Source organism: Aquarana catesbeiana, linkage group LG11 (genome assembly GCF_042186555.1).
Source record: "Aquarana catesbeiana isolate 2022-GZ linkage group LG11, ASM4218655v1, whole genome shotgun sequence".
In the NCBI taxonomy this organism is placed as follows: Eukaryota; Metazoa; Chordata; class Amphibia; order Anura; family Ranidae; genus Aquarana; species Aquarana catesbeiana.
The window spans coordinates 111,996,492-112,126,922 of NC_133334.1; the positions used below are offsets into that span (position 1 = coordinate 111,996,492).

The following is a 130,431-nucleotide window of genomic DNA, read 5'->3' on the forward strand; positions in this document are numbered from 1 at the left end:
CTGAGACTTCCCCTTAATCAGCAGCATGTAGCCCAATCTGAAACAGTTTTGGCGATCCAGGGTATAGAAATAGATAGGCTGGGCAAGTGTTAACCATCCTTTTCATTTCAGGGCCACATAGAAGCAATGTTCGATGGGGTGCATACATTACCCACTGCAAAGATCAAACAAAGAATCGCATCTTCTGTTTTGATCATTGGATGTCTCAAATGACTTGGGTTTCAGACCAAACCAGTCCATACTCTGTAAACAAGCCCTTGCTCCCTTCCAGTTGGTAATTCCTCACTTCCTTTCCTGTTGTGTCTTTGTGTACATAACACAGCTTGCATGCTCCTGACCAAAGGACTACACCTGTACCTATCCCTGCTCTGTGCTCTGACACGCACAGGTGGCTACAGAGGCTGGAGACAAGGACGAAGATGAAGATCTGCCCACCAGAGAATTGATGGAGAGTGCATTCTTTCACTGTTCATGCAAAATTGTAAGAATAATGAAAGTACTGAATGGGAAAAAAGTTTTTAAAGTTTGTGTTTGTGTGTTCCCTGACTGGAAGTTGCAAGGAGCGCTAATAATGAAGAAGAGGATGATGGTGATGATGGGTGAACCTTTCTAAAGCCCTATACACATGGGCCAAATGTTTGCCAAAATCGGCTGTTAAAGTAGAAACCAGATGATTTTTAGCTCTTGTGTACAGCTGCCTGTCCGACAGAAGGTGATCTCTCTACCAGCTTCTGTTGAACAAGCATGCTTGAAAACTAGCAGCTAATCGGCATCTGATCAGCGCTTGCAGCCAGTGGCTGCGAGCGCTGACCAGTGTGTTCTGGTAGGGGTTGTTCTGTCCCCTGTTAGAACACAATAGCACAACGAGGAAGATCACTGTACTAACACAGTTTGTGTTTAGTAAAGCGATTTTGTCAAGTTAAACACATCTGGCATCACTTAAACCATAAATTTCAAAACCAATTTAGACAGGAGCCAATTAACCTACCAACATGTCTTTGGAGTGTGGGAGGAAACCAGGGTACCCAGAGGAGACCCACGAGGCACAGGGAGAACATGCAAACTCCATGCAGGTAGTGTTATGGTTGGGATTTGAACCGACGACCCTAGTACTGCTAGGCAGACGTGCTAACCGCTTAGCCACTGTACTGCCCTTATGCATTACATTAAGGTCATGCAAGCTTTTTCACAGCTACTGGGTTAAATCTCTAATTGCTCCTCTTTGTTTCTGTCAAAGACAGGTATCCGCTCCCCCCTCCCCCCTGAAAAGGTGCCAAAATGTGGCACCGGGGGGGGGGGGGAGACAAATGAGTGGAAGTTTCACTTTTGGGTGGAACTCCGCTTTAAGGAAGAAGCTTATTAAACTACTAGGGCATTTGCTTCCCTGGTCTGTTTTTTGTTTAGGTTGTCCACAGTCCTTGTTTTGGCAATTCAATGGATGGCTGCAAAAACCCTGATATAGTGAAGGCTGCAACACTGGTTCAGATCATGATTAATCCCACACCGGAGCGCGAGTGTGGGATTAATCATGATCTGGTTAATGAAAACTGTGATTTTTGTGATTAAAACTCAGGCAAACCTCTAACAGGGATTGGTCCCACGGAAAGTGATGATCCTGTTTAAATTCTTCATTATGCTATTCAAAATATAAAATTTAAATAAACCATTTTATTTTATTGTGGCCCATAACTGGTTACCAAATCACTTAAATGGCCCGCGCTCTTCAAAAGGTTGAGCTCCCCTGTTGTATGGTATTATATACTGTCATATTTTATGGGAGAACAGCATTGTTAGCCTAGGCTGCTCTCCGGATTTGGACTTCACACACCCCCCTCTCATATCTGACTCCATTACCTAGGGGAAGGGGCTGTATAGTCCACAGATGATAGCTGGGAAAGCTGATAACATTGTTTGAGATTAGAAATTCAAAGTTACAAGTAAACTAGATTCTATCAAAAACAACAAGAGGTACTTGTAGAAAATGTAGTTGCCCTGAAAAAAGAAAACAAATGCAGACATTGTATCTAAGGACTGGTGATATTACACTTTTGTTTTCTGGTTTAGATAAACTTTAGGCCTCGAACTACCAGAAACATTTTGATCAGGAGCCTTTCTAGGGTTCCAGGAAACCAGGGGCACCTCTGGGAACACAGATTAAAATGTTGATGGGCTGGTAGGCTACCACGATAACCACTTTGGATCAAATCTAAAGCTTCATACACACGGTACGACTGTTGGCAGGGGATTGTCTGTTGACAGGCTGTTGTCCTAAAATCTTACCGTTAGTTAGCTCCTTTTGACAATTGTCCAATTTTCGACCAACAAATTTTGGATGACAGACTAGTAAATTTTTGGCAGACAACGGTTTGACATCAGATTTTCGTATGGTCAGTACACAAATCCGTCACACAAAAGTCGAAAGTACAAACACGCATGCTCAGAATCAATGCCTGCCAAACACGAAATTAGCAGAAAGGGACCCAAAGGGTGGCGCTCACAAGCTGAAACTCCTCATAGTACGTCACTACGTTCATGTTTGTTGCACGACAATTGTGTACCGTTAGTATGCAGGACAAGATCCTGGCTCATGCCCTTTTGACAAAAATCAGACTCTTCTTTGGCCAACAATTGTACCGTGTGTATGAGGCTTTAGACTAATAATATTTGACTGAACAAAAATGAATTGGTCTAAAACCGATGAATTAAAAAAGTAGATAAATGATGTTTTAAACTGTATAATGTATAGAATGTATCGTCTGCATATCTCAAAGGAGACATGGAGTACTCAGTAGGAGACCTAAGGCATGTACCTTTTGGTGCCACGGCCTAACAACGCTCTTGGTTTCAATATAGTCATTGACAACTGCTTAACTCAGGTTTGAAATTAAATTTCAGTTAGATTGATAGTCTCAACATCAAGTGTAACATAAGGTGGCCATGCATTATACAATTTTACTTAGATTTACCTTCAACTATGTAGTACAAGGTCCTGCCTGATTGCATACAAATTGAAAGTGTTTAGTTTTACCAAAACCATATAACGTGAGGTCAAACCCAAAGGACATTTGTACAATGTATGGCCAGCCTTACTTTTATTGGGATGTTTATGGCTATCTTAAAACTCCTGAAGTCGCACATACTTCTGTCCTCTACATTTTATAGCCTTTTTGTTTTCCAACAAGTCATGTGAGCCTACTCAGTTGACTTGTTATCGTTACTAACTGCTATTGAGCTGGCAGCAGTACCTGTTTGTAGCAGGGTGGGGGATGGGAAAGTGCATGTTTACAATGTAGAAATAGACAGGGACGCTAGATAAAACACGTAGAAAGGCTGACCTCATGCTAACCAACTGCCACAACAGAACAGAGGGGAATTCTTTCACGCATATTGATTTGTCACTTACAATTACATTGTATTAATAGATTCATGTATTGCAACAAAAGACAGTGATTTTTTTTCCTTTCAAAGAAATGTACAGAATTTATATATAAAATATTCAATTTTTTTTATTTTATACATCAATACAGTACTGATGTACAGTGTACATTTCCTGCCCTCCAATTTACCACAGCCAGTCTGGGTTTAAGCCGATTAATTTAATTTACCAGTATGTTTTTTAGGCTGCGGGATAAAATCCAACCTAATCACAGGGAGAACATACAAATACCATATGGGTCTCGAGTGAGAAGAGACTACAGCCATGGCATCAACCACTTTGCCAGATATGAAAGTCAGTTTATAAATTCAGGTATGAAAGGTGGCTAAAAAGCAAATTTCAGGACCCAGTTTTTAAAATCTTCTTTAAAGCAGAGTTAACCACTTCAGCCCCAGAAGAATTTACCCGCTTCCTGACCAGGCCATTTTTTGCGATGCGGCACTGCGTCACTTTAACTGGCAATTGCGCGTTCGTGTGACGTTGTACCCAAACAAAATGTCCCTTTTCTCCAATATAGAGCTTTCTATTTGATCACCTCTGCGGTTTTTATTTTACTACATAGTACTACATAGTTGAATGGTGTTCCGTAATAAATCGCGCTGCAGTCACTGAAAACCGTATCGCGTGAAGCTTGTCAACCAAAAAATGTTTAGGATCTTTTGGGCAACATGCTTCACGGGATGTGGTTTGCTGTGATTGCAGCTCGATTTATTGCACCAGAACCACACCGCGCTTTTAGGTGCCATTTAAATGTCATTCACACCTAGGTGAAATTGCAACAAATCTGCCCATGATTCAAAACGCCCAGGTGTGAATGCAGTCTTAGGGTGTCTAAACTCTGGATGGAGGATCAATGGAGACACTTTTGGAGGGCAGCATTGTCAATTTGGGAAGATGGTAGTGTGAGATGCACTAGCAGATTTAGATGGACTTTGTTCACAAATTAAAAACAAACTTCTGCTCACACTTTCTAGGCCTCATGCACACGGGGCATTTAGCCTCAGTGAATGAGGCTCTGGCGTTTAGGCATGGGTTGAAGGTACAGGTGTGTCATCCAGCCCTGCTGCCAGCAGCCTGCCAAATTCTGTTAGGCTGAAAACTGCTGCAGCTTGGACGGTGCACCAAGTAGTTCTTGCAGTCCCCCTGTCAGAACACAAAAGCTCAGCAGGGAGATCGCTGTACTAACATCACATAGTACAGCAAGCTCCTCATAAGCTCCTTGTGAGCGCCTCTTCTTTTTTTTTTTTTTTTTATTTTTTTTATTCAGCCTGCTGGGTTGAACTAAAAAAACTACCTATGTGTACCAGGCTTAAGATGATGATCAGATCACATTTTGTGTCAAATTACTGCATGCATGGATTAGAGTTAGACTAATGTAAGGGCGTTGCTAATATTTTTAGCTCTAGTAATTACTAAGAATGTTGGATGAAATTAGAGCAGGCTTAATTAGATGAAATATAATGTGTGTACAAACACATGAAGAACAAAAATAAGTCATGAAATGGCCATGGCACTATACCTCCCAACTTCCTGAGATGGGAAAGAGGGACACCTTTTTATCAAAGTACTGTATGTAAAGGATAGGATGTGTCCCTGTTACGCGGACCATGAAGGCCCCATTCACACTAGCGCGTTTTTTGATGCATTTTGCATTTTGCAGAAAAGCACGGGAATTTTTTAACATGGGTTCCTATGGAACATGTTCACATCAATGCTTTTTTGTATCTCTGCGTTTTTGGAAAGGGTCGGGGACTTTTTTTCATGCAAAAAGCAGCGTTTTGCATGTAATGGTTTTCAATGGACAAGCATCAAAAACGCAAGTGCACCGTTTTTGCAGCGTTTTTGATGCGTTTTTGGTGCGTTTTTGCCGGTTTTTTTTATTTATTTTTTTTTGTAATTTCTTTTTAAGACTGTAAAAAAAAAATGAAAAAAAAAAAAAAAAAAAAAAAAACGCAAAACGCAAATCGCGGCAAAAACGCGGCAAAATCGCGGCAAAAACGCGGCTCAAAAACGTGGCAAGCATGAAAAAAAACCCTCCAAAAACGCTCAAAAGCAACATGCATAGGTGTGAATCGAGCCGATGAATAAACTAAAAATGACTGGTTAAACCCAGGTGCATTTTTTTTTACCACTGCTTTTCCTTTATGGTGGTTTTAAAAGTAATAATGTAGAGATTGGATGAAAGATTTTTTGAAGCATACCACATTTGATTGTTGATTAATGCATTTTATAGACGTTCATAGACCAAAAAAGAGAGACAAATGGGGAAGAAAGAGGGACAGAGGCATTTGGTACCAAAAGAGGGGCAGTCTCTCCAAATGAGGGACAGTTGGGACACACTGTTTACAGTTAGCATTGTATGAAAATGTATACATTGTGTGGTTTTAATTGAAAAAATAATAAAAATGGGAACATGTTTCACAAAATAATTAGTTTGCAAATCCAGTGCTATGAAGTTTTTCTGGCGTTGGCACTCAAAACAAACCAACTTTAACTAATATACAAATCAGATTTATTTTGTTAGCTGGGCAATAACTCTATTACTGCATATAAAGACATACAGTAGAAAGTGTCTCCCTTGCATTTCTCCTGAGGCTAACCAAAGTGGTTGTGCACCATACGGTTATCATACCACACATTATTCATCAATCTTGCTCCACGTTCTTCAGGGATCCATTACTTTGGCAAGGCCTAAAAAAACACCTGTCGTGAGATAAATTCAGTGACCCAAATTTCAGCTATGTTTCAAAGAATGCCCTATATCCTCACCTGAAGACAAAGTAGCAGTATGACATCTGGGCAACTAGAAATTTCAGGAGGTCAAAAGTGAGAGCCTAATTTTGTCTCTTATGACAGGTTCATTGAAAATATCACCAGTTTTTGTTATAGACAATTGAGAACCCCCACCCCCGATGCATATACATATTATTTGCATAAAGGTAATTTTGTTTATTTTTTCCCAAACAAAAAGGTTTGCTTCATTAGTGTTGCCCTCTGCAGAGAGATCTGTTGTGGCTTGCTAGGGTAACAGGAGACTGGGAGGCTTTATGGTTTGGCTGTTTAAAAGCCCAAACTACCAAGCTGCAACCAAGCGCATTGCACACAGTTGCAGGGCAGTTGTGACGCGACCTTATTCACTAGAATGGGTTGCCTTTGGTGGAGTTACTGCCTACAAAACACAACCAGGTGTAGATTTCTTGCTGTGTGATGAAGTAAAGCATCATGGTTGTGGTAAGTATACAACTCCGTCCACCTGCCTTCGCAGCTTTGGTGGCGATTGTAAAAACAGTGCTGAACTGCCTGTTTTACCAGCCTCCAACCGCAAGTGTAAGCCTAAAAGCAACATGGATTTTTTGCAGTTCAGCCTGCAGACGGAATGGAAAAAAAAACAATGTGGCTTGGCCAGCTTTAGGTATAATGCTGTTTCAGAGAAATGCAGTTACAATCCTATCATGGCTATCCTGGTTTACTAAATAATAGTGGAAAAAAATGTCTTTACATTTTAACTGTTCCTCTAAAAAAATAAATGCAGAGAACAAAAAATGGCTGCTCTGCCGAGGTAAACTTTGGGTTAAAAGCATTCCTACAGGTCTTACTCCTGTTTAAAATAAACCTGTGCTTACCATGCAGGTCAAAGCAATAGGTTAATTTTAATGCTGAACCTCTCACCTACATACAGTGGGGACAGAAAGTATTCAGACCCCCTTAAATTTTTCACTCTTTGTTATATTGCAGCCATTTGCTAAAACCATTTTCACGTTCATTTTTTTTTCCTCATTAATGTACACACAGCACCCCATATTGACAGACAAAAACACAGAATTGTTTACATTTTTGCAGATTTAATAAAAAAGAAAAACTGAAATATTACATGGTCCTAAGTATTCAGACCCTTTGCTGTGACACTCATATTTAACTCAAGTGCTGTCCATTTCTTCTGATCATCCTTGAGATGGTTCTACACCTTCATTTGAGTCCAGCTGTGTTTGATTATACTGATTGGACTTGATTAGGAAAGCCACACACCTGTCTATATAAGATCTTACAGCTCACAGTGCATGTCAGAGCAAATGAGAATCATGAGGTCAAAAGGAACTGCCTGAAGAGCTCAGAGACAGAATTGTGGCAAGGCACAGATCTGGCCAAGGTTACAAAAAAATGTCTGCTGCCCTTAAGGTTCCTAAGAGCACAGTGGTCTCCATAATCCTTAAATGGAAGACGTTTCGGACGACCAGAACTCTTCCTAGAGCTGGCCGTCTGGCCAAACTGAGCTATCGGGGGAGAAGAGCCTTGGTGAGAGAGGTAAAGAAGAGCTCCAGAGATGCAGTCGGGAGATGGGAGAAAGTTGTAGAAAGTCAACCATCACTGCAGCCCTCCACCAATCGGGGCTTTATGGCAGAGTGGTCTGACGGAAGCCTCTCCTCAGTGCAAGGCACAAGAAAGCCTGCATGGAGTTTGCTAAAAAACACCTGAAGGACTCGAAGATGTGAGAAATAAGATTCTCTGGTCTGATGAGACCAAGATAGAACTTTTTTGGCCTTAATTCTAAGCGGTATGTGTGGAGAAAACCAGGCACTGCTCATCACCTGTCCAATACAGTCCCAACAGTAAAGCATGGTGGTGGCAGGATCATGCTGTGGGGGTGTTTTTCAGCTGCAGGGACAGGACGACTGGTTGCAATTGAGGGAAAGATGAATACGGCCAAGTATAAGGATATCCTGGACGAAAACCTTCTCCAGAGTGCTCAGGGTCTCAGACTGGGCCGAAGGTTTACCTTCCAACAAGACAATGACCCTAAGCACACAGCTAAAATAACGAAGGAGTGGCTTCACATCAACTCTGTGACTGTTCTTGAATGGCTTAGCCAAAGCCCTGACTTAAACCCAACTGAGCATCTCTGGAGGGACCTAAAAATGGCTGTCCACCAACGTTTACCATCCAACCTGACAGAACTGGAGAGGACCTGCAAGGAGAAATGGCAGAGGATCCCCAAATCCAGGTGTTAAAAACGTGTTGCATCTTTCCCAAAAAGACTCATGGCTCTATTAGATCAAAAAGGTGCTTCTACTAAATACTGAGCAAAGGGTCTGAATACTTAGGACCATGTGATATTTCAGTTTTTCTTTTTTAATAAATCTGCAAAAATGGAAACAATTCTGTGTTTTTCTGTCAATATGGGGTGCTGTGTGTACATCAATGAGGAAAAAAAAATGAACTTAAATGATTTTAGCAAATGGCTGCAATATAACAAAGAGTGAAAAATGTAAGGGGGTCTGAATACTTTCTGTCCCCACTGTATACTTACCTTTCCCATATCACCACTCTGTTTACTTGGGTAAGCAATGTACCATACCTAGAACTTCCAGGTATGGGGGAGCATGTGACGTTATCCACTATACTGCCAGTGCTTGGCTGCCAATTAGCCATGCAGACCTCTGCACTTTCACCTGGGGAAAGAGAAAGAATATTTAGGCTTGTGTAAGCTTCAAGGTATAACTTGGAGCTTACACAGGGCTTCTTCTCTATGCTCCCAAAGGGAAACATAGATGGCGGTCTACAAGGGAGGCCTTTATACTGTAGGTTAATAATTTGCATAAAATATGTTAAGGGTGCATCAAATCTATTAGGAACATTTGTTAAAATGAATGGTCTTACAACAACAATGAAACAAAAACCAACAGTGGCTGAACAGTTTTTCACCTTGGGGTTAGGAATGGAGGACATTAGTTAGATCCATCCAAAAACGATCAGGACAATGTCAACTACTGTCTATAACTGGCCATACACTAGTAAATTCAAACATTTGTGCAAAAAGTATAAGTATTTCTCAGGCAAATGTTTGAAAGTACTTCAAAACTTTGTATGTTTTTAGAATAAATAGACTTTCCCAAATGAAAAGCCACAAGAAACATGTTAGCTTGGGCAAAATTTTCCATTCTGTTTTTGAAAATGAATGCCAATTTGACCTCACTAATGATTAAAAAGTGAAATGAGATTGCCCAGACTTTTCATACCACTGTGACCAAAGTCTAGGCAATCGCAAGTTACAAGTAAAACCTGTTATGCTTGATGGCAACTTTAAGAAGCAAACTTAAAATGATTGTAAAGTTGCATTTTTTTTCTACGAAAATAACAATATGTCTATACTTACCTGCTCTGTGCAGTGGCTTTGCACAGAGCAGTGCAGATCCTCCTCTTCTCGGGTCCCTTTTCGGCGCTCCTGGCCCCTCCCTACTACTGAGTGCCCCCACAGCAAGCAGCTTGCTATGGGGGCACCTGAGCCGAGCCGCAGCTCAGTGTATCTATCCAGACACAGAGCTGCGGTTCGGCTCCACCCTCTTTCTCTCCTCATTGGCCAACTGACTTCGACAGCAGTGGGAGCCAATGGCACAGCCAATCAGGAGAGAGAGTCCCGAACGGCCAAGACACTCTTGGACATCGCTGGATAGAGAGGGGGCACAGATAAGTATTAGGTGGGCTGAGGGGGGCTGCTGCACACAGAAGGCTTATCTTAATGCATAGAATGCATTAATATGAAAAAAAACTTCTGCCTTTACAACCTTTAATGGTTTTCCTTTTATCTAAATACTCTGGACACTCTATAACCATGTTATTGGGTTATATGACTCATGCTCTTTGTTTTCCTTCCATTGTTCATTTGTGTTTATTTCTTATCTACTGTCTCTATTTTGTAACTGTATGTATACCGTTAATACATACTCCTCGTGTTTGCATACATGTATGTTCTTACTCTTGAAATCCAAATAAAAAATTATTGACCTTAAAAAGACAAATGAACGCTCTTAAAATGTAAAAATTTGAACCAAATTCTTCAGTGTATGGCCAGTTTAGGTAAGGCTGGTAGTTTAATAAATCAAGTTGAGTGGTTCCAGCAGCCATATCCACTTCTACTGGTACAGAACACACCTATACTAAAAACTATGTAGCCTGGCATTGTTGAAATGCACTTTGCCTTGTAATCTTTAGCTTCAATACTTTTAGTCACTGACCTACAACAAGAATGCAGAAATAGAAGTCAGAAGTTATAATCTGCTTATGTATCAGGGTCAATCACTCATTGACATTCAAGCAACTAGCAAATTAAAGAATGACATAAGCAAACGACAATTTATATCATTTTGTTCAGGTTTCCTTTAAGACAAGTTGCATTTTTAAAAAGAGGTCAGCAATTGCAGCCCACATAATTCTCCCAGTAATGGCATCCACAAGCTTGAAGTGCCCTCCCACACATTCCTAATACAACAGTTTCTGTAGCTGATGTAATGGAAAACTACAGCATAAGACAAGACGAAAGACGAAGAAACCAAACACAGCCATCTAGTGGAAAAAACTTGTGTCAAGTAATTTTGTTACTCGTTTATCTATGCTGATGCAGATGTACTATGAGGCCTCATGCACACAGGCATATTAAAATCCTCCTTTGTACACAAAAACTGGCAGAATAATCCATCTAAAAAAATTTTAATTTTAGCTCATAATTATGCGCATTTACAGGCGTATGGGGTTTAGAAGCATATGCACATAAATAAATTCTATTGACTAGAATATTCATTTATTCAATCCACTAGAATGCATATATGCATGTTTATGCACTTTTTATGCATACAAATTGCAAATATGCTTCATTTGGAATGCGAGTTTGGGGCAATTTGTTATGCACCTGAACACAGTGTGCAAATACAGATTTAAAGGTCTGCACGTGTATGGGCACTTGCTAACATGAAGATGAGTTTCAGAGGTGCAAGACAAAAAAAAAAAAAAAAAAAAAAAAAAGAAGAAAGCCACACACTTCTAAACGTTGCATTTTCACACCCGTGTGCACGAGGCCTTATGGTGATTCGGCCAAAAAGAACAACAAAACCATCTGCTAAAATACTGCAAAGTAAAGCACTGCCTTCTACATAAAGTACATGTGAATGCTCCTTTTACAGAGGTAAAAAGAACAGGTGTAGCAATAACTCTCGGTGGAGCTGCTGGTTTAAAGCGGGCTGTTACCATCACCTTCGCCACCTTTATTTCACCGGAACCGGGTCTAGGGTCCCGTTGAGTTTACCATCACACAATGCAGGCACCGGACACTTGAGTATCTTTTCCAATGCTTTAATAAACTTGAGTTGCAGGAAGTAGCAGGAAAGAGGTAGAGGGAAAGTTGCAGGGAAGCTCAAATACCTTTTCTTAACGTTCTTAATGTAACTTTAGGAATTGAAAGCTTGTAGCTGATTACATTCTCTCTTTAGAATTAAATCTTTGCCCGCCTGGATAGGTTTCTCTCACTAACCTAGCAGCCAGTACGCTGCACGAACAAAAGTCTCTGCCACAGACTTGATTGGAACAAAACCCGTACGATCCTCTGCCACAGGATGTAATGGTTTACGGTGAATAGCAAACACAGCACTAGAACCTTTAAGCCGACCCGGCAGTACTATGCGATAGGATTACTTTAGGATACGTCCTCCAACTGAGTCACCAGGCCCCTCTCCAGACCAGCACTCTGCATGATCCTTCCATGACGGGTCCTCCCCTGGGATCTTCTCAGTTGTCCAGCTTCTTCACACAGGATAGACAGCCCAGGACCATTCCTCTGCCGCTGTGGTAGGCCCCAGACAGGCTTCTGGGCCCACCCACACGCCGCAGCGATGTGTGCCTCCCGATCGGAGGACCACAAGGTAGTACTCTTAGCGCATACCTGTCGGCCAGGAGGGCCAGCAGTTGGACGGAAAACTACCTCAAAACATGTTATCTGCCCCATAAATACCCTCTCCCAGGATGCAACTCGGAGGACCACCTCCACCGAGTTATCCCCGGGACAGAGGAGCACTCATACACTTCAACTTGTTGCCTTTCCAACACTGGCCCATAGTAACAATGACACCCACAGGCACAGTGCGAAAGTACATGCAACTCAGCCAAGCTGGAACAGAGGCAAATCTGACTATGTATGAACAGATAACCCACTAAATTTACCTATCGGCAGTAGATTAGAAATCTACCAGCGCTGCACAGGTATATTTTTTATTTAAAGATGGTGGGCAGCACTATGCAAATAATGCCAACTATGCCGATAGAACCACTGGCATTTATATCTGTGACTTAGGCTGGTAGCTCACAAGAGAGTAAAAATTCACTCACTGGTAAGGAATGTATGAAACATGTTCTCTTACAGGATACTTCTTTGTTTTCTTGTTTGAGTGACAGGGCCACTTTTCCTGGACTAGACCCTTCCAAAATTAGTCGTTAAAGGAACAGGCACACATTGGTAGTAATGTATAATATTAGGTGACTTTTTTATTTGCTAAGAGCATTCTTGTTTTCAAATTGTGACATGTCAAACATGAAACTCAATTTTTTTTTATACATCAATCATTTGAAAATATCACGTATATCATGGCTTTTTTTTGTTTTGTTTTGTTTGTTTAAAACCACTTCCCGTCCGCCATATGTATATATACGGGCTCGGACAGGAGAGGTGATATCAGGACCATAGCGCTGCAGCCATGATTCTGGTATCATTTTTTAGAGCAGATGATGGGCTTTCTTGTAAAAGTGATGCAAGCCGCTCTAGAGCAACCTGATCACTTCTGGCTCTTCACTGGGTTGTTGTTGCTAGGACCGCTGGCGTCCTAAGCAACCAGTGAACTATGTCATTGCGGACCTGCTGCACCTCCCGGCTTCCACCCCCCATTTACATCAGTGTAATTTTTCATACAGAGAGACTGTGTTAACCGGGCAGCACAGCTAGTCTAACCACCACTACAGGCACACTGCACAGGTAAAGGACACAGATGTAAATGGAAAATGTGAGGTAGACACAAAAAGGCAGGGAGACTGATAGGTATAGAAAGGGCAGGGAGGGGACAGAGCTCTTATGGGGACACATGTTTGGAAGACCCGATAGGGACACGTGTGTTGGGGCTGTGATGGAGACACATTTGTGGAGGGGGAGCTCTGATGAGGAGACACGTGGGAAGAGCTTTGATAGGGACACATTGGTGTTGGGGCTGTGATGGGGACACATGTGTGAACTCCCTGATGGGGACAGATATGTGGGGTGCCTTGATGGGGAACACACGTGGGGATGCCCTGATAAACAAAAACATGAGTCGAGGGACCACGATGGGCATATGTGTGTGTGTGTGTGTGTGTGTTGGGGGGGGACTCGATGGGGACACATGTGGGGGGCCCTGATAGGGACAAAAATTTAAGGGGAGACTCTGATGTGGACCAATACTGCCTGTCAAATTCTATTCTATTCCACTGCTGTGGATTCATTTATGAAGAACTGTTTTTTTTTTTTTTGGCCTGCGAATGTGTGTAAATTATACGATGTGGCCCTCGAAGTGAAACGTTTGGAGACTCCTAGCCTAAAGGATAATTTAATCTACTGTAATTTGTGGACATTCCACAGGCGTGCACAATTTTTAAGCTTGACATGTTAGGTATCTACCATATTTATCGGCTTATAACATGCACCTTAATTTTAGGAGGGAAGTTTCAGGAAAAAAACTTAAATTTTAAATAAAGAATTTTGAAGCAAAATAAGGGTCAGTGCCCATCAATGAGGCCTTATCAGTGCCCATCTGCAGCCTTGCCATTGCCCATCCGCAGCCTCACCATTGTCCTTAACTCCAGTCTGATCAGTGACCATCTGCAGCCTTGCCTGTCATTGCAGCCTAATCAGTGTCCACCTGCAGCCTTGCCTATCATTGAAGCCTAATCAGTGCCCATCTACAGCCTTGCCCATCATTGCAGCCTGATCAGTGCCCATCTGCAGCCTTGCCCATCATTGCAGCCTAATCTGTGCCCATCTGCAGCCTTGCCCATCATTGCAGCCTAATCTGTGCCCATCTGCAGCCTTGCCCATCATTACATCCTAATCTGTGGCCATCTGCAGCCTTGTCCATAACTGCAGGCTAATCCGTGCCCATCTGCAGAGAGCCGGATCTCCTGTGTACTCGGCTCAGCGTCACGCCCAGTCCTGTCCCTTGGCTTGGCTCCTATGATGGACCTAACACCGGTCCAATGTCGAGATGTCAATGCTAGAAGCTGTCCAGGGGGCGAGACTGGGCGTGACTCCGAGCCGGGTACACAGGAGATCCTGCTCTGTCTATTTCGGCGGCGCTCGTCCCCTCCTTCCCCTGTGAGTCAGCCCTATATCGGCGTATAACACGCACACACGATTTCCCCCCTATTTTAAGGGGGATAAGGTGTGTGTTATACGCCGATAAATACGATATTTAGTCAACATAATATGAACCTTTATATTTGACCAAAAAATTGGGTAATATATTGTGTTTGTGTGCACTAAAATGCAATAAAGTATTTTTCCTGAAAATTTGCCTTTGATAAACCTCTGCACAAATATTGTGACATAAAAATTTGCAACAGCCACCATTCTATTCTCCAGGGGCTTTGCTTTCAAAAAAGGTATATTGTTCAATATACATTTAATTTCAATATACATTGTAATTTTCTACCAAACAAATGCAGATTTTTATATGTATGAGGCTGGGTCCGCACTGGTGCGAACACAGACCTCGCATGTGATTCACACCACATTGCTGTGCATTCGGACCAAAATGGTACAGGACCCTTTTTTTGGTCCACAATGGGATCAGATCGCATGAGTGCTCACACCCATGCGATCTGATTCCTGTATCATTTCACAGTTTGCACTGCGATCCAATCTGAGGGCGTCATTAACTTTGAGGGCAATAACTTGCAGTGATTCACAGATGTCAGTGTTAAATGTCTACGATTCAGGTGCAAAGCAGGAACCCGCACAGTATTCGCAGGGTTTCCTGCATCGCACCAGTGTGAACCCAGCCTGAGGGAGATGCTGGAATTGTCCTAAACGGCAAGTGGTTAAAATGTCTCTTACTATGTTTTCAGGATTCTTTTTTGTCCTGTGCATACCCCCTATCCTCCACTAATCCACCTCATTCATACAAATGTAGAGCATGCAGTGCCATTATTTTTGGTAACATGCTCTATTACAGTTCCCATAGAGCTGAATTTGTCTGCATGATGATATGTAGCTCATCTTGGAGGAGAGCAGGAAAAGGGTAGCTATGTTCACATAGAGGGCTTGGGGTAGCCACCCTAGCTAGAACAGGAAGTCTGAGAACAGAAAAAAATCTTGCATTTGAGAGATAAAACAAAGATAAAAAATACATTCTACTTATATTTAAGTACTTCAATTTTCAAGAAAAAAAAAAAAAAAAAAAAAAAGGAGGTGTTGTTAAAGAAAATGGTTGAGAAAGAATGCACAGTTACAGTTGCTCAACCGAGGAGGCCATAACAGGTGATCTACCAGTAAAACCAGGTTTTATTGAATTGTTTTTTTTTTTTTGTTTTAAAGCAGCCATTAATTGTTCCATCAGGTTAATTTAATTCACCACAGCTATCCACTGACCAACTGATGGGGTTCCGAGAATTAAAATTTTTGCGGTATACATATTTTAGTGACATTAAGAAGATGGATCAAGAGGGACTTCTTATATCTATGCCTGTCAGTCTAAAAACCAATTTACGAATAGTGTCCCAGAAGGGGCAGATAAGGGGGCATGTCCAAAATAAGCGTAATAGTGAACCGTCCAGCTGTTGACACCGCAAACAAGTGGCGGAAACTGAAGGGTAAATCTTATGCAAGAACGTGGACACTATACCATCGGGTCAGGACCTTAAACCCACCTCCTGGAACCTACTGGCAATTGAGCTGCAGTGCGCAAAATACGATTTGTTTTTTTGAGAAGGCCCAGCCCTAAAGCCTTCCTCAGGCTCAATCAGTATCATGTACATTAATGACAGAAGATGGCGAAGAGGTGCGGAAACTAGGCAGAGCCTCTCAAAAGCCAGACAAGGAATGACTAGAGGAGAGCACATATTGCAAGGAGAGAAAGTGTCTAATCTGTGTTGCTCGCCACCTGTCCAGAGGGGACGACAGCATTGCTTGAATTTCCTCAATAGTGCACCATCGATCCTCAAGATGAAAGTCTTGGAGTCTAGACCGGTTGGTCAAGAGAAATTCCTTAAACCTCTTCCCCGACAAACTGGAAGGAAACTCTTGAGCACCAATAACAGGTGACAAAGGTGAGGGGGTGGGAGGGAACATCGTGACACATCCCGTCTTAGCTATTACAAACAACGCAGTCCCTATCAAAGGGTGGGATTTCAGGGATGCCGGTAGGTTAGAAGTCTGCCACAACAAAAGGGTGACATGGCCTGTTCCACCCCCACCCACTCCTTCTCCGAAAAATGCTTGGTCCAGTCCAAAGCTCTGGTTAAATGGACCACATAGTAATATTTAAACAGGTCAGGGAACCCTATACCACCCCTATCCTTTGATTAAGGCCAAGATATGATGGGACAGCATTTTTGATTTGTAACCCCAGAGGAATACGGAGGAATCCAGTGCCAAATGGATACGATTCAAGGCCCTACTCGTGTCATCTCTGGCTTCCCGGTTTGGGACGAACACTACTTGGTCATAATGGACTAACTTGGTGATGGGGAAAGCCCAGAACTTAAGGGCTTTCAATAACGTTGACTGCTGAAGCCGAATTGAAGATGATGTATTTAATATACAAGCATGTAGCTAACCACATGGACAACAACTTTGTACATGGCATACATTCAAAATAATTGTTCTCCATGTGGTTAGCTACATGCTTGTATATTAAATACATCATCTTCAATTCGGCTTCAGCAGTCAACGTTATTGAAAGCCCTTAAGTTCTGGGCTTTCCCCATCACTTGGGAACAAAAGAGATCAGATGGTTGGCTAGGATCTTGGTAAAGATCTTGAGGTCCATGTTCAATAAAGATATCAGACGGTAATTCGCACAGTTTGTCACATCTCTACCTGCTTTAGGAATCAGAGCTATGTGAGCGAATAAGGAATCCATAGGGAGTGGAGTCCCATCCAAGAATGCGTTGTAAGCTTGCATAAATCGAGGCACCAGATGAGCAGTGTATGTATGATAATAAAGGAGGGGAAACCCATCGGGGCCTGACGCTTTTTGTGTTTCCATTGTCTGGATGGCCTTGAGAACTTCTGGTTCTGTAATATTGCCTTCCATTTCTTCTCTTTCCTGAGGTGTCAACGTGGGGACACCCGAGGAGAGCAGGTAATCGTCTATTATAGAGATAGGGGCTGGAGAGTTAGGCTCTGTCCCCATAGGCGCCAAGTTGTAAAGTTTCTCGTAATAACTGCGGAAACAATTGGCTATCTCCTCTGATTTGTGAAGTTTTTGACCAGAGGGGGACATCAGTGAGGGGATATAGGAACATGCTTTGGTCTTCCATAATGCACATGCCAAAGGTCTGCCTGTTTTACCAAGCTCATAGAATAGTCTCTGAATACATGAGTTAGGTTTCTGCTTTACAATGTTCAACTTTTAGCGCTGTCACACTTTGAATGAGATCATCATATAAACTGGTGTGGTGGTGATCAGGGAAACTGACTGGAGACAGTATGAAATAATTGTTTTTCTTTATTTTTTCTTTATTTTTTTATTTAAAGCAAAAATAAAATAAAAATTAAGTACAGCGCTACGTTTAGAAAGAAAGTGAAAAGCAGCCAACACACCTATAGACTCAAGGCAGAAAAAAAACAAAAGAAACAAAAGTGTGGCGCTATATATCACATCCACAGCCGTGTGTATTACAATAAAGATATATAAAAATGGTGAATACTACCAAAAAATGTATGACCATAAAATTGATAGTGTCAAATAATTAATCAGTGTTGATCACATATAAAGTAAATACACAATAATACTTAATCATCAGATGTGCCAGTGATTAGTAGAAACCCGTGCTGGTTCCATGAGCCAGACACCAAACATAAAAAACATGAAACTTTAAAAGTCCATAAAAAATGTGTAGAAAAATAGTGAAGAAAACATCAGAGTTCAAAGGGGGTGATGCATGGCCAGATGGTATTCACAGAATTTTAGTCGCACCAAATCTGGCGAGTGGGCAGAAGGGAGACCACAAGTGTGCATAAATTGTACATCAGTGCCGGGGCCAACACCAGGAGTAGAGGCGGCTTACTGGAAAAAATTGACCTGAAATGGCGTACGCCAGACAAGTCAAAAAAGCATAATAACCACTGGTTCTGGGAAATGCGTCTTGTCAGATGTCATCAACAGATGGTGGAAAGAAAAGGGGGGGTCCGCACGGCCTCCTCTTCCATAGGTAATCCAGCATAAGCCAAACGTGTAGTTTCATATGCCATGCAAGGAACAAACAAAACTCACATAGCGTAATAACGTTTTAAAACACTAGTTTATTAAAATAATAAAAAAACAGACTCACATTTTGGAAGAACGAAACTGAGCTCAAATATCAAATAGTGGCGATCGTGAGGGGTCCACCCTACACACTTAAACATGAAAAAAGTCCAAACACTGAAAAAAAGAAGTATAGGTAAACTTCATAGAACCTATGTCTAATCAGATGGCTGATGTTAATTCCTTAGTGACAGATGATGTGATGGCGTAGACAAGGAACTGGCTGTATGGCACATTCAAAATGAGATGAACATTCGTCTAATGGAAAGTTGTAGATAAATACTTCTTACCAGACAAGGTGGACCCACCTGTCATACGACAGTGGGTCAATCGGGCTTATATTGGCCAAAAGCCAGATGATCATCGGTGGTACCAACTCAGATGGAGCCTGTAGAAGGATCACTCTAAATGCAGACGTTCGATCAATCAACAGGAGTGAATCCAGGTATGGCCCAACCAAAATGTCCAGAACTCGGACAGATCTTCAAAGCAGATGGAAGTTGGACCTCAATGGAGGGTCTGTGCTGGGAGCCAGTGACAAATGGGACGTTATCACATTTGAACCATAATGCAAAAAAGAAAAAAAGGCTCCATATGGTGCAGGTCATAAAAAAGGAGAAGATTTTAATCTTAATAAAAATGTACAAACATCAATTCCAGATGGTGGTATAAAATGTGATCACAAAAAAATAGTGGTAAAAGCAATGTGGTAAGCACGTGAAGCAGGTCCGATGTTTTTCGACCTAACAGGAGTGAGCTCTCAAAAGCTGAGCTCAGGGCTACTGCATCAAGGGGGATAAAAAGTATGTGAGGGGTTTGAATCAGAGAAAGAGCTCACTTCTGTGATTGTGGAGGTGAGCAGTGATGACTGGGCCTCACTTAGCAACATCATGGGAGTACTTAGCAACGTCCTGGGAGTATTCCAGTCAGGCATTATAAGGCATCTAAATGGCCTACACCTATAGCAAGGCTATTATAAATTTTTAGTCAAAGCTGCACAGTTTGTTTTAATCTACAAACATCTCTTACCTGCATAGGCAGGTTGCTTGTAAAGGTGAACTATCCTTTTAAAGTGGAAATTCAGTCAAACCGCACTATACTTAAATCTCATCCCACTCCTATTCTAAGCTTATTCTATTTACCCTGTGAAAGGAAAGATCTGTATACTTGCCTATTCTGAGGGTACACTAGTTTGTTCACATGATTGGGCCCCAGTGCCCGATTCCGTGAAGAGTAGAGGCAGCCAACAGATGCCCCATAGTAAGCCTGTGGGTGACGTGACTTGCCCAGGCCCTGCAGCTGTTGTCGGCTGTCCCTCCTCTTCAGTGAAGCTGGCACTGGGACCTGATCATGTGACCGGACAGGAGCACCCTCAGCATAGGTAAGTAAACAGATTTATCCCTTACAGGGTAGATAGAATAGGCTTAGAATGGGAGTGGGAATCGAAATATAGTCAGTGTTTGGATCTCTATCCTATCTGGATTTCTACAACATCATTGGTATATGTTACTAGGAAAAAAGATGGTGATCTGCGCATGTTCATGCGTTTTTCGGGTGCTCCCGATGCGGTCTATTGGGATCAATAATGCTTGAAGCTTGTAGGTCAACAGCAGATCATGTACTTTTTTGAGGTACAAACTTCAAGCGACACAAAACATTCAGGTGTGAACAGGCACAATTGAAAACCATGGGATTTTGGCTGTTGCTTTGGAGCTATAAAACATTCAAGTGTGAACGGGTCATTTTACAGTTTATGTGCAAGCTTTATTACTTTTGGGAAAGGGAAATAACCTTTGGTTTATTCATGTGTTTTCACAGCAGCTCTTACATAATGACAGTTGTAAAAAAGAAACAACCGTATATACACACGTCAACTACTCCCCCTGGTGGCTTCATTTTAAAATACAAGATAGAACTGACTGAAATTTTGATATGGAAACCTAATATTTTAGGAATCATTTGTAATACAAGCAGTGGACACCTAGTCCTTTTACCAACAAAAGCCATCAGGATTTTTACCCTTGTTGCAGAGCTTAGGAAAAGATCCTAAGAAAGCTAGCAATGGGGGCCACAGCTGGACAATCTGACCACTGACGATATTTTTCTATTAGCATAGACAAAGGCCCTCTCCCAGTTTCACACTAAGTACACCTACCTTTAATCTATTAAAGTAAACTTGCAGCCAGAAAAAAAAACAAAAAACAAAAAAAAAAAAAACACCATGTGATAAATGCACTTTCATTCGTTTCAGCGGTCTTACTTAAAGCAAATCTTTGCTGTGATCTTAAAAACTTGCAAGCAGGAAGAATTTTTATTGCAGAACAAACATACCATATCTCTTCTGCAGTAAAGACTTCCTACCTTCCTCCTTGCAAAAATGCTTTAGAATTTACTCTGAGTTGCTCATCCACAGCTAGCTAACATGCGTAGAAGTTACAGCAGCCTTGCCCAGCCAACTAAGATGGCTGAAGACCTCAAGCCATGAAGAAGAAGTCATTATAAAGATGCAAACTTTAGGGATCCCTTAGATCTGGGGTCAGCAACCAGCAGTGGAGGCTGGTGCACAAAATGTTTGGGGGGTGCAAACAAACTGAAAAAACCCCCGTTAGACTTACTGGTAACGGGATTTCCAGGAACTTCCAGGACAGCTACTTGAGAGATGATTGGCTCCGCCCTCTACAGGAAACACAAATCAGAAACAATTTAAAAGGCCTTTCCTCTGACCCTCAGTTGTTTAGAAGATCAAGTAACCTCCACCAAAGGTGCACTCGGCAGAGGAAAAAAACTGAAAAAAAACCATAAAAACACACCACCACCAGGTAAACATGGTCGACCAGTGAAAAAATAGAATATAGACGCTGTCCTGGAAGGTTCCTGGAAATACCGTTACCGGTAAGTCTAACGGGGGTTTTCCCCCCTGACCTTCCAGGACAGCTACTTGAGAGGATAAGCAAGATTCTATACCTTAGGTAGGGACGACAGCCTGAAGTCCTTTCCTACCAAAGGAGAGGTCCTGGCTGGAAAGCATCTGAACTCTATAATGTTTGACAAATGCATGAGAGGAGGACCAGACGGCAGCTTTAGAGATTTCTTCCCATGAAGCCCCCGCTCTTTCTGCCCATGATGTGGCCATGGATCTCGTCGAATGGGCCCTAATTCTAGAAGGAGGGGGTGCGATAAGACGCTTTGTATGCCTCACAGATAGCTCCCCTAATCCACCTAGCAATAGAACTTTTAGACGCTTTGGACCCTTTCTTGGGGCCACTGAACAAAATCAACAGTTGGGAGGAACTCCTAAAATCACTGGACTTCTCTAGATAAAGCAGAAGACATCTTTTTACGTCTAAAAGACTAAACTTTTCCTCTTCCGTATTCTAGGGAGAGGTGCAGAAACTAGGAAGGACTACCTCCTGGGACCTATGAAAGTTGGATGAAACTTTGGGTAAATAGAATGGATCAGGTCTAATCACTACCCTGTCCTCTAAAATTCTCAGGAAAGGGTCTTTACAGGAAAGAGACTCTAGATCAGAAATCCTTCTCCCTGACGTAATAGCTAGGAAGGATAACTTCAAAGAAATAATTCTCAGGGAAGCCTCATGCAAAGGCTCAAAAGGATCCCTTGTTAGTGCATTTAATACTAACGACAGATCCCAGGTAGGAACATGTTTGATGAGCCTGGGAGCATGTCTAGATCTGGCTGAAACGAACCTCCTAACTAAAGGATCCTCCGCTAGCCTTCTCTCTGTAAACAAAGATAGGGCAGCAATTTGAACCCTAAGGGTGCTGACAGAGAGGCCCTTCTCCACTCCCCCCTGTAAAAAATCCAAAATACAGGGAATGCAAAAAGAATCTAAACCAGTTTTCCTTTGCCAGGAAATAAAAGTTTTCCAAACCTTCCCATAGATTCTTCTCGTGACCAACTTACGGCTGTCCAGGATAGTTTGGATAACTTTCTCTGAACACCCCCTTAACTGTAGGATGCGCCGCTCAGCCTCCAGGCCGTCAAATGGAAGGTCTGAGGGTTTGGATGCAACACCGGTCCCTGATGGAGCAGATGCTTCCGAACTGGTAGGGGCCAGGGAGGATACACAGATAGGGTCTTTAGAGAGAAGAACCAACTCCTCCTGGGCCACCAGGTGGCAATCAGAACCACTTCTGCCCGGTCCTGAATAATTTTCCAAACCACTAGGGGTAAGAGGGGAAAAGGAGGAAAGGCGTAAGCCAGAGTGAAATCCCATGGGAAGGAGAGAGCATCCATCCCCAAGGACTCTGTCTCTCTCTCCAGAGAGAACGCTGGTAGTTTTCTGTTGAGACTGGAGGCAAAAAGATCCACTGTGGGAAGACCCCATCTTAGCACTACCTCCTGTAACGTGCCTTGATGTAGCTCCCAATCGCTGGAACTGATGCTCACCCTGCTCAAATAGTCCGCCAGCACATTTTCTGACCCCTTGATGTGGACTGCCCTTACTGAAGTGACATTGATCTCCGCCCAGGACAGAATCTGCTGTGTTAATGACAGAAGCGACTCTGAGCAAGTGCCCCCTTGCTTGTTCAGATACGCCACAGTTTTGGCATTGTCTGAAAAAATTAACAGGTCTTTTGAATAAACCCTCTCTTTGAGAGACACAAGTGCATTCCCCATGGCTAGAAGTTCTCTGAAATTTGAGGAGTGGCCTGCCTCCTCTGGCAACCAGGCTCCCTGGGCCTGCCACTCCTGTGAGGGAGCACCCCAACCCCACAGACTGGCATCTGTGGTAATTTTTACCGGGGAATGTTGTGCCCAATCCTTCCCTCCCTGTAGGTGTTCCCGCTGCTCCCACCAGGCAAGATCGAGAAAATTCCCTTCTGGTAGTTTTACCAGCTGATCCACAGAATCCTTCCTGCAATCCCAATGGAGTAAAAGAAAAGCCTGAAGGGGTCTGGAGTACAATTGGGCCCAAGGAACCCCTGGAATGGCCGCAGTCATCAAACCCAGCAACTGCATGATCCGCCGAAGGGAGGTCTGAGGGAGCAACTTGAAGGCGTGCACGGAGAGAAGAATTTTCAAAACCTTCTCCTCGGGGAGAAAAATCTTCTGGACAACAGAATCTATTAGATAACCCAAAAAAGGTATGCACTGGGAGGGTACCAGGCAAGACTTCTGCTGGTTGACCCTCCACCCCAATCTCTGAAAGGTCCGCAAAACCAATTGCAGATCTTGAACAAGGGACTCTTTGTCTTTGACTCTGGCAGATTGGTACATGAAGATAAGCGTCCTGAAGATCCAGGGTCACCATGAAGACCCTTGGCAACAACAGATTCATCACCGAATAAATGTTCTTCTTTGGGAAGAAGGGAATTGTTTACTCTTTTCAGAGGAACGACCTAGGACCTCCCTTAAGGAGGAACCGAACAAGAGCTTGCCTTCGAAGGGAATGCCACAGAGCTTATTCTTAGATGTAAGATCACCTTCCCAAGATTTAAGCCAGATAGCTCGCCTAGCTGAATTAATGAGAGCAGAAGCCCTGCTGCTGCATCAGCTAAAAAGGCAACTGACTTAGCAATGACAGGGAGGGACTCCCTAATCTCTTCTTTGGGGGTGTCGGACGAAAGAAGATCATCCAAACGCTAAACCCATACGTCTAAATTTCTAGCCACACAGGTGGATGCTAGCGCCGGACCCAAAGAAAAAGCTGAAGCATCCCAGGCCTTAGGTAGCAATGAGTCGGCCTTTCTATCCATTTGATCTTTAAGGACCCCGGAATCTTCAAAAGAAAGATCTGACCTTTTGGACACCCTGTGACATAGGGGCATCTAGGACACTTAAAAGGAGATTTCCTTTTTCAGTCTGAGTTTGAGGAAGTTTTCTTTGTGTCCTCTGGACTGGAACAACCTTTTTTCAGGTTCTCTCCACTCAGACAGAATCATGTCCTTAAGTGACTGGTGTACCGGAAAGGATTTTGATTTCCACACCTGTAGACCCCTATACATTTTGTCCTGTACAGATTGGGCTTGCTGTGGCATCTCAATCTGCTCCGAGGTATATATTGCCTTTAGTAGTTAGTCAATATCCTCAGCTGGTAAAAGTTATTTAGATGACCTACCTGTATCCTCCTCTGATGCAGAATCTTCATCAGATGAAGATTCTCACCTTCCTCCAGATCAGAAGTATTGTGTGAACAAACGGTCTCAGATACTAACAAGGGAAGGGACCTAGTAGAGGCTGAAGGCTGTAGAGCTATGGGTCTGGATGAGGAAGACCCTAGACTAGTAACCCTGTCATTAAGTGACTGAAAGGAGTCCACTACCTCCTTCATAGAAGACATTAACTCTTTAAAAGAGGAAGACTCAGAACTAGCTTTGGGTGGAATACAATCTTCACAAAATAGTTTTTTATAACTATTAGAAAGTCTGGCCCTACAGTTCCCACATTTATTCTTCACCAGTTTGGCCTAGAAAAAAAGCAGAAACAAGGACCATAAATAAAAGTAGAACTAACCACAAACAAGGGCTTACCTTGGGGGCAGTATGGGACCCGGATGCTGCCGCTGGTGCAATACAAGCAGATGCTCCATCCTCAGACCTGTCCTCAAGCTCCATGAAGCAAGCGGAGATCGGCCGTAGAGAAGACTGCTGCTGTACTGCAAAAAACTGCACTCAGAACGGCGTCTAGCAGACTATTCTCCTGCAGCATGTCCTCAGTGTCTCCACGCCATGCTTCCTTATTAAAAAACACTGCGTTCGGAAGTGCATCGTGTGACTTCCAGTTCCGGCGCCGCATCACCGGAAGTCCTCCGACGCCATCTTGGTACACCGCAATGAAGCACTAGGAGAACACAGTTGGAAGGGAGTTGCCACTACTCACATCACCAGGTAGGCAAGTAAATCTTAGAAATAGGGAACCCTTCTGGTAAAGAACAGACTATCACCCAGGACTTGGCCACAACTAGTCCTGGGTGAAACCAGAGAAGGGGCGTCCACCAACCACAGTTACCAGACCTTAAGAAAACAAAAAAGTGTGTCGGTGCTCCTGGAGGGTCTGGAAACACAAAACAACTGAGGGTCAGAGGAAAGGGAGGGGCCTTTTAAATTGTTTCTGATTTGTGTTTCCTGTAGAAGGCGGAGCCAATCTCTCAAGTAGTTGTCCTGGAAGGTGAGGAGGGAAATTCTGAATAAAAACCCATCAATTGCAGCCTCACTGTGCCCATCAAATGCAGCCACTGTGCCCATCAAACGTTGCCATTGTGACCCCCCCGTGCCCGCTCGCTCTCTACCCAGCACTTACCCTATCTCGGTGGCAGGTCAGGCAGCGGGTGATGGCGGCAAGCGGTGGGACCTTGCAGAGGCGAGCTGTGTCCTTCATGCGTCTTCTCCCCTCCTCCTGATAGGTGTCAAATCACAGCGCCTGTCCTTTCAGCCAATCAGGTGACGCATATCAGACCCGCGCTACCCGATTGGTGGAGAGGCGGATCAGTGTTAGAAAAGCAAACACTCATTTGCTTTTCCAACACATCTGGGTGGACTGCAAGTACAATGCTTTGCGTTCCAAGTTCACCTTTTTTGAAGCCTATGGCTCTAATCAGGTGCTTCAAAAATACATCCCCGCCGCTGTAATTCAGGCGCCTGGTGTCCGAAAAGGGGGTGGCGGCGGCAGCCATGGATAGATTCATGCAATGCATGAATCTATCCATTATTTATAGAGGGGGGTGGCTGGAGAGAGGGGGCAGTGCCGTGTGCCCTTAATGGACGCTGGGCCACTGGCAGCCAGAAGATCACGGCCAGGTGACTGGAAGATCACAGTCTGTGCTTGCTGACCCGCCATCCCAGAGCATCAAACAGAGTGCAGTGCAGAGGGGCTACTTGTAAAGTTGGAGCTGTAGTAGACCGCAAGAGCCGCATAAGCCAATGTCTCCTGTAGTGCTGGCTCCTGTCCAATGTAAAGTGATACCAACTGCACTCAATCTATTATCCTGGCTAGTGGTCTGCAGAGTGGTGCGAGCAACAGGAAAGAAGAGATCTTCAGGTTAGTGTGACAATACACTGGGCATAATAGTATAGGGCAGCTTTCATACTGATGTGCTGCAGTGTAACGACACCGCGGGTGCAGTGTACCTGCAGCTTTTCTGCTTGTTTGCTGCGCTTAGCCATAGACTTCTATTATATCCTGCGGGTTTAGTGCACTTTTTGAATGCAGGAGTTTTGGTGCGCTTTCAGAAAGTGCACCACACCCGCAGGATATAATAGATGTTTTTGGCAAAGCACAGCTTACCCAGGAAGGTACCCGTGGTGTAGGTAAACTGCAGCACATCACTGTGAAACCAGCCTTTTAGGGGGCTCAGAACAGTAAAGGTTAATTTACATTTTCAGTTATGGAGGGTTGTAAAACCCCATAGTTAGGATGTGTTTTTGCCACCCCTGCTCCAACCGCAACCCCTTTAGCTGCAGTGGCCAGGGGTGTACACGTCGCAGCAAGAGTTATACACCCTGTCATCGTTGGTGGGTGTAGCACCTGTCAAGCATGACCCATTCAAGTGAATGAGGCCGCTCTGCAAATGCCCTGCAACCTTGTGCACCACAGCAAAGGGTTAAAGCAGGCAGCGCTGTGTTGCTTTCTCCCCACCCGCTTTAACCCCTTAGACTGTTGTAGGGCACTTGCAGAGTGGTCCCATTTACTTGAATGGGTCACGTTTTGCAGGTGCTAGCACCCACTAAAACCAACAGGGAGTTTAATTCCTGCTGTGGCATGTATACACCTTTGGCTGCTGCCTCAGAAGCTAAAGGGGGCAGGGTGTGTTAAATCCACGACTCAACCACAGGGTTTTACCCCCTCCCCCCAAGTGCTCATTCACAAGTGCAGCAGGCACTGCTGCTACTCTGAAAAGTGATCCGAGTGTGTTTGACAGGTGGTGAGTAGGTGATATGTTGCCTCCTCACTACCTGATATAAACCCATGATTGCCGTGCAATGCACGCGATTGCAAAATGGCAACAGTGTCGTGACACTAATCAGTGACCTGGTGATCTTTGACTTCTTCCATGTTGTTCAGGTAGATCTTCACCTCTTTAGTTCAATCTCAGTTTATTGTATCAAAAATGTGTAACCATACAATATTCATTACACATACGAACAAGGGTCATAGAAGAAGCCTGTGTAAGTATCTACAATCATCTAAATATGAGGGTATTTAACAATAAATGGACAACTGAGTGGGCTGAAACACGTAACGTGGTATCGATATAAAGGATTTCAATAAAGCTGAGATCCCAGAATAAAGTTTAAAAACTTTTAATTAACGGATTTACAATTAAAAATTATAGGTATGCTGTGGGGATCACTAAAGGTGTAGAACACATCGCTGATACTTTTTCAAGGTAAAAACAAGGGATCAGAAAGAAAGATAATAAAGAAGGCAAAGTTGCATAGTATAAATAAAAATCCAGAGAAAGGAGACCTATATACTCCATCAAGGTCCAGAAGATATGTGTGGGGTCTCCCGTGGCCCAGGTGAGAAACTCAGATGAGTAGCGGAACATAGACCAAGAAGTCCATGTTAGCGAAAACTGTACTGCCTCCTGTGCCAACAGTCGTTCAAGGTCTCGGATTGGTCCACCGAGGTTGACACTCTCCCCAAGAGAAGATATGTTGGTTGACCTCCAATGGCGAGGGATCACTGTTCTAGCTGCGGACAAGAAATGTCGAACACCTTTTTTTTTTTTTTTTTTTAAGATCTTCACCTCTTTAAGGTTGCCTACCCCTGCCTTAGACCTTCTGCAATACAGGCTTATTACCTTCCTCCTTGCACCTTGGTATGTAAGGGTCTTTGGTAGCTGGTATCTCCACAAGGATGCACACTATTACTAATCTCCAGCAGAGCACAATTACATGCTAAGAGAGGCGGTTCCTGTGATTGCTTCTTATGATTTGCTCCCTCAGCCTCACTGATGCATAGAGAGGCTATCACTGAGAAGGGCCAACAGCTGGGCATAGGAGGTGAACCTGAACCAGGGGCCATAGAAGCTGGTCATACAGATCAGAGAAACTCTGTTTCATGTGAAATTGGGGCATTTAATAGATATTCTTCCCCTGCCAGAAAATGCTTGCTAATCTAAACATATGTATTTATGAAAAATATATTTTTTCAAAAGCATCCAACCACCAAAAATGTACATAGACTGCTTAACAGAAAGCAGTCTCCTGCAGATTTGATCTGTGGTTTGCTTACAGCAAGCCTCATAAAAATGTTGTGTTTGGGAAATATTTAGTAATCACATTTCTCTGTAAACAGGAAGACTGAAGGAAATTGCACTGCCAGTGGATGCTTCCCCTTTCTTTTACTAAAAGTTTAAGTTACTATCAGTGTGATGTGTCCCTTGTGCCATCTGCCTGGTTTAGTGGAAGTCTTCCTCCTCTGATCCCCCGCCGTTGCAGTCTTCTAGCCTTGCAGGGGTTTAGAGAGCTGAGCGGCTGTTATAAGTGATCTATGGAGGAGGCAGACCTTTCAAAACATCTGCCTCACCTCCATTCACAGACCACTTTCCATTCATAGAGTGAAACAATTGACATTTATGAATTTCTGAGTGAAAACAATACATAATGATTATGTCAGATGTTGCATTATTGATTTTAAAAGAAATACTCTGACAATCAGTTACTTATATGTTAAAGCAGTGTTTCTCAGCTCCAGCCCTCAAGGCGCCCCAACAGGTCATGTTTTCAGGATTTCCCTCAGATGAAACAGCTGTGGTAATTACTAAGGCAGTGAAACTGATCAAATTACCTGTGAAAAATAATGGTAAGCCTGAAAACATGACCTGTTGGGGCGCCTTGAGGACTGGAGTTGAGAAACACTGTGTTAAAGTGATTGTAAAGGCTTGTTTTTTTTTTAATAACAAACATATCATACTTACCTCCACTGTGCAGCTCGTTTTGCAGAGTGGCAACGAACATCCTCTTCTAGGGTCCCTCGGCGGCTATCACAGCTTCTCCCCGCATCAGATAACCCCCTAGGAGAAGCGCTCTGCCGGGGGTTACCTTACGGGCGCGCTCCAGAGTCCAGCATTTGTGTCTATAGACACGAATGCCGGACTTGGCCCCGCGTCATTGGATTTAAATGACAGCAGCGGGAGCCAATGGCAGTGCTGCTATCAATCTATCCACTCAAGAGCCGAGAACCCAGGGCAGAGAAAGAGTGCGTTTCTGCCAGGTGAAATTCCAGGGCTCAGGTAAGTAAAACGGGGGGGGGGCTGGTCACTGCCAGGTGTTTTTTCACCTTAATGCATAGAATGCATTAAGGTGAAAAACCACGAGGGTTTACAACCCCTTTAAAGTAGCTGTAAAGGCTGAAGATTATCTGCCTTCATTGCAACCTTCAGTATTCAGCTCCCCCACAGCCCCCTTAATACTTACCTGAACCCGCTCTAGATCCAGCAATGTGCACAACAGCCGCTGTCCCGGCTCTCTGCCTCATTGGCTCAGAGACAGCAGTGGGAGCCATTGAGGGAGTGAGCATGCACGAGTGCCCCCATAGAAAGCGGCTTGCTATGGGGGCACTAGGCAGGAGCCAAGAGTCCCGGCGGGGGACCCGAGAAGAGGAACATTGGGGCTGCTCCGTGCAAAACCCTTGCACAGCGCAGGCAAGTATAACAGGTTTGTTATTTTTTTTTTAAAGAAAACATGTAAGCAAGCCTTTAGTATTGCTTTATTTCTGTTATTCTCTCCTTTTGGTTACATAAACAAGACTAAAATCTATGAAACACAATGACCTACAGTACTACCACCGCTTAAGGCACACTGACCCATCACTACTGGGACAAGCTGCTCTTTTTCCCCATCTCCTGAAATTTCATCTATCACCCCGAGTTGGGAACCCCTGCCATAGACGTTGCACACTAAGCCCAGACACACAGTGAAACTCCGTTTAATAGCAGTCCATGCCTCACCCCACCATCCCTCTGAAAAAGGGTGTGCGTGTTTGTTAGGAACATTGGTATTTCTTCTGGAGCCAGCCCCAACACATACAATCCATATACAGTGGGGAGAATAAGTATTTGATACACTGCCGATTTTGCAGGTTTTCCTACTTACAAAGCATGTAGAGGTCTGTAATTTTTTTGTAAAAAAAAAAAAAAATCCAGAAAAACCACATTGTATGATTTTTAAGTAATTAATTTGCATTTTATTGCATGAAATAAGTATTTGATACGTCAGAAAAGTAGAACTTTATGTTCGGTACAGGAACCTTTGTTTGTAATTACAGAGATCATACGTTTCCTGTAGTTCTTGACCAAGTTTGCACACACTGCAGCAGGGATTTTGGCCCACTCCTCCATACAGACCTTCTCCAGATCCTTCAGGTTTCGGGGCTGTTGCTGGGCAATACGGACTTTCAGCTCCCTCCAAAGATTTTCTATTGGGTTCAGGTCTGGAGACTGGCTAGGCCACTCCAGGACCTTGAGATGCTTCTTACAGAGCCACTCCTTTGTTGCCCTGGCTGTGTGTTTTGGGTCGTTGTCATGCTGGAAGACCCAGCCATGACCCATCTTCAATGCTCTTACTGAGGGAAGGAGGTTGATGGCCAAGATCTCACGATACATGGCCCCACCCATCCTTCCCTCAATACGGTGCAGTCGTCCTGTCCCCTTTGCAGCCCCAAAGAATGAGGTTTCCACCTCCATGCTTCACCGTTAGGATGGCGTTCTTGGGGTTGTACTCATCCTCCTTCTTCCTCCATACATGGCAAGTGAAATTTAGACCAAAAAGCTCTATTGTTGTCTCATCAGACCACATGACCTTCTCCCATTCCTCCTCTGGATCATCCAGATAGTCATTGGCAAACTTCAATCAGGCCTGGAAATGCGCTGGCTTGAGCAGGGGGACCTTGCATGCGCTGCAGGATTTTAATCCATGACGGCCTAGTGTGTTACTAGTGGTTTTCTTTGAGACTGTGGTTCCAGCTCTCTTCAGGTCATTGACCAAGTCCTGCCATGCAGTTCTGGGTTGATCCCTCACCTTCCTCATGATCATTGATACCCCAGACCAAGGGAGATTGACCGTCATCTTGAACTTCTTCCATTTTCTAATAACTGTGCCAATAAATGTTGCCTTCTCACCAAGCTGCTTGCCTATTGTCCTGTAGCCCATCCCAGCCTTGTGCAGGTCTATAATTTTATCCCTGACCAACTCTCTGGTCTTGGCCATTGTGGAGAGGTTGGAGTCTGTTTGATTGAGTGTGGACAGGTGTCTTTTATACAGGTAATGAGCTCAAACAGGTGCAGTTAATACAGGTAATGAGTGGAGAGCAGGAGGGCTTCTTAAAGAAAAAAAATAACAGGTTTGCGAGAGACAGAATTCTTACTGTTTGTTAGGTGATCAAATACTTATGTCATGCAATAAAATGCAAATTTTTTTTTTAAAAATCATACAATGTGATTTTCTGGATTTTTTTAGATGCTGTCTCTCACAGTTGAAGAGTACCTATGATAAAAATTACAGACCTCTACATGCTTTGTAAGTAGGAAAACCTGCAAAAATCGGCCATGTATCAAATACTTGTTCTCCCCCTGTACCAACAGTGACATTGCTCTCCATAACACAGAGCTCTGTCCAGTTTCACACCACTAGAGTACTTCCATTAACCCATCAATAACAATGTGGTCTGTTTTATTGGTGGAAGACGCGTATTCATGTCTGTGATTTTTTACACAATTTTCATTTAATATTTGATATTTATAAAGCCATTTGTTTATTTACTTCATTTAAATTTGTTATTTTTGATACACCACGTGTGTCCTGTGAAAGCAGCTTCCCTTTGACTGGTATTCCAGTCACTTTTTTCTTTTGTATTAAAGTGATTGTAAAGTCTTGTTTTTTTTTTTTTTCTATAAGAATAACAAACATGGTATACTTACCTGCTCTGTTGCAGAGGTTTTGCACAGAGCAGCTCAGATTCTCCTCGTCTCGGGTCCCTCTTCTGTGATCCTGGCCTTTCCCTCCTGTTAAGTGCCCCCACAGCGAACAGCTTGCTATGGGGCAACCAAGCCAAGCTGCAGCTCCATGTGTCCATTCAGACACGGAGCTGTGGTTCGGCCCTGCCCCCTCTTTCCCCTGACTGGCTAATTGACTTTGATTGACAGCAGCGGGAGCCAATGGCGCCACTGCTATGTCTCAGCCAAATCAGGAGGGAGAGTCCCAGATGGCCAAGACACTCATGGACATCGTTGGATAGAGATGGGGCTCAGGTAAGTATTAGGGGGGCTGAGGAGGGCTGCTACATACTGAAGGCTTTATCTTAATGCATACAATGCATTAAGATAAAAAACCTTCTGACTTACCAACCCCTTTAATACATATGCTGCAGGAACTGCACTTTGTGAGTTGGCATACTTCTAATAGGGCGTACACACGGTCGGACTTTGTTCGGACATTCCGACAACAAAATCCTAGGATTTTTTCCGACGGATGTTGGCTCAAACTTTTTTTGTCTACACACGGTCGCACAAAGTTGTCGGAATTTCTGATCGCCAACCACGCGGTCACGTACACCACGTACGACGAGACTAGAAAAGGCCTGTTCAGAACCAAGCGCGGCACCCTTTGGGCTCCTTTTGCTAATCTCGTGTTAGTAAAAGTTTGGTGAGAGACGATTCGCGCTTTTTCAGACTCGTGGCTTTCAGATCGTTTTCTGCCGTTCAGTTTGTTCTTGTGGGTTTGTATCTGCTCTTCAGTGCGTGCAGTCAGTTCGTATCGGAGTTTTCTGTGCGATCATTGCTGTTTTTCAGGTCGCTCTTCACAGGCCTTGCTGTTCTTCAGTGCGTTCTGTTACTTCGTTCTGAGCAGCCGACCGTTTTCTAGCCATGTTTCGTATACGTACTCCTCGTAGAGTTCGTGCTGTGCGGGGGCTTGGTGTTGGGGTCCTGACCTTGACACAAGCCCAGGCCATGAACAGGGTGGGGAGGAGTTCATGGACCAAGAATTGGTTGCTTCAGCGTGACCAGTTCTCTCATATGCCTTTGCTCCGTGAGAATAATCCTGATGATTTCAGGAACTTTCTCAGGATGACAGACCCCGTGTTTCACCGTTTGTTGGCTTCGCTGACCCCCTATATCAGCAGGCAGGATACCTGCATGAGGCAAGCCATCACTCCGGAGCAGAGGTTGGTCGCTACCCTGCGGTATTTGGTGACAGGGAGTAGTCCGCAGGACTTGAAGTTCTCGACAGGCATCTCCCCCCAGGCTCTGGGTATCATCATCCCAGAGACCTGTTCTGCCATCATACAGGTCCTGCAGAAGGAGTATATGAAGGTAAGATTTTTATCCTTTAATATCACATTTTATTGTATTGAATGTATGCTAATATATTGTATTTCTTTCCTCATTCCCTAATTACCATGCTTGTAATATGCTGTGAATGTCCCCTTTGTCCTCATGCATGCTGGATTTTTATGAAATTATTATTTTAGGTCCTTCATACATATTTGCCCTTCAATAACCTCCCCAGCATGGTGTCTCCTGGCCCTATATTCACCTCATGTAGTCACTTAACAATGTATTTTATCAGCTCCATAGTAGTGCTTTACCCCAAACACCCCCTAAAATGTTTGGAAATGTTATTTTTGATTTAAATTCAGGCAGAGTGGCAGAGGCTTTTTTTTTGTGGTGTCCCCAAATAATTTTTAGTAACCCTCCCTCCCCCAACTGCTAAGTCAGCTGATCCCAATTCTCTATCTATCCTCAATCATCTATCTGCTGACTTTGCCAAACCCATACACACTATACCCACCTCTTTAGTGCTCAGATTGATGAATTCCCCAAAGCATGTAGTGCAAGGGCCTGCCTGTATACTTTCCAATGGTACTGTTTAAAGTTTTTGTATCCTATTATTATCTTGATAGGTAATAGCAGAATGTCCAAATGTCCTCAAATGTGTACAGTGTGTATTTATATCTTTGTTTTCAGACACTTCTTACTTGTCCAGTGGTCTGCCAATAGTGTAACTAAGGAGGGGCTGTTCAAAGTAATACCCATTATTTAGGCATTCATCTCTCAATGAATTACAATAAATTGGAAATCCTTAACATATCCCTGCCTAAGCCGGACCTACAAAGACTCTCGACTACTTTTTCTCCTTCAAAACCGGTTCCACTTCCTTGAAGTACCTCGGAATTCAATTCCCGGCGGACGCATCCCAGTTCGTTTAACAGAACTTTACTCCCTTACTCCTTATAACCCAAGCAGATTTATCTACATATGCGTCCAAACGGCTCTCATGGCTGGGTAGAGTGAATGGCCGGAAAATGGATGTTCTCCCTCGGTTCCTGTATTTTCCAAACCATTCCTATACACATACCTAATTCGTATCTCTGGAAAATACTCCAGCTGTTTTCCAAATTCATCCGGAATGCTGCCCGTCCCAGAATACGATATAAAACATTATCTCTTCCAAAAGTTAGAGGGGGGGGCTGGAGTCCAGACGCCTCCTTATACCATAAGGCACAGGTGCTCACTTGCATAATAGATTGGTTTCACCACTCTTCAACCAAGCTTTGGGTTCACTTGGAAAGCCATATGAACCCAATTGAACTCTCTACTCTCCCATAGACCTTGCCCATGCTCTGAGGGGGCTCAGCCCCCCTCAATGACCTTACCTGTCAAACAATTCAGATCTGGGATCCCATGCTGTTCAGAAGGGGCTTATCGAATCACCAGGGGCCTAGGACTCCCTTCTTTGGGACCCCGGCCTTCCTGCCGGCTATGTACGCAACAGGATTTGGACCATGGCAAAAAGAAGATCATAGGAGACTTGGCCAAGTCCTTCGAGCAGATCCATTTACGGAAGGCTGGGTCGAACTACATCACCCTATCTCCCCTATTGACTGGCAAAAATGCTTTATTCTGACGCACAAGCTATCCCTAGCCACTAAGACCCAGGAAAAAGGATTTAAACTGGTAACAAGATGGTACAGATGCCCTTCGACTATACAACATTTCAACTTGGTAGTACCAGATACCTGTTGGCTGTGACTTGGCTCCTGGGGTCCACATCTGGTGGGAATGCCCTCCTGTACAGAGATTTTTGCAGCAGATCTTCAAACTATACTGTTGGCGACTTCAAACTATACAACTGATGGCGACTTCCATTCAACCTTCACCTGAAGTGGCTCTCTTATCTATACTCCATGGCGAATTCAAAGCCATTAAAAAAAGATGTATTGCAACACCTTTTGCGGCGGCCAGAGTAGTGATTTGCCATCACTAGAGAGAGATCGACAAGCATGCCTTCCCTGGGGGATTGGGCTACTGGAGTGGACCGCATTAGGGACCTTGAACATCTGTTGGCGGAGGAATATGGTAAAGACGAAGTTTTCTCTCATTTGGACTTCATAGTCCATGTTCCGATAATCCTCAGAGTTTATCTGATGGGCTGAGAGTGGCCTAGACGACGTTGCCTTGGAACTATGATGGAGTGCTTTTTGTCCCTAATCTTTCTGCCCTTATTCATTTTCCTCTATGTCTAAATACACCCTTAGGAATCCATTGAGCAAATGTACCATGACTTTGACTAATCCATTGTTACTGATTCAGTGTGTGACCCCCAAGACATATTATTTTTCATAAAGACAGGTTTCTCATATAACCTTTGCTGATGCATTACGTAGGGCACACCTGTGATCCCCTTTTCTGAAATGATGGTGAATGTTACTTTAACCTGTAATGTTTTCAGGGGTTTGCATTCCCAGATGGTCTCCTGATGTGCCTTATAAACATGTTTTAATTCCATTTTTATGTACAGCTTGTATAACAGTGTAAATTTGCTATCCCCTCAAAATAACTCAACACACAGCCATTAATGTCTAAACAACTGGCAACAAAAGTGAGTACACCCCTAAGAAAAAATGTCCAAATTGGGCCCAATTAGCCATTTTCCTTCCCCGGTGTCATGTGACTCATTAATATTACAAGGTCTCAGGTGTGACTGGGGAGCAGGTGTGTTAAATTTGGTGTTATCGCTCTCACTCTCTTACTGGTCACTGGAAGTTCAACATGGCACCTCATGGCAAAGAGCTCTCTGAGGATCTGAATAAAAGAATTGTTGCTCTACATAAAGATGGCCTAGGCTATAAGAAAATTGCCAAGACCCTGAAAGTGAGCTGCAGTACGGTGGCCAAGACCATACAGCGGTTTAAAAGGACAGATTCCACTCAGAACAGGCCTCCCCTTTGGTCGACCAAAGAAGTTGAGTGCACATGCTCAGCGTCATATCCAGAGGTTGCTTTGGGAAATAGACATATAAGTGCTGCCAGCATTGCTGCAGAGGGTGAAGGGGTGGGGGGTCAGCCTGTCTGTGCTCAGACCATACGCTGCACACTGCATCAAATTGATCTGCATGGCTGTCATCCCAGAAGGAAGCCTCTTCTAAAGATGGTGCACAAGAAAGCTCGCAAACCGTTTACTGAAGACAAGCAGACTAAGGACATGGATTACTTAAACCATGTCCTGTGGTCTGATGAGACCAAGAAAGACTTCTTTCGTTCAGATGGTGTCAAGCGTGTGTGGGGGCAACCAGGTGAGGAGTATAAAGACAAGTGTGTCTTGCCTACAGTCAAGCATGGTAGTGGAGTGTCATGGTCTGGGGCTGCATGAGTGCTGTCGGCACTGGGGAGATACAGTTCATTGAGGGAACCATGATGGCCAACATGTATTGTGACATACTGAAGCAGAGCATGATCCCCCTCCCTTCAGAGACTGGGCGGCAGGGCAGTATTCCAACATGATAACTACCCCAAACACACCTCCAAGACGACCACTGCCTTGCTAAAGAAGGTGATGGACCGGCTAAGCATGTCTCCAGACCTAAACCCTATTGAGCATCTGTGGGGCATCCTCAAACAGAAGCTGGAGGAGTGCAAGGTCTCCAACATCCACCAGCTCCGTGATGTCATCATGGAGGAGTGGAAGAGGACTCCAGTGGCAACCTATGAAACGCTGATGAACTCCATGACCAAGAGGGTTAAGGCAGTGCTGGAAAATAATGGAGACCACACAGAATATTGACACTTTGGGCCCAATTTGGACATTTTCACTTAGGGGTGTACTCACTTTTGTTGCCAGCGGTTTAGACATTAATGGCTGTGTGTTGAGTCATTTTGAGGGGACAGCAAATTTACACTGTTATACACGCTGTACACTCACTACTTTACATTGTAGCAAAGTGTCATTTCTTCAGTGTTGTCACATGAAAATATATATAAAAAAATATTTACAAAAATGTGAGGGGTGTACTCACTTTTGTGAGATACTGTATGTGATGTTACATACAAGCATATGGATCGGATGCGCAATGATGAGCTTAGGTCAGAGGCATTTTCTGAAAGCAGTGGGCCTGTGTGCAGGATCATAAGTTGGGCCCCTGCAGCTGAGAAAGTGGTTGGGTACAATTTTCATTGCGCTGAATACTGGCTGTGGCTTAAAGGGACACAGAGTGCAGGTGTTCAGTAGTAAGTGATGCAAAGGTTCAGGAATAATTTCAACAAAGTTCCCAGAAGCTTAACAGTAATTCCACAAACTGTCACCTGATTGTGGTTTTCAATCACAGTGAAATCCCTTCTTTCTGAGATTGGTAGTGGCAACCAAGCGAGCCATCTTCCTCCAGATGGTGGGCGGGGCTAACAGGACTGCAATTGGCTTTAGCAGTGGCCAAGACAGTTCTCCTCCTCCTGGAAAACAAAGACCACCCCCCCTACCAGAACTGCACCTAATCTCTTCCCCATCACAAAAGCTGACGATCGCAGCTGCAACAAAGTTAGAGAACCAATGTTTCCCATCTTTTACGGTGTGTGGGGGCACAGTGCCTCCCCCTCAGTGCGGCGTGAGGAATTCTGAAATTGGAACGCATTAGTGTCTCACTGACAACTCCCTGCACTGCTCTGCTGATAGGGAGTGAATCGAGTGCCGGCAAAACAGGCTTCGCGCAACGCTTGTGGCACCAGTGCCGGGGGTTGCCTACCCCTGATGTCAACTTTACATAATAGAATGAATTGTAAAGCTATTTCTACAAGTATGGTTATGTCTACAGCTCGCTGATCAGATCCAATGTTCCGTAAGCTGTAAATCTAAAAAAAAATTTTTATTGATCAATCAACTTGGGTACATTCAGCCTGCCCATACATGGTTTGAATCTCGTCCGGTTCCTGCTGAACCAGCCGAGATTTGAATCCATCTATGGCTGGCTTAAGGCAGGGTTTTAAACCCTGTCAGTTTTTTTGTCGCCTTCTGTTTCCCACTGGGGAGATTTACCTTCACTTTCTGTCCCATAGGCAAAATAGGAAGCGAATGGGAATCCATCCAAAGTCAGAGAATCCCAATGGGTAACCAGGGTCACTAGAACTAGTCGTCCGATCAGAAGAACCCCCCCCTCTAGTCTTGTTTTGATGTCCACCCAAACTTGGGATGTTTTTTACTTTCAACAACAGTAAACAGGATAAATTCAGAGGATGAATCTCCCTAATGGGGGCAGAGACATCAACCTGACAGGTGTTCTAATCCCTCTCAAGTCTATCCAAAACATAGAAAAGAAAAATACTACCTTTAGCCTAGGTTCACACTGACAGCAGGAATGAACTTGTGTGAATTTAGCTGAACTCGCACAATTTCATTCCCGCATGTCAGTCCCGACTTCGGGGGCGATTTTTTGAGACATCTGTGCGGGTTTCTGCATAGATATCTATTGAAATCATACCCCGAAATCACCAGAAGTAGTACATAACCTACTTTTGGGAATCGGTGCAGCGCCGCAAATGTGCACAGATTCGGACAGTACCTTTGCCGGCAATAGCCGCCAATTTGACATGTCAAATCGCATGCAAAATCTCTGCAATGTGAACCAGGGCTTCGTGACACTATTATTTTTTTTTTTTTTTATCAAGAGCCTTTAGTGACTCTTAACATATCTGGATGTTCCTATGACAGCAATTCTTAACTCAGTTCAGGTCCACTTTAATATAGGACATGTTCATTGTTGAAATGTCATATTTCTTTACAGTAACATAAAATTTTTAACAATTATAACAGGTGCTCAAATGCATTATATATAAAAGTACATGGATTTGGGTTTCATCCAGTTAATCCATTGGACAGAGGTTATTTCCATTTCTGACATTCCAGTTGAAGTTTGACCTTTCATTACAACACATTCATAAAAAGGTTGTCCTTGCTCTACTCACATCTCTGTCAAAGAAACTTCTCGTTACTAATGCCTAATTTTTTTTTTAACAGCAAACCAACAATGTCTTAAAGTATAATTTTGGATAGTAAGGAAGGGTTATAACCTGTCAGATTTTTTTTGCCATCTGTGTCCCATTGGGTAGGTATCCCCTCACTTCCTGTTCCATCACCAAAATAAAACATGAGAGGAAATCAACTGCAAAATGAAAAAGAAACTCTATCCCCCCCCCAAGTCACTAGAACTAGGGTCCCCATTGGAAGATTTCACCTCTATTACGGTTCTAGGGACAACCCAAAATTTGGGATTTTCTTTTACTTTCAATGATAACGGTATACATGAGTACAACACACGGTACAACGAAAGGGTAATTCACCCTAATGGGTGAGTAGGGAATGGTGAAAACCACTGTATTTTTTCCCATCTGTGTATCATTGGGGGGACTTCCCTTCACTCCCTGTCTGGTAGACTCAACAGAAAGTGGGAAGTTGTCTTTTCAATGTGAAGGGAAATCCCTTGTTAGACAGTTGTCAGAAGAACAAGTGTCCCTGTTGGAATATTTCTACTCTATTTCTGTTTTGGTGATCGCTCAAAATTTTGGATTTACCCTTACTGTTATCCCCAGTAAGATTGGACAATTAAAGAAAATTAATATTCCTAATGATGAAACAGACAGAATAAAACCTTGACTTTGGTTCTAACCTTACCAGTCTATCCAAATCTAAAGGTTTTGTTATTAGTTATTTTCATCCTTCTAGTTTAAAAAAATGACAAAAGAGATAGTTTCCCTATACAGTAATGGTTTATACATTAGGGCACATCAAACACAGATCAGCAGATTCTCATTTACCTCCATAGTGCAGTGTGAATGACAGTTCTGAGGCTAGTTTAGACTTTGCACTTTTCTGAATGCAGATGTGTTTGCATTGCAAGCAAAGTTGGTCAAATGCAGCCTTTTACATTCGAACACACAAGTTTGATATGCGTCATGTTCAAATGGAGAAGCCATCGTTTGACAGCAACGCCTGTATACACAAGTCTTAAACTGAGCTGCCATCATGGAATCCTAACACAATATTAGTGTACAGGCAATTACACTTTGCAAACCAGTTATATCACTTTATGGGCCAGATATTGAGTGGGGGTAAAAAACAGCAACAAGCCACACTCTCATGGCAACACAACGATCAAACTTGGTCAGAGAACTTCCGTTATCTTCTCTATATAATGAAACTGCATTCTGTAATTTAGAAATTAACTGTAAACATGGCTGTAGAAATGCTTTGTCCTGGCATCCTTGAAGAGTCATCCTTTTAGGTGCAGGAGCAACATAAGGCACGTTAATTATGGCCCTTATTGCTTTGGCTTGGTCCATACAGTGAATAAGAATGTTCAGTGAATCAGAAGTTTCTTTGGTCTTCGTGTTTACTAGCTGCAATTGGTCAGCTTTCCCCAGGGCTGTCAACAGGCAACACAGATGCATAGCCATGGGTTGACTGTCGTGTGAAAAATGATGCAGCTCTTTTGGGCTTCACTCGTTTAATTTCAGTGCCTGGGGAAAAAAAATAGGTATACATAAAGAAATGACACAAAGCAACGTTTATGCCCACTTGATCAATCGCATACAAGACTTGGAAGTGTTTAGGTTGCTGGTTCCAGTAACCCCCATGGCTTCACATGCTCAAATAAACACATTTATAGCTCAATTGCATGTTTGTTAACATGACATATGACATTTAAAGGCTGACTCCACTTTTGGCAACAGATTTGAGGTTACACCAATATTTAGGGAGTAACATGCAACATGCTGCGAAGCATCCCCCATTGCCACCCTCAACAGCACGCAGGGAGTTCTTCTCCCCCACAGGCATGGTCAATTTTAAATTGGCAGGGCTGTCTTTTATTCACAGAGAACTGTGAACGAATAAATAAACTACAAGTCCAGTCTTCCACTGTGGAACAATTAGTACACTCATAGTCCATTGATACTTTCTCTAACTGAAAGCCCATACAGTGGTACAGGCAGAGAGCTGGAAGAAGAGTCTGCAGGAGCCCAACATTGCACCTGCGATCTACTGATTGTGTGTGCAATGCTTGCAGGCTCCTTTGTAAAAAATAAATAAAAAAAACGCACATTTTTTTTCCCCTGAAAAAATATACTGATTTTGAGTGGTCTGACCCTTTAATACAAATGTTAGGAGCTATGTACATGTTTCTGCATGTGTGTTTTTTTCTTTAATACAGGACATTAGATTTAACAAGTAGACAGACTTTAAAACACATCAAACACCATATATGATCAAAGAATTTAACCAGACCACTATACTAAATATCTTACCATCGTCAACATAATCAATAGTGGTGAGATGCTTGATGCGGTTACACAGAACACTTTCCTGTCTTCGTAGTTTGCTCCGTTTCTCAGTAACCGGTGTGCTCCCAGAAACAGAGTCTGGAGAATGCAAATCTCCACCTTGAGTAAGTTCTATGCAATACTCAATTAAACCACTCATCAGCTCAGCCTGAAAAAAAAAAAAAAAAAAAAAAAAAAAAAGTCTAAAAACTATAGCAGTATTTTCTTTTTTTCCTTAAAGTGGATGTAAACCCTCAGATATACCCAGTGAATTGAACAGCCTCAGATGATATGCAGGGATGAAACAAATCTCCCTACACAAATTTAGCATGTATATTCACTGTCTTCATCTTTATATACTGTTTAGAAAGTGCACATCGTGTTAGGAGATTTTCTCTTCCTGGTTAGCACTGCAGTGAAGCCTAGGCATACATCCAAGACAGCTGATTGGAGGAAAGGCAGGAGCCCCCTCTCCTCATTAGGTACAGACTTTCAGCTCTGTCCCTTAAATCGTCCAGGGCTCTGCTAATCTATTTATAGCTATTAAAAAGGAAAGAATTTAATTTTCTGTTAAAAAAAAAAAAAAAAAAAAAAAGGAAAGAATTTGGGACTTTGTATCTCATATAAAGTCCCATATTTCCCCTTTTCCCTCAATATTATAATCTATTTATAGCATCCTCCTCAACACAAAACTCAGGCTGCTTTTATCATATGTGTCTGAGAACTTTTAAGGAGTTATAAGGCTGATAACAGAAGAATGGGGCAGGAGACAGCTATGGGACATAGTGCTTTGAAGAGAGATAACACTGCAGATATATGTGCCCAGCTCAAATTTCATGAATCTTGAACTTCAATTGATCTCCAGAAAACATTGCCACTAATACAGTCAGAATATCCTCTCATTTAACTGAAACTAAGATTATCATGTGAGAAATACAAAGAATGCCATACCTGGCCAATTGACAATTTTGGGTGCCTGGCTCTAAGTTACAGACTCAGAACCAGCATGAAGCAAATAAAAGTCAAAACAAATATTATATCTCTATATTTGCTTCAGGTCACTGACTGAGAAAGCAGTAAGGGCCAAATCACACTTTTGTGATGCGTTACAGCATTACACATGTAGTGGTGTAGTTGCCACTAGTAACAGACAAACCACCAATTCACCCCACTTATTAATACTGAGGTTAAATAATGTCACATCATCTTCTCTGGGCAAGAAGGACCCACTCTGAATGAATCCTTAAGAAGGCTCTGGTTGCTCGCTGCTACTAGGCCTGCAGCACCTCTCCCCAGAGGCCTAGTAGTTAGAAAGCATTCTTTCGGATGGTGGACTACTGTTCCCAGCCAGCCCAACCCAGCCCTCAGGCCAGATCGATTTGACACAGATCCCCACAGTCTCTCCTCTGATCCAGGACTCCTCATCAGTCACCGTGTAAATGATGAAGTCTTTGCTAATGACCGTGTAGAAGCAAAGTTCCCTCACAGACTTCCTGGCACATTCAGCCCCCCACTGTGGTAACACTCACTGACCTTTCACTGCCCTGAGTCCTTGATGGAGAACTTGACTGGACTATACGTTCGACAGCTTCACCTGCCCCTCTGCTCCAGGAGTTCTTTATCGACCACCGTGTGATGATAAAGACATTGCCAATGACCGTGTAGAGGCAAAGTTCCTTCATAGCTCTCCCTGGGCCTCCTCCTGCGATCGGTACCCCCCCCCCCAAATAGGGTGCCTTCCTGCTGCTACCTTGTATTTCATTCTCCGCTTCACTCAGCCAACATCTCCCCCCCAGTGGCATGTTGCCTAAATTTGATGCCTGTGCTGACAATTCCTAGTAAAAATCTATTACTAGCACCTACCTATTGATAGAGGGTGCTACACACATTAACACAAGTTACGTGCGTCAGCATTACTTTGAAGTGGTACCCCCAAAGCACTGTGGCAATGCAGTTCAACATAACCATGCATAGTGGTATGCTGTGTACAAAAAACATGCAATATGTCTGTATTTTTCACTGTGGTGGTGAGTTGGCAGCCCTTTCATTTGAATAGGCTGCCTGTAAGTAAGGTGTGTTAACGCAACAAACCAGAACAGCAAAAGTGTATATAGTTGCTGAAATGACCATGACAGAAGTACAGTATGGGGGCTGCCATTTGAGTCTCCTAAAGAAAATTTGATTTGCCTGGCTACCCTCTGGCTTAAAAGTAACAAGGTAAAAAAATAAAATAAAAAATATATGATGCAGACTATCTCTAGCATTATCCACCATTTGGCCATTACCTATAACAGACCAAACTCTCCAGCAAGGGACAGCTACATTTATAGATATTCCGTCCCCACTGCTAAATGGCTAGAGTAACTGTTAAATCAACCAGCAGGGGGGCATTTACTGCAGCCAACAGGGTGAAAGGTGAAGGAGACCACCGTCATGGAGAACTGGGAGCTGGCAATCATGCTGTGAAAGAAGGTCTCAAAAAAAGTGCAAAAGCTTGTAGGATCAACTGGTACTTATGAAAACCTTTACTCATACCAATATAAACAAAACTTGCACAACAGCAATGACAACCAGGAGGGGGGCCATTTATACAACTTCTGTAATTGGGATTACACAACTTCTCAAGTACTTTTGAGTCACAGACCCAGAACAATCTGCTGTACATTATGGTTGAAAAGTGTTCGACTTTTAGCTTTGTATACATGTTCATGTTAAACTCAGAGCATTAAAGCCAAAGCACCCCTCAGTCAGACAACAAGCATTTCCAGAAGGAGTTGTCAGCAATGGCAGGTTACATATTTCTCTCATGACAGGTGCACTTAAATTCAAGTAGCATACAATTTCCCACTTGTCAGACTTAACAGAATGGTCAGAGCGCTTCTGAGAGGCAAGCTCATTCCCTGGGTATTGCTCAAACTACATGTAATGCTTCTTTTAAAGCAGAACAAAAAAATGGCACAAATACTTACTTTCCCTCCAAAAGGTCTGACACCTGCGGAGGTGCCTCCCCAGCCCGTTTTCCATGGTTCTTCTAGGTGTGTTTATTTTGACCGATTCAATTGGCTGATGCGGGATTAAGACAATCCCATGCATGCGCAGGAGTTCAATCATTCCCGCACATGGACAGTGTACATTCTGCAGAGGATTGTAAGCAGGCAGTTAAGTGTACTTTATTGCAAATCAGACATTGCATGTCTTTTCTGCAATAAAAAGCCTGCCTCTTAACTATTTTTATATTTAGTTCTGCTTCAAGCTGCAGTGAGGATGACAAAATAGTCAATAACTTATCTGAATGTAATTAGACTGCATTAGGGGCAAGCATTATTAGAGCGCTGGAAATCTTTATCCTGCAGAAACGTAGCCTAGGGCAGTGATGGCGAACCTTGGCACCCCAGATGTTTTGGAGCTACATTTCCCATGAAGCTCAACTACACTACAAAGTGCATGAGCATCATGGGAAATGTAGTTCCAAAACATCTGGGGTGCCAAGGTTCACCATCACTGGCCTAGGGGATAGAAGTTCTTAGAACACCAGGTTATATAGTGTCTTAACCACATTGATACAGAGCATTTTCACCCCCTTCCTGCCCAGGTCATGCAACACTGTACCCAAATTTTTATCATTTTTTTTCCCCCCACAAATAGAGCTTTCTTTTGGTGGTATATAATCACCTCTGCGGGTTTTATTTTTTGCGCTATAAACAAAAGAAGAGCGAAAAGAAAAAAAAAAAACAAAAAAAACACAAAAACACACTATTTTTTACTTTTTGCTATAATAAATATCCCAATTTTAAAAACAAAAAGTTTTTTTTCCTCAGTTTATGCCGATATGTAATTTTCTACATATTTTTTTTTTTTAACCAAAATTGCAATAAGCGTATATTGATTGGTTCGCGCTAAAATGTTATAGCGCCTACAAAATAGGGGATAGTTTTATGGCATTTTTATTTATTTTTTTTTTACTAGTAATGGCAGCGATGCGCGATTTTTATCGTGACTGTGGCATTGTGGCAGACATATCGGACACTTTTGACACTATTTTGGGACCACTGACATTTATACAGCGATCAGTGCTAAAAAAATGTACTGATTACTGTAGAAATGTCACTGGCAGGGAAGGGATTAACACTAGGGGGCGTTTAAGGGGTTAAATGCGTCACCTAGAGAGTGATTCTAACTGTGGGGGGACTGACTTGGGGAGGAGACTGATCAGTGTTCCTATATACTAGGAACACACGATCTGTTTCCTCTCTCCTGACAGGATGTGGATCTGTGTGTTTACACACACAGATCCACGTTCCTGCTCTGTAACGAGCGATCGCCCGGCAGACATCGCTGCTGCTGGGCATGCGCATCTGCTCCTCGGGACCCCTATACCGCTGGGAAGCCGAGGACGTCATGATGCCCGCTTAGGATGGGGGATTCCATCTGCGGACGTCATATGACAACGGGCGGGTAGGGAAGTGGTTAAAAAAAAGTATTCACACCCCTTATAATTTTACACATTTTGTCATGTTACAATCAAAAGCATAACTATTTCTTTATCGTACATCATGGGACACAGAGCACCATAATAATGACTATCTGGGTTATATGCTACCTTTAGATGATTGGACATTGGCAACCAATAGTAAGAAGGTTCCTCCCATATAACCCCTCCCACACGGGAAGTACCTTAGTTTTTTTGCCAATGTCTTGAAGGTGATGGTCATGGCTGTTGAAGCTCTTCAAATTCTTCAATGATGTCCCAGTGAGGATGTTATAATCGGATCCATTCAGATGGCAAGAAAGCTAAAGTGGATGGTACCCGAGCCTCGGTTCAAGAACAAGGTTTTGCCTGTAATGTGTCCTTTATGGCGCTGGACTCTTGTTAATGGTATTCCTAGTCTATGACTTGCCCGAGGGAACCAGAAGGGTGCCCTACAGGTCCAAGGGTATGGACCCCAAATAAAGGGGGACCCGGTCCTTGAAAGTCCTCAGAGGCGCTACCCACCGTGATGGAGGAAGATTGGGCCTGTCTCAGGCCCTGCAGTGTGGACCGGTGAGTACTCCCTCTGGGATGCCTAAAAAAGCTGCTGTTCCCTCTAGATCATGTTACTGTGTGTGGTAGAGGTCCTAATTTATGTGCACCTTGTGTCCCACTGTGTCTGAGGTTACAGAAGACAGCCGGTGGTGTGCACTTATGCGGGCATATTCTGCGGGCGTGCACGTGTGCCGCGGGTGTGCGCATGCGCTGCGGGGGGTCCCGTGTCGGCGTGCATACCGCACATGCGCGGTGATGCCAGTTGTTGGCATCAGTTAATGGGCTCATAAGAGCCAGGACTCCTGGAGCGCGCGGTTGGGACACAGAAGTCTGGGGAACCGTTTCTAGAAGTATTTACTATAGGGTCTGGAAGTCATACATTTTCTGGTGCGAGAGGAGAAGATCATCTAAAAGGTAGCATATAACCCAGATAGAGCACCATAATAATGACTATCTGGGTTATATGCTACCTTTAGATGATTGGACACTGGCAACCGATAGTAAGAAGGTTCCTCCCATATAACCCCTCCCACACGGGAAGTACCTTAGTTTTGTAGCAAGCAATGCAGACCCCAGAAAAGAAGGGAGGGACCTCTGTGTCCCGTGATGTACTCCAAGAAAAGGATTTTACAGGTAAGCTGTTTTAAAAATCCATTTTTTATTGGGATTTTATGCGGTAGATCAACACAAAGTGGCACATAATTGTGAAGTGGAAGGAAAATGATAAATGGTTTTCAAAATGTTTTACAAATAAAGATCTGAAAGTGTGGTGTGCATTTGTATTCAGCCCCCTTTACTCAGATATTCTTAACTAAAATCTAATTGAACCAATTGCCTTCAGAAGTCACCCAATTAGTAAATAGTCCACCTGTGTGTAATTAAATCTCAGTATAAATATAGCTGTACTGTGAAGCCCTCAGAGGTTTGTTAGAGAACCTTAGTGAACAAAAAGCATGAAGAAGGCCAATGAACACACCAGACAGGTCAGGGATAAAAGTTGTGAAGTTTAAAGCAGGGTTAAGTTTTTTTTTTTAAATATCCCAAGCTTTGAACATCTCACGGAGCACTGTTCAATCCATCATTCAAAAATGTAAAGAGTATGGCACAACTGCAAACCTACCAAGACATGGCCATCCACCTAAACTGATAGGCCGGGTAAGGAGAGCATTAATCAGAGAAGCAGCCAAGAGGCCCATGGTAACTCTGTAGGAGTACAGAGATCCACAGCTCAGGTGGGAGAATCTGTCCACAGGACAACTATTAGTCGTGTACTCCACAGCCTTCATGCAAGAGTGGCAAGAAGAAAGCCATTGTTAAAAGAAAGCCATAAGAAGTCCCATTTGCAGTTTGCAAGAGGCCATGTGGGGGACACAGAAAAACACGTGGAAGAAGGTGCCCTGGTCAGATGAGACCAAAATTTTACTTTTTGGCCTAAAAGAAAAACGATGTGTGGCAGAAAACTAACACTGCACATCACCCTGAACACCCCATCCCCACCATGAAACATGGTGGTGGCAGCATCATGTTATGGGGATGCTTTTCCTCATCAGGGACAGCAAAGTTGGACAGAGTTGATGGGAAGATGGATGGAGCCAGGGCAAGCTTAGAAGAAAACCTGTTAGAGTCTGCAAAAGACTTGAGACTGGGGTGGAGGTTCACCTTCCAGCAGAGCAACGACCCTAAACATACAGCGAGAGCTACAATGGAATGGTTTAGATCGAAGCATATTCATATGTTACAATGGCCCAGTCAAATTCCAGACCTAAATCCAATTGAGAATCTGTGGCAAGACTTGAAAATTGCTGTTTACAGACGCTCTCCATCCAATCTGACAGAGCTTGAGCTATTTTGCAAAGAAGAATGGGCAAAAGATTTAATTCTCTAGATGTGCAAAGCTGGAAGAGACATACTTAAAAAGACTTTCAGCTGTAATTGCAGCAAAAGGTGGTTCTACAAAGTATTGACTCAGGGGGGCTGAATACAAGTGCACACCACACTTCATATATTTGTAAAAGATTTTGAAAACCATTTATCATTTTCCTTCCACTTCACAATTATGTACCACTGTGTGTTGGTCTATCACATAAAATTCCAATAAAATACATTTACATTTTTGGTTGTAACATGACAAAACATGGAAAATTAAGGGGTATGAATACTTTTTAAAGGCACTCTAGGCAAAGAAAGTACTTTACACAACAAGTTGACTTCTTTTTCACATGTTAAACCAAGACATCTTGGCAAATAAATTGTCCCTGTATGTATTTGCAGGTTGCATTTTCCTGAAATACACATTTAAAAAGGTTTTTTACTTTGGCTACAGCATATATTTTCAGGAGAAGCAACAGATTCAGAAGTCTTCTGTGACAATTGCATAGTATATGTAAAATGGCATGCGCAATTTCAAGCCTGGTTGGAGATTTCCAACAATGATAAAAAATCTCTTGCAAATAAAACTATCATGCTCTCTCCTTTTGCAACAGGAAACAAACATTAACTACATACACTGAGCCCCTTAAAAGGTTCTGTCTGATGCATGTAGGGGGTATAAGCAACCTTCTGTTGTGGGTAATGTGAGGATGCTGAACTCACACTATACAGTATATAAGCGGGCAGGTGGATCTCCTCTGTTATTTATTATCTGGCAATGTTTTTTGATGTACAGTATATGCATTAAAAGGTACTTCAGTTTCTTCCGCTGAAAATGTATTACATGCTTTTATATTGATCACTTCTGGGTAGCTTAACAAGGAGATACAATATAAATGACTAAATTATTTCTGGAATGTCACCTGTTTGGAGTATATTTTTAGCAACTTGTTAACCGGTGTTCCTTCGTTATCACCATCAAACTCCAGCCATAAAATATGCTCGTCCCTATCTGGATATGTGTGATCCCAGGACAGCTCTGAAAACTTCAAACTTATTAAGACATGCTGTAAAAAGAAAACAAATAGGAAGAGGTTTTGTGAAACTGATCAAATCAAAAATAAAGCAATGACAGAGGTTTGAAATGTACATAATGTATGGATAGAAATAAAAGTTATTTAAATTGAATAACTACAATGGTTATTATGCTTGATAAAAAAAAAAAAAAAAAAAAAGTGTCAGTGTATTAGGCTGGATTCACACCTATGAATTTTGTGTGCTTTTTGCATTTTGCAGATTTGCACTACAGATCGTGTTCCATAGAATACAATGTTAAATGGACTCTAGTGCAAATCTGCAAAATGCAAAAAGAACTAAAACTGCATAGGTGTGAATCCAGCCTTACTTTTACACATATGAATGACTGGTTATTTCATCAAAATTCGTAGAGCTCGCACCATAATAAAAAGTGCAAGTGCACCCAATATTGATTATCCTAATTTCAGTAAGATGCACACATGCTGAATCATCCAACAGCTTCATATACCTTTCAGGGACATTAGGGGAGCAATCGCTATACATAAAGTATAAAGTTCAGCTGTGGCCATTGCAAGGGGATAGATAGAGAATATATATATATATATATATATATATATATATATATATATATATATATATATATATATATATATTTATTACACACACACACACACACACACAAACACAATTGTGCTCATAAGTTTATATACCCTGACAGAATTTATGATTTCTTGGCCATTTTTTCAGAGAATATGAATGGTAACACAAACTTTTTTCATTCACTCATGGTTAGTGTTTGGCTGAAGCCATTAATTATCAATCAACTGTGTTTACTCTTTAAATCATAATGACAGCAGAAACTACCCAAATGACCCTGATCAAAAGTTTACATACCCTGGTGATTTTGGCCTAATAACATGCACACAAGTTGACACAAAGGAGTTTGAATGGCTATTAAAAAGGTAACCATCCTCACCTGTGATCTGTCTGTTTGTGATTAGTGTGTGTGTGTATGAGGCCAGGTTCACACTGGTGCGACACGACAGCTGTCCTACTTTGGATCAGACTTTGCCCCGCGACTTAAAGCCGACATACGTCAGACTTTCAATGAACGGGGATCCGGCCACCAATACCAGGCACTGTGTTTGGTATGAATCTTGAGGGGGAACTCCACGCCAAATTTTAAATAAAAAACCGGCATGGGTTCCCCCTCCAAGAGCATACCAGGCCCTGCCCGGCAGGTCAGGAAAAGGGGTGGGGACGAGCGAGCGCCCGTCCCCTTCCTGAACCGTACCAAGCCGCATGCCCTCAACATGGGGGGGGGGGGGTGGGTGCTTTGGGGCAGGGGGGCACCCTGTGGCCCCCCCCCCACAACAAAGCACCTTGTCCCCATGTTGATGAGGACAAGGGCCTCTTCCCGACAACCCTGGCCGTTGGTTTTCAGGGTCTGTGGGTGGGGGGCTTATCAGAATCCGGGAGCCCCCTTTAATAAGGGGGCCCCCAGATCCCGGCCCCCCACCCTATGTGAATGAGTATGCCTACACATTCACCTAGGAAAAAAAAGTGTCAAAAAAAAAAAAAAAAAAAAAAAAAAAACACACTACACAGGCTTTTAAAATAATTTATTAGGCAGCTCCGGGGGGGGGGGTCTCCGGTTCTACTCCCGATCTCCGGTATCTTCTGCCGGGCTCCTCCGCTATCTTCTGCTCTTTTGCCGGCTCTTTTGCTACCGGTGGCCCGGTCTTCTCCGCCGTCTTCTTCCGATGTTGACACGACGCTCTCTCCCACTGTAATGCCGTGTGCGTGGTCCGCAACGACTTATACTCGACTCACGACTCACCGGGTGACCCCGCCCCTTATGACGTCACGGTCCCATCATGCCCCGGGACTGACGTCATAAGGGGTGGGGTCACTGGGTGACCACACCCTGTCCCTATATAAGTCGTTGCGGACCGCACACACGGCATTACAGTGGGAGAGAGCGTTGTGTCAACATCAGAAGAAGAGAAGAGGGAAGAAGACGGCGGAGCAAAAGAGCCGGAAAAAGAGCAGAATATAGCGGCACCTGTCTAGTGTGTTTTTTTTAATTGACACTTTTTTTCCCCTAGGTGAATGGGTAGGGGTACGATGTACCCCATACTCATTCACATAGGGTGGGGGGCCGGGATCTGGGGGCCCCCTTATTAAAGGGAGCTCCTGGATTCCGATAAGCCCCCCGCCCGCAAACCCCGACAACCAACGGCCAGGGTTGTCGGGAAGAGGCCCTTGTCCTCATCAACATGGGGACAAGGTGCTTTGGGGTGGGGGGGCCGCAGGGCTCCCCCCTGCCCCAAAGCACCCAACCCCCCCATGTTGAGGGCATGCGGCCTGGTACGGTTTAGGAGGGGGGCGCTCGCCCCCACCCCTTTTCCTGACCGGCCGGGCTGCGTGCTCAGATAAGGGTCTGGTATGGATTTGGGGGTGACCCCCACGCCGTTTTTTTCGGCGTAGGGGGTTCCCCTTAAAATCCATACCAGACCCAAGGGCCTGGTATGCTCTTGGAGGGGGAACCCATGCCGGTTTATTTAAAATTTGGTGCAGAGTTCCCCCTCAAGATCATCTGAGCACAAGTCGCATGCCAAAGTCGGATCATGCGAGACAGTGGGCTGAAGTAGGATCAAAGTCGGACCAAAGTAGTACAGGGAGCATTTTCAAAGTCGGACCGACTTGTGTCGGAACAGTTAGGACGGCTCCCATAGGGAAACATTGATTTTCACACGTCATGCGACATGAACTCCCAATGCCGGAGCGTTTGTCGCACTAGTGTGAACCCAGCCTAAGGCTGCATTCACACCTGAGCGTAGCGTTTGAGCGTTTCTTCTGGCGTTTTGTCGCGTGGTTTTTCGGGCATATTTGCACGTTTCCATGCAGCGTTGTCCGGCGTTTTTGAGCTTTGCCATTTTTTTTATTAGCCAATAGGAAAAATTATCATCATCTGTTTCATCATTTGTTGCTATATTGTTGGATTCTGTCATCTGCTTCCTGCTCCAAAATCGCCCAAACCTGCCCAATTCGCGAGACAAAAAAGGGGTTCAGAACTTGTTTGCGCTTCAGGCATGTGAACCATCTCCACAGAGAATAATGGATTTTTTGCCCTCAAGCGTTTTGTAGCTTGAGGATTCAAGCTACAAAACGCTGAGGTGTGAATGGGCTCTCCTGTATTTTCTGCTAGAAATTCACTTAGAACCCCCAAACATTATATATATATATATATATATATATATATATATATATATATATATATATATATATATATATATATATATATATATATATATATATATATATATATATATATATATATATATATATATATATTTTTAGCAGAGACCCTAGGGAATAAAATAGCGGTTGTTGCAATATTTTATGTCACACGGTATTTGCGCAGCGGTCTTTCAAACGCAATTTAAAAAAAAAAAAATACACTAATGAATTACAAACAAAACTAAGCAGTAAAGTTAGCCCATTTTTTTTCATCCAAAAGTTTTGATTACCTGTTTTTGTGTATTTAATATTTAAGATATAGTTTTTTTGATATCTAAATTATACATACAAGTGAACTGATTGGAGGTTTGTTTAGTTTAATAAATGTTTAAATGTAAAAAATGTTCTGTATCATGTATAACTTAAGGCTGCTTTCACACTGGAGTGGGCATGCGTTGACAGTAAAACACTGCTAGTTTTAGCGGCGCTTTACCGTCGTTTTAGCGGCGCTATTCGGCTGCTAGCGGGGAGCTTATAACCCAGCTAGCGGCCGAGGAAGGGGTTAAATGCGCCCGTGAAGCGCCACAGTCGAAATGCTTTGCAGGCGCTTCGGCAGCAGTGCGCATTCATTTCAATGGGCAGGAGTGGTGGAGCAGTGGTATACACCGCTCCAAAGATGTTGCTTGCAGGACTTTTTTTTTTTTTTTTTTTAACATCCTGCCAGCGCATCGCCTCTGTGTGAAAGCACTCTGGCTTTCACACAGACTGCAGTGGAGCAGGCACTTTACAGGCGCTATTTTTAGCCCAAAAGAGCTTGAAAAACGCCCCAGTGTGAAAGGGGTCTATGTATCGGCCATCAACCACCGCGATTTCTAAATATCGGCATCAGCCAGAGAAAAACCCATATCAGTCGACCTCTAATAAGGAGGCACTTGAAAAAAGATGGGCTGCATGGTCGAGTCACCATAAGAAAGCCAATACTACGCAATTTCCACAAAGTATCCCACTTACAGTACAGCAAACAGCACAGAGACAAGCCTCAAACCTTCTGGCACAAAGTCATTTGGAGTGATGAGACCAAAACTGAGCTTTTTGGCCACAACCATAAACGCTACATTTGGAGAGGAGTCAACAATGCCTATGATGAAAGGTACAGAGGTGGATCGCTGATGTTTTGGGGATGTGTGAGCTACAAAGGCACAGAAAATTTGGTCAAAATTGATGGCAAGATAAATGTAGTATGTTATCAAAAAGTACTGGAGGAACATTTGCATTACTCAGCCAGGGCCGTACTTATACATTCCACCATGACAATGATCCAAAACACAAGGCCAAGTCAACCTGTCATTGGCTACAGCAGAATAAAGTGAAGGTTCTGGAGTGGCCATCTCAGTCTCCTGACCTCAATATTATTGAGCCAGTCTGGGGAGATCTCAAATGTGCAGTTCATGCAAGACAGCCCAATAATTTACAGGAGCTGGAGGCTTTTTGCCAAGAGGAATGGGCAGCTTTACCAACTGAGAAGATAAAGAGCCTCATCCACAAATAAAACAAACAAAAAGACTTCAAGCTGTCATTGATGTTAAAGAGGGCAATACACGGTATTAAGAACTGGGGTATGTAAACTTTTGATCAGGGTCATTTGGGTAGTTTCTGCTGTCGTTATGATTTAAAAAGAGTACACAGTTGACTGATAATAAATGGCTTCAGCCAAACACTAACCATGAGTGAAAGAAAAGTTTTCGTGTTATCATTCATAGTCTCTGAAAAATGTCCAAGAAATCATAAGTTTACATACCCTGGCAGAATTTAGGAGCACAACTAATATATATATATATATATATATATATATATATATATATATATATATATATATATATATATATATATATATATATATATATATATATATATATATATATATATATATATATATTTAATTACACACACACATACATACAACACATACATACAGTGGGGACGGAAAGTATTCATTCCCCCTTAAATGTTTCACTCTTTGTTATATTGCAGTCATTTGCTAAAATCATTTAAGTTCATTTTTTTCCTCATTAATGTACACACAGCACCCCATATTGACAGAAAATCACAGAATTGTTGACATTTTTGCAGATTTAGAAAAAAGAAAAAAAAACTGAAATATCACATGGTCCTAAGTATTCAGACTCTTTTCTCAGTATTTAGTAGAAGCACCCTTTTGATCTAATACAGCCATGAGTCTTTTTGGGAAAGATGCAACAAGTTTTTCACACCTGGATTTGGGGATCCTCTGCCATTCCTCCTTGCAGATCCTCTCCAGTTCTGTCAGGTTGGATGGTAAACGTTGGTGGACAGCCATTTTTAGAGATGCTCAATTGGTTTAAGTCAGGGCTCTGGCTGGGCCATTCAAGAACAGTCACGGAGTTGTTGTGAAGCCACTCCTTTGTTATTTTAGCTGTGTGCTTAGGGTCATTATCTTGTTGGAAGGTAAACCTTCGGCCCAGTCTTAAGTCCTGAGCACTCTGGAGAAGGTTTTAGTCCAGGATATCCCTGTACTTGACCGCATTCATCTTTCCCTCGATTGCAACCAGTCGTCCTGTCCCTGCAGCTGAAAAAGCACCCCCACAGCTTGATGCTGCCACCACCATGCTTCACTGTTGGGACTGTATTGGACAGGTGATGAGCGGTGCCTGGTTTTCTCCACACATACCGCTTAGACTTAAGGCCAAAAAGTTCTATCTTTGTCTCATCAGACCAAAGAATCTTATTTCTCATCATCTTGGAGTCCTTCAGGTGTTTTTTTTAGCAAATTCCATGCAGGCTTTCATATGTCTTGCACTGAGGAGAGGCTTCCGTCGGGCCACTCTGCCATAAAGCCCCGACTGGTGGAGGGCTGCAGTGATGGTTGACTTTCTACAACTTTCTCCCATCTCCCGACTGCATCTCTGGAGCTCAGCCACAGTGATCTTTGGGTTCTTCTTTACCTCTCTCACCAAGGCTCTTCTCCCCCCGATAGCTCAGTTTGGCCAAACGGCCAGCTCTAGGAAGGGTTCTGGTTGTCCCAAACGTCTTCCATTTAAGGATTATGGAGGCCACTGTGCTCTTAGGAACCCTAAGTGCAGCAGAAATTTTTTTGTAACCTTGGCCAGATCTGTGCCTTGCCACAATTCTGTCTCTGAGCTCTTCAGGCAGTTCCTTTGACCTCATGATTCTCATTTGCTCTGACATGCACTGAGCTGTAAGGTTTTATATAGACAGGTGTGTGGCTTTCCTAATCAAGTCCAATCAGTATAATCAAACACAGCTGGATTCAAATGAAGGTGTAGAACCATCTCAAGGATGATCAGAAGAAATGGACAGCACCTGAGTTAAATATATGAGCGTCACAGCAAAGGGTCTGAATACTTAGGACCATGTGATATTTCAGTTTTTCTTTTTTGATAAATTTGCAAAAATGTCAACAATTCTGTGTTTTTCTGTCAATAATAGGTGCTGTGTGTACATTAATGAGGAAAAAAAATGAACTTAAATGATTTTAGCAAATGGCTGCAATATAACAAAGAGTGAAAAATTTAAGGGGGTCTGAAAACTTTCTGTCCCGTGTGTGTGTGTGTGTGTGTGTGTGTGTGTGTGTGTGTGTGTGCGCGCGATTTCCAAGTCTTGTATCAAAATGTTGTGAAATGTCAGGAGGTGATTCAGCAGAAAAATTAGGATTTTTGGTTTACTCGTAAAATTATTTTCTCAATCATATATCACAGGACACAGAGGACTTCATATTCATGACTACATGGGATGTCCCATAGCACTGAATATGAGGGGGTGTGTAAAACAGTAACAAGACCAACATGCCCACAACCAGAACAGGGGGAAACCCCACTACAAAACCACCAGCAAAACCACCAGCACAAAAGAGCAGACCAGGTAGCAGCCTTACAAAATGTGAAAAGAAGCTTAATGCTGACACATTTAGGAAGCCTTGACTGGGAAAGGGGGGACCTTGCCCTTGACACCATAGAACTGAGAAATTAGCAGATGAATCCACATAGAAATAATGGATCCTTTGTTAAAAAAAAAAAAAAGAAATTGTGGATCCAGAAGAAGCCTGACCCTTACAAGGACCCTCAGGCAGAAGATCAGCCAAGTAATCAGACTCTAAAACAAAGCTTTAAACTGCAGACAAACTATAACAGCTAGATCAACATCCAAAGAGTAAAGCACCTTCTAATTGGGTTGCTTAGTATTAGGACAATAGGCCTCAAGTCAACACCCCCTTATCCAAGTGAAGAACCAGGAAAGGATCCTTGCAGGAAAGTGCAGCCAACTCAAAAGACCCTGTGAGCTGAGAAGTCTGCAAAAACAGACAAGACCAAGTTACAAGGTCCCACAGAGACAAGCAGGGCCGCACAGGCAGAACAATCCATTTGCCACCCTGCACAAAAGCTTTCACCAAGGAATGAGACGTAATAGGTCTCTGAAACAGAACACACCAGGCTGAGATACATCCCTTAAATGATACCTATTAGTTAGAGACATCTCCACACTGGGCTGGAGAAAAGCCAAAATGTGTCCTATGATACATCAGTGATGCAACTTACACCAGGCGACAAGGGTTTCAATGTAAAGCACTACACCTTCCTAGAAGTTGACTTTCTTGTGCGGAGGTGAGTAGGGATTACAGAGTCAGAAACATCCCTGTCCCTCAAGAATTGGGTTTCAATAGCCATTCCGTCAAAGTTAGCGACTGTAAAGCAAGATGGAAGATCAGACCCTGTAACAGCAAATCTAGACAATCTGGAAGAGTCCATGGCTCATCTGCCATGAGATTTACAATATTTGCATTTTACAATCTTCTTGGCCAAGCAGGTCCTGTTGGAATCATCAAAATGTCCTCCACCTTTATCCGCAGGAACACTGTAATAAAGGGATAGCATACATCAGGGAAAACTGGTCCCAAGGGATCACCAGAGCATCTACTGCAAACGTCTGAGGATCTCATGTTCAAACCTGTCCAGTTTGTTGTTGAATCTGGAAACCAGGGGATCCACATATTGGGTCATCCACTGCAAAAAAAAATCTCTGAACACCAGTGGGTGAAGGGATTCATATGTGGATGGCTTAGAAAGTCTGCCTGAAATTTTTCCACACTAGGAAACTGAACATTGGAGATAGCCAGAAGGTGAAGTTCTGCCCAAGGAAAGATCAGGACTGCTTTTTCTGGAGCAGTGTGACTTTGTCCCTTCTTGAGGGTTGATGTATGCCACAGCTATGGCATCACTTGACTGCACACTGATGGGAGATTCTGAAGGCAGACACAGCAATGTAGGAGGGCCAACCAAATCACCCAAAAGTTCCAGGCCGTTGATCAGCAATTTACAACAGCCACCTTCTTTGAACCAACAGATTCTCCCTAACGCCTCACCAGCCCAACAGGGTCTTCGAATACATCGAAAGGAAGGTAGCCAACATCTGCGTAGATATCCAAAACTGCACATTTGACCTGTTTTTCGGAATCAGATGCATTAACAGATCCAAGGACTTCTGAAGTTTTCCATACTGACAGGATATTGAGCTGAAGAACTCTGAAGTGAAACTTAGCATGGTGACCCACTGAAGGCTGCTACCTTCTTCCCCAACACATTTATGCAGGCCCAAAATCAAGGAACATTCCAAGGACCTTAGGTACTCCACTTGGGATCAAAGAGACATGGATTTCTCCTGTGCTGTGTTGAGGACTAAGCCATAGTACTCATGTGTGTTAGAACCAAGAACTTGTACAGTCTGTTGGACATTGGACATCATTTACTAGCATCCTAGAGAAGCAGGTCATCCACATACAACACACAATGGGCATACCCTGGGTCCTCTACAACCCTAAAACTGGAGCCAACGCCTTGGTAAACACTCTGAAAGCCATGGACAGGCTGAAAAACAAAGTAACAAACTGGTAGTGGAGATCCTCCATGGCAAATCGCAAAAATTGTTGGCGAAACTGGAAAAAAAAAAAAAAAAAAAAAAAAAAAAAAAAAAGAGATGTGGGTAGGCATCCTTAATATCTACTCGCTCCAGGAAATCCTGATAATGAAGTGAAGCAGTCACTGTACTTAAGAAATTGACACCCTTCAGGTCCAGAATAGGCAGGATGTCTCCATCTGACTGGGGAACTGCAAACAGGGTGGAATAGAAGCTGTGAAACCTCTGCCCCTCCAGTATGGGTGTGATGACTGCCTGAGACAGCATCCTTTCCAGAGCTGCAAAGAAAACCACTTTTTTGGGGCTCCAAAGAAACCCTTGCGCATATAAAACATTGATAGAGATAGATGATAGAGATGATAGACATATTTTTAGTAGAGACCATAGAGAATAAAATGGCGGTTGTTGCAATATTTTATGTCACACTCCGTTTGTGCAGCGGTCTTTCAAACACAAAAACAGAGTTAGGTACCTGGTAACTCCTCTTCTAGGATATCTTCCAGGGCAACATCTGAGCAATAGGGCTCCTCCCACCTAAAACAGGAAATACATTATCCACCATTTTAAAAAGCTGTCAAATACCTCAGAGTCTCAGTAATATAAAAAGTACCGAAGGAACAACAGGCAAATATACACCATCATTTCATAAAACTTCTTCCTAAAAAATAACTAGGGACGGGTATGAGTGCTGCCCTGGAAGACTTCCTAGAAAAATAGTTACCAGGTACCTAACTTTGTTTTCTCAAGTCATCTTCTAGGGCAGCATCTGAGAGGATTTAGCAAGGAATACTACTGGGGGGGGGGGGGCAGTCTACAGCCCAAAGGACCTTTCTACTGAAAGATTGGTCTTGGCTGGACAGGAAATCTATCCTATAATGATTTGTAAGGATTCCGAAGCCCAATCAGGTTGCCACCTGGCACATCTGGTCTGGCGTAGCTCCTGCTTTCTCCACATAAAAGATGACCAAGTCCTGGTAGAATGGGCTGTGATTCCCTTTGGTGGTACCTGGTTGAGATTGGTAGATGTAAGGGATGCTAGTCTGATATAACTGCCAGCTTTGAAGCTATTGAGGCGAACCCCTTCCTCTGCCCATACGGATGTCAAAGATTTGTGAAATTACCTCTGACTCCACTGAGAGGTTCTACATATAAATATGAAGAGCAGCAGGGAATCCCTAAATTAAATAAGTTTTAGGAATCGTACTGAAATCAATTCATTTGTGGGCTATGGAAATAATGCTCCACACACTGAAAGACAGTAGGAAACAAAACCACCTACAGAGGTGATCAGAATGCCTCCCTCGACAGTGGCCCCCCCAAAAAGAAAAAAAAAAAAAATTGCTGCAATGCCGTTCGGCTTGCCAAGTGTCGCAGGCCCCGGAACTACCCAGGCACCATCCAATGAGCACAAAAACAAAAAGTGTAGCGCTATAAAATAATGGGCTATAAGCCCAAATGGTATCTGAAAAATTGCAAACAGTGAATTTTTCAGATGCCATTTGGGCTTACAGCCCATTATTTTATAGCGCTACCCTTTTTGTTCTTTTTTACCATTTATCTAATTTGGTGTCAGCTGCTTAGAATTGGGGGTAGCGCAAAGTTATTTGCCACTACCATCCATTGAGCAGCCAATCAGGCACTGTAAGCACGGGGACGCTGCCTTCTATCCCTGGTTGGGACTGAAAATTGCTAAGAGATCACCCATACCTGCGTTGGAGTGAGCTACTGTAAGGACTATAGAGACTGGATAGTAGATTTCCATGATACCTAGACCATACATTTTCCCTACAACTCCTGATGTGTCCAAATAGTTACTTAAAATACGGAACAATAACGCCCCTAACTATCCGTGTAGAAAGGGGTGACCAGGTAAGCGGTCTGGTCACCAAAGCAAGAAATACACAGGAATTGCTAGACTGACAATCAGTTACTACGCATATGAGCAATATGTGAGGACAAATCATACAGTACATTCTTGTATACGCAATATAACTGTCCCCTCATCTAAATGCAAATGTCAGGTGTTCTTCCTGTGTATTAAGGCTGAGTCCTCCACAAGGACTCTGGTGCTAGTTGTGATACTGCTGTGAGTAGAGTTAGGTATGATCCCTGCTTAAAGATACTGATTTTGTAGCTATAACAGGATAAACCATCCATGTTGACTGTTACACCACGTTCTGTTAAAGTGAAACTTTAGTCCGAAACCAAGTCCTGCCAGATCACTTTAGGCCGGCCCCCTCTGCAGGCATAGCTGTGCAAAATCCAGTCCATTTTATGCATTTTTTGGTACTACAGTGTTTGTAGTCTGATCTGCTGACAGTCCTAAAGCAGAATTGAACCATATTATCATTTACAGCCAAGGAAGCTGCTTCTGTCTGATCTGCAACTTCCATGGTGCTGTACATGCGATCAGTCATGTCACCAGCCATTTGATGTTTGGTTGATGCAGCAAGCAAATGTGACAGTAATCCAGGCATTCCAGGAATGTAACTTTTTTAGAAAAACTTAAAAATCAATAGTATTATTTCCCCTTTATGATTCACTTCTGCTCAGGGGCAATACACAAAGATATATATTGATTATGTTTGAATATAGTGCCATAACAACCAAAGCCAGTTATAAGGTCCGAGTGATGGCAATGATGGAAGCCTGAAACACTGCCTATAAACTCTGCACATAAAATGCGCTGCAGAGTATTATGCTTTTGGAGGTGATAGGAGATATACCATATTCCCTCGATGCTAGAGGACTGGAATTATGTCCTATAAAGCTACCAGTGTCAGGACCAGGGAGTATGTCTGGTATTTGCCTGAATGTGTGGGATTTGATTGTCTGTTAGATCAGTGGTTCTCAACCCTGTCCTCAAGTATCCCCAACAGGCTATGTTTTGGGAATTTCTCTTAGATAAAATCGCTGTCCAAAATACGAAGACATTGACTTTGATTTAAAGCACCTGTGCAAGATAAAGGAAAACCTGCAAACATGGCCTGTTGGAGGTACTCGAGGACAGGGTTGAGACCAACTGTGCTAGATGAAGCACCAGGAGGTAGTGCTCCTGGGAAATCCATATACAACTGGATTATAATCAAAGAGATACATGTATAAAGAGCTGACTAGTGCTCAATCATGTCGCACCTTCTGCAACGAAGCCTATTTCCTACAGAAGGTATTTAGAAATTTCAATATATATATATATATATATATATATATATATATATATATATATATATATATATATATATATATATATATATATATATATATATATATAGTTTGGGGGTTCTAAGTGAATTTCTAGCAGAAAATACAGGAGAGCCCATTCACACCTCAGCGTTTTGTAGCTTGAATCCTCAAGCTACAAAACGCTTGAGGGCAAAAAATCCATTATTCTCTGTGGAGATGGTTCACATTTCCACTCAGTCGCCTGAAGCGCAAACAAGTTCTGAATCCCTTTTTTGTCGCGCAAATTGGGCAGGTTTGGGCGTTTTTGGAGCAGGAAGCAGATGACAAAATCCAACAACATAGCAACAAATGATGAAACGGATGATAATTTTTCCTATTGGCTAATAAAAAAAATGGCAAAGCTCAAAAACCCCGGACAACGCTGCATGGAAATATATATATATATATTTATTTTTTGTGAACTCCTTATATAATAATAATAATAATAATAAAAAAAGAAAAAGTACCTTGGTCAGGCTCCTGCCCAGAGGTCTGATCCCCAAACCATGCACACACGCACACAAACACACGTCTATGTATAAAGACAGCCATATTGCCGATTGCATATAGTCCGAGTTAAAACAGTAGGCATATCTAATATTAAAAACCTCCCAAATCATGGGGCCACTTACAGCTGAGGCCTGTGCAGCAAGTAGATTGTTAGAAGTATCAAATAAAACAGTCACAGATAGTATTTGAAAAAAGCATTGATCTGCGACAAAGAGCCATCCGAGAAACCCTACATTTTTTGGTATGGTAACTAGTATTGTGTCAATTTCAACTAATTGACTTCTATGTAAGGTAGAAAATTAACTTTTTTTACCTGATTTTGTAGCAGCGATTTCAGTTTTAAATTTCTAAAAGGCTCAGTCCACGCAGTATTGCTATCTTGCTTTAAAAATCAATATGTTCCTAATTGTACATCACCAGACACAGAGTTCATATTTTTGACTACTTGTGTTATTCTGCCACCTCCAGGTGAATGGGCACTGGCCAAAAACCTCTCCCAGCTCAACTAAGCCTCAGTTGGGGCGGAGGAGGGCTTTATCTGGATTGGTCACTACAACTAGTAGACCAAGAGGAACTGTACCTGGACCCCATATACAAGAGTGAAAGGACCTGTAAAGTAGAGCTGCATGATTCTGGATAAAATGAGAATCACAATTTTTCTGCTTAGAATAAAGATCACAATTCTTGCAGCATAACATCTTTCACATTATACAAAACAATTGGGCTAACTTTACTGTTTAGTTTTCTTTTTTTTCATTGAAGTGTATTTTTCGTCTTCCAGGGCAACATCTGAGAGATAGGGCTCCACCTAAAACAGGAACCGCATCATTCACCATTTTAAAAAGCCGTTGCATACCTCAGAGCCTCAGTTCTTGTGTCTCCTCAGGACCAACAAGATCAGCACACAGTTTTTTTTTCTCTCCAGTCCCTGTGCTAAGTTGCAGGGGACTCACTGTCCAGTCATCTTCAGTTGCCTGTGAGGGGGTCTGTGTTCACGTGATTCCATGGTCATGCATAAGACAGCCTGCTATTCACAATGGGCTGTCCTTTGTGCGTTTGTCCCCTCAAAAAAAAAAAAAAAAGCTCCTACTCCTTTCTGGGCGAAAAGCTTCATGTGATTTTTAAAGGCGTGTTTTGCAGCAATTGCAGCAGGATTCTGACACGATTGACAACAATTTGGGGTGCCATTTAGAATGAATGGCACCCAAAATGCACATTGTGCATTTTGTAGCAATTGCCATGTGAACTGGAATCACCAAGTGTGAATGGGGCCTAATTGTATCTTGCGCCCAGTTCTGGTATCAGTCCCTTCATCTATAAATTAGGGCTCCTTTACACTCTAAAATAAATACAAAAAAAAAAAAAAAGACTCCCGGCTTCCACATGAGTTAAAGTTCAGCCTAAAACTAAAATCTCTAAATCTACTTGCAGCCACAATCTAAGACTAACCTACGGTGGGTATAGAAAAGAATCACCCCCTTTGAAATAAATTTAGTTGCTTTGCAGCCTGAAATTTGGACAGACACAGTTTTTGTGTTGTCCAGCTGTATTTATTCAGTGCAACTTAGAACATACAAGTGAAAGATAGAACACCAACATGTCAAAAAAGATAAAAACAATTCAAAAACAGAAACACTGAGTTGGAAAAAGGATCACACCCTTGTGTGAGTATTTTCTTGAACCACCTGTCTCTGACTTTACAATATTTGCCCACTCTTCTTTGCAGAACTGCTCAAGTTCGGTTAAATTTGATGGTGACTGTGTGGTAATTTTTCTTGTGTGCTTTGGGCCATTGTCATGTTGGAAGGTAAACCTTCTTCCCATAGACAACGTTCTGGCAGAGGGCAACAGATTTTTCGTAAGAATTTGATGGCATTTTGCCCCATCCATCTTTCCTTCTATCCTGACAAATGTTGCAGTCCCTGCTGCAGAGAAACACCCCCCATAAAAGGATATTACCATCTCCATGCTTTACAGTAGGAATGGTGTTATTTGGATGGTGAGCTGTATTGGATTTTCCCCAGACATATCGTTTGACATTGAGGCCAATCATTAACACCTTTTTCCATGTGGCCTCAGAATCTTCAAGGTGCATTTTGGCAAAGCTCAGGTCATGACTACATGTGGCCTTTCTTAAAGAGTGGCCTGATTGAGTTTACAAGTCATTTTTAAGAGGGGGTGATCCTTTTTCCACCTCAGCGATTCTGTTTTTGAATTTTTTTTTGACATGTTGGGGTTATCTTTCACTTGGATGTTATAAGTTGCACTGAGTAAAAACAGCTGAAGACAAAAAAACACACCTGTCTGTTTTCATTTCAGGCTGCAAAGCAACAAAATGTGATTATTTTAAAGAGAGGTGATTCTTTTCTATACCCACTGTATCTAGCACTGTAAAGCAAAAATCGCTATACATACCTTCTGAACCTGCTCCAGTCTGCTCCCACGCTGAGCTGTCAGCGGAGGCTTCTCTGTGTAGGTAAATGCAGAAGAGGCAGCCGACAATGGAAGCCCCATGGTAACTATATGGGTGACGTCACTTACCAGCCAGTCGTCTCCTGCATGGAGCTTATGCCACTGAAGACCACACCAAAGCGGCTTCAGAAAAGTGGTGTATAGTGATTTTTGCTTTACAGGGCTATATAGGTTAGCCTTAGATTGTCGCTGCAAGTAGATTTAGAGATTTTAGTTGAAGACTGAACTTGCACTTTAAAACGTCCTTAAAGAAGACAGCGGCTTTGTGATTTTGTTACTTATTTCTTACATGCACTTTTTTTAAAGCTGCATTGGCGACCGCACTATTTGAGATCAGAAGTTTCCACACTTTATAAGTAACAGACTCTTCTCCAAAAATCACAAACCATACAAAGTACAGAGTTCAAATACCTTTTCCTTACGGTCAATAACAGACACTCCTTCCATATTAATAGCAACTGACACGGTCTTGCGTCCAGCTCTGTTCAGAAAGCCTTGTGCTGGTTTGTCAATTTCTCCCATGAAAAAAGCACACCTGTAGAGTCACATAATAGGTTACACTGAATGCAAAAAAAAAAAAAAAAAAAAAAAACACCACACACAGACCTCTGTATTTGGGGAGCTCTTGGAACATGCAAGCATTCTTTGAGTGTGAAGAGGGCAAAGATAGCGCTCATTGAAAAGATGATATTTAGGAAAATTTAATTCAAAAGTGCTGTTGGAGGGAAGTGCTATGTGCAATGTACACTTACCTCTGGGACACGTTTTTCTTAAGAGGAGGAGTGTCTATGCGGGGTACATAAAAATAAAACACAGTATATTCTCATCTCTGTGCTGCAGCATTGGTGTGATGCTGCAACTGTCCCATGTTGGCTCTAAGACTGAGAACTGAAAGATCAGATGAGTGCTGATCATTCATTCATTGATCTAGTCAACACAGAGAGCAGTGACTGTCAGTGAGCACTCATTGGAGCGCCACGCAGGAGATGAGGAAGGTGCAGCTGGCTTTGGTTCTCACCTGGAGCTAGTTGTCAATCAGGCAGGTGGGTGGACTATATGGTCGGGATCCTTACAGAGCCTGGAGCCGCTCTGCCACGTCAGCTGACAATAGCCAGCTATTAGCTGACCCTGGGTGACAAGAGTGCAAAAGTGAGTGCACTCATGTGACTTACAAGCTTTGCCAAAAAAGCTTTGGCCATACTTTTCTTTTAATAAGAGCATGCAGTGGCTCACAGCAGGAGTCTGGTGAGTCGGACCTGAAAACGGACCAAAAGACGCACAGGGTTCCTGTGCAAATCACACCAGAGCCGCTGCAAAGATATGTGAACTGGCTCCATAGAGAGCTGGTCACAATCTCCTGCTGTGCGAACTGGATGTGGAGAAATCCGCATCAAATTCGCACTAGTGTGAACCCAGCCTTAAACAACCAACGGGAAGAGGGAAGAGAGCCAGGAAAATGTTATTTGAGTTTTTAGGCTAAAAATCCATCCCAATGGATTCTATTTCTAAGGCTGCATTCACACAGAATGCAAAGCAATTTTTAGGTGTTTTGCATGTGTTTGTATTTGGGCCTTTTTGTGTGCATATACAAGTGTCTTACATGTGTATTTAAGCTTCAGATGTTTTGCTTTAGCCAACGAAAAAAAAACTTTACAAAGTGTCCATTTGACGTAACACATCTCCTCCTGCTCAGTGCTTTAGAGAGCTCTCAGCAGGCATCAGGAACGTGTGAAACATTTACCATTTTCACATCTTTTTTGAATAGAGCCTTAAAGCAGAACTTCAGGTATTGGTCCCTGGGGAGGTTTATCACCAAAGAGAAGGCGAGTATTGCAGCAAAGGCTGTATTTTAGTAACTGCGGGTGAAAAAATTGAGTGAGGCTGTCATTGCAATAATATTTCGAAGTGCCATTCTTGCTTTTTTTCTCAGTTTTAGGCGTGGCAAAATGCATGAGCACAGAGCTACAGGATGTCAGCACGTACAGCAGGAAGGAAACATACTTGTATGTGAAAACCATGCTGGCATTGTCCCTTAAGGGGGAGTAGGAGGGAGTAGTAAGGAGTAAGGTGGAAGAGTGGCTCTCCTGTGCTGGATCACGCATCTAATACATGATCCAGCACTTCTGGGTAAGGGACGCGCGCCCACCACGCTGTCTGTGCTGTGATTAGTCACAGCAAAAGCCGATCAGTGGGTGGACACTGCCGTGCAGGAGGTTCATTCCAGGACGACGTCAAATGATGTGCACCTGGAACAACAAAAGCCCCGCTCGGCTGTCAAACTGCTACAGGCCAGGCGGGAACTGGTTAGAGGGCAAGGTGCTCTTATATATAATATTGAGGTGAGCGTCTAGTGCAATTGGTGGTGGATTACACTGGCTGTACACAGCAATAATCTTGAATTTTGATCCAGAAGGATCGTTTTTTGGACACTGAGCACATTTTAAGCATATGAATTTAAATATCTGTTTGACACATTTATTAAATGCACTTTTATATATGCATTATATTGCAGTTTTTTTTAGGTTGATATGTCGCGATTTTTGATGCACAGCTACACACATCATTTGCACATTGAAATTCATGTATTTTATTGTTAAAAAGCCTGTTTAAATATTGTATTGTGATTTTTAATTGCTGGGTTTGCACATTAAACACATGATAGAGGAGCGGGCTTGATTTACTTTTGATTGCACTGCACTCTTTTAGGAATATTACCACTTCTATCCATGCTGCTGGTCTTAGTCTTTGGAGTGGTGAGTTTTTGAGCTTGCAATGTTTTCTAGGTGAAAAGTTTTTTTTCCCCTTTTTAAGCCCTAGTTCATACTGGTATGGCTTTGAAATTGCTACTTCAGCGTGATTTCAAACCCACACATCAGAGCGTTTTGCACTGCTGATTTCATTGCAGTTTGCGACTTCATTTAACAGAAATCTATGCAACTCGCAATGAAATCAGTTAAAAGTAGTGGAGGAAACTTTCATAATCGCTGCCACATAAGTCGTGGCTATATGAACAGTTCCATTGCTGGCAATGGGGTGCGACTTCTCATGCGATTTAATAATGTCAAATTGCATGAAGAGTCACACTAGTGTGAACAGGGGCTCAAAGTAGAAAGTCTATTTAAAAGAGGATACATACTTTCTTTTCCGGTCTTTCCCCTTTTTACCAAAAATTTTGAATACAAATAATACAAACCCATAATAGGGAAGTTCATGGCACTTCTTCAGATACTCTTTGTAGTTTGTGGCTTCTCCCTCTTCACAAGTATTATTTTCTGTAACTTCTTTGTAGGAGTTAAGCAAAGTCTGTTCAAAACCTGCTTGGCGACTCCCTTTATTAATAAAAGCATTCAATAATCCATTCCTTTTTTTACACATATAAGGAGGAAGGAAGCACTCCAGCTTGGGTCTAAGAAAGAAGAAATATATCACAATTGAAATTTCAGCATCTTAGATATCAAATTCTTAGAACAGCTAAAAACTGATATCTATGCAGCTGTGATGGTAACTAAAATATGCCTCTTGAAAGAGCAAAATTGCAAATAGATCTTGTATTAAGGCAGATGAAGATTGTAAAACCAACTGTCAACAAAGAGGACGAGATGAATGCCTGAGATCGTCAGCATACCATTAGGACCCCCTGGGTTATTTACTGCCCAAACCTGTTCAGTATTGCAGTATGCTTGCTGAGGGCAGGATTATTATGAACGTCCTGCGTAATCATCTGCTCAAAAACTCCAGTCTGAGCCTGGGTCAGGAATGAAGTTTTGTGACCTCTGGTACATTCTTGCTTTTTTCTCAGTTTTAGGTGTGGCAAAATGCATGAGCACAGAGCTACAGGATGTCAGCACGTACAGCAGGAAGGAAACATACTTGTATGTGAAAACCATGCTGGCATTGTTCCTTAAGGGGGAGTAGGAGGGAGTAGTAAGGAGTAAGGTGGAAGAGTGGCTCTCCTGTGCCGGATCACGCATCTAATACATCATGACGTCACTTCCTGTTTACTCGGCTGCCAATGGCGCCAGTTTTAAAAAAAATATACAATATTCAGAATCGCCGAAAACAGCGATCTGAATACTTTGGAGTGCAAAGGAGGGATTTGGGGTCTTTTAGACCCCTGATCCCTCCATAAAGAGTAGCTGTCACCACCTATTACTGTCACAAGGGATGTTTACATTCCTTCTGACAGCAATAAAAGTGATCAAAATTTTGTGTTAAAAAAAAAAAAAAAAAAAAATTAATATAAAAATAAATAAGAAAATTTTATTTTTTTTTTTTAAAAGCACTCCCATCGCCGTGAGCTCGCGCAGCAAAGAAAGCGCATACGGAAGTCACGCCTGCATATGTAAATGGTGTTCAAATCACACGTGAGGTATCGCCGCAAGAGCAATAATTCTAGCACTAGACCTCCTCTGTAACTCTAACCTGGTAACCGTAAAAAAAATTTAAAATGTCGCCTATGGAGATTTTTAGGTACTGTAGTTTGTCGCCATTCCACGAGTGCGTGCAATTATAAAGCGTGACATGTTTGGTATCTATTTACTCGGCGTAACATCATCTTTCACATTATACAAAAAAATTGGGCTAACTTTACTGTTTGTTTTTTTTTAAATTCATGAAAGTTTCCCTTTTCCCAAAAAGTTGCGCTTAAAAACACCGCTGCACAAATACCGTGTGACATAAAATATTGCAACAATCGCCGATTTATTCTCTAGATTCTCTGCTAAATATATATGGTTTGGGGGCTCTAAGTAATTTTCTAGCAAAAATACAGATATTAACTTGTAAACACCAAATGTCAAAAATAGGCTTAGTCATGAAAGGGTTAAGCAGCCGGCCAGAACTTTAGCAAGAATTTTTTAGATCTTCATTCAGGAGTGATAAATCGGTATGAGGAACATAGTTCAGGGTCCTTGCTAGGCTTGGGGAGGACCACCACGACCGCCTCAGACATAGACGGGGACAAGGAGCCCTCCTCCAAGGCCTTCTGTAGCAGCATCTCACGTTATTTGGGGAGCAGGTCGTGGGCATAATGTTTAAAGAATTCTGCCGGGAACCCATCCGGGCCCGGCGTCTTTCCAGCTTGCAGAGGTTTGACCACTAGTTAAATTTCCTTAGGGTAAGTGGACTATCTAGCCTCTCCCTGGTTGAGTCTGTAAGACATGGCAGGTCAGCTAAAGCCAGGTATGTATGCATGCAGTTCTCCTTCAGGTGTACGTCACTCGGGGGCTATAGAGCTCCTGATAATAGGAGGCAAACTGAGCATTAATTTGCGTGGGAACTACCATAGCTTCCCCAGTGCTCCTAGAAACATCTGCCCTGGAATCAGTGCTTCGGTTTCAGATGTTCGAAAAACGCTCTCTACCCTATACAATATGCTAGTCACTTTGGATACATCTAAGGTCTCCCAACTTTTTGACCTTTGGAAACAAGACATTCCCGACTTAGCAGACAATGACTGGGAGGAGGGTATTCAACAGTTCCTTCCCCTGATAATCTCTGCACGAGAGATAGGTTGTCCCAGCTTAAATTCTTACACAGCACTTATTACTCACCCACCCGCTTGGCGAGAATCTACCCCGACCGGCTTTGTGCCCCAAATGCGGTTCAGATGCGGCTGACTTTTTTCATGCTGTCTGGTCCTGCCCCAAGCTGGTGGAGTATTGGAGGGAGATACTGAACGACATCAATATAGTTGGGAAACGAACGTTCCATACAGCCCCATTCCCCTTCTACTAGGCATATGTGACAATCTTGAGGCCCCCCCAGAGGAAAAAACTTTTTGTATTTTACGCACCTTTCTATGCTAGAAAGGCGACCCTACTTCACTGGAACCAACCTCAACCGCCCACTAGCCAACTCTGGAAACCCCTGGTGAACAAGGTCTTACCGCTCTATAAACTAACATACTTGGACAGGAACTGCCCCAAAAAATTTGATAAAATATGGGCAGCATGGGTGGAGGCTAAACAGTTAACTCTTGAGTAAAGATGCAGACCTCCTTTACATCTACAAAAGGTCCCCTGAGTGCTTAACGTTTTAAACTAGACCTGGCCCGGTGTTCTCAAAAGGATAGTCTGTTCTGTCTGAGGGGTGTATACCCATAGTCCGGACACACTAGACATAGGATAAGTGTATACATTTGATGTTCTTTGCATTTACTGTACCACTCCACTTCAATAACTGTATCTCCCAATGACATGTGATCACTGTCTGTAATTATCAACATTTTTATAGCCTCTGTTTTGGTATTTCCCATTTTCTCAATTTTTTTTTTTTTAGTTTGTTCCCTGTTTTGGTTTCAAATGTACTCCTGGATTTTTTGTCTGCATTGTACTATTCAATAAACTTATTGTTAAAAAAAAAAAAAAAATCAATCAGGATATGCAGTATAGCAGGTAGGATAAAGCAAGCTGACATGCGGAGACAGGGCCGAGGAGCTATGGAGAAGGTCTCAGCAAGGGAGAATCAAGTTTCACCACCGAATGGTCTCTGCCCAAGAAGACGCCTCCTCAGGAGAGGTAAAGAAGCAGACTCTCACCATCTGCAACATGCAGTCTGGTGGCTAACAACATGCTGTACTTAAAGCCCCTTGGCCCAGATCTTAGCTTTTACTGTGTCAAAGCATTTGTGTTGCCTCTGGGTCTCCACAGAGTAGTCATGGAATATCATGAGTTTAGAATTTTAATAATGGAGCTCCGCCATGGCCCTGGCCTCCCTCAGTACCACATCCCTGTCCTTAAAATGCAACAGCTTGAATATGAATGTGAGGGGCGGAGAACCCCGAGGGCCCCTCGAGGCAGGCATACAGTGAGCTCTCTCCACAGTAAAGAAAGGAGAGAAGTGGGCTTTAGGTAACAGCAATGCGAGGCGATGTTCTGCAAAGGCAGTAGGATCATTACCCTCTGCGCCCTCCGGGAGACCTATGATCTGCAGGTTGTTACGCCGGTTGAGATTTTCTGCATCTTCCGCTCTGGTCTCCAATGTCTTGACCTTGACTTTAAGGGTATGGGAGGTCAGCTGCATGATCACTAATGGGGTCCTCCATTGCGGAGATCCTCTGCTCCACCTCCACCACCCGGCCGCGGAGGAAGTCCAAAAGTGCAGTCTGGCCAATTGCAATAGTCTGCATGGTGGCCGCAAGGTCTGCCACTGTTGCAGGGGGAAAGGCAGAGGCCTCTGTCTGAGATGCCATAGGCGCTGTAATGGTGGCCTGTCCCCTTGTCCGATCTAATGAGGTTGCTGTGGATTTGGAGCGACGGGGTTTGTCGCCAGTCATGACCCAGAGGCACCGCTGACTATCCTGGACCGATCCACAGCACAATTAGGTCTTTTGCGCTGGATAGAAGCAGGATTAATAAGCCGGACTCCAGGAGCCAAGTTACAAAGCATCCTCTCCTGTCGCTATCTTGGACATGCCCCCCGCGCCCTTTTAATACTTACTAGGCTGTAAAAATGCCCAATCAGAGCTTCTGTATTTACCTAGGCATGATTAAAAACTCAATCCAACAGCATTCCTGAACTATATTCACAACCAACTGGACAGGTTGAGAGGAAGCAAAAAGGTCGTCTAAAAAGCTGCTTTCTGAAGATGCTTGTCAAACATGGTTATAAGCCATGATGAAAATAATGCCAGGGTGTTCCAAAATATAGCAACCCATGGTTTAAAAATCGCTATCTTCAAAATGTACACTGAAAAATGGTCTACATACATTACAAGGAATATTAAGCAACTATTAACTGTAACTATTCATTACAGAGGTCGAGTCCATGCTTTGACGGATCAGGGCAACAAAAAGGGGGACCTACTCAAAACTAAACGGGTGGTCATAACGTTTTTGTTTTTTTGCTGACTTATCTGTTGATACTGTTTATTTTAATGCACAGATCTTTTTAATATTTGAATTTCCTCCGGTACACTCTACAGCCCATGTTTTTCAAAATCAGGACAACCTTTGACATTTACTATATTAGGTTCCATCTTTCTTCCCTTATTGGCTTTCTATGGCCATTTGCTGGTATATTATCTGCTGTGTGATCGCCTGATGGTGTTTTGGTATGCTACCCTGACCCATTGTTGCTCAGCCTGGTTGTGTTTGCCCTGGTGGCGGGTGTCTGTGTTTGTGTCCCCACATCCATGCTGTGCTCCCACCCTACACTGTCCCACGGTGTTACACTGCCCAGACCCATGTAAACCCATGACATTTTGAGTCACTTTTTCCTGTTATATACATTTGTTACATAGAATTGTTTATATTTATTGTATCTATTGTTATTATACATAGAACAGTATTTTAATCTCACTTTGTCATTTTAGACTATTTGCAATAAACTTTTTACTTTTAGTTGACTGTGTGTTGTGGTGCCTAAAATGTCCATCTAGAGCAGGGGACTCAAAGTACCAGCCCGCAGACTGGTTACAATTGGCCAGCAGGCAGGGCCGATCCTAGGCGGGTGTGACGTGGCAGTACGCAGCGGCTGGGAGCTCTCTCTCCCCGTCTCCTCTCCCCTGCATGCTGCTGCAGCCCAGCGCGTACAACACAGGAGAGCAGAGCGGCGAGAGAATCCACCCATCTCCCTGCCCACCAATTCTATCGAGAAGTGCCTGCTATCAAATAGTGCCCCAGAACGAACTGCGCATGCACCATACGTAATACCACAACAGCTTATTTAACGATCAGCTGTTGTGTTGGAGAGACAGCGCCTGCGCACAATAGCCGACTGAAGACATTTGTCAGATTGTGCCAAGGCACGTTCATGTAGGTGAGGGGTGGAATTTAACATGAAGGGGGCGGATGTTTTCATTGATGGCCAGTGCTGATCTAATATGAAGGGCTTGGAAGTTTAAGGATGGCCACTGCTGCAGAGATGGGGGCAGAATTTTAAACGTTTAGCTAGCTAAATAGGCCCTCCAGGAAGAATAGCAGATAAAGATTTGTTTAGTAGATTTGTTTGGGCATCGGTAAAAATTCAGCCCCCATCTTTGCAGCACTGGCCATCATTGAAAACATCCGCGTCCTTCATGTTAAATTCCGCCCCTCACCTACATGAACACTCCGACAGCACGAGGCACAATCTGACTGAAAAATGTCTTCAGTCAGCTATTGTGCACAGGCGCCGTCTCGCTGACAACAGCTGATTGTAAAATCAGCTGTTGTGCTATTATGTACAGCGCATGCATAGTTCGTCCCGGGCACTATCCGATAGCGGGCACTTCGACAGAACACCGGCCCCGAATCCAGGGTCCTGCTGCCACCTCAGGGTGGAAGATTGTGGCGTTCTCAGGGTGCCCTGCCACTAGGCCTGTGATGAAGCCAGGACTTGACAGGAGGAGAGGACTCGGGAGGCAGAAGATTAGGCCACCAGCTGCCAGGAGGAGAGGTAAGTGAGTCATCACACAGAGGCAAAGTCCTTAGTTGCGTGACTGGGGTTGAAATTTAGGGGGGGGGGGGTTGTATTTGTGGAGTGTAGGGGGTAATGCTGGGGGTTAACAGTGCGTCCGCTGACACCAATGCTGGGGGTTAACAGTGCGTCCGCTGACACCAATGCTGGGGGTTAACAGTGCGTCCGCTGACACCAATGCTGGGGGTTAACAGTGCGTCCGCTGACACCAATGCTGGGGGTTAACAGTGCGTCCGCTGACACCAATGCTGGGGGTTAACAGTGCGTCCGCTGACACCAATGCTGTGGGCTAACAGTGCGTCCGCTGACACCAATGCTGTGGGTTAACAGTGCGTCCGCTGACACCAATGCTGTGGGTTAACAGTGCGTCCGCTGACACCAACGCTGGGGGTTAACAGTGCGTCCGCTGACACCAACGCTGGGGGTTAATAGTGCGTCCGCTGACACCAATGCTGGGGGTTAATAGTGCATCCGCCGACACCAATGCTGGGGGTTAATAGTGCGTCCGGCGACACCAATGCTGGGGGTTAATAGTGCGTCCGCCGACACCAATGCTGGGGGAAAGGAACGTTTGCATGCAGCCCCCATTGGATGTGAAAACTTGACCTGTTGCCCTCAGGCAATTTGAGTTTGAGACCCCTGATCTAGAGTCTACTTTTTCTAAATCATCTATTTTTGGAGGATGTGGCACCCTCTTATTATATCTGCATCCACAGTACCATCCGGTTGGGGTGACCTTTCTTCTTTTTCCACGGAAACGTACTAGTCTCCCTGTTTAGAAACAAATTGCTTTGTAACAATAATTTGATACAACATTTAAAGAAATAATAGCTAAGGGGGTACCACATCCATATTTAAAGAGTATAGGACCATACCAGAAAAGGAACATTACATAATCTTATAAAATACAATTTATTACAAACATACAAGAAAAAGATATTCACAAAATAAAAAGCAAGAAAAAATATGAGCTCTCATTGATATAACCACATAGTGTATGTATTGGGAGGGACTAATGTTCACAATTCCTTACATGTGGGGATAATCAGCTAATCGAATCTCTCCACGTTAATTATATTGCATTAATGATGGAACAATGTTACCCCCATCTGCCTCTGTATTTCTCAATAGGTTGGTTGTCAGTACGGGCATTGAACGTGGGTGGGTGGGGGGGACACTAATGTTCAAAATTTACTAAGAATGTGGCGATGATCATGGATTGGTTGTCAAATCATTAAACTGATTCATATAGTTATAAACTACTATTTTGAGAATATTATAAGGAATTCAAGAATGTGCAAACAACAATTTTTGGAGGTTTGGATAATAAATGCAGCAATTTTTTATAAGGGTCTGGAAGACATTTGGCAAGTGTACAGTGTTGAAGCATGTTGTTGTGCTTCCTGAATGGGGTCTGGACTAGGGATTGCATTCCACCTTTATGCCTGAGGGGAGCCCCTGCATAGAAAATATCTGGCAGCATGGTGGCTTTTTTATAGCCCCTGCAGTTCCACGGTGGTAGTGTTGCGGTGGTTGGAGCAGGGGGGATATCCCACTAGAGGCATAGATCATACAGACAATGCGTTTATTTTGCACTAGAAATAGGCCCTTGTTGGTAGATTATGTTGCTGTTTGCCAACATAACCCCTTGTGAGTAGTCTATATGTTATTAGGGTATATGCATCTGGCTACAGGTATCCTTATTTTGTCTCGGTTGTCTATGTGACATTGCTACCATTGGAGATTTTGCTTTTCCATGGTCTTCCTATTTAAAAGACACTAGGGATACTATTAAACTATTGGAATCGGTTCATTTTCGAGAGGGGATGATTCTAGTTACAGCCGCTGTGGCTACACTATATACATGCATACCCCATAATTTAGGTTTCGATGCAGTTGAGAATTATCTGTGAAGGGATGCTAGACTTCCTCTCTTGCAGCGGAGCTTTACCATGCAGCTTTTGAAATTTGCCACCCAGCATAACTATTTCTGGTTCCAGAACCAGTTCTATTTGCAGAAGAGGGGTGTGGCTATGGGGGCAAAATTTGCACCTAGACTTGCCAACCTCTCCATGTCTCAGTGGGAGGAGGATGTCGTCTATGCTGTCCGGAGACCTGAGTTGGTCCTCTGTGCCAGATACATAGATGACATCCTCCTCCTATGGGATGGGGATCATAGCTCATTGGACAGCTTCATGGCCACACTCAACCTTAACGATAGAGGAATCTCTTTGAGTTACGAGGCCAGTACCTCTAGGGTTCACTTTTTGGACCTGGAGATCTTGGTGGTGGAACATCATTTGGAGTTTAGAACATACTTTAAATCTACCGACCGGAATGGTTACATTCCGGTCGATAGTTGCCACCAAGGTCAATGGCTGAAGGCAATTCCACGCGGCCAGTTTGAGGCTGCGCCGTAATTGCACAAGAATTTCTGATTACTTGTCCCAGTCCAAGTTGCTCAGGAATAGATTCCTAGAAAAGGGTTACAGTCCAGACCTTTTGGACATGGAGATTAATAGGGTTTTGTTACTTGAGAGAAGTTCCACTTTGATAGAGCGTCCGAAAACCACTTCTGACTCTAGATTCAAATGGTCCTTTATTACTACTCACTCCATCCAATCCAAACAAATTAGAGAAATTTTCAGAAGACATTGGAAGGTGCTCTTGAATGATAGACTATTGGGTCCGGTTCTTCCAGAACGGGCTGCAGTCATGTTTAGAGGTGCACGATCCATTCGGGGGAAATTGCTTATTTGCTTACTTGCCCCTGCCATAAACAATACGCTGGTCGTACTATTAGGACGTTCTCCATCCGAGTCAACGAGCACGTGGCTGGAATCAAAGGGGGGAAAAGCAAACACACGGTACCACGTCATTATTTACAGTACCACAACAAAGACCCTTCAGGCACACTTTTCCAGGTGATCGATAGGTTTATCCCTCATTGGAGGGGGGAATCGTGACTTCGGGGCGTTTCATGCCTCGAAACGTATTGGATTCAAGAGTTGAGGTCCTACTTTCCGTTTGGATTGAACGTGGAGTGGGACCTCAACTCTTTCATTAATCAATCTTAGAGATTGTTTCTGCTTATTATTTTCTATTTTGATGTTGCTCTGGTATTATACCGGACAAGTACATTGTTTGAGGTTCCCTGTGTTGTTTTGGGGCCTTGCACTGTGGAGCTCCTTATGGAGGGGGCTCCGTGGGGTGGAACCTTGAAGAACATGTGGAACATTTTTTAGTCACTCATCTAGAGATTTTTCCTCATTATGCTCATTATTTTTATTTCTTTTAGCATTATTTACTTTGGGTATTACACCCATTTATTTAATGTCTGCTGTTTCTCATGTTTTAAGTTTTACACCATAGAATCTCTTGGTTTTGTGGATTTTTATCTTACACGAATGGGTCCTTGTTACCTTTAAAGTCCGTTTCTGTTATGGTGGACATGTGTGTTTTTATCTTACTATACACAAGTTCTCTCTAGGAACCTGGAGTGATGCTGTGTCTATTGGCTCTGACCGGTCGGGATGCACCTGTGTGACTGCGGTGATGTTTCTCGCTGAGATCGCGAGATTTCTCTTCCCCGCAGTCACGTGGTGTTCTTTCTCCACCTATCACGTGACTTGGGAATGACGTTTGGCGGGCTTTGCAGCGAGACGTCATGTCCCTTTGTTTGACACGTGGGCGGACAGTCATGCAGACTAGTTATTTCCGGTCTGCCAGTTCATTGGACGTTGGGCCCGCCTGTCACTCCTATTCTTCAGGTTATTTGCTCATTTGACCATGTGATATACCTCTCAGTCAGGTGATTGTCTTTGGTCCAATGATATTCAATTTTGCGCTTCCTTCCTTATTGGTTTTGTACCTCTTATTTATTTATAAATATTAGCAGCGTGGAGTGGGTTGTCCATGCCCCAGTAGAAGACCATTAGGTCAAAACGCATCAGACGGTTACCCCTTCTCCATGCTGCCTTTGCTTTTAAAGTGATCACATTTTTTACTTGTTTGGCTTTTTAGAAATAAAAATCCTTTTTTACCTGCACTGCGGAAGTTTTAATTTTCTTTTTACATACTGCCTGGATGAGAGCGATTGTCCAACGTGGGCCATTTGTGGCACATCTTGCCTTCAAGATTTCTATCCGGAGTTCCAACAGTGATGACCTGCCTTGATGACCCCTGGAGGTTCGGTTGAGTCCATCTCGCAAGTCTCATCCTCTGACGTTCCTCCATCTGCCCGGTTGGGCTCATTGCCTTGCTGACTCCATGTTGCTGACAGGGGAGTCCACATGTTTCGTTAAGAGTACCCATCTTTTACTTATCCATTGATGCTGAGTATTATTGATGACGGTCTCACCTACGGATCAATATCATCCCTGCCAGTTCTTTTGGATACTCATCATCCATGAGTGGCCGTTTTTGTGTTCTGACACAATTGGACACTTCATCGCCTCACTATTTTTTGTTTTTAGACTTTATGATTTGATATACAATATTACTTATCACCAAGTTTAAGGACTTATGGACTTGATTTCACCTTTGTTTACTATTATTTAATATTCATTTATTTACCTAGCGCTACATTTTCTCACCTCCCATTGTTTTGTTTTTGTCACAACTTATGTAGCTGCTCTTTCCTTTTCCTTTTTTACATGTAGTTAGCGCAGTGTTTTGCACACTTTCTTCATGGTTTAATTAAGACTGATGGTGTGTGTGTGTGTCAGTGTGTATGTGTCGGGGGGAGAAGTAACCCAATATTTGCAAGGATATAAATGCCAACTCGTACATGTGAAATCTAACTGCAGCGAGGAAACAAAAAGATAACCCAAGAAACATATCCTTTGTTATGTACTGGAGTAGGAAAGAATGTGAGTTTTGTAATGTAGTGCTGTGGGAAAAGAATGTGGGATTTGTAAAACTCCTGCAAAGCCATAAACTTTAACCCTTCACTTCTCATTCCTATTCTTTAGGTCATTAAAAACTGGGATGTAAACATTTGCTGCTATGTTGCCAGCTTCAGTAAGATAAAAGGGGTCTTCACCATGCAAGCTCTAGTTCCAGAGGCCCTGACTTAGCAAAACAAAACAAAGATACAATTTAAACAATGAGCACAAAGAAGTGAAATTTGGAACAAATTCTAAAAATATTTGGGAATAAGGAAAACCTTTTTAAAAATGTCCATGCACCTTACAATTAAAACAAGATTTACCTACAACCATGTAGTACAAGGGGCTATCAATTACATTTAAAACTAGGATCAGTAAAGCCAAAGCAATGCCCCTCTAGGCAAATGACCGACACTCGCATGTTGTGAGCTGGAACCCAGGGTGCTGCACAGTTAGTTTGTTAGGCTTAGTAACATGCAGAATATTGCTGCACTCACTGGTATCTTTATTGAAGCATTAAAATGACATCACAGGTATCAGCACAGTGATGACATGCTGAGTACTGCAGATCCCCCAGCTTCTTTTTTTTTTTTTTAAGACATCTAATAAACTTTAATTGCAGGCTGCACGGTGCAAGGCAGTTGATTGCCTCTCATCATGCTGCACGCAGTACTTTTTTTTCAGTACACTGTACCCGCACACCATCGCACTGCAGTGGTGTGAATCAGGCACATAGGACAAGGCATTTTTCCTTGTCCATGTGGTGGGGCTGCACTGGAATAGCCGCAGATGTGACTGTCCCTTTTGGAATCAATGTATATTCATGCCATATGCGTTTTTAATGCACTGCAAAACACATATTAGGCGCAAAAGGTGTGAACCAGGCCCAATAATGAGCTGTGGAATACATGCAACACATCCAATGTTGTGTTTTCAATTATTTTTAAAATCTCTAAACTTCTCTCAGTCCTGAGCTTTCCTAATGGGAGGATATTGTTTACCAGTGCTAAACAAGTTAAAGTAGAACAAAATATCTGGTGATCTAGCTTTAAAGGAGTATTAAACCCCAAATCAAAAATGTAATACTGCATATTGCAGCTTACCAATCATTAGATGTGGTGGCTGGATCAGTTCTCATTTCTTAGGCTTCCCCCCCCTTTGTTTTCACCTGGTAATCTTGCCAAACACACACCTCCTGTATTCTGGATGAGTGAGCACAAGTGGCATATTTGGACAGCAACAATGTCAGTCTGGTGGAGAAGGGGGGTTTTAGATGCGCTAGCAGATTTCAATACACTAACAAAAACGGAAGCCAAACTTCAACTAACATTTTATAAGCAGTTACAGAAAACTTTTTTTTTTATTTTGGGATAAAGGTATTACATAAAAAAAGCTGATCATTGTAAGCACCCCTGCCAGTGTTAAATTGTTTGTCTCATCTTTCTGATGAATTCTGCTGGAGAGCTTGTTCTTTTGAAAAACAAGTTTACTGCCCAGATTACCAGATGAAAATAGAAGGAAATAATAAAAAAGGAAATTAATGCAGCCATCACATCTAAGAATTGGTAAGCTGCAATATAATAAATGTTTGCTTTGGATTTAATACTGCTTTGAGGGTATGTTTTTACAGAAAAGTAATCAAGTAGTCTTTACTACAAAAAAAAAAAACTCATGTGAGTGAGGAAAAGTATTGATGTACAGATATTTGTATATTAATGACCACTTCCAATGAGAAGGAATAAAGAAAAATTATGAATATATAAGCATGGAAAGGTATACTCATACCTTAATGTAGAAGGTGTATGCTCTTCTTGGTTATAAGGACCCAGTTCTAAGCGGCAAGCTAGGCCACCCAGCAGTTCACAGTCTTCTAAGTCACAAGGGTACCTGCCCTCTAGGACATTAGATTTGGCCTCTTCGTATAGCAGACGCAAAACATCCTCATTAACGATCTAAACGTAAAATTAACATATCATCTCAAAAAAATGGCCAATTTAAATTTTCTCTATGCCTAAAACACCACCTGAAAACTAACAATAATGAAGTGTTGCAAAGCAAAAATAGCCGCCCTTGATACTCTTGTATTCAAATTGTAATGCAACTGTGCTGTGTTTTGTACCGTGTAATTTGTAAAGGGCTGTAAAAACTATTGGTGCTATATAAATCCTGTATAATAATAGTACAGGATAATAGCAGGATTAACTTCTACTTTGGCACTAGAAGGCATTTTCAATATGACTGCAGCAAGTACATTCGACTGTAAGCACCTCTGGGAGCTTTCTATGTAGGTAGAACTACATAGAACTGTGATAGGGCAGTATCAAGGCTTCTGTTGTGTTTAACCTCTTTGATGAGAACTAGTGATGCACCGAATTTTCGGCCGCCGAAACATATCGGCTGAAAATGGCCTTTTCTGCAAAATGCCGAAAAGGAAATCTCGCTGATAACCGCGCCGAAAATGGGGGCGGGGCCTCGTCCCTGGTGCTGCCCATTACGGGGGTGTCCTTCTGGCACGGCGCGCCGCAGTCCTCTCTTCTCCTCCTCCCCTCCCTCGCCGCGATCTCCGTTGTGTCACGGAGCTTAACTACACAGACCGCAGTAACAATGTCCCGTCTCCTGTGACAGACGGCACACCGATCCAATGGTGGGACATTGAATCAATGTGACGTGATAACAGGAGGCGGGACATCATTACTGCGACCCGGACAAATCAAATGCAGCTCCGTGACACACGGAGATCGCCGCTCTGATTAGGGTACTGGCAAGCTGCATGACGGGCACAGGTGAGGCTGCATCTTATGGGCACATGTGGGCTGCATGACCGACACTGGTGAGGCAGCAATGATCTCCTCTACCGTGTCCGCAGTCTCTGACCATCTCCTCTACCGTGTCCGCAGTCTCTGACCATCTCCTCTACCGTGTCCGCAGTCTCTGACCATCTCCTCTACCGTGTCCGCAGTCTCTGACCATCTCCTCTACCGTGTCCGCAGTCTCTGACCATCTCCTCTACCGTGTCCGCAGTCTCTGACCATCTCCTCTACCGTGTCCGCAGTCTCTGACCATCTCCTCTACCGTGTCCGCAGTCTCTGACCATCTGCTCTACAGTGTCCGCAGTCTGACCATCTCCTCTACAGTGTCCGCAGTCTCTGACCATCTCCTCTACAGTGTCCGCAGTCTCTGACCATCTCCTCTACAGTGTCCGCAGTCTCTGACCATCTCCTGTATAAAAATAATTTTTAAAAACAGTCACTTTCAGCATTGGTGCTGTTTTGGTATTGGTGCTGTTTCGGTATCGGTTTTCAGGATCAAGGAAGATTTATTTTCGGTATCGGTTTCGGCACTAAAAAACCCATTCGGTGCATCCCTAGTGAGAACTAAAGAATGCTATGCAATAAAGTGAAAACACAGCATAGTTCTACTACTTTAGAAGGACCACAGTCCTTTCTATCGTAAAAACTAAATTTCCTGGTCTTAATATACATCTACTGTAGCGGAAATTTGGTGAGGTTTTGCTTTTCTTCCTGTGTATATGGTCGTCTCTTTATCTATATTGTTTCTAAAGAAAACCCTTATGCAGCAGCCAAGGAAGGAGCGAAATAGAATACAGAGTGTCACTTGAGTGACAGCTTTGAGTCTGCTGACATAAATTCCAAGATGGCAGCATAGCGGCAGCCTCTGAGCATGGGAGTCTTTTGCAGGTAAATAACATGCAAAAAAATATGTTAAATACACATATAATCCTGTGGGAAGTGTTTTGATGGGAAAAAAAAAAAAAAAAAAAAAAAAAAGTCTGGCAACAGGGTCTCCAACTATTAAGAACTAGCCTTACATTTTTTTTTTTAGGATAGATTTATCTTAAAAAAGAAGAATCTGCACAAGGGACATATACTAACTGTAAGTTATATCTCTTGTGCTGATTTTTATGTACCCCCCCCCCCCGGTGCTTCTACTCTGTGAGCCGGTTTCCTGTCAGAATACCGCTAACCATCAAAAAATGTAACGGAAGTGACGTTCTGAGCAACAAATGCTTACTGTGTATGCGCCCCAACATGGCCGTTACGCATTCCAATAGGTTTCCTAATCTGATAGAACACGAAGCCAGCGGCGGACATCTCTTCTTACACCCAGGCAAGCAGGCAGAAGGTGGCGAAGGCCATCTTGGTACACCCCTCAGTGGAAAACGGATTATATACTGAAATAGTCTATTTCAGTATATATAAGGTGAGTTAACTACTAAAATAAGTGTGAAATTGAAGACTTGCCTGGGTGTAAGATGTCAGCTGCCGCCGTCATGTTCTGTCACATCAGGAAACCTATTGAAACGCATAGCGGCCATGCTGGAACGCATATCGCATGTGCAATAAGCAATTTTGTTTGCAACGTCACTTCCATTGCATTTTCTGATAGGTAGCAGTAATCTAATAGAACACCGGAGAAGGAATCCACCGGCATCGGAAGTTGACCATAGAGATTTCCGAAAAACAGATGGTCCCCGGTCATCTCTATGACCCTTGGAGACCCAGGCGCGACGTTATAAGGTCACGCCTGGCCTGTCAGTTGTAAATACTGCCATGTACTCGGCTGGAAAGCCAAGATCATCCTGTTTTGTTTTTTTTACCTCAGGCTTTCGAGCCTGGAGGAGAGACGTGGGGTCTTATTGACCCCACATCGCTCCATAAAGAGGACCTGTCGTGCACTATTCCTATTACAAGGGATGTTTACATTCCTTGTAATAGGAATAAAAGTGAAAAAAAAAAAAAAAAAATTTAAAAGCGCCCCCACGAGCTTGCACACAGAAGCGAGCGCATACGTACGGTGCACCCACATATGTAAACGGCGTTCAATCCACACATGTGATGTATCACGCGAACGTTAGAGCAACAAATTCTATCCCAAGACCTCCTCTAGAACTCTAAACAGGTAATCTGTAAAAATGTTTTAAAGTGTTGCCTATGAAGGATTTTTAACTACCGAAGTTTGGCTCCATTCCACTAGTGTGCACAATTTTCAAGCATGACACGTTAGGTATCTATTTACTCGGCATAACATCTTTCACATTATACAAATAATTGGGCTAACTTATTTTATTTTTTTCATTTATTAAACTGTCCTCTCCCCCCCCACAAAAAAAAGCTGCGCAAATACCATGTGACATAAAAAGTTGCAACGACCGCCATTTTATTTCCTAGGGTCTCTGCTAAAAAGAAAAAAATAGACATAAATAATATTTGGGGATTCTGAGTAATTTTCTAGCAAATTCTAGCAATTTTTACATGTAGGAGCGAAGTGCCAGAATTGGCCCGGATGGGAAGTGGTTAATATATGGGACCACAAACAGCCTCCACAGTTTTCTTTGCTTGTGAATTGAAAGCGGTCATCATAGGCACAGGGTAATACATTTTTTCTACGCTTATGCTGGGTACACACAGGAAGTTTTTTTTTCGTTCGACCCAGCGAGCTGAACGGAAGAAAAAAAACCAAAACAAAAAAACAAAAACAAAAAAAACCCCCACGTACAGATCACTTTACTAACACATCCGATTTTAGCACAGCTATCTACTCGCTGAGCTATTGTGGTCTGACATCCAGAGCACAGTGATCAGCGCTCGCAGCCATTGGCCATACTTTAGGGGGCATCTATGGCCCTCAGACTACTCCAAGTGTAACCATACACATTTGACCTGGCTCTTTGTGATCCATGGGTCCTGACTAGGAACTTAAAATGGTTTAAATTAGGAAGGCTGTGTCACCCACATTAATATTTATAACAAATACATTGGGGTTGATTTTCTAAAGCTGGAGAGTGCAAAATCTGGTGCAGCTGTGCTTGGTAGCCAGTTTCTAACTTCAGCTTGTTCTAATAAGCTTTGACAATAAAACCTGGAAGCCGATTGGTTCCTATGCAGAGCTGCACCAGATTTTGCACTCTCTAGTTTTAGTAAATCAACCCCATTGTGTGCCACTACAATACTTTAGTAAATATTGAAACCAATACACTGTTCCCGTTATAGAGCCAAACACAAACAGTTCTACTTGATCTTGCTTTATGATTTCAAGAGCCTTTAATAAGGCTGTGAAGATGATTTCAGTTGTCAGTTTATGATCTGTATAACTTATTATCTCACCTGAAGTTCTCGACATTTAGGAAAGAAAATATTTCTGCGGAACTGCAGACAAGGTTCATCTATGTAAAGAGCACACAGGAAGCAAACAATTTAGTTATGCCATGCTTTATAGTAATAATTAAATCTTATTCAACCACACCCCAAATAAAACACAACATAATCACAGCATAAAAAAAAAAAAAAAAAAAAAAAAAAAGGTAGAGGGGACAAGCACCAATCTAAAAGCAAAATGATACACACCACAAAGTATCCTCTCACATTTTTGTAAATATTTTATCGTATATTTTCATGTGACAACACTTTGCTACAATGTAAAGCTTAGAGAGTGTACAGCTTGTATAACAGTGTAAAATTGCTGTCCCCTCAAAGTAACAACACACAGCCATTAATGTCTAAACCGCTGGCAACAAAAGTGAGTACACCCCCTAAGTATAAATGTCCAAATTGGGCCCAATTAGCCATTTTCCCTCCCCGATGGCATGTGACTCTTTAGTGTTACAAGGTCTCAGGTGTGAATGGGGAGCAGGTGTGTTAAATTTGGCGCCATCGTTCTCACTCTCTCATACTGGTCACTGGAAGTTCAATATGGCACCTCATGGCAAAGAACTCGAGGACCTGAAAAAAAGAATTGTTGCTCTAAATAAAAAGATGGCCTAGGGCAGTGGTCCTCAACTCCTGTCCTCAGGACCCACTAACAGACCAGATTTTAAAGTATTACCATGGGGAGATGCAGACTAGAATACTGCAATCACTGAGCAGCAAATGATATCACCGGTGATGTATTTCAGTTATCGTGCAAACTTGGCCTGTTAGTGGGTGCTGAGGACAGTAGTTGAGAGCCACTGGCCTAGGCTATAAGGATTACCAAGACCCTGAAACTGAGCTGCAACATGGTGGCCAAGACCATACAGCAGTTTAACAGGACAGGTTCTCCTCAGAACAGGCCCCACAATGGTCGACCAAAGAATTTGAGTGCACATGCTCGAAGTACAGAGTTCGAAGGGGTGGGGGGTCAGCCTGTCAGTGCTCAGACCATACGCTGCACACTGCATCAAATTGGTCTGCATGGCTGTCATCCCAGATGGGAGGCATGTCAGAACAAGGCTGATCGTTGGAGAGCAGGCCGAGTACTCAGCATAGCTAGAAAACTGACCACAGTATACTCTCCTGCTCACTGTGGTCGGTTTTTATTAGGAAAGTAGACGGACTGGCAGGATCACCAGGGATTTCACATAAATGAAGCAATACAAAAGAGAACAAGTTACTTTTTTCCTGCAAGTACATGGTATAGCAGGCACTTATCAGGAATATAAAAAAAACTTGGTTTAAAATGCTAACTTTTTTAATGGCACAACAAGCTGGGGGTCACAGACAGTGATTTTTGGAGGTAAACTGAGCCCCATACAGTGACTTGTCACAGAATCATGCCTGTTTTTAATGAAGTGCCATCTGAGGGCCCAAATATCAAGGGCATCCTATATTGCATTTTGGCCTTGATCCTTCCGCACAGAGCTTTTCTCTAGATTCTTGGAATCTTTTGATATTATGTACTGTAGATGATGATACAGTGTATTTAAAGTCTTTGTAATTTAAACATCGAGGAACATTATAAATATAAAATATTATAAAAATATGGGTTTATGAGATTTACAAACTATTGCATTATGCTTTTGTGTCAATTTTACACAATATCCTAACTTGATTGGAATTGGGGGTTGTACAGCATTGAGGTTGCGCAGTGGCCAAGGGTAACGTCACATCTGGTGGTGTACCCGCATAATTTCCAACCAGTGGAACACACGTCGGCTCGGCAGAACAGCGGTTCTCTATTACAGAAAGGCTATCTGTGTTGGGGCTTACCTAAAGCACCTTTAACCGGTTCCCGACCGGCGCACGCCGATGTACACCAGCAGAATGGCACAGCTGGGCAAATGGGCGTACCCGTACGTCCCTTTGAATTTGCCGCCGTGCCATTGCGTGCACGCCGGCCGGGAGCTCCGTGAGTCGGGTCGCGCGGACTCGATCACCGCAGGGATACCTGCGATCGCCTCATGGAGAGGACGAACGGGGAGATGCTAATGTAAACAAGCATCTCCCTGTTCTGCGTAGTGACAGTGTCACTGATCTCAGCTCCCTGTGATCGGGAGCAGAGATCAGTGACGTGTCACACGTAGCCATGCCCCCCCACAGTTAGTAACACTACCCAGGTCATACTTAACCCCTCCCTAGCCCCCTAGTGATTAACCCCTTCACTGCCAGTGTCATTTACACAGGAATCAGTGCATTTGTATAGCACTGATTGCTGTATAAATGTCAATGGTAAAAAAAAAAAAAAAGGTGTCTAAAATGTCCGATGTGTCCGCCATTAAGTCGCAGTCATGATAGAAATATTATATATATATATATATATATATATATATTCTATCTATCTGATCGCCGCCATTACTAGTAAAAAAATAAAACATTTATAAATAAATGCCATAAAACTATCCCCTGTTTTGTAAAAGCTATAACTTTTGTGCATACCAATCAATAAACACTTATTGCGATTTTTTTTTACCAAAAATATGTAGAAGAATACGTATCGGCCTAAACTGAGGAAAAAAAAAATGTTTTTTTAAAATATTTTTTTGGGATATTTATTATAGCAAAAAGTAAAAAAATAATGTTTTTTTCAAAATTGTCGCTATTTTTTTTTTGTTTATAGCGCAAAAAATAAAAACCGCGGAGGTGATCAAATACCACCAAAAGAAAGCTCTATTTGTGGGAAAAAAAAGGATGTCAATTTTGTTTGGGAGCCACGTCACACGACCGCCCAACTGTCAGTTAAAGCAACGCAGTGCTGAATCGCAAAAAACGCACTGGTCAGGAAGGGGGTAAATTCTTCCAGGGCTGAAGTGGTTAAATGTAAGTGCAGAACTTTGATTTAAGTTTTTTTTTTTTAATAGTTTAAAAAAAATAAACACATACTACGCTGTATCTTTTTGCCATTTACTCATTGAGTATGGGGTGGAAGGATTCCTTGTACTGAGATCCATTAGCCCACTAGCTGTGAAAGAGTGATGAAAGGAGTCATCTCTGGAGTATACAAAAAGTGAGGGAGGCCTTTCATGTCCATTTGGAGTTGGCGAGTGTGATTTTTTGCCCCCACGGTGGTGGCACACAATATAAGTGAATTTATTAAAGCACATTACCTAGTTGATGGTGATGGGAAGAAATCTGAAGAGCTACCCTATTTGTGGACCAATTTTTTATGATCTTCCATATATATTTTTGGTTTGTGGTTTGCATAGTATCAGCATTCCTTTTATGTATATGATGTTTTTGAGGTGATTTGTTCACTTTAAAAGGGGCAGCTGCTATTCTACGAACAATTTCATTATTTTGTTTCCCATTTTTATAGAGGTGATACGTCAAGTTTATCACATTTTTACTTAATAGAGGCATTTTATTGCAGAAGAGACGCTCGCTGTTTTACAGTGGAACTTCAGTTCTGCTTTAAGCGCCAGGTCACACCAGATGCAGTTTAATTTTTTCTGCACCAATACAGTCAGTTCTGGTCAGTTTCTGCACCGAAAACTGACTGCATGGTGTGAACAAGAGCCATTGGAATACATAGAAAAACTGTGCATGCATTTTTATTGCAGGAAAAAAAAAAAAAAAAAAGCGCACAGAACCGCATCTGGTGTGAACTGGCCCTAAAGAAAATGCCTTGTCATCTGCATCTCTGACTTTACATTTAGAAAGATAAAATAAAGATCATTTGTTTACCTTGATGAATGTCTTCAGTCGAACAATTTGTGAATCGTGCCAACAGATCACGCCATTGTCTGCAGACTTTGTAAGGTTGATGTTTTGGCTTCAGTTGCACCTCTAAAACAAAAACAAAACAAAAAAAAAAAAAAAGACAAAATTATATGAGGGAGCTATTTCATTATGTATGGATGTGCAATGTCAAATGCCCATGTTTATTACCCAAAAATGGAGAGACAAGCCATAGAGCAAAGACTTCTTGAGCAATGTCAGGGAGCAAAAGGACTTCGCGGATTATTCGGTGCAACTCATGTGCCATTATGCCAGAAAGGCCATCCACTGTCAGCGGAACTGCCGCATCGTTCACAAAATACACAATCACACCCATGGCTAAGGAGAGAAAAAGTAAGAAAATGGTAACAGATGAAAGGATGTAATTTTAGATAGATGAATATAGCATCCTACTAATCTGTTTATTCTGTGATGGCTCCACTATTTTGTTTCTCCTGTTAAAAACACAAAACAAAAGAAACACAAACAACCAACCAGATTAAAAATGTAATTCATCTAAAGCTTAATGGATATGGGCTAAAAACACAACAGCTTGTGCCCATGATGTCCAACGGGAACAGAAGCTATTATGCAAACAGTCTAAATCAGCACAGGGCAGGGATGTAGTTCTATGCAATTTATGCCCAGGCGATGACAAGCTGCATTTATAAAAACAACCTCAGTTACTTTGAGAGGAGAATAAAGGTTCTCCTGCAGCTGCCGAGGTCATAGAATAAAACTGAATCATGTCTCAAACTGCTAGCGTTGGAGCTTTTCTACATAAAACTCATACTGTATTTCTATTCTATACCTCAATACATGTTCTTCAATTAGTATAAATTATCTCCAGCTCCTATGTGATCTTTTTTTTTTTTTTTTTTAAATGCTCTTAAATCAAAAATAAAAAAGGAGAAGAAAAAAAGTCATGTGCTGAACCTATATTAAAAACACAGGTTCAGCACTATCCATAATCTAAAAATTCACAGCTCCAAAGAAGCACTTTAAAAAATACATTCCACACTTCAAACCAGGGAGTAGTTTAAAAATTGAGCAAAACACAAAAATGATTGAATGTTGGAAGAATATCAGAACAAATCTACATTCACTGAGTGATAAACAGCACAGTAAAACAGTCACCAGCTCTCTGCTTAGGGAGCCCTGAGAACCGAGCAATCAGCGGTGTTTGATTGCTCAGTTCTCAGTGTTAAAGCCGGTGGGGGACCAATGCTGCATCCACCTAGGCAAGTATACTCACAACACACAAGTATACACAAAAAAAAAAAAATCGTGTTTTTGCTTTAAAGCAACAAACCCATTAAACCAAAACATGAATTACCGTATTTATCGGCGTATAACACGCACATTCATTTTAAGAGGGAAGTTTTAGGAAAAAAACTTAAAATTTTAAATAAGGAACTTTGAAGCAAAATAAGGGTCAGTGCCCATCTGCAGCCTCACCATTGCCATCAATGCAGCCTGATCAATGCCTATCTGCAGTCTCACAAGTGCCATCAATGCAGCCTCATCAGTCCACATCAATGCAGCCACACCATTGCCATCAGTGTAGCCTGATTGATGCCCATCTGCAGCCTAGAGGGGACAGGGAGGGGGGCGGGACGAGCGCCGACAGATTACATACAGCGAGAATCTCCTATGATAGACAATACAGTGGTCCAAGGGCGGCCCAGGAGATGGGACTTCCTACTACAGAGGCCGACAAGTAAACAGGAGATTCTCACTGTATGTAATCTGATGGGAGGGGGTAGGGTTGTAGTGTTAAAATTTATTAGAAGATTTAGATACACTAACTAAGCTAAAGCCAAACTCCAGCTCTCACTTTATAATCAGTTACAGTAGTTTTTTTATTTCCCTGCCAGCAGTAAGTGGTTCGTCTCATTTCTGGAGAGCTTGTGCTTGTGAAAAACAACAGACTTGCTGGAAGGTTCACTAGATGAAAATAGAAGAAAGCCTAAAAAAGGGAAACTAATACAGCCATCATATCTAAGAATTGGTAAGCTGCAATATAATAAAATGTTTGTGGTTGTTCCTTCTGCCTCTCCTTATCCTAAAAATTTTTAGTAGGTATAATGATGCAGGCTTTTGGTGCCCTCAGCTAACGATGTTTTTTTTCGGTTTACTCTAAGGCTGGCCATACATTATACAATTTTCTTTAAGATTTACGAAAACCATATAAATATGGAGGTCAAACCTAAACACTTTCAATTTGTAAGCAATCAGGCAGGCCCTTGCACTACTTGGTTGAAGGTAAATCTAAAATGAAATTGAATAAGAAAATTGTACAATGTATGGCTAAAGTTTTCTTATGTTTGTTGGAACGACTGAAGAACCTTTCCAACTACTGGACACCACATCATTAGAGGCTGTTAACAGCTGTTCTAAGCCTGATCATTGTACTGACTGTGGTTCATTTTTATATGCTCTTTTACTTATCCCTTTTTTTATCTTGTATTGGTGTAAAATCATACATCAATAAACACATTGAAATATAATTGTTTGCTTTTGGGTTTATTATTGCTTTAAATTAGATAAAACACACCCACACTCCTTTAATACATACATCGTGTTCCTGAAGAGGAGACACTGCCTTGCAGCATATATTCATTCATTAATGATGGCGGTGACGTTCCACTCCCATCCATCTACACACAAAAAACAAAACATCTTTTAAACTAAATATTAAAGGGAAATAAACATTTGTAAAAGGTAGGGAATGGTTGTAGTAAATGGGTAACAAACACTTCAAGCAAAATGTCAAAAACCAGGCTACCCAACATTATACAAAGGTGATTCTTTAACCACTTCAGCCCCGGAAGGATTTACCCCCTTCCTGACCAGAGCACTTTTTACAATTTGGCACTGCGTCGCTTTAACTGCTAATTGCGCGGTCATGCAATGCTGTAACCAAACGAAATTTGCGTCCTTTTCTTCCCACAAATAGAGCTTTCTTTTGATGGTATTTGATCACCTCTGCCGTTTTTATTTTTTGCGCTATACACGGAAAAAGACCGAAAATTTTGAAAAAAAATGATATTTTCTACTTTTTGTTCTAAAAAAAAATCCAATAAACTCAATTTTAGTCATACATATAGGCCAAAATGTATTTGGCCACATGTCTTTGGTAAAAAAAATGTCAATAAGTGTATATTTATTGGTTTGCGCAAAAGTTATAGCACCTACAAACTAGGGTACATTTTCTGGAATTTACACAGTCTTTAATTTATGACTGCCTATGTCATTTCTTGAGGTGCTAAAATGACAGGGCAGTACAAAACCCCCACAAATGACCCCATTTTGGAAAGTAGACACCCCAAGGAAATTGCTGAGAGGCATGTTGAGCCCATTGAATATTCATTTTTTTTGTCCCAAGTGATTGAATAATGAAAAAAAAAAAAAAAAAATTACAAAAAGTTGTCACTAAATGATATATTGCTCACACAGGCCATGGGCATATGTGGAATTGCACCCCAAAATACATTTAGCTGCTTCTCCTGAGTATGGGGATACCACATGTGTGGGACTTTTTGGGAGCCTAGCCGCATACAGGGCCCCGAAAACCAATCACTGCCTTCAGGATTTCTAAGGGCGTACATTTTTGATTTTACTCCTCACTACCTATCACAGTTTTGAAGGCCATAAAATGCCCAGATGGCACAAACCCCCCCCAAATGACCCCATTTTGGAAAGTAGACACCCCAAGCTATTTGCTGAGAGGCATGTTGAGTCCATGGACTATTTTATATTTTGACACAAGTTGCGGGAAAGTGACAATTTATTTATTTATTTATTTATTTTTTGCACAAAGTTGTCACTAAATGATATATTGCTCACACAGGTCATGGGCATATGTGGAATTGCACCCCAAAATACATTCTGCTGCTTCTCTTGAGTGCGGGGATACCACATGTGTGGGACTTTTTAGGAGCCTAGCCGCGTACGGGACCCCGAAAACCAATCACCGCCTTCAGGATTTCTAAGGGTGTACATTTTTGATTTCACTCTTCACTGCCTATCACAGTTTCGGAGGCCATGGAATGCCCAGGTGGCACAAACCCCCCCCAAATGACCCCATTTTGGAAAGTAGACACCCCAAGCTATTTGCTGAGAGGCATGGTGAGTATTTTGCAGCTCTCATTTGTTTTTGAAAATGAAGAAAGACAAAAAAAAAAATTTTTTTTTTCTTTTTTTAATTTTCAAAACTTTGTGACAAAAAGTGAGGTCTGCAAAATACTCACTATACCTCTCAGCAAATAGCTTGGGGTGTCTACTTTCCAAAATGGGGTCATTTGGGGGGGGGTTTGTGCCACCTGGGCATTCCATGGCCTCCGAGACTGTGATAGGCAGTGAAGAGTGAAATCAAAAATTTACGCCCTTAGAAAGCCTGAAGGCGGTGCTTGGTTTTCGGGGTTTACGTGGCTAGGCTCCCAAAAAGTCTCACACATGTGGTATCCCCGTACTCAGGAGAAGCAACAGAATGTATTTTGGGGTGTAATTTCACATATTCCCATGGCATGTTTGAGCAATATATCATTTAGTGACAACTTTGTGCAAAAAAAAAAAAAAAAAAATAAATAATAATTTGTCTCTTTCCCGCAACTTGTGTCACAATATAAAATATTCCATGGACTCGACATGCCTCTCAGCAAATAGCTTGGGGTGTCTACTTTCCAAAATGGGGTCATTTGGGGGGGTTTGAACTGTCCTGGCATTTTATGCACAACATTTAGAAGCTTATGTCACACATCACCCACTCTTCTAACCACTTGAAGACAAAGCCCTTTCTGACACTTTTTGATTACATGAAAAAATTATTTTTTTTTGCAAGAAAATTACTTTGAACCCCCACACATTATATTTTTTTTTAAAGCAAATGCCCTACAGATTAAAATGGTGGGTGTTTTATTTTTTTTTTTCACACAGTATTTGCGCAGCGATTTTTCAAACGCATTTTTTGGGGAAAAACACACTTTTTTACATTTTAATGCACTAAAACACACTATATTGCCCAAATGTTTGATGAAATAAAAAAGATGATCTTAGGCCGAGTACATGGATACCAAACATGACATGCTTTACAATTGCGCACAAACGTGCAGTGACAACAAAATAAATACATTTTTAAAAGCCTTTAAAAGCCTTTACAGGTTACCACTTTAGATTTACAGAGGAGGTCTACTGCTAAAATTACTGCCCTCGATCTGACCGTCGCGGTGATACCTCACATGCATGGTGCAATTGCTGTTTACATTTGACGCCAGACCGACGCTTGCGTTCGCCTTAGCGCGAGAGCAGGGGAGACAGGGGTGCTTTTTTTTTTTTTTTTTTTTTTTCTTTATTATTTTTTTGCTTTTTTATCTTATTTTAAAACTGTTCCTTTCATTTTTTTTTTTTTTTTAATCATTTTTATTGTTATCTCAGGGAATGTAAATATCCCCTATGATAGCAATAGGTAGTGACAGGTACTCTTTTTTGAAAAAATTGGGGTCTATTAGACCCTAGATTTCTCCTCTGCCCTCAAAGCATCTGACCACACCAAGATCGGTATGATAAAATGCTTTCCCAATGGCGCTATTTACATCCGGCGAAATCTAAGTCATAAAATGCTCGTAGCTTCCGGTTTCTTAGGCCATAGAGATGTTTGGAGCCACTCTGGTCTCTGATCAGCTCTATGGTCAGCTGGCTGAATCACCGGCTGCATTCTCAGGTTCCCTGTTGAGACAGGAGAGCCAGAGAAAAACACGGAAGACGGTGGGGGGGGGGGGCATTCTCTCCCACTGCTTGTAAAAGCAGTCTAGAGGCTAATTAGCCGCTAGGATTGCTTTTACATGAAAGCCGACCGCTGGCTGAAAAGAATGATACCAAGATGATACCTAAACCTGCAGGCATCATTCTGGTATAACCACTCAAAGTCGTGAATGCTGTACCTGAAGACAAAAATATGGTTAACAATAAAGCACAGTAAACGGTAAAGTATAAAAAATTGCAGACCTGAAAAGCAAACATGATAAAACATAATAACAATAAAACATTGCAGAATAGAATACAGTAAAAAAGAGCAGAACAATAGAGAGAATAGAGAGAGAGAGAGAGAATAGAGAGAGAACAATAAAACTACAACTATTATTTTTTATTTTATATTTTTGTTTGTGTTTTTTTTTTTTTTTTTTTTTTTTTTTTTTTTACACTTTTTTTGTAACTGTAACTTTTATAACTGTAACCGGTTCCAGGTTCGGGTCTCTCAAAATGCGATGGCATCTTGGGGGACCCTGTGAAAGTGTGTCCTAGTCTGTGCAATGCTGTACCCTACGCTAATACTCAACTAGTGAATGGTAGCGTTCAAAACATTCACCAATGCAAAGACCAGGATTGTCAGGACAGGAGGGACAATAATAGAGGGTGTCACGCCTATATCCGCGCTTGCTGCAGACACAACATCTTTTTTAGGGGGGTTCGTTGGGTAGGGGTACTCGGGAGGACATAAAAATGCCTCTCATGCAGCCGACTGCATTTGGTTGGGGATGTGAATGGGGGAAGTACGGGCGCTGCAGAAGTGGTGGGTTCCCAATTAGGATTGGCGAATGCAGCAGGAAGGGCACTATGGGCACGACGGGCCTGTGTTTGTCTTCTTGGTGGCAGCGGGACACTATTTGTGCTTGCCACCTCACCAGCTTGAACTGCACTTATGGGACTCGCCACGTCACCAAGTGTTACTGCAGTGCTGGTTTGACTACAACCGGGGTGTACTAGGCCGCTGGCGCTTGCCAGTTCACCAAAACGCTACCAAAAAAACTGTTAACGATCGCAGGGATCAGGCCTGACTCTGCGAACGCTGCAGTTATGCATTTAGTGTTTTGTAAGTGACAGTGATCGATCGATACTGCACTTGGGTGGGCTGGGCTGGGCCGGGCGGAGGGGCAAAACGCAGGTGCTAGCAGGTATCTGGGCTGATCCCGCTGACACTGCGTTTTTGGGAACCCTAAACTGCTGGGGACGCCAGTATAGATCTGATCGGATCAGATATTGATCAGTTCAGATACTATACCACTAAAGGGAGGTGTACGGTGCGTGCGTGGGTGTTAGCGCTACTGGCACTAACCTGACGCTGCCTGGGGCTGGTGCTTGCCAGTTCACCAAAACGCTACCAAAAAAAACTGTTAGCGATCGCAGGGATCAGGCCTGACTCTGCGAACGCTGCAGTTATGCGTTTAGTGTTTTGTAAGTGACAGTGATCGATCGATACTGCACTTGGGTGGGCTGGGCTGGGCCGGGCGGAGGGGTAAAACGCAGTTGCTAGCAGGTATCTGGGTTGATCCCGCTAACACTGCGTTTTTGGGAACCCTAAACTGCTGGGGACGCTAGTATAGATCTGATCGGATCAGATATTGATGCGTTCAGATACTATACCACTAAGGGAGGTGTACGGTGCGTGGGTGTTAGCGGTACTGGCACTAACCTGACGCTGCCTGGGGCTGGTGCTTGCCATTTCACCAAAATGCTACCAAAAAAACTGTTAGCGATCACAGGGATCAGGCCTGACTCTGCGAACGCTGCAGTTATGCGTTTAGTGTTTTGTAAGTGACAGTGATCGATCGATACTGCACTTGGGTGGGCTGGGCTGGGCCGGGTGGAGGGGCAAAACGCAGGTGCTAGCAGGTATCTGGGCTGATCCCGCTAACACTGTGTTTTTGGGAACCCTAAACTGCTGGGGACGCTAGTATAGATCTGATCGGATCAGATATTGATCTGTACAGATACTATACCACTAAGGGAGGCGTATGCTGCGTGCGTGGGTGTTAGCGGTACTGGCGCTAATCTGACGCTGCCTGGGGCGACGCATATCACCGTCGGGTGATCAGGGGGCTAAATCTTTATTCGGTAATAAACGGCGGGTGCCCTGACACTATAAAAAATAAACAAACTAACCAGCGTCACCCGTAACGGTTATACGGTGATCAGTGGTGAAAGGGGTTAACTAGGGGGCAATCAAGGGGTTAAAACATTTATTAGGTAGTATATGGGGGTCCCTGTCGCTATAAAACGCTGACGGCGAACCTAAATATTTACGTCCCTAACTAGCGTCACCAGCGACACCAATACAGCGATCAGAAAAATGATCGCTTAGCGACACTGGTGACAGGGGGTGATCAAGGGGTTAAAACTTTATTAGGGGGGGTTAGGGGGGTACCCTAGACCTAAAGGGGGGTAATATTCACTGCCCTGACACTGTAACTGTCACAAACTGACACCAATACAGTAATCAGAAAAAAAAAAAAAAACCTGCTTGGTGTCAGTTTGTGACGGGGGGGGGGGGGGGGGGGGGGGGTGGGGTGATCGGGGGGCGATCGGGGGGGGGATCGGGGTGTTTTGTGTGCCTGGCATGTTCTACTGTGTGTGTGTGTGTGTGTGTTGTGCACTTACATTGCAGTCTTCTCTCCTCGGCCCGGAACGGAAAATACCGAGCCGAGGAGAGATGACATCATTTCCTCTGCCTCTGTGTACAATACAGAGGCAGGGAAATGATCCCATTGGCTGAGAGCGATCGCGAGGGGGGGGCCACGAATGGATGGCCTCCCCCTCACCTCCGATCGCCGGGGAAGATTTGCCGACCGCCGCAGGCACCGGGGGGGGGGTCCGATCGGACCCCCCACCCGCGGGCAGGCAAGGACGTACATACACGTCCTTTTGCCTGCCCGTGCCATTCTGCCGACGTATATAGTCGTGCGGCGGTCGGCAAGTGGTTAAAAGCCTTTACAGCTCATTAGATAGCTGCCCCTAATGCCCTGTACACACGACCGGTTTTCCCATCGGAATAAACTCTGAAGGTTTTTCCTGATGGAGTTCTGACTGCATTCCGCTCAAGCTGTCTTGCATACACACGGTCACACCAAATTCCGACCGTCCAGAATGCGGTGACATACAACACGTACGACGGGACTAGAAAACGGAAGTTCAATAGCCAGTAACCAATAGCTTCCGTCTCGTACTTGCTTCAGAGCATGCATCGTTTTTGGTACATCGGAACAGCATACAGACGATCGGTTTTCCCGATAGGAATTGGTTCCGTCGGAAAAATTTAGAACATGTTCTCTTTCTAGGTCCGTCAGAATTTAACGTAAAAAGTCCGATGGGGCATGCACATGATCAGAATATATGATGAAAAGCTCCCGTCTGACTTTTTCTGTCGGGCATTCCACTCGTGTGTACATGGTATTAGAAGTGATGACTAGTACATCAAAGAGCAGAGGTTGACGAAGATTACCAACACAAGCTCACATCGATCGTTGCACGCTTTAACCCTTTGACTGTCAGGAGAGATAGATATAGAGAAAAGATAGATAGATAGATAGATAGATAGATAGATAGATAGATAGATAGATAGATTCACCCATCCTTGACGGACTCTGACCGTATTTTTTTGTAGGCCTCATTCCCATTGGCGTACTGATCTGTACACCCGCATGGAATGCACAGGTGTGCAGTTACGTGCAGGCGGCCTGTTCAAATAAATGACAGACAACCTGGCTGCACATAAACAGACTGCGTTCTGATCCGTGCATCAGATCCGCATGGATGCACACACCAGGATGCACTTGGAGATCCATGCAGGTCTGTGAAGCTGGCTGCCTGTCATTTATCAGAACAGGCTGCCTGCAACAAAGACCTGAGCATCCCATGTGGGTGAGGATGGCCCTTCACACTGGTGCGGGGATCAGTACGCCTGTGTAAATGAGGCCTAATACATTGATTTCCCTATGATTGCCAATTCTGTCTAGAGGCCATAATGCAGTAATTTTTTTCTGAAACACCACAGTCAGAAAAACAACATCATTATAGCTACTAGATGGAGCTGACAACCACAGGAAATCATTGTATTAAAGTGGTTCCAAACATTTTTTTTCTTCTTCTTTATCTTATTACATTACCTGCGTTAAAGGAGAAGTACAGACAAAGCTCATTTGGCTTTACTCCTCCTACGAGTCACAAGAGTGCAGTTCATTCTGTACTGCTGTGACCCGTTTTTCAGCAGACAGCGGGCTGAAGCCTGCTGTCGACTGATGTCACAGAGCCAGTCCAGGCTGGGGCAAGATTGTGACAAAGTCAGGATTCACCCACAACCCTGGATCGGCACCTGGCTACTCCTCTCAATAAGCCGTTGAAAGCCATTGAGAGCCTGAGCCAGCCGCTCCCACCCCCTCCTCCATGAGCCGGAGAGCCGAAGACTGACAGTCACCAGCTCTCTGTTCACGGAACTCTGGGAACTGAGCAATCATTGGTCTTTGATTGCTTGGTTCTCAGTCTTAGAGATGGCGGGGGACAGATGCTGCATCCACCTAGGTAAGGATGATTTTTGAATAAATAAAAAAAAAAAAAAACACCACACACAACTTTCACTAGTTGTTCTCCCAACCACCCTTCCCTAAATACTTACTGGATTTCTGTATTGATCCACTGCTGTGCCCATCTGCACGGTAGGTTCTCTCTCTCTCCCCCCTCTCACAGCCATTGGCTCCTGCTGCTGTAATTCAAATGCAGTGAGCTGTGTGTGTCTAAAGATACACAGCTCGGCTTAAGAGCAAGCGCGCAGGTGTGCCACCATAGGAAGCGATTTCCTACGGCAGCACACGGAGAAGAGGAGGAGCCAAGAGTGCTGGTGGGGGACCCCAGAGGAGGAGGCTAGGGGCCACCCTGTGCACAGAGCAGGTAAGCATAACATATTTATCAACAAAAAAAAATTATATATATATATATATATATATATATATATATATATATATATATATATATACACACATACATACACACACGTGTTTACTTTATAACCACTTTAAAAATTGGTTAGAATTTGTCAATGATGGCTGATCACTTGTCATGTTTAATATAATATAATATAATATAAATGTACCCTATAGAGTCCAGTGAGGTTTAAAAATAAATGAAAGTCATGTGGCTATAACTAAAGATCTTTATACCTGTGTGTAATCTTTTGGAGCTGAGCCTTTGGGCTTTAAAGACGTGGCCTCTGGAGTTATTATCCTAATCTTGGCTTCACTAGCTGGTGAGTCACTGAACACAGAGCGCTCAGCCATGACTTTTAGCATGTGTGCTTATGTGGAGGAGGGGGGGGGGGGCACTGGCTCCTTCCTGTGATGATGATGGGGGTGAGGGGAGATATACCATCCATACTGACATATATGCAGCACTGTGTTTTGGTGGAAGCCCATAGGTAGGTCATTTATACACATCTGTTTACACTACCACACAATGTGTAAACTGCTGGGCCCCCCTGTCTGCACTGCACATTTTATTACCAAGGTGAACAAACCCTTTAAGTCTGATCATACAATTCTTCCACAAGCCCAATCATGACAGGTTCTCTTTAAGGCAGTGAAGTTGTGTGGATTCTGCTCAGTGTACAGACACATCCGTGGCCGCCTTTAGAATGTCCCAGACCCCCAGCTCACATACAAGGGGTACAAATATAATTCAAACCCCAACGCTGTACAACTCACCCCAAAACAGACGATTGCACCAGCTGTCTGCCCTGCTCGCCCTCGGCTCTGCTACAACCAGGAAACTGACTCTCCTCCCCATGAAAACTATTGTCCAATAACGGCATCAGACCTGCGTTTCACGCCTCGCTCTGGCTGTACAACCAACTAGAGGCTAACCAATCACGTCGCTGTCACTTCCTATTTTCCGACTGGCGTCCAATTGCGTTCTGGAATGCGCGGTCTGTTTGGATACCAAAGTTTGCGGAGGAGCCGGCGATGACGTCAGGCTGAGCTCAACTTCTGTGGACTGAGCGAGTGTTTTTCCAGGCGCTTTCCCGCCTTGGCTGACGGGAATGTGAAAGTCTTCCAGGAGGATGAGGGCGAGAGGAAAATATGACGAGAGCCACGGACAGGTCATGCTTAGTTTATAGCGGAATGGCTTCAGTTAAAGAGGCATTCACTACAAATAAAAACAAAATAAAAAAAAGACTAAATTTTTTTTTTTTTTTAAATGCTGAACACAAAAAAATCTGCCTTTGCAGTGCTGCCCCACCCTAAGGGTTAATTGCCCCCTTAACCACTATAGCTCCAGAGAGATTTTACCCCCTTCATGACCGGGACATTTTTTTGCTACTGACTGGTAATTGGACAATAGACAGTCATGCAACGCTGTACTCAAATGAAATGTCTATCATTGTTTTCACACAAATAGAGCTTTCTTTTAGTGGTATTTGATCAACACTGCGTTTTTTTTTTATTATTTTGTCCAATATACAGAAAAAACATTGGATTGAGAGTTACTTGGTTTGAGAGCGTTTTGCAAGACAAGCAAAATTTTCTAATACATTTTGACTTGATATATAAGCGATGTCTTGACATACAGGTAGCATCATGTCACAACTGAGTATAAAAGAGAAGAGAGGTGCCTCTAAGTGTAGCAATATAGTTACATTTAATGAAGGTACAACATTTAGCAACTCACATGGCTGATTAAAACAGGCATATCAAAGTATGCAGGCATCTAGAGTGAGGGCTCTTTCTCACGGGGCGGATCAGTGATGATCCGCCCCGTGAATATCCGCTTGCTCAGCGGGGATCGCTCCGCCGATCCCCGCTTAGCAGGAAGATGACAGGTCCATCGCTGCACACTGTGCAGCGATGGACCTGTCAGAGCGCCGCTCTCCCCTATGGGGGGATCGGATGATGACGGATCGTAGTGTCCGTCGTCACCCGATCCGATCCGAAAACGGATGGAAAAGTAGGATCGGAGCGGGTCGGATGTCAGCGGACATGTCACCGCTGACATCCGACGCTCCATAGAGATTCATGTATGTCCGTTTTTCATCCGAAAAGGGAAGGATGAAAAACGGACATACGGATCGTTAGTGTGAAAGAGGCCTTAAGGTGTCCACATAAACCATCCTCTGCACCTCCATCGATGTCGTCCCTTCCAAGCTGCTCTCCACGAGCACTTCAAGCTTCGCTTTCAGATCGCTCTACTGCAGGGTAGTCTTACTGGTCATGATTGCAGACCGACAGCATTGAGAGACGGCGGTGCAGAGGACGGTCTACGTGGACAACTTTACCCCAGATGCCTGCATACTTAGATCTGCCTCTTTTAATCATTAACCATGTGAGTTGCTAAATGTTGGACCTTCATTAAATGTTATCATATTGCTACACTTATAGGGCGTACACACGGTCGGACTTTGTTCGGACATTCTGACAACAAAATCCTAGGATTTTTTCCGACAGGTGTTGGCTCAAACTTTTTTTGTCTACACACTGTAGCACAAAGTTGTCGGAATTTCCGATCGCCAACCACACGGTCACGTACACCACGTACGACGAGACTAGAAAAAGCCGGTTCAGAACCAAGCGCGGCACCCTTTGGGCTCCTTTTGCTAATCTCGTGTTAGTAAAAGTTTGGTGAGAGACGATTTGCGCTTTTTCAGACTCGTGGCTTTCAGATCGTTTTCTGCCGTTCAGTTTGTGCTTGTGGGTTTGTATCTGCTCTTCAGTGCGTGCAAGCAAGTTCCGCGTGACTTTAAGTAGTCATTGTATTCTTGTTCGTTCGTTACTGGTTTTCAGGTCGCTCTTCACAGGCCTTGCTGTTCTTCAGTGCGTTCTGTTACTTCGTTCTGAGCAGCCGACCGTTTTCTAGCCATGTTTCGTATGCGTACTCCTCGTAGAGTTCGTGCTGTGCGGGGGCTTGGTGTTGGGGTCCTGACCTTGACACAAGTCCAGTCCATGAACAGGGTGGGGAGGAGTTCATGGACCAAGAATTGGTTGCTTCAGCTTGACCAGTTCTCTCATATGCCTTTGCTCCGTGAGATCCGTGAGAATAATCCTGATGATTTCAGGAACTTTCTCAGGATGACGGACCCCGTGTTTCACCGTTTGTTGGCTTCGCTGACCCTCTATATCAGCAGGCAGGATACCTGCATGAGGCAAGCCATCACTTCGGAGCAGAGGTTGGTCGCTACCCTGCGGTTTTTGGCGACAGGGAGAAGCCTGCAGGACTTGAAGTTCTCAACAGGCATCTCCCCCCAGGCTCTGGGGATCATTATCCCAGAGACCTGTTCTGCCATCATCCAGGTCCTGCAGAAGGAGTATATGAAGGTAAGATTTTTATCCTTTTATATCACATTTTATTGTATTTAATGTTTGCTAATATATTGTATTTCTTTCCTCATTCCCTAATTACCATGATTGTAATATGCTGTGAATGTCCCCTTTTTTCTCATGCATGCTGGATTTTTATGTAATTATTATTTTAGGTCCTTCATACATATTTGCCCTTCAATAACCTCCCCAGCATGGTGTCTCCTGGCCTATATTCACCTCATGTAGTCACTTAACAATGTATTTTATCAGCTCCATAGTAGTGCTTTACCCCAAACACCCCCTAAAATGTTTGGAAATGTTATTTTTTATTTAAATTCTGGCAGAGTGCCAGAGGCTTTTTTTTTGTTGGTGTCTCCAAATAATTTTTGTAACCCTCCCTCCCCCAACTGCTAAGTCAGCTGATCCCAATTCTCTATGTATCCTCAATCATCTATCTGCTGACTTTGCCAAACCCATACACACTATACCCACCTCTTTACTGGTCAGATTTATGGATGAATTGCCCAAAGCATGTAGTGCAAGGGCCTGCCTGTATACTTTCCAATGGTACTGTTTCAAGTTTTTGTATTCTATTATTATCTTGATAGGTAATAGCAGAATGTCCAAATGTCCTCAAATGTGTACAATGTGTATTTATATCTTTGTATTAAGACACTTCTTACCTGTCCAGTGGTCTGCCAATAGCGTAACTAAGGAGGGGCTGTTCCAAGTAATACCCATTATTTAGGCATTCAGCTCTCAATGAAGTGAAGAGGGTTACCTGTCCAAGATCCCCCCCCCCCCCAATAATGTTAGAAATGGCCCATGAGAGGGGGGAGGGGGAATATGATAGGTGTACCTTATACTTTGGCCTTGTTAAATTCCCCTTACTAAATGCTATCTGGAGGTTGCCACATAATGTTTGTGCCTAATCTGCTTGCCATGTTTCTGTGAAAAAATAGTAATGTTTATTGTTTTTTCCTCAACAGTTTCCTTCCACGCCACAGGAATGGCAGACTGTGGCCTCCCACTTTGCCCAGCGGTGGGACTTTCCTAACTGGGGAGGGGCAATTGATGGGAAACACGTCCACATCATCCCACCACCCAACTCGGGGTCGTACTATTATAATTACAAGGGGTTCAATAGTATAGTGATATTGGCGGTGGTGTCGGCTAATTACGACTTCCTGTATGTGGACGTGGGGAAGAATGGCCGGATGTCCGATGGTGGAGTCATCGCCCAGACGGAGTTTTACAGGCATCTCCAGAATGGCAGCTTGGACTTGCCAGCTCCAGAGGACAATGTTGAAGGACTCCCATTTGTGTTCGTTGCTGATGAAGCGTTTGCGCTGGGGGACCACCTGATGCGGCCATTCCCAATGAGGACCCTCACCCCGGAACAGAGGGTTTTTAATTACCGGCTGGCCAGAGCCCGAAGAGTGGTGGAAAACACATTTGGAATCCTGGCCAGCCGGTTCCGACTATTTCTGACACCCATCCATATGGCGGAGTATAAACTGAACCATATTATACTGGCATGCTGTGTTCTCCATAACTTTTTAAGGAAACATTCGGCCAACTATGCTGGCTCAGTTGGGCCTGAGGCCGGAATCCTACATCAAACCACACTGACGGCGCTTGAAAGTGGCCATCCTGGCTTGCCCTCCCTGAGTGCCCGTGATGTCCGGTTACGCTACCTGGAGTTCTTTGCGGGTAGGGGGGCTATAAATATGCCAGACAATCTGTGAAGCTTTTTTTTAATAAAAAAATTCTTGGTGGACATTTACTGCTTGTGTTTGTTTTAGCTGACCCTGACAGAAATGTGTTGAGTCCAGAAAATGTTGTGATTGTGTAACTGTCAGACTTGTGCGTAGCAGACAGGTGAGCCCGATGTAGCAGGGGGAGGCCTCCCTTACGTATCTGGTTACCGGCCCCTGGTAGTATGGACAGGAGGCACGGGAGCACAGAGTGGTATGAGAGCCTGGCGGGTAGCTGCAGGAAGATCCCGGTTAAGATGGTTATGGAGATCACCAGTCAACTGGAGCACAGGCAGTGGGTGCAGAGCAGGAGTGGAGCGGGTTGGTCGGTCACAGGCAGAGGTCGGCAGCAGGCGGGCAACGCAGTACAGAGGAGCAGGCAGATTCGTAGTCAGGACGGTCCGGGATCAGTGGCAGGCAGCAAACAAGGAGAAACAGAGACAGGCCGGTGGTCGGGAGATCGGAACCAAACAGGAAACAGGAAACAGGAAGCAGGAAGCAGGAACACAGGAAGCTGAAGATCGGACAGCACCGAGCCCCCTGTGCAGATGGCCTAAATAGGCAGGTTGGCGCCAAACACCGGGCGCGCGCGCCTGCCGACGCGCGCCGACGCGCCGCGATGCCCACCAACAGCGCATCTGCCCAAGGGAACTCTCTGACAGTGCCCCCCCCTCAAGGGCAGCCTCCGGATGTCCAACTGTGCCAATTTGGAAGCGTGGGTACTCCTAAAAGACCTCAGAAGCTCTTCGGCATGTAAGTTGCCCTCTGGCTCCCAGGAGTTATCCTCTGGTCCGTACCCCCTCCATTTGATCAAATACTGCAACTGGTTGCGTCTTTTCCTGCAATCCAGAATAGCTTCCACCTCGAATTCTTCCTTGCTATCGACAATTATGGGTTCTGGTGGGTCAGTACTTCGACCAGCAAAAGTGTTGGGTACAACAGGTTTCAGCAATGAAATGTGAAAGACCGGATGAATCTTCAGGGTACTAGGTAGATTGAGTTCATAGGCCACATTGTTAATCCTCTTCTTGACTGCGAACGGACCCAAGAATTTGGGGCCCAATTTCCTTGAAGGGCAGGCCATTCTTATATTGGTCGTGGATAACCAAACCTGGTTGCCAGGTTCCAGGATGAGCTCTCCCCGCCTCTTCCTGTCAAACATCTTTTTATTATACTCTTGGGTCTTAGCCATGGTATCCTGCAAGAGCTTGTTGTTACAAAGAAAGAAGTCCATGGTCTCAGAGACCGCAGGGATCGCACATTCAGGTAAAGACCTGGGCAGAAAGGACGGGTGGAATCCGTAATTGGCAAAAAACGGTGTTTGCTTAATGGCCGAATGTAGAGAGTTGTTATAGGAGAACTCAGCGATTGGCAGCAGAGAGACCCAGTTGTCCTGAGAGAAAGATGAAAAACAACGGAGGTATTGCTCCAAAGTTTGATTAGTTCTCTCCGTCTGCCCATTAGTCTGGGGATGATAAGCGGAGGAGAGTGCCAGCTCGATTTCCAGGGAGTTACAGAGAGCCTTCCAGAACCGTGAGGTGAACTGAACACCACGATCAGATATGATGTTCGATGGGACTCCGTGCAACCTGACAATCTCTTTAATGAAGACCCTTGCTGTCTCCATGGCCGAAGGTGTGCCCTTCATTGGCAGGAAGTGAGCCATCTTGGTTAACCTGTCTACGACGACAAAGATGGTAGAGAAACCCTCTGACTGGGGAAGCTCTACAATGAAATCCATTGATATCATCTTCCACGGTCTTTCTGGGACGGGTAATGGCTTTAACAGACCCCAGGCTCTAGTCCGGCTATTCTTGTTCTGGGCACAGGTGGTACAAGATTCTACATAGCTCTTGCAGTCGTTCACTAACAAAGGCCACCAAAATGTGCGCTGCACTAACTCCGTTGTCTTCAGCACACCGAAATGTCCAGCCATCTTATGATCATGGCAGAGCTCCAGCACTGCCACCCTCAAATCTTCAGGGACTACGATTTTACCCTTGTGCCAAAAAAGACCATCCTGGGCCCTCACCAGCTCTCCGGAACTTGGGGTCCAATTTAAAGAAGCTTGTTTTATGCGGGATAATAGATCCACTTGAAGCAAAAGAAAATTTCCGGATGAAAGAATGGTGTCCGGATGCTCAGGTTTGCCAGAATCAGGGAACATACGAGAAAGAGCATCCGGCTTGGTATTCTTGGAACCAGGTCTGTACGTTATATGAAACTGAAATCTGGAGAAGAATAGAGCCCATCTTGCTTGTCGGGGTTTCAGTCTTTTGGCAGTTCGGAGATACTCCAGATTTTTGTGGTCCGTATAGACCAGGATAGGGTGTGCTGCACCCTCCAGTAGATAACGCCACTCCTCCAAAGCGGATTTAATGGCCAGAAGCTCCCGATCGCCAACATCATAATTTCTCTCCGCTGAAGAGAGTTTGCGGGAGAAAAAGGCCACTGGGTAGAGAAGGGCCTTTGGGCCTTGCCGTTGGGACAGAACAGCTCCGACTGCGACCTCCGAAGCGTCCACTTCAAGGACGAATGGTAGAGCAGGATCCGGGTGTTTTAAAATTGAGGCGGATGTGAACAGCTCCTTGAGTTTTTCAAAGGCAGATTGTGCCTCAAGGGACCACTGGAATCGATTCCCTTGTCTGGTTATTTCGGTGATGGGGGCAATTATTGTAGAGAAGCCCCTAATGAACTTCCTGTAAAAGTTCGAGAAGCCGATGAACCTTTGAACCCCTTTTTTATCGGAGGGAGCGGGCCACTCCAGAATGGCAGATACTTTCTGCGGATCCATTTTTATACCATCAACAGAAATGATTAGGCCTAAAAACTGGATGCTTTGAAGTTCGAATTGGCATTTTTCTGGTTTAGCATAAAGTCCATGCTGCCTGAGACGAGCTAACACATTTCCGACATGCCTGCGATGATCTGAGACTGAGGAGGAAAAGATCAGGATATCATCTAGGTAGACAATAACATAAAGATCCAGAAAGTCACGGAAGATGTCGTTGACAAAATGTTGGAATGTAGCAGGTGCGTTGCACAGACCGAAGGGCATGACAAGGTATTCGTAATGTCCAAATCTGGTGCGAAAGGCTGTCTTCCACTCATCTCCTTCTCGAATGCGGATCAGGTTGTAGGCACCACGGAGATCTAGCTTGGTAAAGATTACTGCGGATCCTAATCTCTGGAAGAGTTCGGGCACTAAGGGTAGCGGGTAACGGTTCTTGATTGTTACTTTGTTCAATTCCCGATAATCGATACAAGGACGCAAGGAATGGTCCTTTTTCTCCACAAAGAATATGCCAGCCCTGGCCGGAGAGGTAGAAGGGCGGATAAACCCTTTCTTCAGGTTCTCGTCGATATATATTTTTAGAGTATCCAGCTCCTGCTCTGTCAGTGGGAAAATCCTTCCAAAGGGAACTTCTGCTCCAGGTAATAGCTCGATTGGGCAATCGTAAGGCCTGTGAGGAGGTAAGGCCTCTGCTCCTTTTTTGCTAAAGACGTCCAGAAAGTCCCAATAGGGTGCAGGGACCACCTGTTGAAGTTCGGATTCGGTGTCTAAACAGAGTAATTGGGTAGACTCAGCAGAATTTGTATGTAAGCAGTGTTGTCGGCAGTAATGAGACAAGAACTTGACTTCTCCACTGGACCAGTCAATGCTGGGGTTATGGGCCTGTAACCATGGCATCCCCAATATGATGGGAAAAAGGGGAGAGGAGATGGCATCCAGGCGCAGAAGTTCTTGATGGTTAGGGCCCATGGTGGCCAACAAAGGAATGGTTTCCTGCGTGACAGGGCCGGAGCGAAGAGAGGAGCCATCTGCGAGATGTACCGAGAGTCCCCGGACTTTGGACTGAAGAGGAATGTGATGGTTGGCAGCGAAGGTCAGATCAATAAAACAGCTGCAGGCTCCTGAATCAATGATGACTGTAGCTGGAATAATCTTTCCTGGAAGCTGTAGGGTGATAGACAGAGCAAGATGATTAACAGGTTTAGAGAAAGCAGGTGCACAAATTGAAGAGATGGACAGCGACTTAAGCGACTTACGTGTCTTATTTGGGCAAGACCTCACGAAGTGTCCAGGCTCCCCACAGTACATGCAGAGATTGTTAACTCTTCGGCGTTGGCGTTCTTCTGGATCGAGAGAAGGGCGGAATAGCCCGAGTTGCATTGGTTCGGAGGTGTCAGGAACTGATGTGGCTGGTGCCGGGAAGGACTGGCTGGGAGAGCTTGGAACCTTGGGTAGCATCCAGGTAGGGCGGAATTGGCTGGTAGACCTCTCGGAGCGACGCTCTCTGAGGCGTCGGTCGATCTGAATAGCCAGATTGATGAGTTCATCCAAGGTTTGGGGTACACCGACCCGTGCTAACTCATCCTTCAAGGGATCAGACAACCCCATGCGGAATTGATAACGTAAAGCCGCATCATTCCAACCAGTGTCGGAACTCCACCGCCTAAATTCCACCACATAGTCTTCTGCGGCTCTACGCCCCTGTTGAAGGGCGTGCAGGGCGGCTTCGGCAGTCGCTGTTACCTGAGGATCCTCATATAACTGGGACATGACGGTGAAAAAGGCATCAAGGTTGTCCAGTGCTCCAGACTTCTGTTCCAGGAGGCGGTGAGCCCAGGTCTGTGGTTCACCAGACAAGAGGGAGATCACAAAGCCCACCTTGGTCGCCTCCAAGGAAAAAGTGCGAGGTTGCAGGGCGAAGTATAGCTCGCAGGCATTGCGGAAGGCACGAAATTTACTGCGGTCCCCAGCAAATCTTTCGGGTACGGGTACCTTAGGCTCTGGAGGTAGCATAACTACTGAGGGCGCAGATGGCGCTCCGGCCGATGAAGCAGCTTGTGGATGGGTTGGAGCTGACAGGACCTGGACTTGTTCTTCCAGCCTTGTGTAGCCTTCCTGGAGGCTCTTCACAGCTTGCGTGAGACCCGCCAGGTGTCTACACAGTTCCTCCATGGGGGAGGTTCCCTGCTCGGGCTCGGACATGGCTGTCCGATACTGTCAGACTTGTGCGTAGCAGACAGGTGAGCCCGATGTAGCAGGGGGAGGCCTCCCTTACGTATCTGGTTACCGGCCCCTGGTAGTATGGACAGGAGGCACGGGAGCACAGAGTGGTATGAGAGCCTGGCAGGTAGCTGCAGGAAGATCCCGGTTAAGATGGTTATGGAGATCACCAGTCAACTGGAGCACAGGCAGTGGGTGCAGAGCAGGAGTGGAGCGGGTTGGTCGGTCACAGGCAGAGGTCGGCAGCAGGCGGGCAACGCAGTACAGAGGAGCAGGCAGATTCGTAGTCAGGACGGTCCGGGATCAGTGGCAGGCAGCAAACAAGGAGAAACAGAGACAGGCCGGTGGTCGGGAGATCGGAACCAAACAGGAAACAGGAAACAGGAAGCAGGAAGCAGGAACACAGGAAGCTGAAGATCGGACAGCACCGAGCCCCCTGTGCAGATGGCCTAAATAGGCAGGTTGGCGCCAAACACCGGGCGCGCGCGCCTGCCGACGCGCGCCGACGCACCGCGATGCCCACCAACAGCGCATCTGCCCAAGGGAACTCTCTGACAGTAACCTTATACAAAGCACTGTTGGCTGTTATTTCCTAAATGCAAAACACATTTCACTACAAGTGCACTTGCAACTGCACCAAAACTGCACTTGTAGTGCAAAGAGGATTTGCCCTTAGGAAATAACACCCATTTTTGCAGAAAACAGCAATTACATCACCCCAAAAGTGTTGTATTGTAGTGTTGAGACAATAATCCACACATTCTTGAGTAAGCAACTTTTTTATACCTGCACAATCACATGTGCATTTACCAAAGGTTTTTAAAACAAACCAACATGTTTGTTGTATAACAATTTTTGCAGTAGCATTATCAAAAATCGAAATGTCCTTTTCAGATAAAACAGGCCTGTGTAAAACCAACAAGAAAGCCAAAAAACTTGAACTTACAAAGTTCACATTAGGTAAAACCTGAAGGCTATATCAGACATCAGTATTTAGGAACTGGGTTTGATATAGCGTTCAGATGGGGGGAAATCACCCCTGGAAAAGCCAAATTTGGAAGATGCACACCAATTTACGAATGTCAACATGTGCTATCTGCCATCAGGGGGGATCAAGGGACGTGTTTTGGGGGAGCAAGCCCTTCCTCAACACTACTTTATAATTGAGGAAGGGGTTGCACCCCCAAAACGCGTCCATTGATCTCCCGTGATGGCAGATAGCACATGTTGGCACACTGTGTGCATCCTCCAAATTTGGCTTTTCAAAACATTGCAAAAATATTTAAAAGATTGGACCACAATCCAAAAAGTGATTTTGTGGGGTTTTAAATTCGCCCCAAAACATCAATGATGTTATTATTTTTTTTAATAACATCATTGATTTTTTGCTGTATGTTTTGCAGTTCGACATTACACCCCATGATCTCCCCGATCAGGATCTGGGCACTTTCTGATGTGAAACGTTCTGGATCCACAACATCACGATCACCTAAAAAAAGAGAAAGAAAACAAAAACAGGTCTCAAAAATCTGCCACCATCCATCTCTTTTACCTGAGCCTGTGGTCGCAGACACTCACCTGTTGTGGTGCCAATCTCCACCACATCTTCTTCTTCCTCCTGCTCTTCTTGGGTTGGTGTTAGTTCCCCTTCTTCCAGAGGTGGAGGGTCTATGGTCTCCTCGGATGAGGGGTGTCCTCCGAGTCTTTTCTCCCCTATGTAAAACAAAAATGGTATAATTAGCACACAGATATTTGATGGCAGAACTAGAAATAGGAAACATTGCTTGGAAGTGGGGTACAATTGCCTATTTTAGCCGAGTTCCAAGATGTATTTTTTTTATTGGCCTTTGTCAAGCTGCAATACTTTACCTGTTTAGTACAAGCTTCACAGATGGAGACCCCCCTATAGTGTACACTGGAGCACCTGTGTGGCCCCCTAATAAAAATGGTGTTCTGGGGTCCCACACTAGTGCTCCAGTGTCCAGATGTGAAAACAGCTGCTCAGTGTCCTCTCCTTACACACAATCTAGTTGGCATTTCATTCTAGTAACAAACCCATCTACACAAACAACTATTTGGCATCCAAGTAGGCCCAAAAAAAATGTGGGAAAATGCATATGGCCTAAACAATGGTGTTTTAGAGGCCGAAAGAAAAATGTTTGATACGAACGAATAATGGGCCCATGAACATTAAAGTTGCCCTTTTAAACTGTACAATTAAGAAAAGCATATGGAGCAGCACGAACGCAATAAAGACAGAAAGAATAGGAACACAGCACAACTACTTACTTTTTTGCAGCACTCTCCGGATCTTTCGGTACTGCTCGGGCTCTCTCAATTTCAGGTCCGACCACCGCTTCCTGAGCTGATCTTTCGATCGTCGTACCCCGAAATTCTTCTGCAGACTTTTGATCACTTTCGCCATGATCTTGGCCTTTCTGATATTGGGGTTGGGGTAAGGCCCATACTTTCCTTTATAGTCGGACTTCTTCATGATGTCGACCATCTCCAACATCTCCCCAAAGGACATATTTGTGGCCTTAAAACGTCTCCTTCTGGATCGGGACGTGTCCGGATCCGGGCTTTCCTCCTCCTCCTCCTCGTTCCTGCAATTGGCACGCACCTGCTGTGACTCCGCCATGTGCTCTTCCCCCACTGCGCCGAACGAAAAGGGGCGGGGAATAGAATAGAAAGAACGTCAGGGGCGGGCGGGGTTACACGCATGCGCAGTGTGTATAAAGCGTAACACGCGTGCGTATTACGTACGATCTGTGAGCGGAGGAAGGAGCATTGGACGCGCCGATCGTAAGAACGAAGGTAAGAGACAAACTTGTACGTATACTGCTTCTACATTGAAGCCTATATTGTAACAAGATTAGGAGAGTTTTGTCTGACATTAGGCTTTGTCTTGTGTTGTGTCTTGCAGTGAACATGGATATCTTAGTGAAAGACAATGACTTCATGTCAGTATTCATAGATATCTTAAGGGAGCTGCCATGTCTGTGGGAGATTAAACACCCCCATAAGAACCAAGCAAAGAGGAAGGCAGCACTGGTGCAATTGTGTGAAATTGTGAAGCAGGTGATCCCCATGGCAGACATCACCTATTTAAAGATATTAATTGGTGGCCTGAGGAGCACATATCTAAGGGAGCGCAAGAAAGTCCTGGATTCACAGAGATCCGGAGCAGCAGATGACATCTATGTCCCCAGGATGTTGTACTACGACAGGCTGCATTTTCTGGCAGGCCAGACTGAACCCAGGCCATCCCTCTCCAGTCTTCCTTCCACGCTTCCTTCCCCCCCCCCGGCTGAGGCTTCTGACGCCCAACCTGGGCCTTCCAGGCAACATGTGGAGGAGCCCAGATTGAGCCAGGTATAGCATTCCTCTAAATATTTCTGCTTGTCCAATCAATGATGTTAACTAGATGTTAGTTTGGAGTACTAATTTAGGATTGTGATTGATGAAGCAAAACATTACAACCATGTCCCATTTTCATACACAGGGAAGTCTCAGCCAGGAGGTGGCCGGGCCGAGCCGGCTGGCTGATCTGCAGGTCCCTCCACCCCCCCCTGAAAAGAGAAAGTGGCAGTAGGAGGAGTGCCCTAGAGGAGGCTACCGGAGGACTCTTTTGGAGGGCTACAGAGGTCCTGGGAGCACGACAGACCGTGGAGGAGGACATTGCTGCCGTCATTGCATATAAAATGCAGAGGATGGAGGAGGGCCAACAAGTCTTGTGTGAGGCGCTCATATTGGAGGCTCTTAACAAAGGTATGAGGGGCCAAATGACAGCTCAGACACACCTTTGCGATGGTCCTCCTCCTCCTCCTGCAGGTCCTCCTCCTCCTCCTTCTCCTCCAGGTCCTCCCAGTCCTCCTCCAGGTCCTACTCCTCCTCCTGCCACATCTCCAACTGCACAGCCACAGCCCGGAATGAAGCGTGAAAGGAAGACCAGAAAGTGAGGACCCTGGATCCAGTCTGGTCGGCCAAAAAATGCAGCCTCTTGTGGTACCACAGCCTGGGGACACACATGTCATCTGCTGCTATCCGGATCTCTGCGAATTCTGGACCAGACTGCCCTCCCTTACATATGGACTCCTCAGGCCACCAATTTTGATGTTCAAGAATTGATGTCTGCCGTGGGGGTCCCAGGCTTCGCTAATTTCTCCTGTTTATCCAGTGTTGCCTTCCTCTTTGTTTGGTTCTGAGCCCTTAATAAAGGATTTTTGTTTTGAATTATACTCTCCTATGTGTTTTACTTCAAAAAGGACAGTTGGTTTGTGAGGATTCAGGTACATTTCAAATATACAATGTGAAATGAACAAGGGACACCAACACCAAACAATCTCCTTGAGATTACATAATAAAAGATATCAATGGTGTTGGGGTAACTTGACACACAAAACACACACAAAAATATTCTGGAGTAAAAATAAAAATAGCATTGAACAAAGATCAGCCTTTGAAAAAATTCAAACATTAAAAAAAAAAAAAAAAAAAGGCTTAAAATCCCCAAAAAAATTAAATAAAAAAAAAAATTCTGTCAGATGTGACAACTAATAACAATATATTCAGGGAATCCCAATAAAAAAACAAAAATAAAACTTTGTGAGAAGTGTGTGTGAATATGAGCAGCAAAACTACTTAATTCTTGTCACATTATTAAGAAGAAGAGAGTGCGCTGTATTAAACCATTTTTAACATTGCAGCGTGACGAAAGTGCTGTATCCATTGCGAATGCTGTTTACCAGAACGAGCTGTTCCGTCTTGGAATTTCTTCTGAGCATGCGTGGCACTTTGTGCGTCGGAACAGGGGACACACGGTCGGAATTGACGCGATCGGATTTTGTTGTCGGAAAATTTTATCTCCTGCTCTCCAACTTTGTGTGTCGGAAAATCCGATGGAAAATGTCCGATGGAGCCCACACACGGTCGGAATTTCCGACAACACGCTCCGATCGGACATTTTCCATTGGAAAATCCGACCGTGTGTACGGGGCATTAGAGGCTCCTCTTCTCTTTTATACTCTGTAGTTCCTGCTGGATTTTGCTTCTAATCCCCTGCGGAGGCTTCCATTTGTGGATGGACATTTTATGGGTACACAGTTTATCACATTGCTATAATCTTTTTATATAGACTATAAACTGAAGGACCTATGAATAAATGGTTGTGGAAGGAATCATCTGAGATTCCATTATTCCTTATGGGGAAATTCGCTTTGATATAAGAGTGCTTCGGATTACAAGCATGTTTCCGGAACGAATTATGCTCGCAATCCAAGGTTTTACTGTAAATGGGGGGGGGGGGGGACGAAAATGTATAATATAAATATATGTTTTACTTTCTGCTATAAAACACATCCAATAGAAAAGACCAAATTTTTTCTATATATTATGGCCAAAATGTAATCTGCTACATGATTTTGATTCAAAAAATCCCAATAAGTGTATATTGATTGGTTTGCGTGGAAGATATAGCGCCTACAAACTATGGAATATATACTGGAATTATTTTTTAATTTTTTTACACTACTAATGGCGGTGATAGTGGGGCGGTCAATCTGACACTAAGGCCCCTTTCACACTGGAGCGATTTTCAGGCGGTATTGCGCTAAAAATACCGCCTGAAAACCGCCCCTAAACAGCCTCCGCTGTTTGTTCAGTGTGAAGGCCCGAGGGCTTTCACACTGAAGCGGTGCGCTCGCAGGACGGTAAAAAAAGTCCTGCGAGACGCTTCTTTGGAGCGGGGAAGGAGCGGTGTATTCACCGCTCCTAAACCGCTCCTGCCCATTGAAATCAATGGGACAGCGCGGCTATACCGCGGTAATACCGCGGCTATAGCCGCGCTGTACGAGCGGATTTAACCCTTTTTCGGCTGCCAGCGGGGGTAAAACCGAACCGCTAGCGGCCGAATACCGCTGCAAGAACGACGGTACAGCAGCGCTAAAAATAGCGCTGTTGTACCGCCGACGCCCCCACCGCCCCAGTGTGAAAGGGGCCTAACTGACGCTGAGGGAAACTAACTGCCATCGACATCACCAATGACATTAAAGTGATACTAAAGTCTTGTGTTTTTTTTTTGGTTAAAAATAGGAAACATATTATACTTACTTCTTCTGTGCAGTGGTTTTATACAGTTGCCCCAAATTTCTTCTCGGGTCCCCTGGCGGCGCTCCTGGCCTCTCTCCTCCCTCTGTGTCCATTCAGACACAAAGTTGCAGCTCAGGCCCCACCCCTCTCCTCGTTAGCTCACTGACTTTGATAGAAGCAGGAGCCAGTGGCGCCCGCTGCTGTGTCTCAGCCAATCAGAAGGGAGAGTCCAAGTCTCTCGTGCAACATTGCTAGGTAGAGAGGGGGCTCAGGTAAGTATTAGTGGGGCTGCTGCATACATGAGGTTTTGTATGTTAATGCATATAATGCATTAAGATACAAAACCTTCTGCCTTTAGAACCACTTTAATTTAGTGATAATACTATACACTGTCACTGTACTAATGACACTGGCAGGGAAGGGGTTAACATCTAGGGTGATTAAAGGGTAAATGTGTGCCTAACTATGGGTAATATGTGTAAAGTGTGCCGCTTTTACCATTTTACCAGGAGATTTCTCAGTTTCTGATCCCTGCTTTGCAGGGATCAGAAACTGACAGATTGTTCCCTGTGTACAGAGCTCTGTGTTGGAGAAACTGACCGTTCCCTGTGTACAGAGCTCTGTGTTGTTTACCAGAGATCTGGACTGTGATTGTACACAGCCGATCAGCAGGTCCCAGCCATGAATTATTGGCCAGGACTTGCTGACATGCTCCTGCTGTGTACAATTATCATGGGTGCCGGGTGTGTCCGAAACCTAGAAGTAGGCAGCGCTTTGCCTACAGTGGTAGCCTATCTGCAGTGCATTGCGGGCAGGTACTAAGTGGTTAGAAAAAACCTCTAATCACCTTAATACAGGGCACTTTCCACCCAGGCCAATCATCAGATTTCAGTGCAAATTTTGAATTACAATTGTGCGGTCATGCAACGATGTACCCAAATACATTTTTTCTCCTTTTCTTCCCACAAATAGAGCTTTCTTTGGGTGGTATTTATTCACCCCTGGGATTTTTATTTTTTGCTCAAAAAAAAAAAAAAGCCCGAAAGTTTCTGCCAGAAAATTTTGTATATAAGTATTTTTTCTCCTTCACTAATGTGTGCTGATGAGGCAGCACTGAAGGGCACTAATGGCATGGTACTGATGAGGAGGCATTAATATGCAGCACTGATAGGTGGCACTAATAAACTGGCACTTAGGCGAAACTGATTGGCAGCACTGATGGGCACAGATTGGGCTCACTGATGGGCAGAAATTGGCATCACTGGGCACTGACTGGTGTCACTGATGGGCACTGTTGGGGCTGCATTGTAATCAGGGCACTGATGATCAGTGCCCTGATTACCTAAACAAATTTCCCCTGTGAGGAGATGCGGCTGATCGGCTCTCCTCACAGCTGAGACGAGGAGACCCAATAAACGGCATCTCCCTGTTTACATGTGATCAGCTGTGGTTGGACACAGCTGATCACATGGGTTAAGAGCCACAATCAAGCTTGCGATCACCATGCCCCCCCCCCCCCCCCCCCGCGCGGACGCACAAGTGTGGCGAGACTGTGCATATGACAGCGTCCCAGAATGAGAGCCGCCCTGCTCTGCCGTCATTTGTCTATACGGCTGGCAGAGTGCAGTTAAAGAAAATCTGCCATTGCAGTGCTTCTCTCTCCCCCGCAAGGATTGCTCCTTAACCACTTGCCGACCGCCGCACGACTATATACGTCGGCAGAATGGCACGGGCAGGCAAAAGGACGTGTATGTACGTCCTTGCCTGCCCGCGGGTGGGGGGTCCGATCGGACCCCCCCCCGGTGCCTGCGGCGGTCGGCAAATCTTCTCCGGCGATCGGAGGTGAGGGGGAGGCCATCCATTCGTGGCCCCCCCCTCGCGATCGCTCTCAGCCAATGGCATCATTTCCCTGCCTCTGTATTGTACACAGAGGCAGAGGAAATGATGTCATCTCTCCTCGGCTCGGTATTTTCCGTTCCGGGCCGAGGAGAGAAGACTGCAATGTAAGTGCACAACACACACACACACAGTAGAACATGCCAGGCACACAAAACACCCCGATCCCCCCCCCGATCGCCCCCCGATCCCCCCCCCAATCACCCCCCCCCCCCGTCACAAACTGACACCAAGCAGGTTTTTTTTTTTTTTTTTTTTTTTTTTTTTCTGATTACTGCATGGTGTCAGTTTGTGACAGTTACAGTGTTAGGGCAGTGAGTGTTAGGCCCCCTGTAGGTCTAGGGTACCCCCCTAACCCCCCCTAATAAAGTTTTAACCCCTTGATCACCCCCTGTCACCAGTGTCGCTAAGCGATCATTTTTCTGATCGCTGTATTAGTGTCGCTGGTGACGCTAGTTAGGGACGTAAATATTTAGGTTCACCGTCAGCGTTTTATAGCGACAGGGACCCCCATATACTACCTAATAAATGTTTTAACCCCTTGATTGCCCCCTAGTTAACCCTTTCACCACTGATCACCGTATAAGTGTTACGGGTGACGCTGGTTAGTTTGTTTATTTTTTATAGTGTCAGGGCACCCGCCGTTTATTACCGAATAAAGATTTAGCCCCCTGATCACCCGACGGTGATATGCGTCGCCCCAGGCAGCGTCAGATTAGCGCCAGTACCGCTAACACCCACGCACGCAGCATACGCCTCCCTTAGTGGTATAGTATCTGTACAGATCAATATCTGATCCGATCAGATCTATACTAGCGTCCCCAGCAGTTTAGGGTTCCCAAAAACACAGTGTTAGCGGGATCAGCCCAGATACCTGCTAGCACCTGCATTTTGCCCCTCCGCCCAGCTCGGCCCAGCCCACCCAAGTGCAGTATCGATCGATCACTGTCACTTACAAAACACTAAACGCATAACTGCAGCATTCGCAGAGTCAGGCCTGATCCCTGTGATCGCTAACAGTTTTTTTTGGTAGCGTTTTGGTGAACTGGCAAGCACCAGCCCCAGGCAGCGTCAGGTTAGTGCCAGTAGCGCTAACACCCACGCACGCACCGTACACCTCCCTTAGTGGTATAGTATCTGAACTGATCAATATCTGATCCGATCAGATCTATACTGGCGTCCCCAGCAGTTTAGGGTTCCCAAAAACACAGTGTTAGCGGGATCAGCCCAGATACCTGCTAGCACCTGCATTTTGCCCCTCCGCCCAGCTCGGCCCAGCCCACCCAAGTGCAGTATCGATCGATCACTGTCACTTACAAAACACTAAACGCATAACTGCAGCATTCGCAGAGTCAGGCCTGATCCCTGTGATCGCTAACAGTTTTTTTTGGTAGCGTTTTGGTGAACTGGCAAGCACCAGCCCCAGGCAGCGTTAGGTTAGTGCCAGTAGCGCTAACACCCACGCACGCACCGTACACCTCCCTTAGTGGTATAGTATCTGAACTGATCAATATCTGATCCGATCAGATCTATACTGGCGTCCCCAGCAGTTTAGGGTTCCCAAAAACGCAGTGTTAGCGGGATCAACCCAGATACCTGCTAGCACCTGCGTTTTGCCCCTCCGCCCGGCCCAGCCCAGCCCACCCAAGTGCAGTATCGATCGATCACTGTCACTTACAAAACACTAAATGCATAACTGCAGCGTTCGCAGAGTCAGGCCTGATCCCTGCGATCGTTAACAGTTTTTTTGGTAGCGTTTTGGTGAACTGGCAAGCGCCAGCGGCCTAGTACACCCCGGTCGTAGTCAAACCAGCACTGCAGTAACACTTGGTGACGTGGCGAGTCCCATAAGTGCAGTTCAAGCTGGTGAGGTGGCAAGCACAAGTAGTGTCCCGCTGCCACCAAGAAGACAAACACAGGCCCGTCATGCCCATAGTGCCCTTCCTGCTGCATTCGCCAATCCTAATTGGGAACCCACCACTTCTGCAGCGCCCGTACTTCCCCCATTCACATCCCCAACCAAATGCAGTCAGCTGCATGAGACGCATTTTCTTTATGTCCTCCCGAGTACCCCTACCCAACGAACCCCCCCAAAAAAGATGTTGTGTCTGCAGCAAGTGCGGATATAGGCGTGACACCCGCTATTATTGTCCCTCCTGTCCTGACAATCCTGGTCTTTGCATTGGTGAATGTTTTGAACGCTACCATTCACTAGTTGAGTATTAGCGTAGGGTACAGCATTGCACAGACTAGGCACACTTTCACAGGGTCTCCCAAGATGCCATCGCATTTTGAGAGACCCGAACCTGGAACCGGTTACAGTTATAAAAGTTACAGTTACAAAAAAAGTGTAAAAAAAAAAAAAAAAACACAAACAAAAATATAAAATAAAAAATAATAGTTGTAGTTTTATTGTTCTCTCTCTATTCTCTCTCTCTCTCTCTATTCTCTCTATTGTTCTGCTCTTTTTTACTGTATTCTATTCTGCAATGTTTTATTGTTATTATGTTTTATCATGTTTGCTTTTCAGGTCTGCAATTTTTTATACTTTACCGTTTACTGTGCTTTATTGTTAACCATTTTTTTGTCTTCAGGTACGCCATTCACGACTTTGAGTGGTTATACCAGAATGATGCCTGCAGGTTTAGGTATCATCTTGGTATCATTCTTTTCAGCCAGCGGTCGGCTTTCGTGTAAAAGCAATCCTAGCGGCTAATTAGCCTCTAGACTGCTTTTACAAGCAGTGGGAGAGAATGCCCCCCCCCCCCCACCGTCTTCCGTGTTTTTCTCTGGCTCTCCTGTCTCAACAGGGAACCTGAGAATGCAGCTGGTGATTCAACCAGCTGACCATAGAGCTGATCAGAGACCAGAGTGGCTCCAAACATCTCTATGGCCTAAGAAACCGGAAGCTACGAGCATTTTATGACTTAGATTTCGCCGGATGTAAATAGCGCCATTGGGAAATTGGGAAAGCATTTTATCATACCGATCTTGGTGTGGTCAGATGCTTTGAGGGCAGAGGAGAAATCTAGGGTCTAATAGACCCCAATTTTTTCAAAAAAGAGTACCTGTCACTACCTATTGCTATCATAGGGGATATTTACATTCCCTGAGATAACAATAAAAATGATTAAAAAAAAAAAAAAATGAAAGGAACAGTTTTAAAATAAGATAAAAAAGCAAAAAAATAATAAAGAAAAAAAAAAAAAAAAAAAAAAGCACCCCTGTCCCCCCTGCTCTCGCGCTAAGGCGAACGCAAGCGTCGGTCTGGCGTCAAATGTAAACAGCAATTGCACCATGCATGTGAGGTATCACCGCGACGGTCAGATCGAGGGCAGTAATTTTAGCAGTAGACCTCCTCTGTAAATCTAAAGTGGTAACCTGTAAAGGCTTTTAAAGGCTTTTAAAAATGTATTTATTTTGTTGTCACTGCACGTTTGTGCGCAATTGTAAAGCATGTCATGTTTGGTATCCATGTACTCGGCCTAAGATCATCTTTTTTATTTCATCAAATATTTGGGCAATATAGTGTGTTTTAGTGCATTAAAATGTAAAAAAGTGTGTTTTTTCCCCAAAAAATGCGTTTGAAAAATCGCTGCGCAAATACTGTGTGAAAAAAAAAAATGAAACACCCACCATTTTAATCTGTAGGGCATTTGCTTTAAAAAAATATATAATGTGTGGGGGTTCAAAGTAATTTTCTTGCAAAAAAAAAATAATTTTTTCATGTAATCAAAAAGTGTCAGAAAGGGCTTTGTCTTCAAGTGGTTAGAAGAGTGGGTGATGTGTGACATAAGCTTCTAAATGTTGTGCATAAAATGCCAGGACAGTTCAAACCCCCCCAAATGACCCCATTTTGGAAAGTAGACACCCCAAGCTATTTGCTGAGAGGCATGTCGAGTCCATGGAATATTTTATATTGTGACACAAGTTGCGGGAAAGAGACAAATTATTTTTTTTTTTTTTTTTTTTTTGCACAAAGTTGTCACTAAATTATATATTGCTCAAACATGCCATGGGAATATGTGAAATTACACCCCAAAATACATTCTGTTGCTTCTCCTGAGTACGGGGATACCACATGTGTGAGACTTTTTGGGAGCCTAGCCACGTATGGGACCCCGAAAACCAAGCACCGCCTTCAGGCTTTCTAAGGGCGTAAATTTTTGATTTCACTCTTCACTGCCTATCACAGTCTCGGAGGCCATGGAATGCCCAGGTGGCACAAACCCCCCCCAAATGACCCCATTTTGGAAAGTAGACACCCCAAGCTATTTGCTGAGAGGTATAGTGAGTATTTTGCAGACCTCACTTTTTGTCACAAAGTTTTGAAAATTAAAAAAAGAAAAAAAAAATTTTTTTTTTTGTCTTTCTTCATTTTCAAAAACAAATGAGAGCTGCAAAATACTCACCATGCCTCTCAGCAAATAGCTTGGGGTGTCTACTTTCCAAAATGGGGTCATTTGGGGGGGTTTGTGCCACCTGGGCATTCCATGGCCTCCGAAACTGTGATAGGCAGTGAAGAGTGAAATCAAAAATGTACACCCTTAGAAATCCTGAAGGCGGTGATTGGTTTTCGGGGTCCCGTACGCGGCTAGGCTCCTAAAAAGTCCCACACATGTGGTATCCCCGTACTCAAGAGAAGCAGCAGAATGTATTTTGGGGTGCAATTCCACATATGCCCATGACCTGTGTGAGCAATATATCATTTAGTGACAACTTTGTGCAAAAAAAAAAAAAATAAAAAAATAAATTGTCACTTTCCCGCAACTTGTGTCAAAATATAAAATATTCCATGGACTCAACATGCCTCTCAGCAAATAGCTTGGGGTGTCTACTTTCCAAAATGGGGTCATTTGGGGGAGGTTTGTGCCATCTGGGCATTTTATGGCCTTCAAAACTGTGATAGGTAGTGAGGAGTAAAATCAAAAATGTACGCCCTTAGAAATCCTGAAGGCAGTGATTGGTTTTCGGGGCCCCGTATGCGGCTAGGCTCCCAAAAAGTCCCACACATGTGGTATCCCCATACTCAGGAGAAGCAGCTAAATGTATTTTGGGGTGCAATTCCACATATGCCCATGGCCTGTGTGAGCAATATATCATTTAGTGACAACTTTTTGTAATTTTTTTTTTTTTTTTTTTTTTTTTTCATTATTCAATCACTTGGGACAAAAAAAATGAATATTCAATGGGCTCAACATGCCTCTCAGCAATTTCCTTGGGGTGTCTACTTTCCAAAATGGGGTCATTTGTGGGGGTTTTGTACTGCCCTGTCATTTTAGCACCTCAAGAAATGACATAGGCAGTCATAAATTAAAGACTGTGTAAATTCCAGAAAATGTACCCTAGTTTGTAGGTGCTATAACTTTTGCGCAAACCAATAAATATACACTTATTGACATTTTTTTTACCAAAGACATGTGGCCAAATACATTTTGGCCTAAATGTATGACTAAAATTGAGTTTATTGGATTTTTTTTAGAACAAAAAGTAGAAAATATCATTTTTTTTCAAAATTTTCGGTCTTTTTCCGTGTATAGCGCAAAAAATAAAAACGGCAGAGGTGATCAAATACCATCAAAAGAAAGCTCTATTTGTGGGAAGAAAAGGACGCAAATTTCGTTTGGTTACAGCATTGCATGACCGCGCAATTAGCAGTTAAAGCGACGCAGTGCCAAATTGTAAAAAGTGCTCTGGTCAGGAAGGGGGTAAATCCTTCCGGGGCTGAAGTGGTTAAAGTGGTTGTAAAATCATACATTCTCTGCATTACAGTAAAAAAACTCCCCACTACCTATCCTACCCCCTTCCCATATCTCTAAACACTTGATCCACCTCTCACTGATCCAGTACTCCAGTACTGTCCACTCTTCTCTCTTCCTGGCCTCACAGGACTCACAGGTAGCAACAGGGGGAGCCATAGTCAAACTCCTGTGAGGAGGGAGCATGGCTTACCAGCCCCACGTGTGTCTTTAGACGCATATAGCCAAAACTTGGGGGCACACCCACAAAGGTGCCCCTATAAAACATGGCTTGTTAAGGAGGCACTCGGATAAAGAAGGAGTGGACTGTGTTGGCGTGGGGGACAGCCAAAGAAAAGGTAAGTATAACATCTTTCTTATTTTAACACACGCAAAAAAAACTACCTTTAGTATCACTTTGAGTCTGGGGTAGAGGAATAAGGTGTAGTACTTGTCTCCTTTCTCCACTTCTGTGGGTTGTGAATGGGCTCTCACAGTCCTCACATACATGATAGGATTATTGGTTCTGCATTGCATGTGATGATGCCAGCATGTGTGTCTACTGGCCAGAGTGTTTTAAAGCTATGTTCACATTTGGACAACTTCTGAAAAGTGTGGATCCTTCCACTTCATGAATGACATTTTTTTTTTTTTTTGTTTTTCTTTTGCTGAATGACGATGGGACTAATGCACTGCAAGCTGTGGCACGGCCTCTTTGATTTAAAGTGGTAGTAAAGTCAGGGTTTTTGTAACAGAAAAGACTGCAGTGTTCTTTTCTGTTATAAATGTCCCCCCTGCCTGTCAGTGATAATTTGGTGTGAGCCACGCATGCACAGCTCAGATCACATTTATGGCCAGCTCTCGGTGCCGCGGTGATGTGACTCCCATGTGCATGGGAGTGACGTCACCATAGCCCGGCCAGTCAAGTGGCCAAATATAGGAAGACGGGGCAAAGATGGATGCACCAAGAACAAGAGGGAGCTGTGATGGCCCAGCACTGAAGGGCTCAGTTTTCAGGTAAGACTGTTATAATGTGCTAGTATGCGGTGCATACTATTACATTATAACTTAAAGAAAAACTCCATCTTTCCACACACTTTACATGGTTTGTTTGGGCCAAGATGGCCCAAATACACTATGTCCCTCACTAACCTGTGAGGCCACTAGATGTGCTGTAAACGCTGTATGTAGCTGCAGCCACATAAAGCGCTGTGTTCCGGGTGCGAGCCGAGACTTCCTGTCTCATACCTGGAACAGAGTTTATCACAGTGGCGCTCAGCTATTCAGTAAAAGCAATGTATTAAATCAATGAGTCCAAAGCTTTCTCTGATTGGCTGAGTCAGAGGTTGTGACATCATCAGCCTGACTCTCTGCCAATCAGCGGAAGTTTTGTAATCATTGATAGAATACATAGCTTGCTGTGAGCAGCTGAGCGCTGCTGTGGTAGACTCTTCTGTGTTCTGGGTAGGAGAGAGGAAGGTCTCGCCTTGCACCCAGAACACAGTGCTGTATGTAGCCGCAGCTAAATATAGTTTATACCATATATCTAGTGGCCTCACAGGTTAGTGAGGATTCATTTGGGCCAGCTTTGCAAAATGTGTGGAAAGATGGAGATTTTCTTTAAACCTGCAGGGGGACCAGCGCTTATATTTTGAAGACAAGACTTTACTACCGCTTTGACAGGTGGTGTCTATTAACCGGACAAGCTGCATTAATTATTATTAATAATAATGCAGCTTGTCCAGTTAACAGACAACACCACCTGTCAAAGCGGTAGTAAAGTCTGAGCAAGCCCCGGTTTACCGGGGTTATGGCTGAAGCTACCAGCCATAACCCCAGTATTTTTTTTCAGCTGGTGATTCTCTTTCTCAGAAATGTGATCTGAGTGGCAGATTAGCCGTTGGAACACTTTTAGAAGCAACAGGAGGGGTCATACCCCTCCCACCGATCACCGGTGTTTCTCAGGCTTACCGTCCTTACCTGCGAGCCAACCGCTCGCCAGCCAACGATCCAACCATTCACGGCGGCTGCTGGGCTTTCAGCCGAGACTCCCCTGTGCGCATGCGCCGCTGCAGTCAGCGGCTCATTGCGAGGGGAATATCCCCTAAACCGTATAGGTTTAGGAGATATTTTTTTTACCTACAGGTAAGCCTTATTATAGGCTTACCTGTAGGTAAAAGTTTTTAAAAAAAGGTATACGACCGCTTTAAGGCATCAGATCAGTGTTTTTTTTATTTTTTTTATTTAAGCTCCCTCATCCCTCCGTGCTCACATACAGAAGCAAACGCCTTATGTAAGTCACGCATGCATATGTAAACGGTGTTCGCACCACACATACAGTGGATGTTAAAAGTCTACACTCCCCTGTTAAAAAGTCAGGTTTCTGTGATGTAAAATAAATGAGACAAAGATAAATAATTTCAGAACTTTTTCCACCTTTAGACCCCTTTCACACTGGAGCGGTTTTCAGGCGGTATTGCGCTAAAAATACCGCCTGAAAACCGCCCCTAAACAGCCTCCGCTGTTTGTTCAGTGTGAAAGCCCGAGGGCTTTCACACTGAAGCGGTGCGCAGGCAGGGCGGTGAAAAAAGTCCTGCAAACCGCTTTTTTGGAGCGGGGAAGGAGCGGTGTATTCACCGCTCCTTCCCCGCTCCTGCCCATTGAAATCAATGGGACAGCGCGGCTATACCACGGCAATACCGCGGCTATACGAGGGATTTTAACCCTTTTTCGGCCGCCAGCGGGGGGTAAAACCGCACCACTAGCGGCCGAATACCGCTGCAAGAATGACGGTACAGCAGCGCTATAAATAGCGCTGTTGTACCGCCGACGCCCCCACCGCCCCAGTGTGAAAGGGGCCTTAATGTGACCTATAAACTGTACAACTCAATTAAAAAACAAACTGAAATCTTTTAGGTGGGGGAAGTAAAAATAAAATAACATGGTTGCATAAGTGTGCACACTCTCTTATAACTGGGGATGTAGCTGTGTTCAGAATTAAGCAATCACATTAAAACTAATGGAAAGGAAAGTTAATTAGGGGTGAATGGCGCTACCTTACCAGGGTACCTTAATTTATAATATAATGAACCTCAAAGGAGAAATAAATACAAGTAGAAATATGAGTGAATAAGTGTGCTTAATGCAACCCCTTAGTCACTCAGATTCATTGGATAATGGATATAAGTGTCCAACATTACCTGAGTAGACTGTACTAGCGTGTCAGTCTCATACCTACATACAGGTGTACACCGTGTAACTGACCATCATAAATTGATTTAGGTGACAACTTATAAAAATTAATATATGACAATACAAAATATTAATAAATTAAACACCACGGTCTGTGCCATGGAAGGGGATCAATCCTAGAGAAATCCCCCTTCTGGGAAACAGTGTGCAATCCACTTCCTGAGTGGCATTAATCAGGATATCTAGATCCTATGTTGATCCCCAGGTGTGTCCAAAAGTGTTTTTATGCATAGGGTGAATTACATATAAATACATGTATCATAAGTAGTCCCAACTTAGGCATACGGTGCAGAACTGCACATTTGGAAATTAGTGTAAAAAGTGGTAAAAAATAGTGAAAAAATAGTGAAAAAATATAAAAAAATATTAATATGTGTATCAAAGTCCAGCATCAAGAAGCAAAAAGCAAAAAACAAAACGTCTGTGGTAAGTGACTTTCGTGAGAACAGCTGATCAGATCCAGTGACTTGCGGACTTGCGGTGCTCCCCCTCAAAAGATCCCCACTCACCAGCTCCCTGCACCCCTGCAGGGGTAGTAGGCATGTAATACCAGGCAGCGATATGATGTTTATGGGTTCTCAGGGTCCCCCGCTCCAGCTGTAAAGTATCCTTCAGTATATCCTCATATGGAAGAAACAGGGCTCCATAGTGTGATACGTTTTAAATAATTTATTTAGCTATCATAACAGCACATAAGATGAGATAAATAAAATAACTAAAAGAAATAAATTAAAATCCAGGCTTTTTCTAAAAGAGCCAATTGGTCACACAGCGTATAGTCTGTTTAGTATGGAGAGAGCTCGTGCGTCTTGAACCATCAGCTGCGCGGCGTGCGCCTCAGCTCAGGGGCGGATCCAGAGCCTAGTCTCGGGAAGGGCACTGCCAGAAAATATATTTTTTTGGGGTACATCTATCGGGGAAATGGCTGGTGTTGGCGCTTCAATCATCACGGCACCATGGTTGTTATGGTGTCAGGATGATTGAAGCGCATTATTACTATAATTACATTGTTATAAAAAAATTATTAGTTTAACTCACCATAATGCAGAATCAGTGGGAGCCCCAAGTGTGTCACTTGCCATGTCACCTGTCACCAGATGCAGATTGTCACTTGCCACGTCGCCTGCCACATGTTGCGGATTGTCACTTGCCATGTCACCTGTCACCAGATGCAGATTGTCACTTGCCACGTCGCCTGCCACGTTGCGGATTGTCACTTGCCATGTCACTTGCCACGTCGCCTGCCACGTTGCGGGTTATCACTTGCCATGTCACTTGCCACGTTGCCTGCCACGTTGCGGGTTGTCACTTGCCATGTCACTTGCCACGTCGCCTGCCACATGTTGCGGATTGTCACTTGCCACGTCACCTGTCACCAGATGCAGATTGTCACTTGCCACGTCGCCTGCCACATATTGTGGATTGTCACTTGCCACGTCGCCTGTCACCAGATGCAGATTGTCACTTGCCACGTTGCCTGCCACCAGATGAAGACTGTCACTTGCCACGTCGCCTGCCACGTTGCGGATTGTCACTTGCCATGTCACTTGCCACGTTGCCTGCCACGTTGCGGATTGTCACTTGCCATGTCACTTGCCACGTCGCCTGCCACATGTTGCGGATTGTCACTTGCCACGTCACCTGTCACCAGATGCAGATTGTCACTTGCCACGTCGCCTGCCACATATTGTGGATTGTCACTTGCCACGTTGCCTGCCACCAGATGAAGATTGTCACTTGCCACGTCGCCTGCCACATGTTGCGGATTGTCACTTGCCACATCGCCTGTCACTTGCCACCTGCTAAGGTGGTCTCTTGTGTCCCAGAGACAGGCAGCAGAGAGATGATGTAATCTCTCTGCTGCCGCAGCTGCCTGCATGGAGGGGGGGAAGTTGAACTGCAGGGATGCAGGGCGGGCGCCGGGCGGTGAGAGATGATGTCATCTCTCTGCTCCCCCGCCCGCCGGCTCCCTGATTGGCCAGCAGGCAGCAGCCCGCCCACATTGAGCGGCACATGTCAGCAGTGGCTCTCTCACCTATGGAGCCGCCCAGCGGCTCCCTCACTCACGGAGCCGCCCAGCGGCTCCCTCACTCACGGAGCCGCCCGGCGGCTCCCTCACTCACGGAGCCGCCCGGCGGCTCTCTCACTCACGAAGCCGCTCGGCGGCTCTCTCACTCACGGAGCCGCTCGGCGGCTCTGTCACTCACTCACGGAGCCGCCTGGCGGCTCTCTCACCTACGGAGCCGCCCGCCGGCGGGCTCTCTCTCACACCCTGCTCTGTCACCCGCATTTCTCGGAGGGGGCAATTGCCCCGTTGCCCCCCCCCGGCTCCGCCCCTGCCTCAGCTGCGTTCCATACTTCCGCGTGTGACGTCAGTGCGTAGCTCCGCCTCAGTCTACATTAAAACTAATGTTAAATAGGAGTCCATACACACCTGTCATCATTTAAAGTGCCTCTGATTAACTCCAAATAGTAGGTCTTTCCTGACATTTTCTTAGTCGCATCCTACAGCAAAAGCCATGGTCTGCAGAGAACTTCTAAAGCATCAGAGGGATTTCATTGTTAAAAGGTATCAGTCAGGAGAAGAGTACAAAATAATTTCCAAGGCATTAGATATATCATGGAACACAGTGAAGACAGTCATCATCAAGTGGAGAAAATATGGCACAACAGTGACATTACCAAGAACTGGACGTCCCTCTAAAATT

The 130,431-nt window shown here is 43.8% G+C and overlaps 1 protein-coding gene across 1 annotated transcript; it reads right to left on the bottom strand.

The window, feature by feature from the left end:
- Positions 1-39,703: 39,703 nt before the first annotated feature.
- Positions 39,704-101,533, bottom strand: FRMD8 (FERM domain containing 8). Its single transcript, XM_073604895.1, has 11 exons — positions 101,388-101,533; positions 92,438-92,519; positions 90,031-90,198; positions 89,827-89,928; positions 86,056-86,114; positions 81,716-81,882; positions 68,836-69,048; positions 66,054-66,177; positions 50,114-50,257; positions 42,284-42,467; positions 39,704-41,497 (listed from the first exon to the last, which is right to left on the bottom strand). Exons 2-11 carry the CDS (start codon positions 92,517-92,519, stop codon positions 41,388-41,390), a joined length of 1,353 nt encoding a protein of 450 aa, XP_073460996.1. The 5' UTR covers positions 101,388-101,533; the 3' UTR covers positions 39,704-41,387.
- Positions 101,534-130,431: the final 28,898 nt, after the last annotated feature.

Bases quoted from the DNA above. Each gene is read 5' to 3' on its own strand.
- FRMD8 (XM_073604895.1), bottom strand. From the start codon at position 92,519: ATGGATGGGAGTGGAACGTCACCGCCATCATTAATGAATGAATATATG. The intron at 89,929-90,030 runs GTAATAAACATG...TTTTTGTTTTAG, and splicing joins GCTTGTCTCTCCATTTTTGG to AGGTGCAACTGAAGCCAAAA. The intron at 69,049-81,715 runs GTATGAGTATAC...CTTCTTTCTTAG, and splicing joins CATACACCTTCTACATTAAG to ACCCAAGCTGGAGTGCTTCC.